This window comes from Oncorhynchus mykiss, chromosome 18 (genome assembly GCF_013265735.2).
Source record: "Oncorhynchus mykiss isolate Arlee chromosome 18, USDA_OmykA_1.1, whole genome shotgun sequence".
Lineage (NCBI taxonomy): Eukaryota > Metazoa > Chordata > Actinopteri > Salmoniformes > Salmonidae > Oncorhynchus > Oncorhynchus mykiss.
In genome coordinates, this window is record NC_048582.1 from 20783181 (window position 1) to 20927359 (window position 144179).

General features: G+C 43.1%; 5 protein-coding genes, 1 long non-coding RNA gene and 1 pseudogene across 12 annotated transcripts in view; 4 read left to right on the top strand and 3 right to left on the bottom strand.

The window, feature by feature from the left end:
• The first annotated feature begins 2888 nt into the window (after positions 1-2888).
• LOC110495798 (potassium voltage-gated channel subfamily H member 7) lies at positions 2889-72463 on the top strand. 4 transcript variants are annotated; one of them, XM_036952248.1, is made up of 17 exons: positions 2889-3021; positions 3730-3960; positions 24053-24208; positions 37105-37575; positions 38530-38550; positions 40773-40987; positions 48053-48478; positions 51263-51501; positions 51822-51982; positions 52223-52422; positions 54851-55103; positions 60748-60953; positions 61090-61189; positions 62175-62465; positions 64947-65106; positions 67690-67888; positions 68767-72463. In XM_036952248.1, exons 1-17 carry the CDS (start codon positions 2946-2948, stop codon positions 69046-69048), a joined length of 3687 nt encoding a protein of 1228 aa, XP_036808143.1. In that variant the 5' UTR covers positions 2889-2945; the 3' UTR covers positions 69049-72463. The 4 variants fall into 4 exon arrangements, with proteins under 4 accessions (XP_036808143.1, XP_036808144.1, XP_036808146.1 ...); XM_036952249.1 differs by having other exon boundaries at positions 54860-55103; XM_036952251.1 differs by having other exon boundaries at positions 52223-52423; positions 54849-55103; positions 67690-67907; positions 68767-68892.
• Positions 3893-52341, bottom strand: LOC118941121. Its single transcript, XR_005037407.1, has 3 exons — positions 52172-52341; positions 51891-52006; positions 3893-4012 (listed from the first exon to the last, which is right to left on the bottom strand). It is a non-coding gene; the product is annotated as an uncharacterized LOC118941121 (long non-coding RNA).
• zgc:92027 (EFh_PEF_grancalcin domain-containing protein) lies at positions 72244-79821 on the bottom strand. The gene is made up of 8 exons (XM_021571239.2): positions 79651-79821; positions 75837-76019; positions 75082-75151; positions 74844-74887; positions 74032-74179; positions 73530-73643; positions 73160-73218; positions 72244-72910 (listed from the first exon to the last, which is right to left on the bottom strand). The coding sequence occupies exons 1-8, from the start codon at positions 79672-79674 to the stop codon at positions 72884-72886; spliced, it is 669 nt and encodes a 222-aa protein (XP_021426914.1). The 5' UTR covers positions 79675-79821; the 3' UTR covers positions 72244-72883.
• A 9498-nt stretch (positions 79822-89319) lies between these two features.
• Positions 89320-102053, top strand: LOC110497094 (dipeptidyl peptidase 4). The gene is made up of 25 exons (XM_036952252.1): positions 89320-89503; positions 89646-89733; positions 90304-90396; positions 90752-90843; positions 91086-91160; positions 91435-91487; positions 92080-92152; positions 92514-92634; positions 92854-93008; positions 93452-93549; positions 93685-93826; positions 97277-97315; positions 97445-97543; positions 97646-97770; positions 97971-98095; positions 98358-98408; positions 98493-98591; positions 98703-98772; positions 99065-99259; positions 100165-100219; positions 100381-100480; positions 100584-100642; positions 100767-100839; positions 101088-101161; positions 101308-102053. Exons 1-25 carry the CDS (start codon positions 89501-89503, stop codon positions 101398-101400), a joined length of 2250 nt encoding a protein of 749 aa, XP_036808147.1. The 5' UTR covers positions 89320-89500; the 3' UTR covers positions 101401-102053.
• Positions 102054-104270: 2217 nt separating this feature from the next.
• Positions 104271-107112, top strand: gcg1 (glucagon I). Its single transcript, NM_001124698.1, is given in 8 exon segments — positions 104271-104356; positions 104553-104609; positions 104612-104625; positions 104627-104653; positions 104854-105009; positions 105559-105675; positions 106278-106421; positions 106680-107112. Coding segments are annotated over 7 exon segments (534 nt in total). The 5' UTR covers positions 104271-104356; positions 104553-104558; the 3' UTR covers positions 106705-107112.
• Positions 107113-107528: 416 nt separating this feature from the next.
• Positions 107529-116927, top strand: LOC118941068 (annotated as a pseudogene).
• A 394-nt stretch (positions 116928-117321) lies between these two features.
• LOC110495804 (sodium-driven chloride bicarbonate exchanger) overlaps positions 117322-144179 on the bottom strand; it is a 46885-nt gene continuing 20027 nt past the window's right edge. For 2 of the 4 annotated variants that reach the window (XM_021571242.2, XM_036952254.1), the window contains 21 exons: positions 139468-139609; positions 139217-139377; positions 138830-139018; positions 133519-133607; positions 132938-133095; positions 132659-132746; positions 132394-132540; positions 131877-131971; positions 130305-130479; positions 129815-129948; positions 127246-127491; positions 125271-125376; positions 123210-123371; positions 122570-122683; positions 122327-122488; positions 121698-121949; positions 121299-121541; positions 120952-121074; positions 120746-120813; positions 120335-120448; positions 117322-119537 (listed from right to left, as the gene is read on the bottom strand). In XM_021571242.2, the coding sequence (XP_021426917.2) occupies positions 119477-119537; positions 120335-120448; positions 120746-120813; positions 120952-121074; positions 121299-121541; positions 121698-121949; positions 122327-122488; positions 122570-122683; positions 123210-123371; positions 125271-125376; positions 127246-127491; positions 129815-129948; positions 130305-130479; positions 131877-131971; positions 132394-132540; positions 132659-132746; positions 132938-133095; positions 133519-133607; positions 138830-139018; positions 139217-139377; positions 139468-139609 (3029 nt within the window). In that variant the 3' untranslated portion in view covers positions 117322-119476. Of the gene's footprint in view, positions 119538-120029; positions 120069-120334; positions 120449-120745; positions 120814-120951; positions 121075-121298; positions 121542-121697; positions 121950-122326; positions 122489-122569; positions 122684-123209; positions 123372-125270; positions 125377-127245; positions 127492-129814; positions 129949-130304; positions 130480-131876; positions 131972-132393; positions 132541-132658; positions 132747-132937; positions 133096-133518; positions 133608-138829; positions 139019-139216; positions 139378-139467; positions 139610-144179 lie in introns of all 4 variants that reach the window. The other 2 variants (XM_036952253.1, XM_021571244.2) reach the window with 2 other exon arrangements.

The following is a 144179-nucleotide window of genomic DNA, read 5'->3' on the forward strand; positions in this document are numbered from 1 at the left end:
ATTTCACTCATGAATGAGTCGAACGTGACTCCTGAGAGAAGGATTACACCAAGCTGTGTTTATTTTTAATAAATACTGTAACAGCTATCATGGACATGAGTCAGGGGGAAATGTCTCTCAGAATTGTAGCTAGCTACACGTCTTTTACTTTTGCCCAGAGAAATCATTTTGTGGGTAATTTCAGTAAGCACTATCTGCCGTCACAGCTGCAGCCTACGGGTCTCTCACATCCAGATAAGATGGAGAGAAACTGTTCCCAGGCTTATTGTCTTGCTGGTGATTTAGGGTAGGTGACAGTAGAACACATTCTTGTTGGTCCACTTCATGTATAGTCGTAGGGTTCACTGCAGCTTTCAATACATGGAAATAACCTCTCGATGTGAACTATATTTCCCACATCCACGTGTCTGAACAGATAGCAAAAATAATCAACAACATACAGTATGCAGACTGCCATTTCATTGAAGTAGAATGCTAGGATTCAGACACCTTTTGTCTGTTTTTGCTGCTTCTTACAATGTTTTTGGCATGCGTCTGATAGCAGGAAGCTCAGATGTTATGGTGTTTCATTCAGATTGTTGTCGGAAAGGACTATTTGTTCTTATACACACTCCAATCTGGTTCTCTGTCTCCTGTTTCATCCAGTGAATGCTGTGACAAATTGTGTGGCGGTGCCAAAACAGTGCCAGTCTAATCAGTGAGTTGGGTGTGTGAAATGAGCACAGTTCATAAAAGGCTGTCACACCGACCCTTAATGTGATTCAGACTGTGGGGAAGTCATGCCAATTTTCAGCAATTTGTGTGTGTGTGTGTGTGTGTGTGTGTGTGTGTGTGTGTGTGTGTGTGTGTTTGTGTGTGTGTGTGTGTTTGTGTGTGTGTGTGTGTGTGTGTGTGTGTGTGTGTGTGTGTGTGTGTGTGTGTGTGTGTGTGTTTGTGTGTGTGTGTGTGTTTGTGTGTGTGTGTGTGTGATATAGTAACCTATGACTAAGTAGTTTGGATGTAGTGAACTACTTTTTCAAATGAACTTCAGTTAAGTAAACGTAGGTTTGCAAATATACCCGTAATTTACCAACGTTACCGGAAATGTACTTAATTTTGGTAATTAACAGGTAATCTATTGTAACTTTAGTAATTTATACTTTTACAAATGAATACTAAATGTACAGCAGGGATGCTGTAATATGTTTTACAGTCGGGAAAATTGTTCTGTCAAATATATTTCAGCATCGCTTCTAAAAAGCAAAATTCCAGTATTGAGCTGGCAACTCTGGTGCCAGTATAATGCTGTAGATTTACAGTGAAATTCTCCCTGGAATCTAAATGTAAAAAAAAACAATACGTTTGCACATAAAATACATTTATTCAAATTAGTAACAATATTAAAAACAATGAGCAATACAATTGACAATAGAAGTAACAAATCAAATCAACGTGTATTTGTCACGCGCGCCGAATACAACAGGTGTAGTAGACCTTACAGTGAAATGCTTATTTACGGGCTCTAACCAACAGTGAAAAAGTTAACACATATGGTTACATAAGAAAACATGCAGTTTTCAAAGTTGTCTATCAGTAAAGATACTTATAAACAAGTCAAGGTGCAGCACCAAACCGGCATGTGATACAAATATTATTCCACTTCACCACAGCTAAGAAGATATTTACTAAAATAGTCTGAGCGTCACGTGTGTCACCCGACAGCATGAGGTTGTCGTCTGAAACTAAAACGTTGAATCTACAGTAGCTATAAGCTTTTACTGTGAAGAAATACAGTATGTTAGAGTCATTTTTTACAGGAGGCTTCAAATAACAGTTAATAACAGTATGTTTCTGCATTTTACCCATAAAGCAGTGCAATCTACAACATTAACGCAGTAAAACACAGGTGCCGCATTTGACTGTGCATTCTACAGTGTTTTGCTGTTGAAATGACAGACAAGTCTTACAGTGTAAAGAGACAAATCGGAATGACTGCTCCGTATGGTAATCATTGAGAGACGCAAAGGTTCTAAATCCTGACTTCGCCTGCTTTGTGCGCCTTAGTATCTTCCCCTGCCGCCTGGCTATTGTATTGTTTTCTCAGTGGACCAGATGGATGGTGAGGTTGTGCTGAGATTCTGAGACAGATGTTTTAAGAGGGAGCTTGTGCGTGTGTGTCCTTCTAAAAAGGAGTTTTGTTACAACTTCAGCACCATGGACAGGGAACCACATCTACAACGTTTTCCCCCTCTTTGTAACTTGATAGAATCATTAGTGCTTGTAGCCTGTTTCCATTGATTCATTTGTGGAACTGTATATTTCTCTGTATCTGATAAACAACTACAGTATGTCTAAAATTCATGCAGTCATTGTATGCATTATATGCATTGGCAATTACAGGCATGCCACAGTCAACGTGAGACATAAACCCACGTGTTTTCCATGGGTCAATGTAAAAATAGACGATACAGCTTTATTGCCCTGGCCTGGCGTCACCCGTAGCCTCTTCTCAACGCATGGATATATGATTTCCTCCACAGCCTTGATCGCGAGGTGCACGAGCTGAGCGCTGCCTGAGCGGGGTAACGTCACTGTCGGTGGCACCGCGGGCATCAGTCCATTCTCCACAACAGCAGCAGTAGCAGCGAGCGCAACGCTATAGAGCGGCGGCAGGGTCCCTCACATGATCATTTTGAAATGTTGGAGAAACTACGCTGTACAACAACCTTTTACTCCAGAGTCAATGCTGTCGAAGTGCACTTTGAAGGCGTCAAAATGCGCCTTAGCCGGACCATATTTTTGTTGAAGTAAGGAAAGGTCGGAAGAGGGGGAGATTTCCTAAGGATGAGTATAGACAACGGGGAGACATTCAGGCTTTAGCGGTTGGAGCCACTAGAACTTGAGTCTCAGGAGAAAGGTGCGTTCCTACTTGGACAGCGGCATCTTTCTTATTTTTGGCAATAATCATGCCTGTTCGGAGAGGTCATGTTGCGCCACAAAACACCTTTTTGGGGATAATTATAAAGAAATTTGAGGGACAAAGTGAGTATTATCTTTGTGTTTTCACAATAATGTATCTTTAAATTCATAATATTCATAATGGTAGGAAAATGTATATTCCTTGCTTGCACACGTACAAAATAAAGGAAGTTAATATTTTTGATCTGACAATTGGTACTTCGACAACATTTTTTTGGAACAATCAGTAAGAGTAGAGCTAATAGTGTTGCGCTTGTGATACTTTAGAAGTGGGAGAGTTGTGGGTAAAATAATTTAAATATGGGATATCATTGAGCATTATCTAAGGTACTTCGAAGTAGCAACCACTTATGTTTCTCCACAAGATTACATGGCAATAAGTAGTATCCAAATAACATACATATAACCTTTTTCAAATACTCCCACATTTGAAATGGTTATGGTCAGGTGGTTATGTGCCAGTTATTCAATGTGGATCTCTCTGTTTTATAGTATGGCTATGGCATGAACATTAATCAAGAGGAATGAAGCACACACCTCCATTAACAAATGCTGAAGCAATGCACCCTTAGCCATGATAGGACTGAAAGAGAAATGTTTAATGGATCATCTGTATATTTTTGAGTGATTTATAATACAGTGTATATTTGATTCTGTATATAAAGCATCATGCAGAGTGGTATTATATCACATACCTCTGATGCTACCATGAATGTGTTAACCATCCCATTCTTCCCCACTATGATCATACACCCTTCTATACCTTCACAGATAAGAAATTCATTATAGCCAATGCCCGGGTTCAGAACTGCGCCATCATCTACTGCAACGATGGCTTCTGTGAGATGACCGGCTTCTCGCGGGCGGATGTGATGCAGAGGCCGTGCACCTGTGACTTCCTCCACGGAGAGTTCACCAACAGGCATGCCATCGCCCAGGTAGCCCAGGCTCTGATGGGGTCTGAGGAGCGCAAGGTGGAGATCACCTACCACCGCAAGGATGGTGAGTACGGACCACAGAGTCCTCCCCGCTGGGGCTTGTTGCTCATGCTTTTCTGTTTATATGACAAAATTGAAGCAGAATATGGGTCAGTGAATGGTGACAGAATAATGCAGGAGAGACAGGAAATGGAATGGGCTTGGCTTGACAAGGGACTTTTCTGAAGTAAACACGTCAGCAGGTCATTTGTGTTGAACAAAAACACGGACAGATGTGTATGTTTGACATCTCGTTTATTGCCACTCAGATAGAGGGTTTTTTTTGTCTAGAGCTTTTGAAGTAGAAAAACTCAGTATCTATTTGTGAAGACAATTGCATCTCCATACACTTGAATAGGAAATTGAATATTGCACAAACCTAGAAACAAAAATAAATTGGTCAAATCCATTGCCTCTTGGCTAAATACATAAAAAGGTGACATATAATTGAATGAGTCGTGTGGTTTAAGCCGCTTCTGAATTTTCCATGGAGATTATATGAGTTGGCATGACAGCTGCTATTGTTTTGATGGGTCACATGCTTAGCGAGTGGCAGAGTGAAAGTTTAAACCACCTCTCCCATATCCAATAACCAGGGTCACCCAGGGTGCATTGCTGTGCCCTCTAACGATGAGATTCCTTCCTGTCCAGATGACTAAGCTTGTAGCGGTTGCGTCATGGTCAAGGTGTATGTAATCACTGGCCTAGCTGACATTTCCACCTACAAGGGCTGAACGGTTTTATAAGAGCTGGTTGAAGCCGGGTTAAAGTTGGTGACTGGTCATGAAACGTGGGTTGCTGTGTGCTGACACGACATTTACACCTTGTTAAAGAAATCCTGGAGAGAACCCTGCATGTGGATAGGGGGATGTGGACAGGTAGGGTGGAGGACAGAGGTATAAAGGTGAAGAAAGAGAGGACGACGTTGAGGGAACTAGGATTTGTACTGTTACTAAGCCAGGACATAGTCTGGGGGTCTGATAAAGTGATCTAGGTATAGAGGTGTGGATGAACACATGGGTTGTGATGTGGCCATGGCAATAAACACCTCATTACCACAAACTCATATCAGTGCTCCAAAGCCTCCGAATGGACCAACTCTGCAGTGTGTTTTTTTCCAACATAGGAGAGACCTCACAGGCATCGATCGCTTAATGAGGACACAAATACCTTCATGTTGCATTGATCTTCAAACCTGCCGTGTTGGGAGAATGAATCAATAGTGTCTGTCCTGCTATCTTTCACTGGTCAGGCCAGCCCCTAGAGATGGGATGAAGGGATGAAAAGAAAGATTGGAGAGGTAGAGGAAGAGGGGTCCTAATTATCGTTGCTGGAGCTGTAAGGCTCTAATTACCTCAGTGTCTAAACTTCCTGACTCCGTAAGTTGCGTTCCAAAGGGCACCCTTTTCCCTATATAGTGCACTCCTTTTGACCAGGACCCATAGGGCTGTGCTGAAAAGTAGTACACAAGTAGGGAATATGGTGCTATTTGTGACTCAGACCATGAGCCGTCTAGGGAGGGACCTCTCATAACACAGACAGGATTTTCACCTCCTGATAACAATTGATTTGATCATAGGCGTTGCATTATAAAATACTCATATTGTGGGTTTAAGTGTGTTAAAACAACATGACTGGTATGCACATCAGGGGCATAGGCATGGGTGGGCCTGGGTGGAAATCCGATTTCTCTCTGATATTGTGTTGCAGAGAGAGATGTGATTGTGGCGTGGGTGATTGGTCATTTGGTTGGATTCTCCCATGGACCACTTGGAGCCTGTAGGCCAATCTCCTCCAATTTACAGTAATCCCCTGACCCGTGGTCCTGACATCCAGTCTCTGTCCTTTACAAACTGTGAAGGATTTTCTTGCCTCAGCAGAATTTTGTCAGGCAGATTAATCTATTATGAGTTGACATCTTGTCCTTTTGGGGAACCTTTGGTGTTCCTTTTCTAGCTTGGTTCTGCTATAAAGTTACAGCACAAAGTTCTCCTCGAACTGTTTCCTGTGCTTACATCAGACATTGGGCATTGCGTTGTCCTTTAGTAAGTGAGGTATGCCTCTCGCTCGGAACTGCTGTGCATTCAAGGATCCAAAATGGCTGCTTACCTCGCGTCCTACAACATAGAGGTGCCAAGTGTGATGCAATGTGGCAATGATCTTAACGCCATCTGCATTCTACTATCAACCTCGACTTCTTTCAAATGTGCAATCAAAAGTGGTACATTTCAGTTGGCACATTTCAGTTGGCACATTTCAGTTGCCTATTTCAGTTGTCTTTCAGTTCGCTGCTGTCCCTCTGCGTGTCCTGAATACTACAACAACAGAAACACTTAAGGCCATGCAGGTGGCTTGTTCCTTTGGAGACGGAACAAGACAATCTTATTGTAATCACTATACATCATGTAGTGCGTGTGTGTGTGTGTGTGTCTGTGGTGACATCATTCGTTCCGATTCGGTCCCTTTTTGAAAAATGTAATCAAGAGGAAACCAGAGCTTGATGCCTCTGTGCTGCGATGGGATCCATTTACAGTCTTCACATTCATCCGTGTTTCAGATTGGTCTGATGAACGCTCACAGTAGAGTTCTCTTCTGTTCTCCTTCTCTGTCTCTCACTCTGCCGAAGTAGTGTAATGACAGTCGTGAAATTCTGTCACAGAACAACATCCTGTTTTTACAAATGCTTCATCTAAACCTATCCTATTACACGCAGACTATTCTATTGAATCGAATGCCAGTTCAGTTGAATGTAGTCGGTGTTCTGTGTGTGTGTGTGTGGTCTGTGTGGAGGCACCACTATAATACATCATTTCTCAATTTGAATTTCTCACCGTATTCATATATTCAAATGGAATAATCAAACAGCTTTAACCTCTATTACACAGAGCAGACTGTGGGGATTGGGTGAGTAGAGAAACTCATACATGCTGTGTGGCCAATCACCATCTCTCACGCATAAACATCATGACCTGCATCCCAAATTACTCCTTATTCCTCATTTAGTGCACTGCTTTTGACGAGGGCCCATAGGGTTTATTGGGCCCATATTTTTATTGCGTGCTGGGCAGGTCACGAGGGTAACACACATGAGGGTAAGTCAACATTCTAGACCAGAGGGTCAGACATGCCCAAACACAAACACATTAGGTAAACAGAGAGGGAGAGGACAGATGAGTTGGTGACTGTAGAATTTCAGGGTTTTACATACCTGATTCAACACACACTCTTACTCTCTCTGTTTCTCTCTCACCATGCTCTCTCTGTCTGTCTGTCTGTCTGTCTGTCTGTGTCTGTCTCTCTCTCTCTCACCATGCTCTCTCTGACCATGCTCTCTCTCTCTCTCTCTGCTCTCTCTGTAGAATTTCAGGGTTTTGCATACCTGATTCAACACACACTCTCACTTTTACTCTCTCTCACCATGCTCTCTTTCTATGTCTGTCTGTCTGTCTGCCTGTCTGCCTGTCTGTCTGTCTGTCTGTCTCTCTCTCTCTCACCATGCTCTCTCTGACCATGCTCTCTCTCTCTCTCTGCTCTCTCTGTAGAATTTCAGGGTTTTGCATACCTGATTCAACACACACTCTCACTTTTACTCTCTCTCACCATGCTCTCTTTCTATGTCTGTCTGTCTGTCTGTCTGTCTGTCTCACCATGCTCTCTCTCTCTCTCTCTCTCTCTCTCTCTCTCTCTCTCTCTCTCTCTCTCTCTCTCTCTCTTCTCTCTCTCTCTCTCTCTCTCTCTCTCTCTCTCTCTCTCTCTCTCTCTCTCTCTCTCTCTCTCTCTCTCTCTCTCTCTCTCTCTCACTGTGGTATTTCACCCAGGAGATACAGTATATGGGAGTTAATCTCTCTATCTCTCTCTATCTCTCTCTGTTGCGCTGTCTGTCTAGATCTGTAGGTGCCACAATAATGACTCATTCCAATCAGTGGCATTTAAAAAAAAAACATTACATTGACTACCCCATGAAACATAGTATTTCTGGATTTCTGAGTAAATCTGCCATTAGTCTCATCCTTCACACTTGAGAAATATAACTCTGTCCCTCTATCCCTGTGTGTGTGTGTGTGTGTGTGTGTTTGTGCGCGTGTGTGTTGCCGTGCGCGTGTGTGTTGCCGTGCACGTATGTGTGCGCGCGTGTGTGTGTGTGCGTACGTGCGTGTGTGTGTTGCCGTGCGCATATGCGTGCGCGTGTGTGTGTGTGTGTGTACCTGTGCACTCGTGTGTGTGTGTGTGTGTGTGTGTGTGTGTGTGTGCGCGCGTGTGCATGTTTTAATGTCCAATCTGTTTAGTTATTGTCTTTCTTCAGTTTTGTTAGGTACTTATAATATCAGTGAGACAATACTTTGCATTCATTGGCTACATTAAAGTCCCTATCATTCACTCTGGGTTTCCGCCATAGGCATTGAACACATCTAACTAGCATGAAGCGAAGCTCTCTGTCACCATTGGAATGACAAAGCACCAACCTGCAGTAGTATGCAAAGTGATGATATGTGCATAAAGCCATCTATTGAACTGAATGACTTTCGAGAGCAGAGAGTGGGATGTCATTTTTATGTGGATTTGCTGTGCAAACAAGATAATCTCTCTACAGTATGGCCTGTAGTCAAATCTGCTATATTAGGTTCCACAGTCTCACGGAATCAGGAGAGAAGACTGAGGTAATGTCACCAACAGTGCATATGCTACTGAGGCAAAAGAGATTGAAAGAGAAAGAAAGAGGGGGAAGAAAGAGGAGGAAGAAAGATGGACAGAGAAGGAGAAAGGGAGGGAGAAGGAGAGAGAGGGAGAAAGGAAAGAGGGAGGGAGGGATCAAAATAGAGGGAGATAGGGAGAAAGAGATACAGTGAGTGGGAGGGAGGAGAATTCAGGTGCTGGATATTTCCATCACGGGGACACCCTCTTGAATTTAATTCAAGCTCATCTGAGCAGCCTGTCTCAATTATAGATGAGCCTGGCACCATCTATCTGTCTGTCTCTCTCTCTCGCTCTCACTCTCTCTCGCTCTCTCTCTGTCTGTCTCTCCCTCTCTTTTCCCCATCTTTCTCTTGCTCTCTGTTTCTCTCTCTCTCCCTCTCTTTTCCCCATCTTTCTCTGTCTCTCCCCTCTCTCCATCTCTCTCTAGCTTTCTCTCCCACTCTACCCCCCCCCCCCCCCCCCCCCCCGTCAGTCCAATACTGACGAGCTTTACACCACTCCAGCCGTCGCTTGGCATTGCATATGGTGAAGCTCCCCACGAACAGTTATTGTGCTGACTTTGCTTCCAGAGGCAGTTTAGAACTCAGTAGTGAGTGTTGCAACCGAGGACAGATGATTTTTACGCGCTGTGCGCTTCAGCACTCGGTGGTCCTGTTCTGTGAGCTTGTGTGGCCTACCACTTTGCGGCTGAGCCGTTGTTGCTCCTCAACGTTTCCACTTCACAATAATAGCACTTACAGTTTACTGGGGCAGCTCTAGCAGGGCAGGAATTTGATGAACTGACTTTTTGGAAAGGTGACATCCCATGATGGTGCCACGTTGAAAGTCACTGAGCTCTTCAGTAAGGCCATTCGACTGCCAATGTTTGTCTATGGAGATTGCATGGCGGCGTCCTCAATTTTATACACCTGTCAGCAACGGGTGTGGCTGAAATAGCCAAATCCACTAATTTGAAGGGGTGTCCACGTACTTTTGTATATATTGCGTACAATATGACAGGGATGAATAGCTGTGTTGTTGTGGATAGGTTTTCATTGTGCACCAGTTCGATTTGCACTACTGTCAAAGTTCATGACGTCCTAGCCTGTTGGTAGGTGTGTCGGAGAGATGGCAGCTTGCATGTTGAAGCAATAAGCAAACTCTTGCATTGGTTGGTTATGTATGACAATACATTGTGTGAAACAGAACAAATATAAGCACTCCCTACATTGGGTGTAGAATGAAACAGTAAACTCATTTATTTCAGGCTACTTCATTTGGTAAAAAAATTCCGCTGCGTCTTCGCATGACCATTTGGAAATCAGTTTCAGTTCACAATAAACACCTCTCTTGCCAAATGTGTCCCTCCCCCTACTCATGTACCCCTAAAACAGAGATTGTTTTAGTCACAGAGTTACCGCATAGTGTTGTCATAGCAACAGATGGAGGATGGAACCAGCCGACATGTATTATCTTGTTCTCTTCTCTAATCTATCATGACATGTCTGCACCAGCACCTGAAGCACTGGAGCTCACTGTAGCCATGACGATTGTCAATTCCATTCTCATGAGATGGGCAGATTGCTGAGTCGTGCTGTTTGTGCAGTTCAAGGGATTATGAGATGTTCAATGAGATGTTTTGTCAAAGGAAGTTCATTCTGTTAATTGTCATTAGTGCCCTAGTTGTGATACTTGATATGCCTAAGACTTAGCCATAGGGTAGCCTACATACTGTAGGGCCTTGCCCATATAAGACACTATATACAGATGTAGGATCTTAATTTGCAGGAAGCAGGAAGTTAATCCAGCTGCAACGTGAAATGTGAATTATTATGTGGATTCTAATTAATGGAAATTTTTGTAGGGGTTGATAAATTTTTTGGTTTTCAAAGTGGAAATGACAAACTTTAAATGTATTTTTTAACCAAAACTACACTAGAAGAACGCTATCCTGCAACAGGGTGATCAAATTAAGATCTTACATCTGTAGACACTCCTATATTTTATCTCCACACATGTCACCCGTGGGGAACCATGGGTATCTGACCCGATGCAGAACTCTACCCTAAGGGATGCCATGCCTGGTTGAGTATGGATGAAAGTAGAGCAGGGTGTTCAGGCTTTGAAAACACCTGAATCAACGAATGAGATCCTTGTTGATTTGTTGTATTTGTAAAACAGGTGTGTTACTTCTGAACAGGAACAACATCTATGTATTGCTTTGACTGACTGACTGACTGACTTGATGGCATTACAACAGCCTCCAAACAGCAAACAAAGTAGCCAACCAGGCAGGCGGTATTCTTCACCCTTCCCTCTCCTACTCTCTCTTCCCACCCTCCCCCCTCTTTTCTCTCCTCCTATTTTCCCTCCATCCTCTCCCCATATGGCTACAGTCCTAGAGGCTACCTTATCCAGATCCTTGCAGTGCACCAGATCCCTGCAAAACAACATCCAGCCCAGCTAGCTACCGTCAAAGAAGATCAGCCAAACAACATATTGGCAGGGATAAGAAACATATTTGATAGGTTATACACTCTCCATTTCGATATATATTCTACATATGGAAATCAATATTTCCAAATGAGCTTAGATATCTCCTCTTAGGGTTGTCAGTGCAACACATATAGGCGTAGGTGTACACTTTATTGAAACAATTGTGATTCTGTGGCCATTATTATCTAGCGTAATGGACTTTCACCCCTGATCCCTTCACTTGTATGATTCATGGATTTACATGTGTGAACAGTCTATCTGTGAATGAACAGTCATTCACGATTTCATTCGCTACTACTGGTGACTGTTGATTGTGTTGGTCCAATCATGGTTGTTTGTGTATTGTGTATTGAATGAGGCTGATACTTCTACAGTTCGTTGATAAATTGATGGGATCCTTTGATGGGTTTCAAGTTTTCGAGAGATTTATTGAATTAAAGTGAGAGTAATCACAAAATCACAAAATGTTTCTTGAGATTGTTTGATATAAAAGTTATTTTCAATGCATTTAAAGATTGAAGATAGTGGAGCTAGTTACTCCCTCTCTCTTTCCGTTCACTCCTATTTAGGGCTCCAAAGCTACCGGTAATTTACCAAAGTTACCGGAATCTTCAGTAATTTTGGTAATTAACAGAAAATATATGGCAATCTATCGTAACTTTGGCAATTTATACTTGAGAATGTATTCATATAGTATTCATTTGTTATATCTGTGTCCATATTGTCCATGATTTTCCAGTAGACAGACCATATGGTTCAAGAGAAAATAGACTTAAAATGAAAAACCTTTATTGAACTAGGCAAGTCAGTTAAAGAACAAATTCTTATTTACAATGAAGGCCTGCCAAAAGGAAAAATACCTCCTGCGGGGACAGGGGCTGGAATTACAAATAAAAATGGCCTTCGGGGCAGTCTGGCAGAGTTGCAAAGAAAAAGCCATATCTCAGACTGGCCAATAAAAATAAAAGATTAAGATGGGCAAAAGAACACAAACACTGGACAGAGGAACTCTGCCTAGAAGGCCAGTATCCCGGAGTTGCCTCTTCACTGTTGACGTTGAGACTGGTGTTTTACGGGTACTATTTAATGAAGCTGCCAGTTGAGGACTGTTTCTCAAACTAGACACTAATGTACTTGTCCTCTTGCTCAGTTGTGAACTGGGGCCACCCACTCCTCTTTCTATTCTGGTTAGAGCCAGTTTGCGCTGTTCTGTGAAGGGAGTAGTACACAGTGTTGTACAGGATCTTCAGTTTCTTGGCAATTTCTCACATGGAATAGCCTTCATTTCTCAGAACAAGAATAGACTGATGAGTTTCAGAAGAAAGTCTTTGTTTCTGGCCATTTTGAGCCTGTAATCGAACCCACAAATGCTGATACTCCAGATACTCAACTAGTCTAATGGAGGACAGTGTTATTGCTTCTTTAATCAGAACAACAGTTTTCAACTGTGCTAACATAATTGCAAAAGTGTTTTCTAATGATCAATTAGCCATTTAAAATGATGAACTATACAAAAATGATTAGCTAACGCAACGTGCCATTGGATCACAGGAGTGATGGTTACTGATAATGGGCCTCTGTACGCCTATCTAGATTCAGCCGTTTCCAGCTACAATTGTCATTTACAACAACATTAACAATGTCTACACTGTATTTCTGATCAATTTGATGTTATTTTAATTGACAAAAAATGTGCTTTTCTTTCAGAAAACAAGGAAATGTCTAAGTGACCCCAAACTTTTGAACGGTAGTGTATATATCTACGGTAGTGTATATATACAGGTGAAGTCGGAAGTTTACATATACCTTAGGCAACTACATTTAAACTCAGTTTTTCACAATTCCTGACATTTAATCCTAGTGTCACGCGGGACTAGGTGGGTGAGGAAGGAATCGGGCGCAGAGAGTTCCACTGGGAAAAGGTGCTCTTTAATATGGCACAAAAATAAACAAGCCCAAAATACAGGGCGCGGACAGTAAATGTGACTACCCAAAACACAGGGTGCCAAGTCCAGAAATATAAACACCTCTACCTAACGCACACACGTAACACAAAAACAATCCCGCACAAAACAAGGGCGGGTACACGTACTTTAAATAAGGAAGTGTGACGACCCTCCCACTCTGTCTGCCGTATTCTCTCTTTGTTCTTGTTTCCTTATTAGGATGCCGGTGGGCGGAGTTGGGAGGGTCGTCAGCTACATGGGAAACACCTGGGCCAGGTGTGTCCCAGGATAAATAGACCTCTTCCACATTCATGGAAGAGACTCTCTCCATGCAAACACATAGTTTTTGTTGTGTTTCTTGGTGGCCTTTTGGTTGTTTGCTTTGGCATCTTTCAACACCCTGCATTATCACATTATTTAATAAATATATATTTTGTTACTCCTTATCTCCACATTGTCTCCCTTTTGTTACGGGCTTTGAGCCGGTTCGTGACATCCCGGATGAGCCCCCACTTGTCACGAGCCGGCTCAAAGCCATTAACAAAAGGGAGTGTGTTGTTTAAGTGAGTGTAAGTGAGTGTTTTGCATGCATGAATGTCCCTCCTGCAGCAAAGCAACCTCACAACATGATACTGCCACAACTGCGCTTCAAGGTTGGGATGGTGTTCTTCGGCTTGCAAGCCTCCCCCTTTTTCCTCCATTGGTCATTATGGCCAAACAGTTCTATTTTTGTTTCATCAGACCAGAGGACATTTCTCCAAAAAGTACAATCTTTGTCCTCATGTGCAGTTGCAAACCAGCTTTTTTATAGCAGTTTTGGAGCAGTGGCTTCTTCCTTGTTTCAGGTTATGTCGATATAGGACTCGTTTTACAGTGGATATAGACACTTTTATATCTGTTTCCTCCAGCATCTTCACAAGGTCCTTTGCTGGTGTTCTGGCACTGATTTGCACTTTGCGCACCAACGTACGTTCATCTCTAGGAGGCAGAACGCGTCTCCTTCCTGAGCGGTATGATGGCTGCGTTGTCCCATGGTGTTTATACTTGCATACTATTGTTTGTACAGATGAACGTGGTACCTTCAGGGGTTTGGAAATTGCTCTCAAGAATGAACCAGACTTGTGGAGGTCTACAATTGTATTTCTGAGGTCTTGGCTGATTTCTTTTGATTTTCCCATAATTTCAAGCAAAGAGGCACTGAGTTTGAAGGTAGGCCTTGAAATACATCCACAGGTATACCTCCAATTGACTCAAATGATGTCAATTATCCTATCAAAAGCTTCTAAAGCCATGACAGCATTGACTGGAATTTTCCAAGCTGTTTAAAGGCACAGTCAACTTAGTGTATGTAAACTTCTGACCCACTGGAATTGTGATACAGTGAATTATGAGTTAAATAATCTGTCTGTAAACAATTGTTGGAAAAATTACTTGTGTCACGCACAAAGTAGATATATTGTAAATGTAAACAAACACTGTATAGCCTCTTAACATGGTTAAAACAATAATTTTGATATCATGGATGGTCAGTCCTTGCACCCATAGTTCTGTCTATTAACCTGAGAGTGGTTACATTTCTCCAGGCCCATCCTTCAGTTTTTTTGGCCAAAACAGAGGTGGGGAGTCATTTGGTTATTGTTTCATCTGTGGATTTGCCCTTTAAACAGCTGCATGTAATCAAGATATCAAGGTGTCACCAAAAAAAAGGTCAACAACAGACCTAAAGCAAATGCAGCATGTGGCATTCATTTTCACATGTAAATAGCCCTCGGTAGTGCTCAAAGCAGCCCACTCCATGAGCGCAGCATTTATTCTTCAACTCAAATCAATAAGCCCAGTCAGTCCTCCTTGACAACAAAATCATAAACCGAGTAAGGCTGGCTAATTAGTCCTTAGTTTTGGAGTCATGCTCAGGTAAAAAAATATGTGGCTAATCTATACTGACATATTTCCAAGTCCTATTATTGAAGATCAAGGGGTATAACATTTATTGGAATGACTGGAATTCTAATAGACTTTTGTTTTTAATGTAAAGATATAATGTTAATCATATGTAGTACAGTAGAAAGTGATGGGTTAGAAGAAGCCCTCATAACCAACCCATAAATGAAAATGTAACATCCATATATGGCCAGCGGTGTAAACAGTAACATTGATTTATCGCAATAGATGTGGCTCAATTGGTAACACACATGTGTGTCTTCTTCTGATGCCTCTTAAGGGGAAAGTAATCTAAAAGTAACTGAATGTAATCAGACTACGTTACTGAGTTTGGGTAATCCAAAAGTTACATTGCCGATTACAATTTTGAACAGGTAACTATAACGGATTACATTTAGAAGGTAACTTACCCAACCCTGGGCTCGCCTCCCAGGAACTCACCAGCCCATTACTAATGCTAAATGCCAAGCTGGCATCCACACTTTAGCCCAGCCCAAGGACTGCCTTTGACGGAGATTGAATCAGCCAACCCTCCAATGCCATAAGAGAACGCCCCGGGCACCCCGACCTATTTCGTTACTTGATCATTTCTGCCATTCTTCTCAATTAGAGTTGACGCCCAGATTATCAAAGCACATTTGCATTGGCAAAACGCTGACATTTACTGCTTGCTATTTCTCCTCACTTCTGTCCATTTGAATCTGCGTCAAGCGTTGCTCTCTAAAAGGAAGGCTATGGGCTGTATGATAACCTTGTTTCGGTGCTCGAGACTCAAAACGTGGACTAAAGACATGGACAAGTGCGGGTATTCGGACACGGCAATAGACTCTCCCTACTTGAAAGTTTGGACTCGGGCAAACGGTGAAGAAGTGACATTGAATGAAAAAGATGCTGCATGTGTTAGGTACAAGCAGCTAGCTGCCAACACATTTCAGCAGGTGTCCTCTACATTTCAACATCGGTGAAATACTGAAATGAGCATGTAGTATGTCGAAGCCTACTCAAGTGTAAATCATCCTCTTTGGTAAGACGATGGTAGATTATGCAACGCCAATGTAGCGCCAGCATATGTCTAGTCGGATTTTGTCTGGAGTGTCATGATTTATACACTGAGCATACCCAGACATTGGGAACACCTTCCTAATATTGAGTTGCTGGCCCATGTTGACTCCAATGCTTCCCACAATTGTGTCAAGTTGGCTGGATGCCCTTTGGGTGGTGGACCATTCTTGATACACACAGGAAACTGTTGAGTGTGAAAAACACAGCAGCGTTGCAGTTCTTGACAAAACCAGTGTGCCTGGCTACCTACTACCATACACCATTCAAAGGAACTTCAATCTTTTGTCTTACCTATTCCCCTGCTGAATGGCACACACACACAATCCATGTCTTAACTGTCTCAAGGCTTAAAAGTCCTTCTTTAACCTGTCTCCTCCCCTTCATCTCCACTGGTTGAAGTGGATTTAACAAGTGACATCAATGAGGGATCGTAGCTTTCGCCTGGATTCACCTGGTCAGTCTATGTCATGTTTTGTATACACTGTATTTCTAGCTCCACTCAGAGCTCGGCTCTTTCTAGAACCCACTGAGCCTTCAATCACTCTCCGTTGTTTTCTTGACGAGTCGGCCATTTGCGATCGCAGGGACACTGTATGGTGCTGAATGCATCCAACAGACGAACAAAATCAAAAGTAGCACCACCTCATCAATCCATTCCGGACATGGACAGGGTCGTATTCACCAGGCACCAAATGAAAGCAAAATGGACTGAAACAGGGAGCAACTACTTGAACCGTTGTGCATTAACAAATACAAACCAGAGCAAGGACACAGAGCTGCATGGGAGGGGCCCGCCTAATGGAGTTAGAACGTGGGAAACCCTGGGTTAGAGTAGCGCTTTCCCTTCCCTCCAGGATCAGTTTCTCTCCGCTCTTTGTGTTTTTAAATGTCCCCTGGAGGGAGGATTACATTTCTGGAGCCTCCATGCTGCCTGTTAGAAAAAGACTGGGCTGCTTGAGTGTCTCTCTCTCTCTGAAGGTGGGCGGAAAGCGTCTAGTCGACCATTAAGGAAGCTTTGACAATTTGAAAGAGAGAAAGGGAGAACATGCAGATCCAGCATGCGGGTGCTGGAGGAGGAAATTATAACACAAATAAAAAAGGACCAAGAAGCATGTGGACTCTCCTTCCTCCTTTCCTTGTCAATTGAATTAAAAACGCCTAAACCCGACGACCACTTGGAATTGAAGTGCGGTACTGTAACTAGAAGTGGGACTGCAATTTTCACTCCAGAGGTGAAATAATCTTGTCCCGAGCAGCTCCTGAAACAGCTCTCTCCCTCTCCCCTGCACTGACAGCTGTCAAGAATTAGCTTCTACTGTGGTTTATGCCCTTAGGCCAATACGGTGCCAACCATCAGCTAGCTCCCTCATTGCTGCACGCCTCAGCTCTCATCAGTGTCACTTCCCTACGTCCCTCTACTCTAACTTCCCACCACCGTCCACTGTCCTTAGAGAGCACAATCTAAAATGACTCCCACTGCAGAGACGTTCACAGTATATACCTATCTATGGAACCATCTGTCAAGAACTATCCGTACGCAATTGTCTCCTAGGTGGGTTGTTGTGCTGTAGTGTAGATGGTAGAAGCTGTGGAACTGGCAGAGATGGAGGGGGAGAGAAAGCGAGGGGGGGGGGGGAAGAGAGACAGACAAACAGACAGACAGACAGACAGACAGACAGACAGACAGACAGACAGACAGACAGACAGACAGACAGACAGACAGACAGACAGACAGAGAGAGAGAGAGAGAGAGAGATACAGAGAGACAGAGAGACAGAGAGAGAGAGACAGAGAGAGAGAGAGAGAGAGAGAGAGAGAAGATGACTTGAAAGGGTTGATGATTCTCTCTTAAAGGGAAAAAGGACTGACTCCCTGTGTGCTTCAGCTGCTGAGATGGAGCCTCTTGATGAACACCATTGTTTTAATTATTGATAGTGGAAATGGAATCTAATGACATTTTCCAGCATCTTGAAACGGAAATTTCCCCAAATGCTATATTTATTTATGAGCAGTTGTTGTGTATTCACACACACACACACACACACACACACACTTGACTGGGACAGGAGAAATAACGTAAAGTATTAGGAGTCGTCCGTTTCCTTAACTTTTCTCGATGTGACAAATGCTGGTTGCTTTTCTTTTTTTTTTTTTGTTGTCTTTTTTAAAAAAAATTACAATTTTTTCTCCCCAATTTCGTGGTATCCAATTGTTGTAGTAGCTACTATCTTGTCTCATTGCTACAACTCCCGTACGGGCTCGGGAGAGACGAAGGTTGAAAGTCATGCATCCTCCGATACACAACCCAACCAAGCTGCACTGCTTCTTAACACAGCACGCATCCAACCCGGAAGCCCAGCCGCACCAATGCGCCGGAGGAAACACCGTGCACCTGGCCACCTTGGTTAGCGCACACTGCGCCCAGCCCGCCACAGGAGTCGCTGGTGCGCGATGAGACAAGGACGCCCCTACCGACCAAGCCCTCCCTAACCCGGGTGACGCCAGGCCAATTGTGCGTCGCCCCACGGACCTTCCGGTCGCAGCCGGTTACGACAGAGCCTGGGCGCGAACCCAGGAACTCTGATGGCACAGCTGGCGCTGCAGTACCACTGCGCCACCCGGGAGGCCCATTGTTGCTTTTCAATTAACTACCGTCAGTGTCATTTGAATAAATACACATGCACATTGTCTTTTCTCTCTTACAGTCATTTACACCTGCTGTGGCATGTATAGCCACAACATATGCCGTGCCACCAGCCAGCAGGCAGCTGAATCCTTCCCTACTTTCTGTGAGATTACATATTTTCAGGATTTCCAGGTAGTCTCGATAATCTAGGTAGCTAGTCTGGAGAGGAAATGAAGCCGAGTGGAACATGTTTAAATAGTTCAGACCCACCACATCCTCATGGGGCTTAGGGTCAGACTTTCTTTCTCACACACACACACACACACACACACACACACACACACACACACACACACACACACACAAGTAGCAATGTGTGCGACGTATTGGCCTGTTTGCGTTCTGCTCTGAGTGTGAGAAGGTATTTGCTGTTTATACAGTATGATTTGTGTGTGTGTGTGTGTGTATGTTTGGATGAGCCTGTATTGACCCACAAATGAATAGTTTCTCTTTTTGTTTCTTATGAACTTGGATATTCTAATGCATTTTTCTTTAAACCGACTTAGTTGTTCCCAACATTGAGAGTTGTTGGCATGTGGCAACACATAAACAGTCCAGCTTAATGGGAATTCCCTCTCTAAATAAGCTATGGCTAGTCCTAATAAGCTATGGCTAGTCCTAATAAGCTATGGCCAGTAATAAGTCATATGGAACCATTCACAGGTCAAATTGAATAATGCAGTAGTAATTCGAGATGGTACTCTACATTTGATTAGATCAGTTATGCTCATTTGTTAGTATGCCAGAGTGCTATGCTTTTATCACCAGTATCAGGTAGCCAATGTGGGTCTCGAATGTGCATCACTCACTGTGAGTCAGCGTGTTCCGGTGCGTTTGGCCATCACTAACTAAGTCAGCGTGTTCCGGTGCATTTGGCCATCACTAACTATGTCAGCGTGTTCCGGTGCATTTGGCCATCACTAACTAAGTCAGCGTGTTCCGGTGCGTTTGGCCATCACTAACTAAGTCAGCGTGTTCCAGTGAGTTTGGTCATCACTAACTAAGTCAGCGTGTTCCGGTGCGTTTGGTCATCACTAACTAAGTCAACGTGTTCCGGTGAGTTTGGCCATCACTAACTAAGTCAGCGTGTTCCGGTGAGTTTGGCCATCACTAACTAAGTCAGCGTGTTCCGGTGCGTTTGGTCATCACTAACTAAGTCAGCGTGTTCCGGTGCGTTTGGTCATCACTAACTGTAAGTCAGTGTGTTCCGGTGCGTTTGGCCATCACTAACTGTAAGTCAGTGTGTTCCGGTGCGTTTGGCCATCACTAACTGTAAGTCAGTGTGTTCCGGTGCGTTTGGCCATCACTAACTGTAAGTCAGTGTGTTCCGGTACGTTTGGTCATCACTAACTGTAAGTCAGCGTGTTCCGGTGCGTTTGGCCATCACTCACTGTAAGTCAGCGTGTTCCGGTGCGTTTGGCCATCACTTACTGTAAGTCAGCGTGTTCCGGTGCGTTTGGTCATCACTAACCTTGGAGAGGAAATAACAAAGGACGTCTATTAGGCTTTCAGCCCCCTTCTCTGACTCAGTAGAGGAGAGAGATTGTAGGGGGAGGAAGAACGTGAAGTCATTCAAATGCTAAATAATTACTTGAATCCCCAAAAATATGTTGATGTTCTTTTTTAAGTAAACAAGATCGATTGAATTCTACTATAGTAAGTTTCCAAAACCGCGGTTGTATGTTGCTGTATAGAGAAATACCCACTAGGTACAACACTGTAAAGACCAGCACCCATTTTCACAACAAGATTGGACAGACAGAGAGGACCTGATCGTAGATCAGCGCTCCTACTCTGAGACACTTCATGAATACAGGCCCATGTCTTCCTCAGTGATGTATTGTATTTACAGGTGTGTTCTCCCATTACATAGCACTATGTAAATCTGCTTCATCATGGCCTATTACATTTAGCTGGACAGAGAACATCTGCCAAATTAATGCCACTGGTAGGCTGTGTGTGTGTGTGTGTGTGTGTGTGTGTGTGTGTGTGTGTGTGTGTGTGTGTGTGTGTGTGTGTGTGTGTGTGTGTCAGATCTGATGTTGAGACTGAATATGCAGGCGGACAGGCAGAAATTAGCATCAGCACCTGCAGGGATCTTTTGATCAGTCTGTTTATAATACATCAGGTGTCCTGCTGAAGAGAGGCTGGGTAGGTAGTCAACTCATTTCTCACATCACAGAGAGGGAGGTAGATAGGGCTGGGAAAGGAAGAGGGACAGAGCGAGACAGACAGACGGACGGACGGACGGACGGACAGACGGACAGACTTTGATTGATATGGGATTTCTGCAGTGCTACATATGGGATTGCTCCATTCATGACTCCTTCGTGATAATAACTCTCATTTGAATAATTTGAATTTGAGAGAGATTGATTCAACCCACACACGCCGCAACACAGAATCACACTCAGACACACACAGAAGCACTCCCACATGCAAAGGCAGACATGCAAATCCAGTGTCACCAAGGTCAGTCCAGATTACACGATGTAATGTTTATAAAGCACCATCATTATCATCACACACAACTCCACCATCCCTCCACCTTCATAACACACACACCCCAGCCTCCACAACATCTCAGCCTCCACATACATCCCAGCTTCCATAACACCCCAGCCTCCACATACATCCCAGCCTCCACATACATCCCATCCTCCACATACACCCCAGGCTCCACATACACCCCAGCCTCCATAACACCCCAGCCTCCACATACATCCCAGCCTCCATAACACCCTAGCCTCCATAACACCCCAGCCTCCATAACACCCCAGCCTCCACATACACCCCAGCCTCCACATACACCCCAGCCTCCACATACACCCCAGCCTCCACATACACCCCAGCCTCCACATACACCCCAGCCTCCATAACACCCCAGCTTCCACACACACCCATGCCTCTACACACACCCCAGCTCCACACACACCCCAGCCTCTATACACACCCCAGCCTCCATACACACCCAGGCCTCCATACACACCCCAACCTCCATACATACCACAGCCTCCATACACACCCAGCCTAAATACACACCCCAGGCTCCATACACACCCCAGCCTCCATACACACACCAGCTTCCATACACACCACAACCTCCATACACACCCCAGCCTCCATACACACCCCAGCTTCCATACACACCCCAGCCTCCATACACACCCCAGCTTCCATACACACCCCAGCCTCCATACACACCCCAGCCTCCATACACACCCCAGCCTCCATACACACCACATTCTCCATACACACCACAGCCTCTATACACACCACAGCCTCCATACACAGCCCTGCACACCCATAACAAGTCATTCTACTTCCTACAACATAGTAATTGCTGAATAATTGATGTTGATAGATTCAGACAGATACATTTTGTCATGCGCACGCACACACACACACACACACACACACACACACACTGAGGTATACACACAGGTTTACATTGACAGAGCTGAAGAGCGCTGTGGAGGTGTAGGGGGTAGCTAGAAGGATAGGGTAAAGGGTTGTACGGTATAGTAGTAGTAGGGGGGTTGCTGTTGTGGTGGTGGATTAGCAATTTATTTAACTGGTTTGTGGCAGAGCGTCAGAGCACTGTGAAATTCAACTGTTTGGCGAAGAATTCAGTCGCTAAGAACCCAACTCTTATGTCTTGGATTTTGTTCTGTATCTTTCTAATATTGTAGGGGTTTACTGGACTGGTTTTGGCCCTCTGGATTCATTTATACTGTACAAACGCTACCCGCCGATATAACACAAAGGTTGTGTAGTAAATCCTTCCCTTAAGCTTAAATTGCAAAATGCTTCTCTTGCTCTCTGTCTCCCTGCTCCAGTGGGTTATTCTAATGTGGATATAGTGCAGCCCTGCATGTGTTTCCCCTTTAATTTATGGCTCTGTCCAATATTGCTGGCACTGATATATTATTAGGGCCTAGAGAATTCTGGGGCCCCAAATAGAATCATGAAGCCCCAGTGAGGGGAGAACAATTGGATGGTTGGTTGGTCGCTGGTGTTGTTGTTTGGTGATACAGACAGGAGAGCACAGGGACTGGTGGCGATGTGTGTGTGCGGGTGTTTCTTGGTAGTGTGTGCGTGTATGTGTGTGCTTGCTTGCATTCGTGTGTGTGCGCGCGTGCGTGCGTTTTGTAGCTCGGTTGGTAGAGCATGCCGCTTGCAGCACCAGGGTTGTGGGTTCGATTCCCATGGGGGACCAGTATGTAAAAAGTATTAAAACGTATGCACTCACTACTGTAAGTCGCTCGGAGTGTCTGCCGTAATGTAAATGTGTGTGTTTCCTGGTGGTGATGTGTGTTTTTCATGGTGTAAAACTGGCAGGGCTGGTTGTCCCGTGGGACCATGCCGAGCTATTAATAGGCTGGCGGTGACAGCAGGACTTTGATCTGCTTGAGAGAGAAGCACTTTAAGAGAAGAGATGCCATGTGATCTATATTTAAAACATACGCCTGTGACAGAGGCCATCACAGTAATGACAGAGATTCCATTGTAGGCAGAGGATACGTTAAACATAATCTATTTGTCTTCACTCTCATCTCGCAGTGTCCCTCATTAATTTCGACACAGTGACCAATGCAAGCGTACAAGTCCTGCATGGCTTATCATTTGTAATGCACATTCAGGGTTTTCAGTGTGCTTGAAATACACCTGTGGGACTATTTTAGTGATGTTGTCTGCCATTTCAATCTCAATATAACCCAGAGTGTTTGAAGTGCATCGTTTTCCTTTTTCATACGGGATGCGCCGGCCATATCCTGCCCACTGGGCTTCGATCACAAACCACAGCTAACTCTGGGGGCGATGCTGCCTTGTGATGAATGTGGAACATTAACACATGTTAATTACACTTTAAAAGGTGACGTGGTCTCGTTTATTTGAGTCCCGTCGATGACTTGAATGTCATTAATGAGACAGGGATTAGGCTGATTGCAGTGAACCATAATTGGTATTAACGCAATCCATTTTGAGGGGTTTTAGTTATCGCTTATCCACAGGAAGGGACTAAGAATTAGGGCGGAAGACTGAATGCATTTGACAATGAGAATCTCTTAGGATAGTACAATGTTAACAGTAAGAATGTTTTATCCAGCCTCAGCACACTGCTGATAATAAAGGATGGAATTCATATAGGGCTTCTTACTAAATACCTTTCGGTTGGAAAAACACAATGTTTCCCAAATGAGGACATTTTTATAAAGATGTATAGAAATATTTGAGAAGATCATACACCAGAAACATTTCCCTCTTGACCTTTCACTTCTGTTCTCTTTTTCCTGTTTCATGTCCCGTAGGCTCTGACTTCCTGTGTAACACCCACATCATCCCAGTGAAGAACGAGGAGGGCATGGTCATGATGTTCATCCTCAACTTTGACTACATCCTAGAGGAGGACAGCTGTGACTCTCTGGAGGGACTCAACCACACGTCTCCTGCCAAAGCTGAGCCAAGTGAGTAACCCGTCAATGCCTGGGCTTTAGCTCAGTCGGCCAAAACACTACATTCAAATGAAACCTTACCAGACAAGGGACTGAATGTCTCTGTTTTCTACACAGAGTGTAGTGGCTGTACAGTAGTAACACAATATTATATCCTGAGGAAAACTGAACAATGGAATGGAACTTTACTCTTTCAAGTCTTTCAAGTTCCCTTAATGAGTACAGTTTCATACCGTTTCCCCTTGGCCATTTTAAAGCCAGGTACTGAAGCCGGTACGCGAGTATGCAAAAAGACCTTACGAAAACTAACCCTGATTCCGATGACCACCCTACCCATGCTAGATCACGGAGACGCAAGGGTGCTTTCGAGCGGCTAGATGTTCTTTACCATTCGGCCATCAGATTTGCCTACCATTGCTCCTTATAGGACACATCACTGCACTCTATATTCTTCTGTTGAGACATTTTCATTGGCTAAATTAAGTTCGATCTGTCTTTTTAAATGTGTGCTGCGTATTTAGTTTATGATAGGTTAGGAAGAATATTTTAGGCCTACCAAAATGACTCTTATAACCAAAAAATATAATGCTTATCTTTAGAATAAAACAGAACAAATTAGCCTTCTTCTCTATGCCTATATCTGTATAGCAGATGCAGTAGCCTATCTGACAAGTATAAAGAATTGCATCTCTCTCGCTCTCACTCAATATTAATATCAAACAGTGGACACCTATGCATTCAATGCCCTGATGCATTAGTGCTCAAATCTCTGACAGCTGAACCGTGAGGTGGACAATTGTTGTATTTAGGAAAGTAAAAACCAATAAAACAATAGGCTATAATGTTTTTCATATGCTACACATCGAAACACAAGGAATAGTGTTTTTGTAATATGTTATAGGCTGTTTTTAGGGACATGTAAATGTAGCTTATTTGACCAATATCCCTTGTTTATTGATGGTGCTGGCTGAGTGGGTGGACGCCCTAAACGGTCACGCAATGTCCAATAAGTTCAAATCTTCCCAGTCACCTGTCCGGCGCCAGATTTTCCAGACGGAAACCCTGATATACAGTGCCTTCGGGAAGTATTCAGACACCTTGACTTTTTCCACATTTTGTAAGGTTACAGCCTTATTCTAAAAACAAATGAATGCTAATTTATTCAAAATAAAAAACAGAAATATCACATTTACATAAGTATTCAGACCCTTTACTAAGTACTTTATTGAAGCACCTTTGGCAGTGATAACAGCCTCAAGTCTTCTTAAGTATGATGCTACAAGCTTGGCACACCTGTATTTGGGGAGTTTCTCCCATTCTTCTCTGCAGATCCTCTAAAAAGCTGTCAGGTTGGATGGGGAGCGTTGCTCTCTCCAGAGATGTTAGATTGGGTTCAATTCCGGGCTCTGGCTGGGCCACTCAAGGAGATTCAGAGACTTGTCCCGAAGCCCCTCCTGCGTTGTATTGGTTGTGTGCTTAGGGTCATTGTCCTGTTGGAAGGTGAAACTTCGTCCCAGTCTGAGGTCCTGAGCACTCTGGAGCATTAAGGCTCTATCTGTACTTTGCTCTGTTCATCTTTGCCTCGATCCTGACTAGTCTCCCAGTCCCTGCTGCTGAAAAACATCAACCCAGCATGATGCTGCCACCACCATCATGCTTCACCGTAGGGATGGTGACAGGTTTCCTCCATGTGTGAAGCTTGTCATTCAGGCCAAAGAGTTTAATCTTGGTTTCATCAGACCAGAGAATCGTGTTTCTCATGGTATGAGAGTCTTTAGGTGCCTTTTGGCAAACTCCAAGTGAGCTGTCATGAGCCTTTTACTGAGGAGGGGCTACCATCTGGCCACTCTACCATAAAGGCCTAATTGGTGGAGTGCTGCAGAGATGGTTGTCCTTCTGGAAGGTTATATTATCTCCACAGAGGAATTCTAAAGCTCTGTCAGAGTGACCATCGGGTTCTGATATCGGCTACAATAGGATGCTAAATAAACTTTCCAGTGACACTGACTCGTCCAATGATGAAGATTAAGCATTGGCTACTCATCTGTGATGGCCCATGTGCTCTTACCAATATCTCAGTTAAGCTACTTACAGGGCTGTTTGCTCAGAATTGCTTAAAAGTGGTTGAAAATGTTTTTTTGTTAGCTTCAGATTAGTCTTCTCTTTTCAGCAGTAGGCATTTGATTTGGAAATGGTAGGCTTGCGTTTTTCTCGTGTTTGTATTTTGAAGTTTGCAAAAGGCAAACTGACAGCTGCAACCAATCAAAAATATATCTTCCATAGATAGCAGTTCCCATTCAAGTCAGGTCTGGCAGCCATTGCTTGTGTACTCATGAGTTTAACAGTCAAGTGCCAGGATTAGAGGTTCCAAAATCCTTCAAAGGACTATATCTATGGCCACAACGCAACAAGCTGTTCTTTATTTGGTGTGCGTGCAGCCCAAATTTCAGCCTTCCCAGCTGTAAGTGCTTGTGATAAAATGTAAATCCCCAGCTATTTTTTAGATGCTGTTGATCCTCTGTAGCTATGTTATGCTCTCTAGTATTTTGATTTATTTTATGTACAGTTGAAGTCAGAAGTTTACATACACTTAGGTTGCAGTCATTAAAACGTGTTTTTCAACCACTCCACAAATGTCTTGTTAACAATCTGTAGTTTTGGCAAGTTGGTTAGGACATCTACTTTGTGCATGACAGAAGTAAATATTCCAACCAATTGTTTACAGACTGATTATTTCACTTATAATTCACAGTATCATAATTCCAGTGGGTCAGAAGTTTACATACACACAAGTTGACTGTGCCTTTAAACAGCTTGGAAAATTCCAGAAAATGATGTCATGGCTTTAGAAGCTTCTGATAGGCTAATTGACATCATTTGAGTCAATTGGAGGTGTACCTGTGGATATATTTCAAGGCCTACCTTCAAACTCAGTGCCTCTTTGCTTGACATCATGAGAAAATCAAAATAAATCAGCCAAGACCTCAGAAAAATAAATGTAGACCTCCACAAGTCTGATTCATCCTTGGGAGCAATTTCCAAATGCCTGAAGGTACCACGTTCATCTGTACCAGCAATAGTACGCAAGTACAAACACCATGGGACCACGCAGCCGTCATACTGCTCAGGAAGGAGACACGTTCTGTCTCCTAGAGATGAACGTACTTTGGTGCGAAATGTGCAAATCAGTTCCAGAACAACAGCAAAGGGCCTTGTGAAGATGCTGGAGGAAACAGGTACAAAAGTCCTATATTGACGTAACCTGAAAGGTCGCTCAGCAAGGAAGAAGCCACGGCTCCAAAACCACCATAAAAACGCAAGACTACAGTTTGCAACTGCACATGGGGACAAAGATCATACTTTTTGGAGAAATGTCCTCTTGTCTGATGAAACAAAAATTGAACTGTTTGGCCATAATGACCATCGTTATGTTTGGAGGAAACAGGGGATGCTTACAAGCCGAAGAACACCATCCCAACCGTGAAGCATGGGGGTGGCAGCATCATGTTGTGTGGGTGCTCTGCTGCAGGAGGGACTGGTGCACATCACAAAATAGATGGCATCATGAGGCAAGAAATTATGTGGATATATTGAAGCAACATCTCAAGACATCAGTTAAAGCTTGGTCACAAATGGGTTTCTAAATGGACAATGACCCCAAACATACTTCCAAAGTTGTGGCAAAATGGCTTGAGGACAACAAAGTCAAGGTATTGGAGTGGCCATCACAAAGCCCTGACCTCAATCCTATAGATAATTTGTGGGCAGAACTGAAAAAGTGTGTGCGAGCAAGGAGGCCTACAAACCTGACTCAGTTACACCAGCTCTGTCAGGAGGAATGGGCCAAAATTCACCCAACTTATTGTGGGAAGCTTGTGGAAGGTTACCCGAAACATTTGACCCAAGTTAAACAATTTAAAGTCAATTTAAGTCTACCGAATACTAATTGAGTGTATGTAAACTTCTGACCCACTGGGAATGTGATGAAAGAAATAAAAGCTGAAATAATAATTTTCTCTTCTATTATTCTGACATTTCACATTCTAAAATAAAGTGGTGATCCTATCTGACCTAAGACAGGGAAATGTTACTTGGATTAAATGTCAGGAATTGTGAAAAACTGAGTTTGAATATATTTTGCTAAGGTGTATGTAAACTTCCGACTTCAATGTCAGTTCAGACAGGATAAATATAATTTTGTCTAAAAATTATTTTTTATAGCGGCTATGCTTATAAGGGTCAGACTCCCAGTTCCTCAAAAGCACCTCTGCCGAAAGTGCGGAGTGGGCAATCCCGTGATTGAATGGGGTATGAATAAAATACAATTCAGGCCTATCTGAATTTCTAAACAGCCTGGCAGTGTGAATTCGGCTGTCAGACTGATTAATTTACAAGGTGAATCTTGCTCTGCTCACCTACCTTGGCTCTCTCTTTCTCTCAAAGCCTCTTTTAAACTGGTGCAGGGAAAGGATCGTTTTGCATTTTGGCTATTTTAGGTTGGAACTTTTAGCCCTTGTACATTTCAGGACATAATTTTTACCTCATTCTTTCAGAGGAATTGTTCCTGTTCCTCTGTTAGCAGATAGATGATGGTCATCTATGACTCATAGCAGTCCCTGCATAATTAAAGACCACAATTAGACCTGGTCCAATACAGAACTCTGCATTGCATCAGAGAACATTCAGATGATGAAAGTGTTCTTGGTAGAGCAATTCATTGAGGGTTCTAGGTAGAACCATATAGAGAGGGTTCTATGAAGACACCACACCAAAAGGGGTTCCCCAATGGAAGCAAGCTGAAAAACCCTATACGGTTCTACGTACAACCTTTTTTCTAGGAGTGTACCAGCCATAATTGATAAACAACAGTAGACTAGTGTCGATAGTAACAAGGTTATCATTGCACTGTGAACCTGCTGAACAGGTGTGATTGGTGATTAGTGGGAGAAAAGGGACCTGGCTATTAGCAAAAGTATTCAGACCCCTTGGATTTCTTCAAATACTGTATTGTGTTACAAAGTGGGATTGAAATTGATTTCATTTTCATTTTTCTTCAACAATACACACAAAAAGTGGAAGATTTTTTTTTTAGATGAACAAAAAATCAAATAAAACATTTACAGTGAAATTCTTTTTGGGGGGAATTTGACCCCTTTTTCTCCCCAATTTCGTGGTATCCAATTGTTGTAGTAGCTACCTACTATCTTGTCTCAACTCCCGTACGGGCTCGGGAGAGACGAAGGTTGAAAGTCATGCATGCGTCCTCCGATACACAACCCAACCAACCCAATTCTTAACACAGCATGCATCCAACCCGGAAGCCAGCCGCACCAATGCGTCAGAGGAAACACCGTGCACCTGGTTAGCGCGCACTGCGCCCGGTCCGCCACAGGACCAAGCCCTCCCTAACCCGGACAACGCTAGGTCACAGCCGGTTACGACAGAGCCTGGGCGCGAACCCAGGGACTCTGATGGCTCAGCTGGCGCTGCAAAACAGCACCCTTAACCACTGCGCCACCCGGGAGGCCTACAGTGAAATTCTTCCTTACAAGCCCTTAACCAACAATGCAGTTTTAAGAAAAATAAGTATTAAGAAAGTATTTACTAAATAAATGGAAGCAAAAAGACAAAAACAAATGATAAAAAAATATATAAAAATAAATAAAATATCAGTAACAAGGCTATATACAGAGGTAATTTAGGTAATATGTACATGTAGGTAGAGGTAAAGTGACTATACATAGAACATAAACAGAGAGTAGCAGCAGCGTGAAAAAAAGGGGGGGTGGTCAATGCAAATGGTCTGTGTAGCCATTTGATTAGCTGTTCAGGAGTCTTATGGCTTGGGGGTAGAAGCTGTTAAGAAGCTTTTTTGAGACTAGACTTGACGCTCTGCTACCGCTTGCTGTACGGCAGCAGAGAGAACAGTCTATGACTAGGATGGCCGGAGCCCTTGGCAATTTTTAGGGCCTTCCTCTGACACCGCCTGTTATAGAGGTCCTGGATGGCAGGAAGCTTGGCCCCAGTGATGTACTGGATCGTACGCATTACCCTCTGTAGCATCTTGTGGTCGGATGCTGAGCAGTTGCCATACCAGGCAGTGATGCAACCAATGCTCTCAATGGTGCATCTGAGGACCCATGCCAAATCTTTTCAGTCTCCCGAGGGGGAATAGGCATTGTCTTGCCCTCTACACAACTGTCTTGCTGTGTTTGGACCATGATAGTTTGTTGGTGATGTGGACACCAAGGAACTTGTAGCTCTCAACCTGCTCCACTACAGCCCCTTCGATGAGAATAGGAATGGGGGTGTGCTTGGCCCTCTTTTTCTTGTAGTCCATGATCATCTCCTTTGTTTTGGTCACGTTGAGGGAGAGGTTGTTGTCCTGGCACCACACTGTCAGTCTCTAACCACCTCTCTATAGGCTGTCTCATCGTTGTCAGTGATCAGGCCTACCACTTTTCTGTCGTCGGCAAACTTAATGATGGAGTTCAATGGCTGTGATGGGAGAAAACTGAGGATGGATCAACATTGTAGTGACTCCACAATAATGACTTAAATGACAGCGTTAAAAGAAGAACACAAATATACCAAGTTAAAATATATTCTAAAACATGCATCTTGTATGCAACAAGCCACTAAAGTAATTGTCACGCCCTGACCTTAGTTATCTTTGTTTTCTTTATTATTTTGGTTAGGTCAGGGTGTGATGAGGGTGATATATGTTTTTTTGTCCTGTCTAGGGTTTTGGTATGTTTATGGGGTTTTCCAGTCTAGGTGTTTTTATGTATATGGTTGCCTAGATTGGTTCTCAATCAGAGGCAGCTGTTTATCGTTGTCTCTGAATGAGGACCATATTTAGGTAGCCATATGCTTTGGATAGTTTGTGGGTTATTGTCTATGTGTAGTTGCCTGTGTCTGCACTCGTTGTGCATAGCGGCACATTCGGTTTGTTTAAGTGTTCTTTGTGTTCTTCATTAAAAGAAGAATGTATTCTAATCACTCTACGCTTTGGTCTCCTCTTTACGATGAACGTGACAGAATAACCCACCAAACAAGGACCAAGCAGCAAAAGCCAAAAAGGAGTGGACATCTTGGACCCGGGAGAAACAGGAGTGGAGGACATCCTGGACCTGGGAGGAGGTAATGGCAAAGGACAAGACCCTGCCATGGAAGCAGGTGGAGAAAGCACAGGAGGAACAGCAACGATTTGAGGGTACACGGCTAGCACGGAAGCCCGAGAAGCAGCCCCAAGATTTTTTTACCACCAGTGCCGGCACCACGCACCAGGCCTACAGTGCGCCTCAGCAGTCCACAGCAGTCCGGAACCTCCGGCGACGGTTCACAGTCCGGAACTTCCGGCGACGGTTCACAGTCCGGAACCTCCGGCGACGGTTCACAGTCCGGAACCTCCGGCGACGGTTCACAGTCCGGAACCTCCGGCGACGGTTCACAGTCCGGAACCTCCGGCGACGGTTCACAGTCCGGAACCTCCGGCGACGGTTCACAGTCCGGAACCTCCGGCGACGGTTCACAGTCCGGAACCTCCGGCGACGGTTCACAGTCCGGAACCTCCGGCGACGGTTCACAGTCCGGAGCGTCCGGCGACGGTTCACAGTCCGGGGTCTCGGGCGACGGTCCGGGGTCTCGGCGACGGTCCACAGTCCGAGGTCTCCGGCGACGGTCCACAGTCCGGGGTCTCCGGCGACGGTCCACAGTCCGGGGTCTCCGGCGACGGTCCACAGTCCGGAGTCTCCGGCGACGGTCCACAGTCCGGAGTCTCCGGCGACGGTCCACAGTCCGGAGTCTCCGGCGACGGTCCACAGTCTGGGGTCTCCGGCGACGGTCCCCAGTCCAGAACATCCGGCGATGATCCATGCAGCAAGGGTCCCCAGCCCGGGGCCTACGACGATGATCCATGGGTCGGTGCTACAAGAGCGGACTCAGAGTAAAGAAGGGGGGGTGGCGTCCAGAACCAGAGCCGCCACCGAGGTTAGATGCCCATCCAGACCCTTCCATATAGGTTTAGGTTTGCGGCCGGTAGTCCGCACCTTTGGTACTGTCACGCCCTGACCTTAGTTATCTTTGTTTTCTTTATTATTTTGGTTAGGTCAGGGTGTGATGAGGGTGATATGTGTTTTTGTCCTGTCTAGGGTTTTGGTATGTTTATGGGGTTTTCCAGTGTAGGTGTTTTTATGTCAATGGATGCCTAGATTGGTTCTCAATCAGAGGCAGCTGTTTATTGTTGTCTCTGAATGGGGACCATATTTAGGTAGCCATATGCCTTGGATAGTTTGTGGGTTATTGTCTATGTGTAGTTGCCTGTGTCTGCACTCGTTGTGCATAGCTTCACGTTCGTTTTGGTTAGTTTGTTTAAGTGTTCTTCGTGTTCCTTCATTAAAAGAATTTATTCTAATCACGCTGCGTATTGGTCTCCTCTTTACGATGAACGTGACAGTAATAAAACATGGCAAATGAAAACACTTTTAGGCTTAAATACAAAGCCTTAAGTTTGTGGCCAACACATCACAGAGTAACTCCATCATAATTTTCAAGCATGTTGGTGGAAGCATCATGGTATGGGTATGCTTGACATTGGCAAATACTGGGGAGTTTTTCAGGATAAAAAGAAATGGATAGGGCTAAGCATCTTTCAGCAGGATAATAACCTACAACACAAGGCCAAATCAACACTGGAGTTGCTTACCAAGAAGACAATGAATGTTCCCAAGTTGCCAAGTTACAGTTTTGACTTAAATCTGCTTGAAATAGCATGGCAAGACTTATAAAAATAGCTTTCTAGCCATGATCCTCAACATCTTGACAGAGCTTGAAGAATTTTGAAAAGAATAATAGGCAAGTATTGCACAATCCAGGTGTGTAAAGCTCTTAGAGACTTACCAAGTAAGACTCACAGCTGTAATCGCTGCCAAAGGTGTTTCTAACATGTATGGACTCAGGGAGCTGAGTACTCATGCAATGACTATATTTTATTTTTATTACTCTATAAAAAAAAATCGAATTTGGATTCCACTTTGACATTACAGAGTATTGTGTGTAGATTGTTGACCAAAAATATAATCCATTTGATCCCACTTTGTAACACAAAATGTGAAGAAATCTAGGGGTCTGAAATCCAAGGGGCAGTGTACATCCTCCAAAAGGAGAGACTGTATGGGAATCAGAATGAGTGCACTAAGCACCTAAACTGCACGGCTGCATATCCACTTTAAACCATCCATCTTCAGCTAAATCACAGCTTGAGGGAGATTATAAAAAAAATGGAATGCTTTCTATTATGCCTTAGTGACGATTGGAACCATATCTCTAGAATTCCATCTCTCTTTACTTCATCCAAATTATTATTTAATTATAAAGTCACCATTTCACTTCAGGACTGGGGGATCTGAGTTCCATTTAATATGCAATGCAAATATTACTACTGTCTGGTATCATAGCAACGGGGGATGGTGTTTGTGCATGCACTGGCTGCTGTGCAGTGTTATCTATGTGTGTTTGCAGAGAGAGTGCCATGCTCCCTGCGTGTACTTTTACTGCAGTGGGCTAAATCAGGGTCACACAGAGTGTTTCTTGGTAGTCTTAAACAAATCTACTTTGAAACAAAAGTATACACCTCACACACATGGTTATGGGCTTCAAATCAAATTGTATTGGTCACATACACGTGTTTAGCAGATGTTATGGCGGGTGTAGCGAAATGCTTGTGTTTCTAGCTCCATCAGTGCAGTAGTATCTAACAAGTAATATCTAACAATTTCACAACAATACACACACATCTAAGTAAAGGAATGGAATTAAGAATATATAAATATTTGGACGAGCATTGTCAGAGCGGCATAGACTAAGATACAGTAGAATAGAACAACATACAGTATATACATATGAGATGAGTAAAGCAAAAAGTGTAAATTATATTAAAGTGAGTAATGTTCCATTATTAAAGTGGCCAGTGATTTCAAGTCTATGTATGTAGGGCAGCAGCCTCTAATGTGCTAGTGATGGCTATTTAACAGTCTGATGGCCTTAAGATAGAAGCTGTTTTTCAGTCTCTCGGTCCTAGCTTTGATGCACCTGTACTGACCTCGCCATCTGGATAATAGCAAGGTGAACAGGCAGTGGCTCGGGTGGTTGTTGTCCTTGATGGTCTTTTTGGAATCCTGTGACATTGGGTGCTGTAGGTATCTTGGAGGGCAGGTAGTTTGACCCAGGTGATGCGTTGGGCAGACCGCACCACCCTCTGGAGAGCCCTGCGGTTGCGGGCGGTGCAGTTGCCGTACCAGGCGGTGAAAGTTTGTGAGGGTTTTAGGTGCCAAGCCAAATTTCTTCAGCTGTTGCACCATCTTCACCACACTGTCTGTCAGTGATGTGTACGCCGAGGAACTTGAAGCCTACCACCTTCTCCACTGCAGTCCTGTCGATGTGGATAGGGGGGTGCTCCCTCAGCTGTTTCCTGAAGTCCACGATCAGCTCCTTTGTTTTGTTGACGTTGAGTGAGAGGTTATTTTCCTGGCACCACACTCCGATGGCCCTCACCTCTTCCCTGTAGGCTGTCTCGTCATTCTTGGTAATCAGGCCTACTACTGTTGTGTAGTCTGCAAACTTGACAATTGGTTTGGAGGTGTGCATGGCCAAACAGTCATGAATGAACAGGGAGTACAGAAGGGGGCTGAGCATGCACCCTTGTGGGGCCACATTGTTGAGGATCAGCGAAGTGGAGGTGTTGTTTCCTACCTTCACCACCTGGGGTGGGCCCATCAGGAAGTCCATGACCCAGTTACACAGGGCGGGGTTCAGACCAAGGCCCTCAAGCTTAATGATGAGCTTGGAGGGTACTATGGTGTTGAATGCTGAGCTATAGTCAATGAACAGCATTCTTACATAGGTATTCCTCTTTTCCAAATGAGATAGTGCAGTGTGCAGTGCGATGGCGATTGCATTGTCTGTGGATCTATTGGGGCGGTAAGCAAATTGAAGTGGGTCTAGGGTGTCAGGTAAGGTAGAGGTGATACAATCCTTGACTCGTCTCTCAAAGCACTTCATGATGACAGAAATGAGTACTACGGGGCGATAGTCATTTAGTTCACTTACCTTTGCTTTCTTGCACCTATACCATGTCACGTATAGAGTTGAAATGTATTACATTTTGAGTTTGCATCCCAATATTACACATCACAGAAGACTGAATATAACAAAACTGTTTGACATAGAAACACCAGATGTTTGACAAGTTTTTTTGAAGTAAAGTTTACAATTTATGAAATATATGAATAACATTTCACCCATGAGGCCACTAAAGGGCCATTTGGTCATTTGACTGCAGGGCCACAGTGGAACTCAGCGCACCTTTAAAAATAGTAACAGGCCAATCTAAACTTTTTTTTTTACCGCAAATACAATAGGATATTGTCAGACGGCATGCTTAATTTGCTAAACAATTAAGAAATTGATTGCTTAAAAGCAATTTATGTTTTCTGTGTGCGGGGAAGGGGGCATAAGGGGATATGCTTATGGTGAGGTAGACGTGGCGTCTTTCCTATACTTCCATTAATGTATTGATTATGCACTTCTTCATTAATTTAGATGATCGGGACGGAGACAATTAAACCATTGACAAATGAAAATACCCAGAACCAGATGCATTCCCACTGAAATATGTGTTGATTTTTGTTATTTATTGGAATCTAGCTGGTGTGTAAAAGTAACACCCCTCGAAGTAAGTGTACACGTGACAGCGTCTAAAAATTGGTTTCCTATTCTTCGTCACGAGTGTCAACGAGAGAAAAACGAGCGGTGAGCACAGCAAAAGAACACTGCTGAACCTCGTCGATCATCTCTCTGCTATTCCCCACGCCGCCGTTAACAGTTCAACACGGAGCAAGACGAAGGCATGTGTAATGTGATGTAGCAAGGCACGTTAGCGCGCGAAAGCACAAAAATCCAGAGGGATATGGAGTGGAGAGTGTTTGTTTTTTCTTCATAAGTTTAAGCTTGTTTTTTTGTTTTTTTTACTTTTAGATTTATAGAATAAAGTGCTACTGCATCAAGAAAATTATTTTTGGAAATGGTGTTATTTTATGAAATTCTTCACTTGTGTTTTCCGTTTTTACTTAAAATGTACTGTTTTAATAACAGAAATAAAGACGTTGACGTCTCCAGCAGTATATAGGTTGTCCTTTTTCCCCTTTTCCATTGCTCGGTGTTAGGTTCTGTAAGGGTTCTGTAGGGGTTCTGTAGGGGTTCTGTAAGGGCCACTGTATATCTGTGTGTTTGTTAGGTCACCCCGGGAACACGTTATACATTGGAAATGAGATCTTCCTTGAATGCAAGATGCCTCCACTTCAGACTCCCTAGAAACGGAACTATAACCACAAGGTTTAAAGTCGCCCTCATAATGCATTGACAGATTCACTGGTACCATCATTTGGACAAAGACGATGTCTTTCCCCTCTCTCCGAGGGTGTTAAATCAATCATAGGTAATTTGATATTTTAATGGGACTCTAATATATTAATGGCGGTTGCTTTATTTCATCAAACGTCTGAATAATTGAAGGAAGCTGAAGACGGGAAGCTAGGCCGTTGGGATGAGAGGCATATGTCCTTTTGAACAATATTGGCACTCACTGCTTGATGTCTGGGGAGTGAGCTGGAAACTGGATTAGCATGAGCTACAGAGCATATATCCAGTGTGCCAGCCTCCCCTACTTTCTACCCAGTCACGATCAAATTAAGAATTCCTCCACAACGAATGAAGTCATGACGAACCACTCTGAAAAGGGGAAGAGTTGTGCAAAAAACAATTTCACTTATTGTAGAAAATATTCCAAGCATTGCTGTTGAACAATTGTACTCTCTCTATCTCGCCCTCTCTTTTTTCTCTCTCTCCAGGGAAAGGTAGATTCTTTTGTTTCCGGCTCCCAGCCTTACACCTCCTGGGCATCAGTAAGCAGTCCCTCCCACAAGAGGACCCTGACGCCGTCATGATCGACTCGCCCCGCCGCAGCGGAGAGTCGGTGGCCACCCGCGACTTCCGGTCACTGCCCACCCGGGAGAGCTGCAGCCCCTCCTACACCAATGACACGCGGGCCCTCATCGGCCCCAGCCACTGCTCCACCCCTGTGTCGGGACCCCTGGACCACTCGTCCCCCAAGGGGCCCGTCTGGGACAGGCTGGTTCCTCAGGGGGTTCCCCAGGCCCAGCCTCAGACTGTGGGCACTCTGGCCCCCTCCATCTCAGGCCTGGCCCCCACCGCGTCCAGGGAGAGTGTGTGTAGTATCCGGAGGGCCTCCTCCGCTCAGGACATGGAGGGTTTTGGCTCCAACTCCAAGATGGCCTTCAGGGACCGACACGCAAGTGAAGGTATGTAATTCAACACCACCTCCATGGTCGGAAATGCTTGTCCCCATCCATCCGCCTCACCCTGAGATGTTATGTTATATTAAATCAAATTGCCCTTGCTGTTCTTACGCAGTAGATTTGGTCCCAATCCCAACCATTGTTATCATGTGGTAAAAATCAAATCTGACCTTGGATCAGTGAATGGGGGTAACTCCCCCACCTCAACTGTACCTACTCTTAGTCATCAGGCAGCGCCACATCTATCCTGACTCCTGAATTACCACACCTATCCTGACTCCTGAATTACCACATCTATCCTGACTCCTGAATTACCACATCTATCCTGACACCTGAATTACCACACCTATCCTGACTCCTGAGTTTACCACATCTATCCTGACTCCTGAATTACCACACCTATCCTGACTCCTGAATTACCACACCTATCCTGACTCCTGAATAACCACACCTATCCTGACTTCTGAATTACCACATCTATCCTGGCTTCTGAATTACCACATCTATCCTGACTCCTGAATTACCGCATCTATCCTGACTCCTGAATTACCACATCTATCCTGACTCCTGAATAACCACACCTATCCTGACTTCTGAATTACCATATCTATCCTGACTCCTGAATTACCACATCTATCCTGACTCCTGAATCACAGATCACCTTTCCACCCACAGTCAACATGTGTACAGTACAGCCCCAGACTCTCCCTGTCTCTGTACCCAGCTAATATTTATATCCCTCCCTACACCATTGAATCTGCATTTCTCATTGAAAGGGCCCCTGCGGCTGACACTGTAATACGTCTACTTCACGATAATGAAGGGTGCGACGGCGACAGGGCTTTTATGTGGGTCGTCTTCCATCACTAGCTAGCTACGTACAGATCTGGAATCTCCTCTCACTCCTCCACCTTCCTCCCATCCCCCCCTCTCTCCCGCAACACTATCCCGTCGCAGACAATGGTCGTAATATCAAAGGTAACAACCCCACGTTCTTTGAACATAGCACGGGTATAGAATATATGGCCTGAACTGCTTGCTGCATGGGTTTGTTCAACTCAACAACAACATGAGTCTGTGGTGAATGCTAGTGCTGGATTGATGCATTTGTGAACTCCTCTGAGAATGCCATAGAGGCTTGCACGGTGTAGTAGTAGCATTATTCATGCTGTAGTAAGACGTGACCTGTGAGTGCCCTGCAAGCTTGCAGATCCCTTCTGATAGTTCGGGAAGAAATCCGGCTGACTTTTGACCTGCCGCTCGCCTGCCTCTCGTTTCCATAGAACCGGAAATCTATAATAATCACTGACTCATAATAGTAGTTGTCTTCGCCTGCTGCCAATAGTTCCTTTTGCCAAAGGCAACTGGTAGGCTATTTCCTTTGACCTGTGTCAGACAGTCGAAGGGAATAGAGGGATGGTTTGTCTGTTTGCTTGAATAACGTCCTCCGTTTTGTCTCCGCTTTACCAAAAAAGGTATTCCCATCCATGACGACATCACTAGTTATGGAATACTACTATTATAGATAAAAAACGTAATGATACTGTAAGTAATTCTACCACAGGAGATTGGTGGCACCTTAATTGAGGAGGACGGGCTTGTTGTAATGGCTGGAGTGGAATTAGTGAAACCAAGTGTTTGATACCATTCCATTTCCGCCGTTCTAGCCATTGTTATGAGCCGTCCTCCCTTCAGCAGCCTCCACTGAATTCTGCGTCACTGGAATGTTATCAAATGTCTGAGAGCCTTTTAACCTCCAGAAATGAATTAAATGACTGTACTTTCCTCTGAAATCAATCTCTTTACTAGCCTCAAAGTGCATTCTGGATCAATACCTACCAGAGGAGGCTGTTGGGAGGAGCTGTAGAAGCCCGGGCTCATTGTAATGGCTGGAATGGAATTAATGAAATGGAGTCAGACATGTGGTTTCCATATCTTTGATGTGTTTGATACTGTTCCAATATTCCATTTATAATGAGCCCGTCCTCCTATAGCTCCTCCCACCAGCCTCCACTGATACCTACTCCATTGAATATGGAAAGATTTGGAGGAGCATCTGATAATGTTATCAGCCATCATTTGTTTTCTTAACTTTAGACCTTATGTCTCCGATTTCCGGGATATTTTTAATTACCGTAACATAGTGGCCAGATTTCTTTACCTCTACTAAAAAGAAATCACTCGGATGTTGCTCAAATAAATGTAACATGACACTGAGGAAGTGCCTGCAGAATTACCCTGACCTTTGACCCCTCCCTTCTCTCTGAGGTCACTTCCTCTTTACGCTGCTCTCTACCTCCCTCCCTCTCTCTCTCCTGATTCGCTAGTGTCTCGGTCCTGGATGGCTGGGGGTATGGCTTGAGCTTTTCCTATATGTCTGTAATGCACACATACTGTAACGTACAATGCTGCTGTAGCATGTATTCAAGCTGCGCATGTCTTTTGTGTGTGTGTAAGTATCACTCACTGTATTCTCAACACTCGTTTGTGAAAAGGGCAGAATGAGTCATCCCTCCATCTTCTCCTTTTGGATCAACAGTTGACACGTTCCCTCTCTTTTCCATATTGCCCACAGTAGTTCTACGTGTGACAGTGTGAGTGTTGTTCAACGTGGTGAGGTTTTATGGCAGTGTTGTACTGTATTTTCGCATAGTAACATAGTAGAATATTTGTGGATGTATGAATCATGAAAGCCATATCCATATGGTGTCATTGAGTCAAAACCTCATGACAGAGATATGAGTATACATTTACTTTGTTTGTGGACATCAATATTTCACTAAAATGGTTTAGTACACCAAGTTTGTCATTTCTACAGCTGTTGAATGGGAGGTAACAGGATCAAGCAGAGGGTTAGGGTAGATCTGTCTGACTGTTGTATTTCTACTGTTGTCCTGTGGTTGTTCACTTGTCTTGTGGCAGCAATTGAGTTCACTCAAGAGCAAGAAACAGTTCCATACTCACATTCCCAAGCATAACAAATAGACACAGCAGCCTATTGACACACCTACCACATGAACCACACTTGAGGTCTCCTTTTATCCCATTAGCATACCGTCAAACCGTCAAGCTGTATCAGGACACACGTGCTAGCATAGCCTAGCATCACCGAGCTAGCCTAGTATAGCATCGCCGCTCTAGCTTAGCCTAGCATCACAGCGCGAGCCATTTCCAAACCTCTCCATTAAATTCTCCTCCAGGACCCTTCAACCAGATCAAATCCAGTCTTCTGGGCTCCACGTCTGACTCCCACCTCAACAGATACAGCACCATCAACAAGATCCCCCTCATCACGCTCAACTTCTCAGAGGCCAACAACGACAAGAAGTGCCCCTCCCCTGCTTCCTCCGAGAAAACCATCATAGCCCCAAAGGTCAAGGATCGAACACACAACGTCACCGATAAGGTCACGCAGGTAAGAGGTCATGAAAGGCCCTGTGCTTTGTGCTCAGTAGAGTTGGGGCTCACTGACATAAGCCAAGATGTTGGAGCTTCACTCAATCAAGTATAATGTTGGAGTTAGAATCCATTCTATAGAATCTGTTCCATACAGAGGACATGTCTTTTCTGTGTATTTGTTCTGTACAGACAGTTACAGATGTATCGTGTGCTGTAGCTGGATGGACTATTACCTCATTGAATAATCACATGAATGGTCATCTGCCCCAATGTTATACATTAGAGAGCGGTAATTATCCCCTGCCCCACACACACACACGGAACACCACCAGGTCAGAACACAGTGTCTGTACACGCTGCTCTGTTGTTACTGTCTGACATTACCTAATTCATTGAAAGGGGGATACCAAGTCAGTTGTACAACTGAATGCCTTCAACTGAAATGTGTCTTCCGCATTTAACCCAACCCCCTTAATCGACATCCACGGCGCCCGGGGAACAGTGGGGTAACTGCTTGCTCAGGGGCAGAATGACAGATTGTTACCTTGTCAGCTTTCGGTTACTGGCCCAACGATATTACCACTAGGCTGAAACTCAAGGGGCTTGTTTTAATAAGTAAACCGGTGAAGGTGTATATCACCCGTAGCGGGGATCAGGACAGATTATCTTACCAGGGCTCAGAGATACACTCTAGTTACACACAGGTTAGAGGTCATCCTCACCATCCTGTCTGCCTGTCTGTCTGTCCTCCCCGTGGAGAGTGCGTGTGCGCAGTACACCAACGCCTACTTGTGTCGGTCCCTATGGGGGAGGTGGAGGGAAACCTGGAGGCCTGTGTGTGTTTTCCTGCCTGCGTGCTTGCCTGTCTGTGTGTGCGTGCGTCTGTGTCGCTATGGCAGAGCTGGTTGACCTTTAAGATCTGTCAGGGCCACTTTGTCCAGAACAGACGAGGATGTTGCTGTTCTACTGATAATGTGTATACCAGTGGTGGTTGGTAACATTTAAGATGAGGGAGGATGATTATTTTTTTAATGAGCATGGCCTTATTTCTATTACAGCATATTGGATGACTGTCATTCATATTCCATTCACCCAGTTCAATGTAACATCGATACGTTTAGGCTACTACATGATACTGTACCCATCATGAGGTTGCTACAACTTAGCTGATGAATTCAAGTTCACAACGTAGGTGCATAGGCCGAGAAAATTTTGAGTAATCAAGGTGACAGACAGTGACACATTCAATACCGCCTTGCACACTCTTGCCTACAGCTAGCTAATCTAGGGTGTAATCATTAGTCCAGCAAATGCAAATGAGAGTTTCTGTTGGACAAATTCAGGTATGTTTATCCCCATTTTGTTTTCGTTTATGAGACATTTTTCAACAGAATCGGTGGAATGAATACACACCGGATCACACGCAAACAGTTCACGGTCGTAGCAGCCACATAAAAACATCATGATCACTTTGCTCATTGTCTATAAACTCAGCCAAAAAATAAATGTCCTCTCTCTGTCAACTGCGTTTATGTTCAGCAAACTTAACGTGGGTAAATATTTGTATGAATATAACAAGATTCAACAACTGAGACATAAACTGAACAAGTTCCACAGACATGTGACTAGCAGAAATGGAGTAATGTGTCCCTGAACAAAGGGGGGTCAAAATCAAAAGTAACAATCAGTATCTGGTATGGCCACCAGCTGCATTAAGTACTGCAATGCATCTCCTCCTCATGGACTGCACCAGATTTGCCAGTTCTTGCTGTGAGATGTTACCCCACTCTTCCACCAAGGCACCTGTAAGTTCCCGGACATTTCTGGGGGGACCCTCCGATCCAACAGGTCTCAGAAGTGCTCAATGGGATTGAGAACCGGGCTCTTCACTGGCCATGGCAGAACACTGACATTCCTGTCTTGCAGGAAATCACACACAGAACAAGCACAGTGTTGAGATTGCCTGCAATGACAACAAGCTCAGTCCGATGATGCTGTGACACACCGCCCCAGACCATGACGGACCCTCCACCTCTAAATCTAAACCAGAGTACAGGCCTCGGTGTAACGCTCATTCCTTAGACAATAAACGCAAATCCAACCATCACCCCTGGTGAGACAAAATCGCGACTCGTCAGTGAAGATTACTTTTTGCCAGTCCTGTCTGGTCCAGCGACGGTGGGTTTGTGCCCATAGGCGACATTGTTGCAGGTGATGTCTGGTGAGGACCTGCCTTACAACAGGCCTACAAGCCCTCAGTCCAGCCTCTCTCAGCTTATTGTGGATAGTCTGAGCACTGATGGAGGGATTTTGCTTTCCTGGTGTAACTTGGGCAGTTGTTGTTGCCATCCTGTACCTGTCCCGCAGGTGTGATGTTCGTGCAGATGTTGTTACACGTGGTCTGCCACTGCGAGGACGATCAGCTGTCCGTCCTATCTCCCTGTAGCACTGTCTTAGGCATCTCACAGTACGGACATTGCAATTTATTGCACTGGCCACATCTGCAGTCCTCATGCCTCCTAGCAGCATGCCTAAGACACGTTCACGCAGATGAGCAGGGACCCTGGGCATCTTTCTTTTGGTCTTTTTCAGAGTCAGTAGAAAGGCCTCTTTAGTGTCCTAAGTTTTCATAACTGTGACCCTAATTGCCTACCGTCTGTAAGCTGTTAGTGTCTTAACGACCGTTCCACAGGTGCATGTTCATTAATTGTTTATGGTTCATTGAACAAGCATGGGAAACAGTGTTAAAACCCTTTACAATGAAGATCTGTGAAGTTATTTGGATTTTTACTAATTATCTTTGAAAGACAGGGTCCTGAAAAAGGTCTGTTTCTTTTTTTGCTGGGTTTATCATTTCTTCTCGCAACTATCTATGCTCTCTCCCCCTCTCACCTTTTCCTTTCGCTTGTGGACTTCAGTGCACAACACATCAGCTCTCTGTGACCAGGCAAAAAACCTTTCCAAGCCAAACCTTCATATCATGACTGCTTACCTCTACACACAGCCTACATTGTTGTGACATCATAGTCAACTAGAACTAACAAGTTAGTAAACTCGCTACAATCATGCAGTACAATGTACAATCAGAAAGGAGTTTACCAGTTACACTGGCAGGCCCCGGTGGCAATACATTAATAAAACCAAAGCTTACCTTGACTTGGAAGAGTTCCGGTGTTGGATAGCTATAGCCAGGTAGCTAACATAGCATCCCTCTCTGTTTGAGCTGGGTGTTTGAGTAGGCTAAACTAGCTAGCTGCATTTGCTAGCTAAGTGAAAGTGAATGTTCAAAAAAATACAATCAAATATAGCTCTCTCTCATCTCTCTTGCTTCTCCTTAATTTTGGAAGAAATTAATTTGTTCAAAACTGTTCGACTATTGTCTTTCTCTTTAAGAAAACTACTCAATACATTTTCTACATTGCAGTGCTGGCTAGCTGTAGCTTATGCTTTCAGTACTAGATTCATTCTATGATCCTTTGATTGGGTGGACAGCATGTCAGTTCATGCTGCAAGAGCTCTGATAGGTTGGAGGACATCCTCCGGATGTTGTTATAATTACTGTGTAAGTCTTTGGAAGGGGGTGAGAACCAAGAGCCTCCTAGGTTTTGTATTGAAGTCAACGTACTCAGAGGAGGACAGAAGCTAGCTGTCCTCCAGCTACACCATGGTGCTCACCTACAGAGTGCTGCCAAGGCTACTGTAGACCTTCATTGCAAAACAGTGTGTCTTAATCAATTATTTGGTGACGTGAATATAGTTATATCTAAAAAAGGATCACTTTTTTAATGTTTCACAATATAGATTTTTTTGAACTTCACTGAGGAGGATGGTCCTCCCCTTCCTCCTCTGAGGAGCCTCCACTAGTGTATACAGTATATACTATACAGTATCAGGCACCGAGTTTTCCTTAAAAGCAGATCTTAGTTTGTCATTGGCACTAAGGGCATCTTCTAGTTTAGAGGACATATGCTGGTGTGTGTGTGTGTGTGTGTGTGTGTGTGTGTGTGTGTCATACATCTCAATAGTGGGTTGCAGCTTATATATTCCAACCGGATCTTAGTATTTGTTGTTATTATTTATATAGCTCAGGGATGAGCAACTCCAGTCCTGGGGGCCGGAGTGGTGTCACACTTCTTCCCCATCCCTAGCAAACACAGCTGATTAAACAAATTGCAATCTAAACTGAAGATCATGATTAGTTGACTATTGGAGTCAGGTGTGTTAGCTGAGGCTGGGGCAAAAGTGTTACACCAGTTAGGCCCCCAAGGAATGGAGTTGCCCATCCCTGATATGGTTCCTATTGGATATACCTACTGCAGTGGAACGTTGTTGTCATACAGCAGGCCTATGTCAGATAGAGCTATAGTTGATCATCTAGACTCATAACAGCCTCTTGTTTCTCTTTCCTGCTTGTACGTTTGGTTAGCAACCATCTGCTGCTTACTGCTGAACAGATTACATTGAACACGTTTTTTTCTTTTCACCATCTCATTCTCAGTCGTTTGATCAAACTAGACAGTTGGATTGTATTTGCTTGTTTCTTCGGTATTTGACATATTTCTCTGACTGTGGCGCCCTGAGCTCCTGCTCCCCGTCCGTCCCCTGTGGTCTGGCTGTGAGGCTCACACTGTTCCAGCCGATGTCTGGAGACCAAGTCTCTCCAGAGTTTGTTTAGGGAGACGTGCTCTGGGCTGCAGAATAAACACGTACTGTGGTCTGCTGGTTCGACACAGAACTCAACCACACTAAACAGATGGACGATTGACATGAGGAGATCTGAGTCTGTGCCGTAGATTGATGAGCGGCGTCAGTGCATGTTGATGCTCCACATAAAACAACTTGTTTGACACTTAATGTTCGTTTCATGCGGTATGATTTCTCCAGGTTTGGATGGGTTTTCTTCAGTTTTACCTGTCGTTATGTCATGGCTTTGCTTCAGTTTTGCCATTTTTTTCTTTATTGTCAACAATACATGTTGTGGGTCACGTGACAAAGCAGCACTGGCCAAGACAGGAAATGACACTCTGGTATTCCAAATCCTCCAACAATACAAAACAAATAATGTGAGAGGGTGAAATGAACAGACCACTCATTTGCATACATTTATTCCTGTTGAGAGAGTTAATTTGCACAATAGCAAATGAATCCACACTAGGTGCATTAAATAATTATGTCTGAATAATTTATTTAGTAACAGATCAGGGAGCGCAACGTGCTCAACTGAGCTCTCATTCTGCAAATTGACTCCTCCCTGGGCTTGCCAGCAGGCTCAGAGACAGTTTACGTATGTAACCACATGGCTCAAATTAGATGTTGCCACTAACCACAGATCTAGGATCAGATTTACCGACCCAACATTGATTAACTGGATCATATAGGCCTAGAAACATCTGACCCTGGATCAGAGATTAGGTACTCCTTTTACCAACTCCTTACAAGTGCAGTAGCCCAGTAAGCCACATCGACTAATCTATCCACATGGTATGTGATTCTGCCTGATTTAGGTGGTATGTCATCAAGCGTCACAAAACACGTTCAATTCAAAAAGAGGTTTCTCATGACAATCACTGCCTTGTGCTTCTTTTCCACTTAGAGCAAAGGGCAGTTTGATGAAAGAAATAAAACTGCCCGTAGCCTAATTACCAAAACTTTCAATGAAGATAACTACTGTAGCTGGACGTGAATAATGAAAAAGCTTTTTCTCTCTCTGCCCTTTACTTGGTGATTTGCTTTAAAGGGTGTGATATAGTGGAGGGTTGTTCTATTGACCTGTAATCACACAGGGGAGGGGACAGAAGACATCTAATAACCAATTTCATTATAATCACTTAAGCCCGCCGCCCTTCATCCCACTCAATCACAGGTGTCGCCGAGGCGATCCCTGCCAGGGTGCGACTAGGAGTAGGCCTAGATGGTGGGGGAAATAATTGGAAATAGTGGAAATAATGTCTTGAATGGACCATCATGGAACATTGACTTGAATGGGGATTGCCATTCTAGTAATTCTAGTGCTATGGCGAAGGCGGCCGAAATGGAGCCCTAATTCAATTTCCAAGGCTCTATTTCAGCTTGCGCTTCTCTCTATCTACAATAATTACTTCTCTGCCCTTGGGTGAAGCACTTTACCTTTCTCTCTCCTCCTCTCCCTCCCTCCCTCTCGCCACAGTGATAATCAGCCATGAGAAGCAGAGACAGAAATGTCTTCCCTGGCATTGAAGTGTCAAGCTGCAGAATGAATGACTATATCCCACCCCCTCCCTACTGCGATAATCACCTTAGTGTCATTGAGACTATTATCTGCTCTGTGATATTGATTTTAAAAGTTAACCAGGGACAGGCCATACTGCAACTGGAATAGTTGGGATATTGATGCAATTAAACATTGCTTAAATAGGGGTTTTCCTACGTAGAAGCCCCTACAAGGACATTCCCGTCATATTACTTGTTTGCAATTTGCTGGCTAATGCAGTAAGATACTAAACTAACATGTACTTCTTTAAGTATGTATACGTGGCTAATGGGTACTGTAGTTCTGGAAGGACGGTTAAGACACTGTTCTTCCATCAATATTTCCACGTGACTGATTTCCTCTTGGAGCTCAGCTGTGATTAGTGTCCAGTGATCAACTCATAAAGAATGTATAGTATGCCTGAGGAGGATAAGCGACCTGTATATGAATGTACAAATGTATAGTTATCCTCCCAACAGCCAAGCACAAGGGGCAAGCTGATGATGTTAACCTTTGTGTATTTTCACCCATAGAATTAACTTAATGTTATGTACAGTATACAGTATAGACCATATACATGTACAGTATGCATCCATAATAGCCTACATATAGGCTGTTATATACATTAGTTTTAAATGGTGTTATATAATATTTGAATGCAACATTAGCATCGTGGCTTTTGCAGTAGGCCCCTATACAATATTTACATCCCACTGACTTCAGCTTGAATTTCAAAGTATTTCCTTAGGATTCTATAGGATTCATTCGCTCTTCTAATACATTGATCCAAGCCACCATTTTCTTCATGTCTTCGCTTTACGTCCTCTTAACTCCTCCCTCCTTCCTCCTCAGGTGCTATCCCTGGGCGCAGATGTGCTTCCCGAGTACAAGCTCCAGGTGCCGCGCATGGACAAGTTAACCATCCTCCACTACAGCCCCTTCAAAGCGGTGTGGGACTGGCTCATCCTGCTGCTGGTCATCTACACGGCCATCTTCACGCCCTACTCCGCCGCCTTCCTCCTCAACGACCTAGAGGAGCAGAAGAGGAGGGAGTGCGGCTACTCGTGCTCGCCGCTCAACGTGGTCGACCTCATGGTGGACATCATGTTCATCGTGGACATATTGATCAACTTCAGGACAACCTATGTGAATCTCAACGAGGAGGTGGTCAGCCACCCGGCGAAGATAGCCATCCACTATTTCAAGGGCTGGTTCCTCATCGACATGGTGGCTGCCATCCCCTTTGATCTGCTCATCTTCGGCTCGGGATCGGAGGAAGTAAGGGAAAACACTTAGACCCTTTTCTTACACTGCTAAGCCGAGCTGAATCTGAGTCAAACCGAGCTGTACTGTGCTGTGTTGGCCCATCAGGTGGAACAGTAGCTTTCCAAGTTCTCAACTCTAGAAAAAGAGGTAGGGAAAGACGTAGCTAGAAAGATGCAGGTCAAAAGAACGATTGTTGGACTGCAGTGAGAGGGAGAGACGTGTTCCTGCGTGTGAGAGGGGCAGAGGAAGAGAGAGGGAAGATTTATCTACTCTGATTACACCCACAGGATGTCAATATCTCAGCCGAGCAGCGACTGCTAAGTGTGTCCCTTGCTGGCACGTCACAGAGCGGGACAGGACAGGGTACATGATGTTCCAGGGAAAAAAAAGATGTCTCCTGCAAAATGATGACAAGTGAGCATGTGTAGGGAGCAGTGGTGTGTCAGAGCAGTGATTTGTCGAGTCATTATTTACCATCAGGTGTGTTGTACTGGAGAGTTGCCCTCAGTCTGGGGGTTGTCAGTGAATGGCAGGAAGAGGAAGTGGAACAGACAGACGAGTGGTGACCTGCCACAGCGTGTGTCCATGTAATATAGCGGCTCTCACTTTTCAGGAAATCAGCAGCAGAGGCTAAATTTTATGATAACATGTAGAGTATTTTTAAATCTAGTTGGTGCTGAAACGGAGAACAAGATGCATAGATGGCTTTCTTTCATTGATCCCCCTATTCTGAACCCGTTCTCTTAATGTTTTCTGTTGAGTCTGTCGACATAATTGTCATTAAAACCTTATGTAAAGGGATATATGTACTGAAAACCCCATAGAATGAAAACTCCATGAGATAATCTGTTGGCCAGCAAGTGTGAGGGGTTTCAGCGGTTGAATTACACTTATACAGAGGGTGCAAGGTAGCCACACCTGCAGGGCGTGTTACGCAACTAAATATGCTAAGTCTATATACCAAATACTGATGAGTGCATAGGAAAGGCGTGCGTAGGAAAGGCATCAATTCCTAAATCGGGATCGGGGCCCATGAGCGAAGCTAGAAAACCCTGTTGTAGCCAGTAGCCTATGGGATTATGTCTTCTATTTCAGACAGCGGTTGAACATAAACAGTCATGTGCTGTCTGCCTATCAGGGGTTGTGTAGAGTGGACAGGCCAACACAGATGACTAGCCGACCCCATCCCGGACACATTTCATATACCACCAGGGTTGTTAGGGAGAAGCTTTAGCTCTCCACTCTTCAACTCACAAGCACTGCAGACTTGAGCAAGTATTTTAATCAACATCAACTAATATACCCTACTAAATATACCCTACTACCCTATACCCTACTAAAGCCCCCCTACTAAAGCCCCCCGCACACAAACCCCTCAGTCACTCTGCACATCCGACATACCAGTCAAGATCAACAGTTACGATAAATTCTAAAAACATGGAAAGAATTTCTGATTGATTTAGGATGTCTGTCTGAGACTGATTTCTCTTCCCGGTTGAGAAGTACACTCTTAGAAAAAAGGGTTCCAAAAGGGGTCTTTGGCTGTCCCCATAAGAGAACCCTTTTTGGTTCCAGGGTTCTACATGGAACCCAAAAGGGTTCTACCTGGAACCAAAAGGGTTCTACCTGGAACCAAAAGGGTTATTCAAAGAGTTATCCTTAAGGGACTACCAATGAACCCTTTTAGGTTCTAGATAACACCTTTTTTCTCAGAGTGTAGGAGACAAAAGCTGCTGTAAATGATTGCAGCGATTTAGGGGGAAGATTTGGGTGGATGGGCCGGGCGGTTTGTAATGGGGCTTTCAGAGCCTCAGCAGCAGCATCCGTGTCCCTCAGCAGAGCACATTCATCTGTGACAGATTCAAGTCAGTGTTGCGCCATAAATCAGACCCCCTTCTATGAGACAAGGAACCATAGTCACTGTCAAATTGAGTCTCATGTGTAAACGAGAGAAGCCCCCTGTAAATAAATGCATACAGGTGCAGAGACCTGGGTGACTGTGGAGGATGAGAAGCAGTAGTAGTAATGACTTCCCTCAGGATATTACTATAATTGTCAGTCCTGATGAGATGGGGAACAAACTATTAGCGTTTCCCTCAGACTGACTTATGCTGTTTGCAGACTGTGCGACGCTAATAAATCCGCTCTTATCTCATGGCAGGCCGTGGTCGTTTATTTTTTTGTCACCGTGTTAATTTAGCTGGGTAGGAACAGAGATGGAGAGATGCCAGGATTGAGACTGTTTAAAGGAAAGTGAACAGAAGGCAGGAGGGGTGGGAGGACAGGAGAGGCGTGGTGTTTGCTTTCATGCTGCCTGGCTGGAAAACTTGGACGTTCTCTGTCATTTTCTTTATTGTTCTTTAAAAAAATATATTTTTTTCTGCAGTCATCTTAGTATCAGTATGTAGGCTTGATAAATGCTCCTCACTCCTCATAACAACATTTTAGAGTGATGGAAATGTTATATTCTAATTTATATTATTGCCACTGCTCTCTGCTGGTTTAGACAGCAGTCTATTTTTTTTGCAGAGGTCACTTCCATTGACACACTGTCATATTCAGTGATTTAGAAACTGGAATAAGAAACTGGATTGTGGTCATTCAGCCAAGCTTGATTGTAACAGTACTATCTTAATCCTAACTCCTAACCTTTGATCTGACCTTAAGGGTACATCTAATAACAACAAATTGCTTCCTGGTGTGGTGCATCCAATTAACAAATAACTTGCCTGGACTGTACTGCAACACTCAAACCCCCAGCCAATCACAGCTCTGTTTACTTCTATGTCCCCTCAGACCACCACTCTGATTGGCCTGCTGAAGACCGCCCGGCTGCTCCGACTAGTTCGCGTGGCCCGTAAGCTGGACCGATATTCAGAGTACGGCGCCGCTGTCCTTATGCTCCTCATGTGCATCTTTGCCCTCATTGCCCATTGGCTGGCCTGCATCTGGTACGCCATCGGCAATGTGGAGAAGCCCTATCTGGAGCACAAGATTGGCTGGCTGGATAACCTGGGCGTGTCCATTGGAAAGAGGTACTAGGCAAGATAAAATATACAGAATTACTGAATATCGTAACAATATGTACCATGGACTTGTGCCTCAATGTACCCCAATACTATTTACTGTATCACAAGACTCTTTAATAACGATGCAGTTGAATGATAGGAAAGAACGTCATGATTTGTTAATTCAACTAAGAAATATTGGTAAAACCAAGTGGCGCAGCGGTCTAAGGCACTGCATCTCAGTGCTTGAGGCGTCACTACAGACACCTTGGTTCAATTCCAGGCTGTAGGAAAAATACCTTGAAATGTATCGAACCATGAACTGAGTGTACCGTCTCACCCCCTAGGTACAACTACAGTGACCCCAGCTCTGGCCCGTCCATCAAGGACAAATATGTCACGGCCCTCTATTTTACCTTCAGTAGTCTGACCAGCGTGGGCTTTGGCAACGTCTCCCCCAACACCAACTCCGAGAAGATCTTCTCCATCTGTGTCATGCTGATTGGCTGTGAGTGTGTCGACTGTACTAGGTCTGAAAACACATGGAATGAATGAACGAACAAACAAATTAATACATTATACACATTTCTACAGTGAATCACTATTACTGTAAAGGCAAGTAGTACTACTCAATAAGTCATTGTACTACTATATTCCTAGCTACTGATTAATTAAGGGAAATTAGAATATTGCTAACAGTGATGACGACATGATGATCTCCTGTCTGGTGTGATTCTCCCTCTCGCAGCCCTGATGTACGCCAGTATCTTTGGTAATGTGTCGGCCATCATCCAGCGGTTGTACTCTGGTACGGCGCGGTACCACCTGCAGATGCTCCGGGTCAAAGAATTCATCCGCTTCCACCAGATCCCCAACCCACTGAGGCAACGCCTGGAGGAGTACTTCCAACACGCCTGGAACTACACCAACGGCATCGACATGAATATGGTGCGAATAGGGGGAGTGTGTGGGGGTTGTGTGGGTAGGAGGGTGGGGGTGGGTGTAATTGGTTGGGAAGCTGTGAGTGTGCGCGTTTGTGTCTGTGAGTGTGTGTGTGTGTGTGTTTGGGGCTAATAAGTCTTCCAAGTGAGACTAACAAAAAAATGCTCATATTGGGACATTGCGTTATTCTTATGGTGGGATAAGGGTATGCATAATGGTTAAGTCTCAGATTGATGATTCAGATTGCTGTTGTCCTTCAGTAGGTTTTTAATGTTTAGCCCCACAGTTTGACGATGCGGTTATGTTACTGCCTTGCTGTGTTTCTCCTACAGTACTTAGCTTCTCGGTGAAGCTGTTCAATGTTTTTCTGACCTTAAACAACCTTGTCTCCATGACGGTTCTTACCATTAGCATATAGCCCAGTGTGTTCCCTTAGCGACATGGTTATATGACATTTTTATGATCTTGATTAGGATTCTAAACTCTAGAATGAAAGCCATGGATACTGTATGTAAACCGGCTTTTCCCCTGGTGATGTTAACTGTACTTATAGAAATGTGTCTTTTCCATGTCTGCGTCATGTCAAATGGAATGACTTCATCACTCTGGTAAGAGCAGGAGGTACTATGTTTACAGATAATAGTGTTAACTTATTTCCCTCTGAAATGTGTTGTTTTCAAAAATGGTAGAGTGTAGTAAATCGTAGACCAAGATGTAAATCAAAGAATACATTTATTAAAATCCATAACTTCATCTTTATAGTCTAGGGAAAAAAATAATGTACACTGAGTATAGAAAACATTAAGAACACCTTCCTAATATTGAGTTGCAACCCCCCTTTGGCCCTCAGAACAGCCTCAATTCGGCGGGACGTGGACTACAAGGTGTCGAAAGCTTTCCACAGGGGTGCTGGCCCACGTTGACTCCACTGCTTCCCGTAGTGTTGCAGTTCTTGTCACACTCAAACCGGTGCACCTGACACCTACTGCCATACCCTGTTCAAAGGCACTTAAATATTTTTGACTTGCCCATTCACCCTCTGAATGGCACACATACACAATCCATGTCTCAATTGTCTTGAGGCTTAAAAATCATTCTTCAGCCTGTCTCCTCCACTTCATCTACACTGACTGAAGTGGATATCAATAAGGGATCATAGCTTTCACCTGGAAAGAGCAGGTGTTCTCAGAGCAGATGTTCTTAATGTTTTGTACACTCAGTGTACATACTGACTTCCCCATTGCATGCCAGCCAGTAGTATAATCCTCAGTGCTTCTAGCAGCCCATATTGTCCATCACAGACTGACTTGCATGTGGCTTGCCACAAGGTCGCCGTTTGCATGAAATCTGTGTATTCAAACACAATCACATCATTTTATATTGTAGTTACCAAGCTGTGAATACTGCCAATGGGAGAGGCACAGACAGCTTGGCACTGCCAGGTTTCCCTCAATGTGGGAGGCTTGGCACACATGACCAGTGATATTGCACCTGCACTTGCCAAATGTTGTTCAATCTCTCCTTTCCAAAATCTTCTGCTATGATTTTTTTCCCCCAACTAATGAAAAATAGCCTCTCTTTTTCAAAAAATGTAGATTTTGTATGTGATATAGAGTAAGAATGTTTCATTTTCCCCTTTTGTGTGTTTGAAGCTTTCCCTTGCCCTTTGGTCCCCTGTGATGTCACAGTTCAAGGTTTTCTCCTCTATTTACAGTCATCTCATGACCTTTAACCTGTAACCAAGTGTGGGTGTTCAGTCCCAGGCAAATTACTTGTTTTCCAATTGTGGGCATTAATGTCATGATACTGACTACTTTAGGTGATATTTTTTTCCATTGAAACTATTTGCATTTAAGCATGTAGTAATTTAAGTAGTTGAAATACTTGTCACTCTGATCCTTAAACTCTAAATGACATGACAGGTTAATTCAGTTGAGGTAAGTATTTTATTTCTATTTATTTTTATGTTAAATCTGAATCACAGACACTAATGATACCCCACTAAGATAGAAAGCTCCCTCGTGAGCACACTTGTGCTAATTCTTTTTTAATCAAAGGGAAGGTGTGTTTCCATGTTTGTTTCCATGTTTTCCTAGTTTGTTGTGTCTTGTGTCAGTGTTGGATATCCATCTGTTTACCCCCACCTGCTAGTACTCTGATTAAAGGCTATGGAAAGATGCCATAAAAAAAAAAAAACCTCAAACAGTCACATATGACAATGCAGTATTTCGATTTTGAGAAGAAGACCAAAACACAATTGGCAATTGTATCAACCCACTCTGGATTCCAAACCATATCTGACTGGCAAACTCAAACCAGACCCACACCCAAAGACGTCTCGAGTTTGACAGCACATCTCTGATAACACCACAGACAAATCCAGTCCTATCTGACCATTCTCCTATTGCTGTGGCCTGTCTTTTCACGCCCCCAGGTCCTAAAGGGTTTCCCAGAGTGTCTCCAGGCTGATATCTGCCTCCACCTCAACGCGAGTCTGCTCCAGGGCTGCAAGGCATTCCAAGGGGCTACTAAGGGCTGCCTGAGGGCCCTGGCCATGAGGTTCAAGACCACACACTCCCCACCGGGTGATACACTGGTCCACTGTGGAGACGTGCTTACTGCCCTCTACTTCTTGTCACGAGGGTCCATCGAAATCCTCAAGGATGACATCGTGGTGGCCATTTTGGGTATGCGCTACTCAAATGTTGTGGTTTATTGTTTCACATTGTCTGTTAATATAATCTTTATTTAACCTGGTAGGTTATTTAATACACTATTTCACAATAACAACCTGAGGAAAGGTTGCAATTAAAACCAAGTTTCATTGTAAACTTCATTTGACACTTCAGATGTATTTTGTGCTTTGTGAAAAAGTCCCGAACCCAAATGTAGGCTAGACACTAGTCATTGCAACAATGACTCGTCTTTTTATTAATGTCGGGCTGTGGAAGGTGTGCTGTTCTCCAGTAAATTGATATCCCGAAGAATTGGTTACCTATGGCTGTGTGAATACTTCATTACAGGATTTTTCACACTACTCAAACACCTCTAATGATTTCCCTCTGCCTGAAGGTCAGCGTAATCAGGCTGTTTGGAAGATAAACATAATCTTAGAACAGCAGCACTGCAGGCACAGTTTCAAAGACTGTTTTTGTCTCTAAACAGTTCAAGCGGTACTGGAAATGAATAGTAACACAGTACAGTTCAGGTGTCACTTCTCATCAAAGTGTGTGTGTGTGTGTGTCTCTTGCCTCTCTGTGTGTGTCTGTATATCCTCTGTGTACTGTTTATAAGAGGCTGGTCTCGCTATTCTGCAATGCCTGGGTGGGAAGCTGACATCTCTAATGAGCACAGATTTTCATGGCTCCCTCCAAGAACACACTGTGATAGACACTAGCGCTGTACAGGAAGGTTTTATTGCTTGGAGAAGAGAGAGAGAGAGGAAGAGGATGAAGGAGAGAGTGATAGAGAGGAAGATAAAGAGTGGGGGGAGAGATGAGGAGAGAGTGGGTGGAAGGAGAGATGGAGAGAGGGGAACGGAGGGTGGTTTATTGGATCATTTATTATGGTATCTAATTGCCAGCTGAGGGTGATGGAGTGTTTGTGGTGTTAGCAGTCGCTGCTCGCAAGAGATATTGACGTCCCTGGGATGTAATCAGAGTCTCTCTCTCTCTCTCTCTCTCTCTCTCTCTCTCTCTCTCTCTCTCTCTCTCTCTCTCTCTCTCTCTCTCTCTCTCTCTCTCTCTCTCTCTCTCTCTCTCTCTCTCTCTCTCTCTCTCTCTCTCTCTCTCTCTCTCTCTCTCTCTCTCTCTCTCTCTCTCTCTCTCTCTCTCTCTCTCTCTCTCTCTCTCTCTCTCTCTCTCTCTCTCTCTCTCTCTCTCTCTCTCTCTCTCTCTCTCTCTCTCTCTCTCTCTCTCTCTCTCTCTCTCTCTCTCTCTCTCTCTCTCTCTCTCTCTCTCTCTCTCTCTCTCTCTCTCTCTCTCTCTCTCTCTCTCTCAGCCATGCGCCAAGCAAGTGTTACAAGCTAAGCATTGTATAAACTGCTCATTTTTCACTAAGCCAATGAGCTTCAGCAAAACGCAGTGACACAATAGGGTCATGCTCAGTCATTGCTGATGCATGCCAGATCTTACAACGCCTGGATAAGTATTTTGCGCATCAGCTAACCACATCATACAGTATGTTATAGCAATCTGTGCCTGACGTTACAGTTGATGACATGGCAGGCAACCATTGGTTGACGCATCCAACGTCTGAGCAGGGGAAAACCACAGGTGTGTTGAAAGAGATGGGTTAATAAAGACTCAGCACGTTCACCAACGGTAAAGTTACACACACAATTATTGCTCTATTTATCGCAGTCACGTATTTCTGTACTAATTCTATTGTGGATTAGTAATTGCAATTAGTGTGCAATCAACAGAGAGAGAGAGAGAGCAATAAACAAGGAATTGTATCTGTAAAATAAAATGTTGCATCAAGGTAAGAGGAAAGACTAGGTGCTTGTCCTGCCCAGGTTTGGACAAAGCCGTATTGACATCATGTGACAATAGAGATCTAGGCCAAGAGCCAGGTACACGCACACACGTTGGTATCTCTGGAGGTGACAGGACAGGATATCACTGCCATACCAACACCGTAAACTGACAGGTCTGCGCATAGGGAAGTCAGGTGTAAAATAATGATATAACTGAGCCTCTTGGTCATTCCAGGTCAGCCATATAAACATTCACACTACCTCCATGTTGTCATATAGTCACAGCCCTATAGACATTCACACTACCTCCATGTTGTCATACAGTCAGCCCTATAGACATTCACACTACCTCCATGTTGTCATATAGTCACAGCCCTATATACATTAACACTACCTCCATGTTGTCATATAGTCACAGCCCTATAGACATTCACACTACCTCCATGTTGTCATATAGTCAGCCCTATAAACAGTCACACTACCTCCCTGTTGTCATATAGTCAGCCCTATAAACAGTCACACTACCTCCCTGTTGTCATATAGTCAGCCCTATAAACAGTCACACTACCTCCCTGTTGTCATATAGTCAGCCCTATAGACATTCACACTACCTCCATTTTGACATATAGTCACAGCCCTATAGACATTCACACTACCTCCATGTTGTCATATAGTCACAGCCCTATAGACATTCACACTACCTCCATGTTGTCATATAGTCAGCCCTATAGACATTCACACTACCTCCATGTTGTCATATAGTCACAGCCCTATAAACAGTCACACTACCTCCATGTTGTCATTTAGTCAGCCCTATAAACAGTCACACTACCTCCATGTTGTCATTTAGTCAGCCCTATAGACATTCACACTACCTCCATGTTGTCATATAGTCACAGCCCTATAAACAGTCACACTACCTCCATGTTGTCATATAGTCAGCCCTATAAACAGTCACACTACCTCCATGTTGTCATTTAGTCAGCCCTATAGACATTCACACTACCTCCATGTTGTCATTTAGTCAGCCCTATAGACATTCACACTACCTCCATGTTGTCATATAGTCACAGCCCTATAGACATTCACACTACCTCCATGTTGTCATATAGTCAGACCTATAGACATTCACACTACCTCCATGTTGTCATATAGTCACAGCCCTATAGACATTCACACTACCTCCATGTTGTCATATAGTCAGCCCTATAGACATTCACACTACCTCCATGTTGTCATATAGTCAGCCCTATAGACATTCACACTACCTCCATGTTGTCATATAGTCAGCCCTATAGACAGTCACACTACCTCCATGTTGTCATATAGTCAGCCCTATAGACATTCACACTACCTCCATGTTGTCATATAGTCAGCCCTATAAACATTCACACTACCTCCATGTTATCATATAGTCAGCCCTATAAACATTCACACTACCTCCCTGTTATCATATAGTCAGCCCTATAAACATTCACACTACCTCCCTGTTGTCATATAGTCACAGCCCTATAAACATTCACACTACCTCCATGTTGTCATATAGTCAGCCCTATAAACATTTACACTACCTCCATTTTGTCATATAGTCAGCCCTATAGACATTTACACTACCTCCCTGTTGTCATTTAGTCAGCCCTATAGACATTCACTCTACCTCCATGTTGTCATATAAGGAAGTGGCAGAAGGACAGGTATATCCTTAACAGTGCATTTGGAAATTATTCAGACGCCTTCACTATTTCTGCATTTTGTTACATTACAACCTTGGTCTAAAATGGATTATATAGTTTTTTACATCATCAATCAACAAATACCCCATAATGACATGTTTGCTAATGTATTTAAAATAAAAAACTGAAACATGTCCCGTGTTCGGCCTCTAGGCCACCAGGTTCCTTACTATTGCGCACACCTGTCACGCGCATCAGCGCCTAATGACAATCACCTGAACTCCATCACCTCCTTGATTACCTGCCCTATTTATGTCACTCCCTTTGGTTCCTTCCCCAGGCGTTATATTTCCTTGTTTCTGTGCATTGTTTGTGCTTCTTGTTTTGTATTATGTTTCATTTATCGATTAAATGATTCACTCCCTGAACTTGCTCCCCACTCCCAGCGCACAAGTTACAAAACATCACATATACATAAGTATTCAGGCCCTTTACTCAGTACTTTGTTGAAGCACCTTTGGCAGCGATTACAGCCTCGAGTCATCTTGTGTATGTCGCTACAAGCTTGCACACCTGTATTTGGGGAGTTTCTCCCATTCTTCTCTGCAGATCCTCTCAAGCTCTGTCAGGTTGGATGGGGAGCATTACTGCACAGCTATTTTTGTGTCTTTCCAGAAATGTTTGATCGGGTGCAAGTCCGGGTAACTCAAGGACATTCAAAGCCTTGTCCCGAAGCCACTCCTGCATTGTCTTGGCTGTGTGCTTAGGTTTTTTGTCCTGTTGGAAGGTGAACCTACGCCCCAGTCTGAGGTGCTGAGCGCTCTGGACCAGGTATTCCTCAAGGATCTCTGTACTTTGCTCCATTAATATTTCCCTCGATCCTGACTAGTCTCCCAGTCCCTGCCACTGAAAAATATCCCCAAAATATGATATTGCCACCACCATGCTTCCACGTAGGGATGGTATTGGCCAGGTGATGAGCGGTGCCTGGTTTCCTCCAGACGTGACACTTGGCATTCAGGCCAAACAGTTCAATCTTGGTTTCATCAGGCCCAAGAATCTTGTTTCACATTGTCAGAGTCCTTTAGGTGCCTTTTGGCAAAGTGGGCTGTCATGTGCTTTTTACTGACGAGTGGCTTCCATCTGGCCACTCTACCATAAAGCCCATATTGGTGGAGTTCTGCAGAGATGGTTGTCCTTGTGGAAGGCTCTTCCATCTCCACAGGGGAACTCTGGAGCTCTGTCAGAGTGACCATCGGGTTCTTGATCACCGCCTTGACCAAGGCCCTTCACCCCCGATTACTTAGTTCGGCCGGGCAGCGAGCTCTAGGAAGAGTCTTGGTGGTTCCAAACTTCTTCCATTTAAGAATGATGGAGGCCACTGTGTTCTTGGGCAACTTCAATGCTGCAGAAATGTTTTGGTACCCTTCCCCAGATCTGTGCCTGGACACAATCCTGTCATGGAGCTCTACGGACAATTCCTTCAACCTCATTGTTTTGTTTTTGCTCTGACATGCACTGTCAACTGTGGGACCTAATATAGACAGGTGTGTGCCTTTCCAAATCATGTCCAATCAATTGAATTTACCACAGGTGGACTCCAATCAAGATGTAGAAATATCTCAAGGATGATCAATGGAAACAGGGTGCAACTGAGCTCAATTTCAAGTCTAATAGCCTCTGAATATTTATGTGAATAAGGTATCTGTTTTTTATTTTTAATACATTTGCTAAAAATTTCTTAAAACCTGTTTTTGCTTTGCCATTATGGAGTATTGTGTGTAGATTAATGTTATTTAAAATATATATATTTTAGAATAACATAACAAAATGTGAAAAAAGTTAAGTGGTCTCAATGCTTTCTAAATGCGCTGTTAGATGACCTCTAAAGACAGCTGAGCTGCATTATGGGAAATACAGGAGGTGATTTAGCTGTTTGTGGGTCAAGGCATATGTGTGTCATTGCATAGTGTCATTCTGTGCATGTTATATTTCACCATGTTTATCAAACCTTTATCTTTCCTTCTCTCTCTACCTTCCATCTCCCTCTCCCACTTTATCTCTCTACCCACTCCCCCTATCTCTCTACCTCCCTCCTTTCTTCCTCCCACATTCTCCCCTCTCTCTCCCCCCCCCCCCCCCCCCCCCCCCCCCTCGCTCCTCATTCTCTCTCTCTTCCAGGAAAGAATGACATCTTTGGGGAGATGATCCACCTGTACGCCAAGCCGGGGAAGGCCAACGCAGATGTGCGGGCGCTCAGCTACTGTGACCTGCACACCATCCACAGGGAGGAGATCCTGGAGGTGCTTGACATGTACCCCGAGTTCGCCGACTACTTCCTCAGCAATCTGGAGCTGACCTTTAACCTCCGAGACGAGAGCGGCAAGGTAAATACAGACGGCCGGACAGACAGACACATCTGGAAAGATGGATGAATGAGTGGGTGGATGGACGGCTGGATGGACCATGCGATCGGTAGGCAGTACAGATACAATTGTAAGGGGTGTATTTTCTTGTTTGCAGCCTCAGAATGCAGAGTCAGTCTACCTCTACCCCAGTGATTCTGATGGGGATGACATCAAATGCAGAAGAAGGCTCACTAACAAGAGGAAATCTTCCGCAGGTGAGTTGAGGTGGTTTTTACGGCTACTCTTTTTCAAAACAGTTCATGTCAACTGAGCCAGCCTGTTTTATACAATATCATGCATGTTAGTTGTTTAGGAGACACTCTTATCCAGAGTGACTTACAGGAGCAATTAGGGTTAAATAGGGTTAAGGGTAAGTGCATTGCTCAAGGGCACATTGAGAAGAAAAGGAAAAAACACCTTGTTGGCTCTGGGATTCGAACCAGCGACCTTTCAGTTACTGGCCAAACATTTACCGCTAGGATACCTGCCTTCATGGAAGTGTCTCCAAGTTTGAGAAGACTGTATTCCTACACAGGGAATAGTTTTAATTTGGCTTCTAAGACCTCTGTAAGATGTGAGGCATTGTTGCAACACACCACTCAACAGTTTGGTATCCATTCAAACTAATTAAATTGGTTACTATGGTTACAGTTTTTCAGAATACAGTTCCATCTCCTAAAATAAACCCCGCTCCCACCATGTCATGCTGACCTGTACTGTAAATTGTTCAAATGTCTAATTCAGACAGATTATACCACATTAAAAGTATGGCAATTGATGTTATACATTTTAAGCCATATCATATCCTTCAAAGCATGCCTTTGGATGTTATCTCTCCTGTACTTACTATTTTCCTTCACATTTACTGACAGTTTCCCTCTCCGCTCACCTTCCCTCTGCTTCTGTAAAGGCAAAGTTGCAAGCACACAATGAAATGTATAAAGTATCTTAACGGCAGCAAGGCTCTGAGGCAGCAGCAGATCTGGTGGGGACCGTTTAGAGCAAGACACCTTCCTATTGTTTGATCTGCCGAGCTGCTGCCTCCCAGAGGAGCTGTCTGTAACAAAGAACCCAGTGTTCTTCCAACACACGCTCATGCATGCACACACACAGACACGCATGGATGCCCCCACACACGCATGCATACCCACACGCACGCACAGACACATCCACCCTGATTGCCCTCCTCCTTCCCCACAGGGACCCAGATCAAAGAGACGTCGGTGTTCTGCGATGGTGGTGAGCGGGAGAGGCAGCTCTACCCCTCCTCCCAGGCTGTAGCCACCGTGGTGGAGGACAGGAGAGACTCAGATGAGAGGGAAGAGGAAGAAGAGGAGGAGGGAGGGGAGGGGGAGGAGCAGAGGCCTCTGTGCTCGGGGGGGCAGGGTTACCCCTTGGTGAGGGACCACACCTTGGGATTTGGGCTGGGGGACGTTGTTCCGGACGCGTCGGGGGGAGGAGACAATGTGGAGAGGAGCCAGTCTTATAAAGGTACAGTTAGAAGCCTCTAAAGATCCCTACAACAATGCTTTTAATGGCTAGGTCATTTTGGCTAGACCAAAAGCTGACCCACCAATTCAAATGAGCTCCATAAGCATTCAAATATCAAAATAACAATGTATGGGTAGCACAGCACGGAAGCCAGAGGGTACAAAACAACCAATGGTCACACGACAAGACATGTCCTTTCAAGCCATTTTCCACAGAATATTGAGTAACTACTGTAATTAATTTGGAAAAAAGGAAATTACCCTGGGCCACTGGAGCAGGATGTCACACACATTAAAAATCCCCAAAAAAGGATTAGGGCTCATCGCCACGGCAACTACCATTATAAGAGGATTATTTATATCCGACAACCAACCAGGGTCATTGGTCTGGAAATGCAGGGTTTCGAACAAACTCTGTTAGATGTTTTAATTTACTGTGTATATGCTGTTATTCAGTGGTAGAAAATGCACCAATGATAATATTAAAGCAGAGTGCCTCGACTGACACAATATCTATTGTTGTGCTGTTCTCGCACAGTGTTAAGGCATCATCTAAAACCAAGCAAAACAGGAGGTAAACGAGCTATGAAAATAGAATAAAGTGCCTGGGGCCAGGAGTTTTCCCTGGTTAGGAAACATGGTCAGGAAAACCTCAGGCCCTACATGGTCAGTGAGTAAGAAGAAGACAGAAGGACTGGTGAGGCTGGCTTCTTACAGGCCATAGGTTAATTTCAGACCTGGCACTCTTACAGGTTTGTTGGAAAATCCTCTGTTTTATCCCTTGCCAATTTGCCAGCAGATGCCAGCTCATTATCTTGTTGATGACTGGTTGGCATTAGAGATGGCATGACCTACGGTGACCAGCTTGTGAAAGAGATCATGAGCTTAGCTTGTTTGTTTATGCTTTGTTTATCAGCCCCACACACCTACGACACACACACAGATACACGCACGCACGCACGCACACACACACACACACTCAGCCTCTTTCTCTCTACTCCCCCAAACACGACTTTCACAAATAATTATCCCTAACATAACTACTTTCATTGTAAAATCCTCAACTACTTTTCTAACATGTTAACATGAATGATGTGGTAAAAAAATATTAAAACTGCCTCAATATGCCCGTAGCCACTGTAACAATAGGCTAAATTAAATGACACGTTTCTATTCGCGTCTCCAGAGTATTGAGCTCCACAATGAACATTCCTGTCGGCATGTGGTGATTTGAGAGTAATATGCTGTAATTCAGTTCTTAAGCGGATGACGATGATTCCTGGTTTGAGTAGGTGGCAGGCGCTGGATATTGATTCCTGTAATCACCCCAGCATGGAGGCAATATAAATGGTGGCTTCTCTTCTTGACGTCTTTCATTACTGTAAAAGCCATCTTCCAAGACTCAATCACTGAGTCTAGTGCAGTGCTTCGGTCGTCACTAGTTACCACAGCCACCAATTCACAAACCCCCGGCCTATTTCTACAATTTCTCTACTTAAAGTCTGATTTTAAACCTAACCTTAACCCTAACCACACTGCTCAACCAAATGCCTAACCCTAACCTTAAATTAAGACCAAAAAGCACATTTTTGATTTCATTAATTGTTACGACATAGCCAATGTTGACATTGTGGCTGAGGTTTCTAGTGGCAACCCAGTGTTTCTCTAGCCTTGCACTGGGTTAAGGTTAGAGTACATATTTGTTCTAGGCCAGCAGTAACACATCTAAATATCTAGCCGTTGGTTAGTTGAATTGGTTGTTTTACTGCTGGGCTACAATAAACATGTGCAACCTTTTGGGGTACCCGAGGACTGGAATTTGAACCAACAAAGGTGCAGGTTTTACTTCTAGCCCTGCACTAACACACCTGATTTAAGAATCAAGGGCTGGATGATTGCGGTATTTATTTCTATATCAGGCTTGCTAGTGCTGGGCTAGAACAAAACAGTACACCCCTGTGGGTCCACAGTACTAGGACTGAAGAACATTGTTGGCATTATAGTGATATAACACTGTGGCAGGCATCTGTCAGGTGTGTTCTATTCCTATCAACACCCACTCAGTAGCAGTAAAAGACTAGACCAACTTTTTTGTGCCTGAGGGAGAAGTGATTCTGGACAGAGTGCTGCTATTACAGTTTCTAACATTCAGGGAACAATGTGAGTGAGAGACTGACTGATGCTATAACTGCTGGTTATATAGTGGGGCCAAATGTGGCCATTGATCAATAAAATGGTAGCCTTTGACAGGACTGGTGTGGACGAGGGACCGCTATCTAGTCAGTGTTAGTGGATAGTGCTCTGTGCCTTCTCAAAACACTACGGTTATCAGACAATATTGTTGGTCAAAGGCCTGTGAATCATACCTAACTAAAAAGGATTCAATGCTCTGTGGGAAATGATTGGTGCTTTGATTTAGTTGTTTCATAGGTTGATAATGGTACATACATGTGTTTTTGCATGTGTGTGTGTGTGTGTCTAGACCTGCGTGGGGAGGAGTGGGGGTGCGTGCGGCCCAGAGAGGTCCTGGAGGAGTCGGCCCAGGACTCCCGAAGTGGGGTAGTAGAGGAGGACAGTGAGCCGGACATCACCTACGGAGAGGTGGAGCAACGTCTGGACCTGCTGCAAGAGCACCTAAACAGGTGAGTGGAAGGCGCGGGTGGAAATTCTGATAGTAATTGGCCATAAGAAAAAGCACAACTTTAACCAAGCCGTTCTGGTGGTAAACAGTCTACACCAGTGGTCACCAACCTTTTCGGAGTCAAAATGCATGCTGAGATCTACCGCTCTGATTTTTTTATTAACACAACTTTTAAAAATGTAAGCTTATGCAACAATAACCAATTAAAACAGTACTGTAGCAATGAGGCTGTGCAGTAAGCTATAGGCCCAATACATTATCACCACATACTGGCTTTGCTTGAATTTACCTGCCAATGCATTGTTGTTCGGGACATATTTTTTTAATAATCTTTCCAAATTTTAGGTAGGCTATATGATCACACCGGTAATAGATCCATTGTTGTATTACTTGTGAGGCACAGCTGAGTGAGCATACATTTAAATAATTAGCTTTTTATTTTACTGGGCTGATGGTGCCTGCATCTGATGGTCAGTCTCTCCCCTTCCTCCACTGACACTGACCAAAAAGGGACACAGTCTTCCAGCTGATGGCGAAACTCGAGTCGCACCACATTATTACTGTCTCATGCACAAATTAATGTTGTTACTCATATGAACAGAGAAAGTAAAACATTCCTCGACATTAAAAAAGACCCAAGCCGCTAATAATAACAACGCAAGCCTATAGATACACTTTCCTACGCATTCATTACTGCTGCACTGCTTGTTGTAGCGCTGAGTGGAAATAGGAAGAACGCGCATTTTATGGCTTATAAAAGTATTGAATACAAAGTGTTGACAGTGCTGAGTAAGAACTTAAACATGAACTCACTCAGAAAAACAGCAGCTCTTTGCTATATTCGTTGACAGTCTCTCTCTAGTCATGGTTTTCAACGTTTTGAAATCTCACTGTATCATTTTTCTCGTAGCTTTCTTTTATGTCTGCTAAATTACTGCAGACTCAGTCATCTGAGCAATCTGATTGGCCAGCGGAGGCATAGTGCACTTGATTACCTCTCCAAGCCCACCGGGAAGGCAGACTTTATATCTTCAGAAACATGAAATGGCAACAGTTTGCCTTCCCAGCGCGCAGGGCAGCTGAATTGGCTACACCTACCACCAACAGCCAGAGACCAATAAAAAAATTGGAACACAAGGCTTTATTGTTGTTGTTTTTTACAGAAATGTGGCGACCGACCAGTTGGTGACCACTGGACTACACCATCTTCAAATAACCCCAGCCCAACTATCACTACATCCCACTGCACTATAGACTAGATACACAAGCAAGGTTTTTCCAGTACAACATCCATCAGAATACAACTGGTTTTACCGTACGCATCCACAGTCCACTGAATCATTACTTGTAAAGTAAGGCTCACTATATAACACAGAGAGTCGACTTCTGCATACGTTCTGCGTGGAAGGGATCCAGCTGCTACAGACAGCAGACAGCATCGCCTATTTTTAGCTGACGCCCGTGAGACGCAATCGCAACACAGACAGCAGACGCCACGGCAAAGTTTGGATGGGAGGGTTGGGAGATGGTGAGGGGCAACAGCAGACAGAGGGAGGGGTCACATCAGCCAAAAAGTGGGAGGAGGCCTCTGAGTCAGTCCGACTTTCTCTTTTTATTTATTTCTCTCTTCTCTTCTCTTCTCTCTCTCTCTCGCTCATATATAAATATATATATATATATATATATGTGTGTGTGTGTGTGTGTGTTCCGTCTATATATAGCCTATGCTCTCTTTCACTTTTCTCTCTCTCTACTGTCTCTTCCCTCTCCATATCCCTTCTTCCACTGGAAGTGGCATTTACAGACTGGCCACCTCAGGCTCTTTGCAGGCGTAGTCGCTCTCATTTCTCCTGCTTTAGGGAGGTAATGGGCAGACGCCTGGCCACTTAACAGACATGGCGGCCACACTACCCTGCCTCATCTAGCTGGAGCACGCCTGCCGGGGGTGTTGATCGGCTCAGATTGCCTTACAGCTCAACAGCAACTGTGACAAACACTGGCTTTGTTCTCTGTCCGCAGTGCTCTGAAGGCAGTATGGGAGTGTCGTGTCTAGATACAGTACACAGGTCTGTGTGTTTGTCATTGGAAATAAATCAATTAAAGTGATATTATTCAATATGGGCTTTTCCATACATTGAAGGTGTTGTATGCAAAACTGGAGAAAAATCAAGAAATTATCATTCACAAAATAGAGAAGCACACATGAAAAGAAATTGGGATGACATTTTGTTTGGGGTGGAAAGGTCTGAAACAGATAAAGATGTGCTACAGGACAGAGTCGCCTTAGTGTCTTCTGTGAATTGTTTGGGTTGGGGCTCCCTCTAGTGTTTGCATTGAGTATTACTGACTGCGCTCTCCCAATACAACCCCAGACACGTGCATAAAACAAAACCTACAGTAGCTAACGCTAATACATGGTTAATACATTGAGGACCTATTTTAAGGTGCTCAGACTTTTACATAAATACTGCATTGACGTCAGTGGCGGATTTATTTAAAAAAAAAATGTGAATGACGCATGTGGATCGCAAGCTAGGACCCACCCCTGATGCTGTCTCCCTGGCTCTCCCCACCCACCATCCAGGCTGGAGTCCCAGATGACGTCAGACATCAAGGCCATCCTCCAGCTGCTGCAGAGGCAGACCACCGTGGTTCCCCCGGCCTACAGCATCGTCACCTCCAGCCCAAAGTACCAGAGGCCTGCCATCAGGGTGCAGCCTGTTTCTGTCATCAGGATCACAGAGCCTCAACACAGCCTCAACCCTGCTTCACCACTGGCCCAGGTATACTGAACCAGCCCAGGTGAACAAATACGGTCTACACTAGCCATCAGAGTACTGTGTTATACATAATGGCTCTGTATATACTGGCTAGGCACATTACACTCCCCTGTCTATATACTGGTCTATAGGTGCATTATCACTGTCTGTTCTGTATACTGACGGATGGTTACATCCTCCCTGTGTGAGTTTTGGACACTACAGAAGTCAATATCCCTGCCTGAAGTTGTTTGTTCTCAGTTTGCTGACCAGCCTGGTCTCAGAGCAAAACGTATTATATTTTACTAAAATCCGTGCCACTCCATTTAGTGTGATATGTTACTTTATGTTAAGTTACATTACATTGACTAGACATAACATAGTAAACGTAAATCCGGGACACTAAAATTAGTATGATATGTTACGTTTGGTTCGGGGACAGTAGCTGACAAAAACGAAAGGAGGGTGATTGGTCGGGGTGGATTGCTGGGCACAAAGAAACGTCTTGTGTATTAAAATCTCATCACAGACAACTTTAGTATTTTAGCAACTTTGCAACTACTTACTACTTTTTAGCGACTTTGTCACTAATTAGCATGTTCGCTAACCCTTCCCCTAACCCTATAACCTAACTCCTAACCTTAACCCCTAACCTAACATAGCATATCATACTAAAGCAGTCAAACATAATATATCATACCAAACGGGTTAAATGCGATCAAGACGTAGCACACTATACGTCATACAATTCTTATTATATTATACGACAAATATTACATTGGTCGGTCAATGTAATGTAACGTAAAGTAACATATCATACTTAATGAAGTGGCACAGTTTTAAAAAAAATATATATATAATACATTTTGCTCTGAGACCAGGTTGTGCTTACTGCTTCACAGAATCCTGACATGGAGAAGCCCCTGAACAAATCCAAAGAATCCATGTCAGGCCAGGTTCCCACGGAAATGGCCCCGGAAGAGGACCTCGGGGCAGGACTGCTAGAGAAGGACACAGAGCCCAGACACATACAAACCAAAATTGACTCTCCGGAGAAACAACAACAACCTAGAGCCCTCTTCCCCTCCGCCAGACAAGCCTCGCTCCCCGACGCATCACCTGAAAATTCCGAAACGCCAGGACTCCACAGGCCAGTATCCGACCCTGGGCTTCTGGGAAAGTAGGCCCTTTCGCCTACCTGCGCCCCTCTTTCTCACTACTGAAAACTAGGGCTTCTCTCAAAGTTTGACTCAGGGTCTTAGAAGGAGACTGTATATGCAAGGAATACTGTCGACTTCCTTCCATTCCTTTTCCAATATTTTCTGCCGATCTCTGATTTAGATGTATCATAAAGTACATTTATACATAGGTATTTATACTGTATATTACTAATATCTGTAATTATCTACCATGCACATATTTCAGATGTCATACTGCCAGCAACACAAAGGCACCTAACATGCTTGTTCTTCCAAGAGAGAAAAGTGCATGTTTTGGAAGCGTTTTCTGTTGCATGTTCGAAACACAACACAACATCTCATGCACTGCACAGTCATGGTGTGAGGTCGGCATGCTTTCAGAGTGATGAGTATCCGTTATATAATTATTCCCAAATCAATGGGGACAAAGCCACTTGAAACTCTCTTTCAAAGGCATTTTCAATCTGAAAATAAGTGTGCCGTTTTAAACTCGTCGCATTAATGACCTTATGAGACACCAGGTAATGTAGTTGGCTAATTAACAATCTCCACGTGCGACATTATACACACAAATATTTCATCATATATTGTGCCTAAGTACCTACCGTCCACTTGTCTTTCAAAAAGTAATCGGATCATAAGAGACAAAGAACCACTATGTAAAATGCATCTTCTATTGGATTATCAATACACAGATATGCAAATTAATATGATTTAAATGGTTGGGAAAGCTCTTCTACAAAGTATCCCTTACACTGCTAAAGTATTCCTGAGAGAGATGATTTGTGATCACTTTGCACCACAAGTCTCTTTCATGGGGCCATGAAAGCAATAACGATAACATGAAAACATTCATTTACACACATGAATAATATACATATTTGATTAATGACTAGAAATTAGCACGGGTACATGCCCGAAAGTCAAAATTGGTCTTTAAATCTTGCACGGCATGAACTAAAACAAAAGGAATTACAAAAGGAATACTTATCCATTTAATATAGCTACTTTCCTCCCTGAATCACTGAATATGTTTTACTATTGAAAATATTGTCAAAAAATAATTTCATGGGAAGTGTATGTATATTTATGAGCTATACAAAAGTATGTTTTTTGGTATTGTATTAAAAACTATTTATTACTGTAACTACACACACACAGAGGCATGAACAGGGTGGACTAACGATTATCTTTCATATATGTAATCGATGTGCCGGATCACTTCTCTCTTGAAAGGGCCTGCACTTAACGAAATACATATCATTGTATAAAAGGAGTTGTAACGCAACATTACATGTTCAGCTGTAGAAAACTACAATGAACAGCAACTCTCTAAAGCTGAATTGCTCAGATGTATCTTTTTTGAATTGTTAAAAGAGGAATCAGGCCAAATTCTATTTCATTGTCCTTGCTAGTTATTGAGTAGTTACATGTAACCAATTATGTAAAGGTACAGTTGACATAGCAGTATATCATCATACAAACATCCTCGTTTCAGAAATCAACTACAACATTGTAATCTGCCACTATTGTCTATTGCCAATCATGCAAAGGAAGAGCCAATAGTAGCAGTTTGACAGATTTGATTCTGTTGTTGTTGTCTATAAGCAGGACGTCAACCCGCTGAGTCTAACTTTAATTAATACCTTTCATAAGTACTGTACCCCACAATCTTTATAAGCTTCAACTCTTCTTTCCGTGCATGTTTAGGGGCTTCCATTTATATTCCAAGAATGCAGATTTTATTACTGTTTCTAACCAAGTGACAAAATCAATGCTGAGACGGTGTCAGAAACCGACAACGTAGAGATTCAGGCCGAGCTAGCAGCTTAGCACTCGTTAGCCGTAGCTTTTTCTAACCTACATTAGCCTTCACAGATGTCCTAAACACATTTATTCAGCTGAATAATATGCATTCAACAGTCAGCAATGTAAATGTATTGAATATGGACGGATTCCGCATGTCGCAAATTAAGTCATTTTAGTTTTATGACTTATTTTACACAAACATAGTCAGATGTGTGGTATTGCATGGATCAACATCAGCTGGCAATTTGTTTGAACAGATTTCAAAACATGTTTGTGATTTATCATGAAGGGGAAAGTTGGTCTTATAAAATTATAAACAATGGTAATAAATACACCCATTTTCTCTAAAAGAGAACAATTAATTTTCCATAATTTTTTAAAATGTGTTTTGGTTCAATTATGTATCAGCCCAAGGAGTGAGATACATTATGAAAAACACATATCTAGCTTCCTTATGTAGCAATTAACAGATATACTAATAACTTTGTAGTCAGGGCAAATGGAATCTAGAGAAGTCATATTCATGGGTAACACTATAGCTATGCATGTTTTGTAGCAGTACTTAGTTGGGTTTGAATTAAAGGCAGACCCAGCAATATGACATATTGCTGAGTCTACCATTAATTTCAGATCGTACCGGCCCTATCCTATGAGTTGTGCCCATACACAGCTATAAGCCTTTTCGGAGGGCACAGGTCCTTCGCTCCATGTAATGCCAGTTGAGTGGCCACGACTACTCGATCTCAAGTTTTAAAACCCACCACACATAACCCTGGCAAAACAAGCTAAGGTGCTTCTAGTATGAACTTTCCAGAGCACAGATGCTATACAAAGTATCTGAAACATGACGTGTCCAATACCTGAAGAGTGCCCCACTGAACTTTTCATAGAGGTCCCACTTTTGCACAGAAATTAAACAAAAAAGTGTGCTTTTACTAGAGAAATTTCACTTTTTAAATCTAGTGCTGTTCACAATTGTTTTTATGCATTTTTTTTAAATGTTTGCCACTGTATTTTTTACAATGCAACACTTAACAGCTGATATGAATGTTTGTCCTTGAATCTGCTGTATTTAAAGAAATGTAATATATTGTGTACATATTGATGAAAACCATTTGTGTAATTGTATAAATTAATAAACAGAATGCATACTGACTACAAACTGAGTTTATTGTGTTGTGAATAACACCAATATCACTGATGAATGCCCCAATGGTCACAATGCATTTAACTACATGTCTGATAAATATTTCACCCTGAACTATGAAAATGCAGGTTATCACAAAAAAATAAATTGTTATTGTAATTGTTGGTGGTAGTTAATGCATGCTTTTCTCTGCAAAGGAATAACAGTGCATGTTTACAACACAGTGCAGGTTATTCATACATTTGTGGATGTTTAATTTGTGTATTATGTTAGGCCACATTTCATTCAAATCAAGAGACGCATATAGTTATCCTTCAAAATAAAAATGCAGCGCCGGTATAACTGTATATTTGTAATAAAAATATGATACATCTATACTTCAAAATGTATGGAGTGTTTAATGTAAAAGTCATTCACACCTATATATATATATATATATATATAGTGGTTACAAAAACAGAACATATACAGTGGTGGGGATGAATCTGGAAACAGACGATCCGAGATTGTAATGGCACAAAAGTCACCATGGTAAAGATCAGTAACAGCTTAGCCTTCCCTTTCTTTGTTTAAACCTACCACTGTCCTTTAGCAACAGAATTTACAACAAGCATTTAGAAACACGCCATATGTTATCTGGCAAATCTGCACATTCCTGTATTGTGTACAAGGCAGACATTATGGCAAACAAGCAGTTTCTGTTGTAACCTCCTTCCCCATTTTAAGTTGGTGATGGGAATCAACCTAAGAATTATTGGCTAATATTGATTGGTGCCTTCCCATTATTTAGGGGAAGTGGTCAGCGAGCCCCAGACTGCCGGTTGAAGTGCCCCTCTGACTCCAGCACGGGATGGGCCGGGCCACTCAGATGGCCATTGTACACAGGATAAACTGCAGGAGGAAAATCAAGAGAAAATTAGCTCATTTTGATGTAATTACTATAACTTGCATGTCAGGACAGGCTATTGGGAATCCCATTACAGACTGGGGAATGAGAGAGAGGAAAACTGGGTTGTGTTCATCAAGACAATGTTTTAAAATGAAACCGGAAAAAAAATGCATGTTCAGATAACACTGAAATGAAGAGGTACTTTCTTCCATTGTGTGCCTACAGAACACGGCCCTGAATTTCACACTTACGTCATCGTATTGGAAGTTGACAGCCCCCTGCTGCATCTGATCTCTCCTCCTGAAGCTCTCTGTGGAGACACATAGTAAAGATGGCAGTGTAGAGGTGAAATTTGAATGCCATTCATAGGACTACAATACCCAGCGAGACACTGTGCTAATGAGCCTACGAATGTACATGCACAAAAGAGACCAGGACAAAACAAGACGGATTACACCGCAAAAGATAACGATTTGAATGAGTAAAATGTTAGTGAAGTGAATGACATAATTTATGTTATTTTATAACGAAACCCATAGCTCTGGATTGTGAGGAAATTTGAAATGCTATTGAATAAAAGGTTAAACATCGTCACGTGCAGCCTCCAAGTGAGCATCTTACCTGTGAGGGCGCGAAGCTTCACAGCACATGCCACATAGTCGTCAAAGTAGATCCGGCCAGCCTTGCTGTAGCGTTTGATGACAGCGTTCAGAGCTTGCGGGCTGATCCTGTAGCCTGTAGTAAGAGATCACAATATGCATCAAATTATTCATAAGCCAACATAGTATTAGGATTCATCCAGTGACCACTGCATTTAGTTGACAATGATCATAAACACCAGCCTTTGCTTAATTGTCCATCTACTTTGTATCAAGAAGGGTCTCTCAGACCAATACCTTGAAATTATCTGCAGCTACATCAAAATTATGATTACTGTAGGAGTCTATCATCAATGGTTTAAATTATTTAAAGAAGTCAAGCCTCCCAGCCCCTTTCGGATGCTGCCTCTGAACCAGGCTCTGGAATGCTGCCCCTCTTTGGATGGCAGAATGGACTATCAAATGTCATCATCCTATCAAAATGGACTATCCCATATCATTAGCCTGGCCGAGCACTGACTCACCCATAGCGGAGATGGACTGGGTCATCTCATGGGGTTCCACCGTGCCACTCCGATCCTGGTCAAACATCATGAAGTTCTGCTTCCAGCCACTCAAGGCAGCAAACAGCTCCTTGAACTCATTGAAGCCCAGCTTTCCGGTCATGTCTCTCTGGTAGGTGGTTAGTTAAGGGTTAACTCTGTTCATTAGGTAAAGAGAAACTAAAAACGGCCATGTGAACTGGTCTCACACAGGATGTGATGAGTTGTGGTAAATGTTGTGGGAGAACCAGACCTTTCTGCGACTGAATCAATTCCATAAGTAATCCTCTGTCTCAATATGGCCCACTTACACATGTATCATGGGTTTAATATGAAGGAAATACATTTTATAGAAAATCCCAAACTGCAAATGCTGACTGTTGTACATCCTTGTTGTAAAGTCTATTACATATTCAGAGAGAAACAGGACTAGAATATTCCTCTACCTCTGAAAATGGAGCTACAGGCATGATACAAATGGAGCATGAGCGAAGTTCAGTCTTGCAAATTTATTGGCAAATACAATACTAAATGGGACCCAGTAAACTAGGCCTTCTAAAAGAGTCAAATAAACTGCAGCCGGCCACCTACTGCTCAAAGCTTTCCCACCTCTACAACTGTTCAAATAGAAGGATGAACTCAGCACTGACAGAAGGTTTATTAACTAATTAACATTTAGGACTTCTGTTCATTTTTCACCAGCAAGTCAACATAGCAAAGTGCAATACCAAACAAACTTCAATGACACTGGACAGAGGCCCAGTCCAAGAGATTCATTGACATAGAAAGGATACATCCAGCATTGCGATCATGATTCTACATGTCTCCAAACTGAAGGCTGTTGGAGAAGAGAAACAACGATCACACAATGAAAAATTGTGACAATGACAATAACAATCAGAAAACCAGTGACAAATCTTTGCAAAGACTATTTTAATGCGGGATACTCAAATCATAAAACACACATAATATAATTGGATCATTTATGACCACAAAGTGAACCTTGGATCGTGGGACTGGGTGTGAACTTACGAGTATAGGTGCCACTGATACCAGTCTGTGTAAGACACCTCTGAAGCTCCTCTGCATCAATCTCCCCATCCTGCACAGAGGAATATCCCTGTAAGATTACTCTCCAACAACAACGTATTACTATGCAGTGAATTTAATATTAAAATAAAAAGAGACTTGAATGTCTTGAGATCAATTTGTGGTGTAACCATGACACATCACCAACATCATGCATGTACCAGTAATGTTGCATAATTTTTTGTTGTTGTATTTTAACCCACTTTTTCTCCACAATTTCATGATATCCAATTGCGATCTTGTCTCGTCGCTGCAACTCCCCAACGGGCTCAGGAGAGGCAAAGGTTGAGTCATGCGTCCTCCAAACCATGACCCGCCAAACCGCGCTTCTTAACACTCGTCCGCTTAACCCGGACGCCAGCTGCACCAATGTGTCGGAGGAAACACCTTTCAACTGACGACCGAAGTCAGCCTGCAGTTGCCCGGCCCGCCAAAAGGAGTCGCTAGAGCGCGATGAGCCAAGTAAAGCCCCCCCCGGCCTAACCCGGACGACGCAGGGCCGAATTGTGCACCGCCCTATGGGACACCCAGTCACAGCCGGTTGTGACACTGCCTGGGTCTGTAGTGACACCTCAAGCACTGCGATGCAGTGCCTTAGACCACTACACCACTCAGGAAGCCAGTAATATTGCATTCTATCCAAAGAGGAATATTTACTGTACCCATGATCAATTTAAATGAAAGCATTGATCACTCACCTGTCCTGCTATGGTAGTAAAGTACCCCCACATGGGGTCATTAACAGGCTGCTGAGGAGGAGCAGCAAAGGTACCAGGGTAGCCTCCACCATTCTGGGGGTAGCCTGCCTGGGGTGGGCCTCCCATGGGTCCACCCTGCATGGGCATACCCTGGGGTTGCATGCCTTGCATTGGTCCTCCATACTGACAAGAAAAGGAGAGTACTGTCAAGTAAATGGGCTTAAGGAAAACTTCCCAAAATCACTAATTCAACATGAAACAGATTGGCGCACTCATAAAACAAGCAGCTATATACAGTGCCTTCAGAAAGTACTCACACCACTTGACTATTTCCCAAAGGAAATATTGTGTTACATGTCTGAATTTAACATCGATTAAATTGAGATTTTGTGTCACTGACAACACACAATACCCCATAATGAGTGGAATTTTGTTTGTAGAAAATGTTGAAATAAAAAATGTAAAGCTGAAATGTCTTGAGTCAATAGGTATTCAACACCTGTGTTATGGCAAGCCTAAATAAGTTCAGAAGTAAAAACGTGCTTAAAAAAAAAATCACATAATAAGTTGCATGGACTCATTCCGTGTTCAATAATAGTGGTTAACTACCCCATATCTGCACCCCACACATACTTGTAAGGTCCCTCAAATCGAGTAATGAATTTCAAGCACATATTCAACAACAAAGACCAGGGAGGTTTATCAATGACTCACAAAGGGCACCGATCGGTAGATGTGAAAAAAAGAAACAAAGCAGATGCTGAATATACCTTTGAGCATGGTGAAGTAATTAATTAGGCTTTCGATGGTGTATCAATACACTCAGTCACTACAAATATACAGGTGGCTGTCCTAACTCAATTGCCAGAGAGGAAGGAAACTGATCAGAGATTTCACCATGAGGACAATGGTGATTTTAAAGCAGTTACAGAGTTTAATGGTTGAGGATGGATTAACAACATTGTAGTTACTCCACAATATTAACCTAAATGACAGAGATAAAGGAAGGAAGACTATACAGAATAAAAATATTCTAAAACATGCATCCTGTTTGCAACAAGGCACTAAAGTAATACTGTAAAAAAAAAATTGGCAAAGCAATTCACTTTTGTCCTGAATACAATGTGTTATAGGGCAAATCCAACACAACACCGAGTACCACTCTTCATATTTTCAAGCATGGTGGTGGCTGCATCAGGTTATGGGTATGCTTGTCATTGACAAGGGTGTTTTTTAGGATAAAAATAAACAGCTATAAGTACAGGTAAATCTTAGAGGAAAACCTAGATCAATCTGCTTTCAAAACAGACACCGGGAGGCAAATTCACCTTTCAGCAGGACAATAACCTAAAACACAAGGCCAAATCTACACTGAAGTTTCTTACCAAGATGACATTGAATATTCCTGAGTGGCCTACTTACAGTTTAGACATAAAATTGCCTTGAAAATCTATGGCAAGACTTAAAAATGGCTGTCTAGCGATGATCAACAATCAACTTGACAGAGCTTGAATATTTTTTTTTAAGAATAAAGGGGCAAATATTGTTCAAGCCAGATGTGCAAAGCTCTTAGAGAATTACCCCAAAAGTCTCACAGCTGTAGTCGCTGCCAAATGTGCTTCTACAAAGTATTGACTCGGGTGCGAATACTTACGCAAATGAGATAGTTTTGTATTTCATTTTCAGTAAATGTGCTAATAAGTCGATAGACAGGTTTTTTACTTAGTCGTTATTGTGTGTAGATGGCTGAAAAAAGTATAATTTAATCCATTTTGAATTTCAGGCTGCAACACCAACATAAGGAATAAGTCAAGGGGCATGAATACCTTCTGAAGGCACTGTAGATGTTCTTACACTAAGGCTTGATGCCTTGATGGGAAGCAAACAGGTATACCATTACTGACATTTGGACATCACATGACGTCTTCCTCAGAGAGTAGTCATACGTATATGATGTAGTCAGGTGATTGTTTATTATTGAGTCATGTGCATTCTTTCCAGTTTCCCCATTTCTAAATATTTTCACTGTCAATATAAGCAAAATTAGCAGGTTGTGGACCTATTTGTAGATGTAGCGAGGATATTTTCACTGACAATATTAGCAGGGTGTGGACTAGTCTATGACTCCCATTCCATTGCATTACATTGAGCCACTGGACATCCCCTTTAATTTTGTGAGGAAAATGACAAGATGCTCCGACGCTGCCCAAATGTTCTATCTAAATGCAATATATATTTTCATTCATTCGTTATTTTACCAGGTAAGTTGACTGAGAACACATGCTCATTTACAGCAACAACCTGGGGAATAGTTACAGGGGAGAGGAGGGGGATGAATGAGCCAATTGTAAACTGGGGATTATTAGGTGACCGTGATGGTTTGAGGGCCAGATTGGGAATTTAGCCAGGACACCGGGGTTAACACCCCTACTCTTACGATAAGTGCCATGGGATCTTTAATGACCTCAAAGAGTCAGGACACCCGTTTAACATCCCATCCGAAAGATGGCACCCTACACAGGGCAGTGTCCCCAATCACTGCCCTGGGGCATTGGGATATTTTTTAAACCAGAGGAAGAGTGCCTCCTACTGGCCCTCCAATACCACTTCCAGCAGCATCTGGTCTCCCATCCAGGAACTGACAAGGACCAACCCTGCTTAGCTTCAGAAGCAAGAAAGCAGTGTAATGCAGGGTGGTATGCTGCCAGGTAAAACTTTGCCAAACTGCGTACATTAAGGATATATTTTGGATTTGAAAGATTCTTTCACCCCATGTGAAAGTTAAGTTCCAAAGGTTTCCAAAACCGTATGGCAAGCAAGGATTATTCATGTTTCTAACTGTTAAAAACAGAGCATTGGGGATTGTAGTTTATTGATCCAGCTGAGGCCCATAAGTTCAATTGAGAATTCAAGGTCTGGGTGTAAGCTTACCCCCACTTGGGTTCTGGAGAGCTAAGTGTGGACATATCCTAGGGTAATGCAGTGACCATGACAGAAGAATAACAAGCACTCCATTTCCCCAAATGGGAGAGGTTGAGCTGTGGGCCATACTAGAGGGGTTGAAACAGTGTATGTAGCCACGACTAGGCTACTAACTACAGATAGGCTAGCTAGTTACAGTAGCCTAAATAGCCACCTCCCTAGTGTATTTACATAGGGTGATTTTAAACTACAGCATTAAGTGCTTTTAAAAGACTGCCAAAATACCAGCTGGTCAAATTCAATTGTTAACATTACTCCGAAATAAACAAGGCAACAGTAAACATGTCGTCCCCCAGGAATGAGCCAGTGCCACCCTTGGGCCAATTGAGATATCGCGAGTGACACACACATTTCAGTTAATTCCTTTAGCTCCCACCTTGGGCCAATCTGTGTAATTTTGTACATTCCGGATCACAATGACAAAACGATTCATTCAACCAAGTTGAATCAAAATCGGCCTAATGCTGTCTGAGATATCGTGTGTGACCAATGTACGAAAGAACGTACAGATCCACAATCCCCTCCGAATTCATCGAAGGGGACAATAACAATTTATATGAAAACTGGAACTAGTGACTAAACTAAGTAGCTAGAACTGAGGGCAATATCAACTTTTTTCATAACCAAGATATAGCCTAACAGTTACTTGCCTAGAAAGATGCGAAACCTTTCAATGTCGATACTTTGAAACGAGTGTGCTTACATAACAAAGATACATTTTAGGAGTCTTATCTGAGCACTCCCCTTATCGGAAATGAAATAGGCCAAACTCCTGATTTATGTAGACTACTGTAAAATCCCAGTCAAAAGAAAACACGAAGCGTTTACTCACCCCACCATATCCTGGATAAGCCATATGTATACTATAAAGAATTGCCACAAAACGATTCGATGCACTGATCTGTTTCGATGTAAAAAAAAGTCAGCAAACGCAATGCAAAACCGAACCTGTTACTTGAAATACACTGCGACAACGGCATGTGTACATAATTTCCGGTCGTCACTAGTTACTCCAGCCACAATGTCGTAAACCCCGCCCATTTCGACAATTTATCTTCTTAAAATGTGCTTTTAAACCTAAACGTTATCTTAACCCTAATCTTAAACACATTGCTAACATTATGCATAACCCTAACCTTAAATTAAGACCAAAAATTGAATTTGTATTTTTTTTACATTTTTACGATATAGTCAACTCATACTTTGTGGCTGTGCTATCTAGTGGAAACCATCATTTCCAAGAAAGTGTTGCGAGAAGGCGGAAGTTCGAATTGGCTAATCGACTGATAGTGAAGATAGCCAATGAGGAAGCTCACAGCATTCAATTAGCTTCAGAAGCATTCTTGGTACTTCGCTGACGAGAAGATAGGCCTGCTGGCCATTCAAATAGAATAGAATAGAATAGAATAGAATATAAGTAATCCAAAGAGGAATGTTCTAGTGTGGACCCCTGGCTTTATTTCCCAACCACCATCATCTTCAGGATGAGCTCACCGGCACAGACAGGGAAGCAAGGCTCCACTTCCCCCATTAGCAGACAAGGGCAAGCGGATGGGGCCTGTTGTAGTAGGCAGAACCTGTTTTGGGAACTTTGGTCATGTCACTGTGGAGGGGGTGCCCTGCTCTGCCCTGGTGGACACTGGGTCCACAGTAACCCTGGTGAGGCCGGATATTGTGCCAGGTTGGACTCAGTTTGAGCCCACAACTGTGCAGCTCCGCACAGTCACAGGTGAGCTGGCACCCATGAAAAGGAAGGGAATAATGACTCTAACAGTAGTGGGCAGGACTGTGCGTCATCCTGTGTGGGTGGCGGCTGTGCAGGACCCTTGTATCCTGGGGTTGGACTTTCTTAGGAGCACAGGCTGCCAGTTAGACCTAAACGGGGGCACACTGATCTTCCAGGGAGGGCCGGCAGTCACCATGGCCCCCCGTAATGTCACATTCACTCAACCCAACAAACCCTTTACTCCAACAGTTAAAGCAGCAGAGACTCATGGCTGCCCCCCCTCCCCCACATCTGTGTGTGACTTTTCCCCAGCCCCCCTGTCACCTACGGCCGTGTGTTGCATTCCCCCTGCTGACACATCCCTCTGTGAGCCCAGGCCGCGCTCCCCCAGCCCAGCTACCCCAGATGGGAGAGGAGAGGACACTGTCTGCAGTGATGGAGATATGGGGGAGGAACTGTGTTGGTCTTGCCCCCGAGCAGCAGGAACGGTTGTGGCAGTTGCTGTTTGAATTCAGAGACAGCTTTGCGCTGAGTGAGGAAGAGGTGGGTCAGACTCATCTGGTGCAGCATGAGATCGACACAGGTGATGCTCGACCCATCACGATGCTCAACCCATCAAGATGCGTCCCCGCCGTATCCCGCTGGCACGCCAGGCGGCGGCAGACAAGGCTGTGTTGGAGATGCAGCGGGCAGACTTCACCGAGCCCTCAGACGGCCCCTGGGCTGCGCCAGTTGTCGTGGTTTCTAAAAAAGGGGGGCAAGCTGAGGTTCTGTGCAGACTACAGGCGCCTGAATGAGGTAACCAGGAAGGTCTCATACCCCATACCACATATCGATGAGTTGCTGGACCTGGTTAGGGGGTCCTCCTGCTTCTCCTCCCTAGACCTCCGCAGTGGCTACTGGCAGGTGCCCCTCTCCCCAGAGGCCAGAGCCAAAACTGCATTCTCCACTGACAGAGGACACTGGCAGTTCAAGGTCCTGTGCTTCGGCCTGTGCAACGCTCCAGCTACTTTTGAGCGTTTGCGGGGTCCGACACGCCAATCAACCTGCTATCTGCCAATCATGGGAATGCCTGGAATGTTCGGATGCCGGGCATCCTGGTGGTTGGCGGAGTGGCGTGGAGGGGGGTTGGGCAGCGGGATAGAGCACTGGAAGTTAAGACCAGGTTTAGCCATTGTTCTTTCTCTTACATCTGGGCTTCACAAGAGAAGGTTGGTTTGGTTTGGTTGGTTTAGCCTGTGTGAAGTTGGGTTAATAAATCGTAAATTCAACCCTCTGTCTGTTCCAATTGTTCCTTTATGATCTAGTCAGGTCATTACAATAGGAAAAGCTATCAGATGCTTGTTTTTGTTTTTCCTGCACAATAATCTGATCTTAAACTTACAAGGGCTGACTGGCCTATTATGAATAAGCATTTACATTCACCAATAAGAACGACACAGACTCAAACATGCCACTATCTTCTTCACACCATAGTCAATAGTCACCACAAGAGGGTACCAAGATGCAGCTTTTAAGGCCATTTCATGTAGGCTTTCCCCGGTGTGACGTTTTTTAATGCTGTGTAAATCTCTCTAGGACAAGGTGACTTTAATCAATATATTCAGCTCTCTTTACCCTCAGGTAAATCTCTAGCCAAATATGTCTTCATCCTAGTGACCCAACATTCCAATGTCTCAGATGAGCAAGAACACAATACATACGATGGGTGTACAATTAGACTGTTGGAAAAATAAGATAAGCATTCCTTCAAAACCAAACGTTGACCAAATGATGAGAGGAATGCTTATGACCGAACAACCAGTTTTGATATATACAGTGCATTCGGAAAGTATTCAGACCCATTGACTTTTTCCACCTTTCGTTACATTTCAGCCTTATTAAGTGCTATGTGACTAGAAATTGAGCTCAAGTGCATCATGTTTCCATTGATCATCCTTGAGATCTTTCTACAACTTGATCTACAATTTACCTGTGGTAAATTCAATTGATTGCACATGATTGGAAAGGCACACACCTGTCTATAAGGTCTCACAGTTGACAGTACGTGTCAGAGAAAAAACCAAGCCATGAGGTTGAAGGAATTGTCCATAGAGCTCCGAGACAGGATTGTGTCGAGGCAGAGATCTAGGGAAGGGTACCAACACATTTCTATAGCATTGAAATTCCCCAAGAACACAGTGGCCTCCATCATTCTTAAATGGAAGAAGTTTGGAACCAGCAAGACTCTTCCTAGAGCTGACTGCCTGGCCGAACTGAGCAATCGGGGAAGAAGGGCCTTGGTTAGGGAGGTGACCAAGAACCCGATGGTGACTCTGACAGAGTTCCAGAGTTCCTCTATGGAAATGGGAGAACCTTCCAGAAGGACAACCATCTCGGCAGCACTCCACCAATCAGGCCTTTATGGTAGAGTGGCCAGATGGAAGCCACTCCTCAGTAAAAAGCACATGACAGCCCGCTTGGAGTTTGCCAAAAGGCACCTAAAGGACTCTCAGACCATGAGAAACAAGATTCTCTGGGCTGATGAAACCAAGATTCAACTCTTTGGTCTGAATGCCAAGCGTCACATCTGGAGGAAACCTGGCACCATCCCTACGGTGAAGCATGGTGGTGGCAGCATCATGCTGTGGAGATGTTTTTCAGTGGCAGGGAATGGGAGACTAGTCAGGAATGAGGCAAAGATGAACGGAGCAAAGTACAGAGAGATCCTTGATGAAAACATGCTCCAGAGCGTTCAGGACCTCAGGCTGGGGCAAAGGTTCACCTTCCAACAGGACAACAACCCTTAGCACACAACCAAGACAACATGGCCCAGTACATCACTGGGGCTAAGCTGCCTGCCATCCAGGACCTCTAAACCAGGCGATGTCAGAGGAAGGCCTTAAAAATTGTCAAAGACCCCAGCCACCCCAGTCGTAGACTGTTCTCTCTACTACCGCATGGCAAGCGGTACAGGAGTGCCAAGTCTAGGACAAAAAGGCTTCTCAACAGTTTTTACCCCCAAGCCATAAGACTGAACATGTAATCAAATGGCTACCTGGACTATTTGCATTGTGTCCCCCCCCCCCCCCCCCCCCCCAACCCCTCTTTTACACTGCTGCTACCCCGTTTATCATATATGCATAGTCACTTTAACTATATATTAATGTACACATTGGCTAACTGGGCTATCTTCATTGTGTCCCGCCACCCAGCACCCGCCAACCCCTCTTTTACGCTACTGCTACTCTCTGTTCATCATATATGCATAGTCACTTTAACCATATCTACATGTACATACTACCTCAATCAGCCTGGCTAACCGGTGTCTGTATATAGCCTCGCTACTGTATATAGCCTCGCTACGGTATATAGCCTCGCTACTGTTATATTTCACTGTTTTTTTACTGTTGTTTTATTTCTTTACTTACCTATTGTTCGCCTAATAACTTTTTGGCACTATTGGTTAGAGCCTGTGACAAATAAACTTTGATTTGATTTAATTTGATTTGAGGAGTGGCTTAGGGACACATCTCTGAATGTCCTTGAGTGGCCCAGCCAGAACCTGATCTAACATCTCTGGAGAGACCTGAAAATAGCTGTGCAGCGACGCTCCCCATCCAACCTGACAGAACTTGAGAGGATCTGCAGAGAAGAATGGGAGAAACTTCTCAAATACAGGTGTGCCAAGTCATACCCAAGAAGACTCAAGTCTGTAATCGCTGCCAAAGGGGTTTTAAAGTACTGAGTAAAGGGTCTGAATACTCATGTAAATGTGATAAAAAAAAATGTTTTTGCTTCCTCATTGAGGGGATTGTGTGTAGATTGACGAGGGGAAAAAACATTTAATAATCCATTTTAAAATAAGCCTGTAACATAACAAGATGTGAAAAAAGTCAAGGCGTCTGAATACTTTCCGAATGCACTAGACAGTAGACATTGATTAGACAGTAGACACCACCAGTAGACATTGATTAGACAGTAAACATTGATTAGACAGTAGACACCACCAGTAGACATTGATTAGACAGTAGACATTGATTAGACAGTAGACACCACCAGTAGATATTGATTAGACAGTAGACACCACCAGTAGACATTGATTAGACAGTAGACATTGATTAGACAGTAGACATCACCAGTAGACATTGATTAGACAGTAGACACCACCAGTAGACATTGATTAGACAGTAAACATTGATTAGACAGTAGACACCACCAGTAGACATTGATTAGACAGTAGACACCACCAGTAGACATTGATTAGACAGTAGACACCACCAGTAGACATTGATTAGACAGTAGACACCACCAGTAGACATTGATTAGACAGTAGACACCACCAGTAGACATTGATTAGACAGTAGACACCACCAGTAGACATTGATTAGACAGTAGACACCACCAGTAGACATTTATTAGACAGTAGACACCACCAGTAGACATTGATTAGACAGTAAACACCACCAGTAGACATTGATTAGACAGTAGACATTGATTAGACAGTAGACACCACCAGTAGACATTGATTAGACAGTAGACACCACCAGTAGACATTGATTAGACAGTAGACACCACCAGTAGACATTTATTAGAGAGTAGACACCACCAGTAGACATTGATTAGACAATAGACACCACCAGTATACATTTATTAGACAGTAGACACCACCAGTAGACATTGATTAGACAGTAGACACCACCAGTAGATATTGATTAGACAGTAGACATTGATTAGACAGTAGACACACCAGTAGACATTGATTAGACAGTAGACACCACCAGTAGACATTTATTAGACAGTAGACACCACCAGTAGATATTGATTAGACAGTAGACATTGATTAGACAGTAGACACCACCAGTAGACATTGATTAGACAGTAGACACCACCAGTAGACATTGATTAGACAGTAGACATTGACTAGACAATAGACACTACCAGTAGACATTGATTAGACAGTAGACACCACCAGTAGACATTGATTAGACAGTAGACACCACCAGTAGACATTGATTAGACAGTAGACACCACCAGTAGACATTGATTAGACAGTAGACACCACCAGTAGACATTGATTAGACAGTAGACACCACCAGTAGACATTTATTAGACAGTAGACACCACCAGTAGACATTTATTAGACAGTAGACACCACCAGTAGACATTGATTAGACAGTAAACACCACCAGTAGACATTGATTAGACAGTAGACATTGATTAGACAGTAGACACCACCAGTAGACATTGATTAGACAGTAGACACCACCAGTAGACATTGATTAGACAGTAGACACCACCAGTAGACATTTATTAGACAGTAGACACCACCAGTAGACATTGATTAGACAATAGACACCACCAGTAGACATTGATTAGACAGTAGACACCACCAGTAGACATTGATTAGACAGTAGACACCACCAGTAGATATTGATTAGACAGTAGACATTGATTAGACAGTAGACACCACCAGTAGACATTGATTAGACAGTAGACACCACCAGTAGACATTTATTAGACAGTAGACACCACCAGTAGATATTGATTAGACAGTAGACATTGATTAGACAGTAGACACCACCAGTAGACATTGATTAGACAGTAGACACCACCAGTAGACATTGATTAGACAGTAGACATTGACTAGACAGTAGACACTACCAGTAGACATTGATTAGACAGTAGACACCACCAGTAGACATTGATTAGACAGTAGACACCACCAGTAGACATTTATTAGACAGTAGACACTACCAGTAGACATTGATTAGACAGTAGACACCACCAGTAGACATTTATTAGACAGTAGACACCACCAGTAGACATTGATTAGACAGTAGACACCACCAGTAGACATTGATTAGACAGTAGACACCACCAGTAGACATTTATTAGACAGTAGACACCACCAGTAGATATTGATTAGACAGTAGACATTGATTAGACAGTAGACACCACCAGTAGACATTGATTAGACAGTAGACACCACCAGTAGACATTGATTAGACAATAGACACCACCAGTAGACATTTATTAGACAGTAGACACCACCAGTAGACATTGATTAGACAGCAGACGCCACCAGTAGACATTTATTAGACAGTAGACACCACCAGTAGACATTGATTAGACAGTAGACACCACCAGTAGACATTTATTAGAGAGTAGACACCACCAGTAGACATTGATTAGACAGTAGACACCACCAGTAGACATTTATTAGACAGTAGACACCACCAGTAGACATTTATTAGACAGTACACACCACCAGTAGACATTTATTAGACAGTAGACATTGATTAGACAGTAGACACCACCAGTAGACATTGATTAGACAGTAGACACCACCAGTAGACATTGATTAGACAGTAGACACCACCAGTAGACATTGATTAGACAGTAGACACTACCAGTAGGCATTTTACAACTCTCTGTAGTTACTATACTTTTTCATTCTTTCAATCCTAGCTTACTGATAAACTATCACAGTCAGTGAAGGCTGTTGAGGGGAGGACGACTCATAATAATGGCTGAAACTGCACAAATTGAATGGCATAAAACACATGGAAACCATATGTTGGATGTATTTGATACCATTCCTGCTCCAGCCATTACCATGAGCCCGTCCTCCTGTGATCAAGGTGTACCTTCAAATGCCACAGATTTCTTTCTATTCAGGGGACAATAGCAAGCCATAGGAAACAGGGACTATGTGTTGTAAAAACCAAGGACAGAACAGCCAGAGAGAGGAAAAAGCACCAGTATCAACCATGGCTTTATGGTATGATGTTGCGCCATAGTGCTCACTGTACTCCACTATATAACCCCTCCTACCCCTCTCTCATTCCAGGAACGCCAATAAAACCTCAAACGTGTTCAAAGTGACACCTGGAAACAATTTCATTAACCTTAACCATGAATCTGAGAGTAGATAAACGGAAAGATCCCCCGGTGTAATGCTCCTCAAACTATACTTGCGTCAGGCGAAAAGAGAGTGATCTATTTGTTTGCATAGGAAGCTTGGTCTGAGAGAACGAGAGCAGCAAAGGCTGCTAGTGCTCAGGTCAATAAAAATAAAAAAAACTGATATTTGTTAAGCTTTTAACAGGCTTTTAGTCTCTATCTTCCGATGCGCATCACTTATGAATTCATCAGTGACCCTTTCACTAGTTATTGAGCTTTTTCAGCCCATGTTTCTGTATCCTTACTCATCAAGGCAGCTATATAAGTACGCCTCTCTCTCTCTTTCTCTCTCTCTCTCTCTCTCCTTCTCTCTCTCTCTCTCTCTCAATAAAGAGCTTTTGCAGTGTGAAAAACAAAAGCTTTTTTTGCTCTATTTTCCTTGTCAAATTGCTCGTTTGTCTGTTGACATCTTGTAAAAGTTGACGGATTCCCGATCTATTGTTGTAGCCTTTTATACAAAGTCCATGAGATGGAGTAAGTCCTACGCAGAGAAACTGGTTGAATCCGTCGTTAACCAGGAGCATAAGTTCACAAGCTGGGGGCCTCTGACATCATGATGATAACTGTGAGTCATGTAAAAAAAATCAGATGTGATGACAATGTTATAAAGCCCTTGAGAATAAAATAGAGGGGGCGTTATTGTTGACCTTGAAGTAAAGGCATTACATCACCACAGAAATTGGAATTAAGCTTTGAGAGTCATTCCGCCACCTTTGGTTGAGTTACCGCTTACCTGTGACAATTCACTTCACTTCAAGAAAAATGCTAATAGGAAAGCAAGAAATAAAAAAAGTCACTACATTACACTTAATATGTACACTCATATGGTTCTCACATATACTGCATCTGAATATAGGCCGGTATTTCTTTTCACACGTCTGTTGAGATCCCACGCGGCTTAAAGAGAGGAACCTGACCTGAAAACCCAAGTAGGAAGTTCATTAATGAAGTCTGTAAATAGGTGCATTAGATGGAGCCCAACTGTGAGGTCAGTGTCATCCAATGCAGCTGTGAATTAGGCTACATTGTTTTTATACCATTAGCAGTGAGACATGAAACAACAGCTAATGGTTGATATTCACTCAAGAGTCATATGTGACTACCCTGCCCTCACAAGGACATATGCCTGTAAGGGTTGCGGAACTGGTGGCAGTGAAGTCAGACGCAGGAGAGCAGAAATAGGTAATAGCCGGAGCAGTTTAATTTCAAAACCAACGGCAACAAAAAAAAAGAACCTACATGGGTACAAAACCCGACGAGCACCAGTAACATAGTGCACAAGCACTTACAAACAGACAATTCCACACAAGGACATGGGGGGAACAGAGGGTTAAATACACAACACTTAATGAGTGAAATGGAAAGCAGGTGTGTAGGAAAACAAGACAAAACAAATGGAAAATAAAAAGTGGATCGACGATGGCTAGAAGAGCGGTGACGCCGACCGCCGAACACCGCTGAACAAGGAGAGGAAACGACTTCGGTGGAAGTTGTGACAATGCCTTACAAAAGGACCAAACAATTCCCTTCAAAAAGGGAGAGAAAACATTTAGGCCTAATTCAGATTGAATGGAATTATAAAATAAATGAAGTACTGTAAATTCAGTGTCTGGATTTCCAAGTAAAAATTTGGATGCCTATTGAATTTGCGTGGTGAAGGCTATTCTTTTTCTGGACAACGGTTCAACTACAAAGTGGATGGTTTCATTGTGTATGAAAGTTGTGTGTGGATGCAATCCGTCAATAGATTAGACTGTGAGTAAGCATAAACTTATCCACTAAAACAGGCTCTGGGGAAAATAAGACACGTTCAAACTTTACGAGCTTTGCTTTGGACTTCGGAATTCTATTGCCCCACCTTTATAACCGACGTTGATCTAATATTTAACGGAAATTTTCTTGCGCAGAACTTTATTTTGCACCATTTACACTTCAACAGTTTAGTGGGTAACGTGTTTATGCTCAATGTGATTTTGTATATAAACGGATTCACCATCTTCAAGTCAGCAGGATGGTAAACTTCAAAACTCAACGATAAGAATTTGTTTATAATACAACATAGCATTTCTTTGGTGAATAAGTGTCGCAAATCTAGATACCTCAAACAACTATTTATTTCATTAAAAAAATTCCGTCATTCTATTCACCTTTGACAGAATACCATAGGTAAGGTGGTGTTGGGACTTTTGGGGCTTGCTGTCGTCATCATCTTGATAGCAGTGCCCACAGCAATATATCTGAACGGTGAGTGGTACCACTTTCAGTTGCTTTCAATGACCCATTAAATTGTAGCCTACCATAACCGTAAAAAAAAAATTAAAAAAAAAAATCTGTTCAGAATAAGTATTTTATTACTACAATAGAACACTGCATGCACTGGATAATAATATTGTATTATTGTAAAAGAACACTGCATAAAATAAACACTTTTACATAATCCATGTGACATACAAACATGTAGACCTAGTGCTTTAATGCTTTCGAAATGCAGCACCTTGTTGCAATATCACATCTTCTATGCAGGTACCACATTTGTGTAGCCTACTAGCACGTTTACCTCAGTTATAGCAGCTCTACAGCTCTAACCCAGGCAAATGTATCTTGATCTTACATTGTTATCTGTTACAATCTTATAGTCCTCCCCTGATCCGTATCTATTTTATATCAATACCTGTTTAATCATGTGTAAATGCATTGTAGTCTTACGAGTCATTACAGTAGCCGATGACTTGTTGTCGACTTCACTGGTACATTCCTCCTAGTATAGACAGTACAAGAAATCAGTGAACGCTAACTTGGAGCCCCATGTTTCAGCGGAAAAAGTGACGGCTCAGAGGACGTTCACTCTCAGTGATGTCTTCAATAGCTCCATCAGGGCCAGATCCTACAACATGCGCTGGATCTCAGGTAAAACACCCTAGAAGCCTAATCAATCAACTGTATGTAAATGAGTGGATGGCTGTTATGTTCCATCCAGTCAGTAATTGTGTGCCTGGAATGTATGACACAACACTCTAACCCTGGAAGGATGCACGTTTAGATGTAAGCCAACAACACAATGTTCCCTTTACAAAATGTTAAGAAACAATAAAAAAAAATATGATATTAGGCCTATATACTGTCCCTATTTAAATGGAACACTTTGGCTTTTTGTTAAATCATCAGTGCTAGGCAGAGACCTGACTAGCAACAGTGCTGATATTTCAACTTAAACGTCAGTGTGTTATTATTAAACTCCTCTCTTCTTTCCGCTCCCTGACAGACCATGAGTATCTGCATGAAAAAGACGGCTCCATCTTCCTTCACAACCTGATTACAGGAAACAACTCAGAATTCCTGAGCAGCATCACATTTGTAAGATACCCCTCATGGGTCTGTCTGTCTGGTCTGTCTGTCTGTCTGTCTGTCTGCCTGTCTGCCTGTCTGTCTCTCTGCCTGTCTGCCTGCCTGCCTGTCTGTCTGTCTGCCTGTCTGCCTGTCTGTCTCTCTGCCTGTCTGTCTGTCTGTCTGTCTACACATGTTTGGAAGCAAGTATGCTGAAGGAAGGAGTGTTTGTGTCATGTATAACACAGCTCCTTTTTTTTGTTGAAAACCAGGATCAAGTGGCTGCCTACGACTATGTAGTGTCTGCTGATCAAAAATATGTTGCTTTCAAGAGCAATTGGACCAAGGTAATGTCTTGTGATATTTAATGATTTGTTGTTGTTGTACTATCCTGCTGTGAAGTAGCTATGTGTGGTATGTCATTGTGATGTGGTGGTTGTTGTTGTTGTTGTTGCAGAATCAGACACATGTGCCCAAAGTAATTGCCCTGCAGGGATAAATAAAGTTTAAAAAATGAATACATTTAATTGAATGAATGTACTCATTAATTAATTAATATAAGTAATTGATCTGTGCTACTAATCAAATTCCTAATTATAATTTGCTTAATATTTTCAACAGATATGGAGACACTCCTTCACAGCTTCATATTCTCTCTATGATTTGGCAGGCTCGTAAGTCTCTTTCAATTTTTCTTGTCTGCAAATGTGTACTATACACTATACATATGCAGTGTGGAGAATATAGGACATTTTATTTTATTCAATGGACTAGTGCAGGACATGGTCAACAATACTCAACAGATAGAGAAACTGAAGAGGGCCATACACTGTAATGTTTACTACAAATGATTTATAGGGACGCATTTACAGTGCATTCGGAAAGTATTCAGACCCCTTCCCTTTTTCCACATTCTGTTACAATACAGCCTTATTTCAAAACGGATTAAATAAAAACATTTCCTCATCAAACTACACCCAATACCCCATAATGACTAAATTAAACCCGGCTTAGAAATCTTTGCAAATGTATTACAATTAAAAAACAGAAATACCTTATTTACATAAGTATTCAGAGCCTTTGCTGAGACTCAAAATTGAGCTCAGGTGCAAACTATTTAACACATTTTAAGAAAATTGGCTGTAACATAACAAATTGTGGAAAAAGTCAAGGGGTCTGAATACTTTCCCGAAATGAACTGTATATGGTGTTTTGTCAAACTCAAAGACATTAATACTGTTCTGTTTTTATTTATTCTCATTTTAGGACATTTCTCAGTACACCAGACATTCCTCATCAAGTCCATTTGTTTGCATGGGCGCCAACAGGGAACAAAATGGTAGGTTAAAAGGACACTTTGAGAGAAACCATTGGATTTGTTTCTGGTGTCTGACCCATTACATGTCCTCCAAACACTCATCATCAATAGGACTGACCCAACAACACAACGTGCACTTTTGTTTGTCTTCAGTTCAAAGCTGGAATGTTCAAAGATTCACATTTTCAACGCGCTCCAAATAAATAACTTATTCACAACATGTAATAATAGGTTACTGTTACTCTAAACATAATATTTCAGGTTACTAGGATTACCAAAAGACATTGCACACTATTGTGCATATTGCAGTGCTATACCATGTTTAAAGAGGAACTCGAGTCATTAAGACTTATCTCCATATCTCTGCTCCTCTCACATGCAGGCCTTTGTGTGGGAAAATGATGTCTATGTGAAGACCAGCCCTACTGCTAAGGCCATACAGGTGACCTCCAATGGAAAACACAACAAAATCTTAAATGGCATCCCAGATTGGGTGTATGAGGGTAAGCAATACCTACAAGAAGGCATGAATCTTACATACCTCTTACTATAACTAGTACATATTAGTCAGCACTGTGATGTGAATTGTGTCAAATGTGATTATACCTGAACAAGTTTATCTTTTGACAACAAAGAAGTCTGTGAACAGCTTAAGCCACAACACACAAAATCGATGTGCCATCCTGATGTAGCCTAACAGTGGGTTTTGATTGTTTTGTTAGAGGAAATGTTCTCTTCTTACGAGGCAATGTGGTGGTCACCTGGAGGGAGATATCTGGCCTATGCTGAGTTTAACGACACTCTGGTCCAAAACATAGAGTATTCCTGGTATGGGAAGGAACAGTATCCCGACACGGTCATTTTCCCCTATCCTAAGGTAAGATAACACTTTATGTATGTTTGATGTGTATCTAAAAAGTGTGCTGGAGTAGGTCGTTATTGGCATGAGGTTCTGAGGCAGTTGATAAGGGAACTGGACTCTGGACCATAAGGCCTCTGGGTTAAAAGCGTGTTGTTGTTTTATCACAACTCAGGGTACATTCAGGTCTAAGCTGTCCCAATAAAATGATATTGGTCCATGATTTCCCAGTTCGGAAACCTCTCTTGACGACTATGTATTTGAATACAGTCATACAATCTGTATTGTCACATGTTAATGCATTGATACTGTGTGCATAGTCATTATAAAACAATACGTTCAAAAAAATTACATTTTAAAGATGTGGTTGCTTCTAAGAAAGAAACCTATAAGACCCAAAGTTTGTTTTTATTTCATCGTAATTGTTTTGCATAAATGCTTTTTTTTTCTCCATCTTCTAGCCTGGTACTCCCAACCCAGTGGTGAAGCTGTTTGTGTATGATACTGCGAACATATCAAACATCACAGAAGTTGTTGTGCCAGCTTCAGTTGGTGCAGGGTAATGAAACTCTGTAGTACACAATACATTAAACAATGTATTCAGTAGGAGAGAAATGCATTGCATTGGAATTTTAAAATCAATTTTAGGTGCAAGCTGTGAGACAAGTGGGGTTGTTTCCGTGTTTTTTTACAGTGATCACTATTTGGCCACAGTCACCTGGGTAACAGATGAACGCATCGCTGTCCAGTGGCAGAAGAGGAAACAGAATGAGCTCCGCTTTCAGATCTACGACTTCAACACAGTCGAAAACACCTGGATCGAGAATGCGTTAGAGGTACGTCATAACACCCCCCCCCCCCACACACACACACACCCGCTTTCCCGCCGCCCTCACCCTCCTCTCCCCTCTACTCCACTCCGCTCCTCACCCTCCCCTCCTCTCCTCTCCTCTCCTCTCCACTCCCCTCCCCTCCTCTCCTCTCCTCTCCTCTCCTCTCCTCTCCTCTCCTCTCCCCTCCCCTCCCCTCCCCACCTCTCCTCTCCTCTCCTCCTCTCCTCTCCTCTCCTCTCCTCTCCTCTCCTCTCCTCTCCTCTCCTCTCCTCTCCTCTCCTCTCTTCAGATAACTTGTTGGAGTCCTAATACAATCAGAAGTTTACATACACCTTAGTTAGCCAAATACATTTAAACTCAGTTTATTCCTGACATTTAATCCCAATAAAAATGTTATGTCTTAGGTCAGTTAGGATCACCACTTTATTTTAAGAATGTGAACTGTCAGAAAAATAGTAGAGAGTGATTTATTTTAGCTTTTATTTCTTTCATCACATTCCCAGGGGGTCAGAATTTAACATTCACTCAATTAGTATTTGGTAGCATTGACTTTAAATTGTTTAACTTGGGTCAAACATTTCGGGTAGCCTTCCACAAGCTTCCCACAATAAGTTGGGTGAATTTTGGCCCATTCCTTCTGATAGAGCTGGTGTAACTGAGTCAGGTTTGTAGGCCTCCTATCTCACACACACTTTTTCAGTTCTGCCCACAAATGTTCTATAGGATTGAGCTCAGGGCTTTGTGATGGCCACTCCAATACCTTGACTTTGTTGTCCTTAAGCCATTTTACCACAACTTTGGAAGTATGCATGGGGTCATTGTCCATTTGGAAGACTCATTTGCGACCAAGCTTTAACTTCCTGACTGAGATGAGATTTTGAGATGTTGCTTCAATATAGTCACATAATTGTCCTGCCTCATGATGCCATCTATTTTGTGAAATGCACCAGTCCCTCCTGCAGCAAAGCACCCCCACAACATGATGCTGCCACCCCCGTGCTTCACTGTTGGGATGGTGTTCTTCGGCTTGCAAGTGTCGTGTCTTTACTATCATTAAATTGAAGACTTAGTTTTTATCAAAGATTCTCTGTAATTAGTATTACGTGATCAAACTGATTAATCATGTAACTGTAATTAACTAGGAAGTCGGGGCACCAAGGAAAATATTTAGATTGCAAAGTTATAATTTCCCAATATAAACTTTCAGATATTTTATATCTGATCAATTAGTCTTCGAATTAATGAATTATTTACTTTACCTCACGTTAGTCTCATTCCAAACGTCGTAAATTGTTGGTTATCTGCACAAACCCAGTCTTCACTATGAGTCATCCATACATCAATTGTCTTAAATCATTTATTTATTAAATAACTAAACAATCACAGAAGTGCACACACAAACAAACAAAGTAAATATGGTTACAAGAAATTATAGGGAAATGTGCCCTAGTGGGCTAAACCGGAATGGCGTCTTGTTTGACAAAAGGGAAGAGGGGGTCGACTAAGAAGTCACTACAGAGTTAATAATTATAACAATTGAAATGCTAATCCTTTACACATGAACGCTCACTCATTCGGGAACAATTGCAATCAATATATATATATATATTTACGCTCAGTGTGTCATCTTGATCGCTGTTGAAAGTTTGTTTCTTTTGTAGAATTGTCCATCTCTTTCTCTCTGCGTTTGTTATAGTGGATAGTTCAGAGTGACATTCATTCATGTTGTTGTAGAATGGATGTTTCGGCAGTTGTCGTTCTTCGCGTTCAATGATACCGAATTCCTAGCTGCAGACTAGTAATTAATATCAAAGACTTGTTCTTATTCTGTCGGTATCGATAGTCTAAGAGCTTAACCACGTGGTATGGTTAAAAGATTCAGCAATGGTCTGCAACCTTTGTCCTCCTGTGATTGAGAGAAACATGGTCTTCTGAGAATATCTCAAAGTTGGGTTTTATTCGGAATTTCAGAAAAGGGGCTGTCCCAGGATGCCTGACCCTAACTGGGCTCATGGGCGGTCCCCTGATTTAGTTAAACTCAAAAGGGAATTGGAGTTTCCTTCATTAAACAGTCCAAAATCACATTACACAATTTTACAAACAGTATCATCCTCACTCATTCATCTTATACAACAATTAGATGTAAACCTCATATCTGAGGCTATTACAAAAACAGCGTTATGGTAATGTGGCCGCACCATCTCCCATGAGCTTCCCCAAGTTGTACCAAACGGACCAGTTCGTAGCTGGATTCTTCACCGATCTTTTATACCTTCTCCAGAACATACATGTTGTTCGGACCTCAAGTTCTGTGAGGTGGAAGAAATTCCTTTGTTCTCTATGAAACTTCACTCTGTCTCTATACTGTGTGGCCATGAGGCAGGGTCTTGCCTAGGAATTTACGACCTCACTCTGACCACAGCAGTCTGGTTGTAGAAGCAGAGAGCGGGGAATGGTGCTCGCTGTACCCAAAGATGGCAACGTCATGACACAAGCCTCCCCCTTTTTCCTCCAAACATAACGATGGTCATTATGGCCAAACAGTTCCATTTTTGTTTCATCAGACAAGAGGACATTTCTCCAAAAAGTACGATCTTTGTCCCCATATACAGTTGCAAACCGTAGTCTGGCTTTTTTATGGCGGTTTTGGAGCAGTGGCTTCTTCCTTGCTGAGCGGCCTTACAAGTTACGTCAATATAGGACTCGTTTTACTGTGGATATAGATACTTCTGTACCTGTTTCCTCCAGCATCTTCACAAGGTCCTTTGCTGTTGTTCTGGGATTGATTTGAACTTTTCGCACCCAAGTACGCTCATGTCTAGGAGACAGAACGTGTCTCCTTCCTGAGCGGTTGACGGCTGCGTGGTCCCATGGTGTTTATACTTGCGTAATATTGTTTGTACAGATGAACGTGGTACCTTCAGGCATTTGGAAATTTCTCCCAAGGATGAACCAGACTTGTGGAGGTCTACAATTGTTTTCTGAGGTCTTGGCTGATTTCTTTTGATTTTCCCATGATTTCAAGCAAAGATGAGCTGAGTTTGAAGTTAGGCCTCGAAATACATCCACAGGTACACCTCCAAATAACTCAAATGATGTCAATTAGCCTATCAGAAGCTTCTAAAGCCATGACATCATGTTCTGGAATTTTCCAAGCTGTTTAAAGGCAGAGTCAACTTAGTGTATGTAAACTTCTGACCCACTGGAATTGTGTTACAGTGAATTATTAGTTAAATAATCTGTCTGTAAACAACTGTTGGAAAAATGACTTGTGTCATGCACAAAGTAGATGTCCTAACCGACTTGCCAAAACTATAGTTTGTTAACAAGACATTTGTGGAGTCGTTGAAAAATGAGTTTTAATGACTCCAACCTACGTGTATGTAAACTTCCGACTTCAACTGTATGTCACAATAAACTATCAAATTCTATACTTTTTTGTTGTGTTTTCAGAAACTTGACGTTACGAGCAAATCAGGTTGGATTGGAAGGGTGTGTACTTAATACGAACACAACAATAAGAACATGTTTACATTATCCCTGGGCCATAAAAACATATTTTACCAAGTAACAAGCATGGATTATTCCTGTAAATAAATACATTATCTTTGTTTCTTCTAGTTTTCACCTTCTAATCCTACTTTATCGGCGGACAAAGAAAGTTTTTACATTGTGATGAGTGACAATAACGGCTATAAACATATCCATCACGTAACACGTGTAAGTACTAAGTAGTACATTCCTCTTCATGCACCTTCTCAGTAACCCAGACATGGTTATGATACACACTTGATTTGTAATATTTGTACGGGGTCCTTGCAGGGCACAGCAACAGCTGTCACCTCGGGGACTTGGGAGGTCGTTGACATTTTAAAAGTGACTAATAACGCCATGTACTATTCAAGCAACCAATACGGTCACAAGCCAGGAGGGAGAAACATTTACAAGTAAGAATACCACTCTTTTTCATTTTCATGCCGTCGTTCTGTCATGCTCAGGCAGTACTCATTTCTAACATGCATAACCTATGACTTACAACTCCATAGTTGTAGCCAATAGAGTCATGTCAGTTGTTTGTGTGTGTGTGTGTGTGTGTGTGTGTGTGTGTGTGTGTGTGTGTGTGTGTGTGTGTGTGTGTGTGTGTCAGGATCACTCTCGGAGCCACCCCCCCCACCACCCAGTGCCTGACCTGTACCCTGAATGAGGACAGGTGTCAATACAACTCAGCTTACTTCAGCCATGATGCCTCATTCTTCCGCATGGACTGCTCAGGTCCGTCAGCCACACAGCACACACGCACACACACACACACACACTACACTACACTACACTACACTACACTACACTACACAACCCACTACTCCAACAGTGTTTGTGCAGTCAAGTCATCACAATACTGTAGCTGTGACATCCCTAAACAATATCCCAGCCGGTATATTCACTTTAAAATAATAGTTTCTGTAGTAGTAGTGCTTCTAGATCATTTGGGAGGACACACACACACACTATATTAAATATGTGTTTGTCTCCACAGGTCCTGGACTACCTCTGTATACTCTCAGGGACAACAGGGATGCTGGTTCAGGTAGGCCAGTTACATTTACTAGTGTGTGACGGAAATAAATGATATAAGCCAAGCAAAGTCACAGTGCATGTTCTCGTCGTTTAGAGATCCAGGTTCTTGAGGACAATACGGCTTTGGAAGGCCTTCTGTCTGAGATCCACATGCCCACCATGAGACGTGACTTTATCAAGCAAGGGGAATTTAGTAAGGCTTTCAACGATTAAAGACTTTAATGTAATCTTTCATCTGATATTAAAACCATGGGACATCTCTAACTTGATATCCATTGATAGATGTTTCTGTTTCTCCTGACAGATCTTTGGTACCAGATGACCTTGCCTCCTGGATTTGACAAATCCAAGAAATACCCCTTACTTATTGATGTGTACGAATTAATGAACCTCTGTGAATACATGATCTGCTTTGTCTTGTGATGAATTGTTGTACCAATAAGGAGGGCCTGGAGTTAATCCTGACCACATGACTAAAGCAGGAAATACTCTTGGCCCTAGTTAAATTCAGAAGTCTGCAGTGTTTTCTGGTGAGCTCAAGTGGTCAGGGAAAGCTCTGGGCCCTAGTTAAATTCAGAAGTCTGCAGTGTTTTCTGGTAAACTCAAGTGGTCAGGGAAAACTCTGGGAACTAACAATAATGTTTGTCTTTCTCTTTTGTGTTCCAGGTATGCAGGACCTTGCAGTCAGACAGCAGACTTCCGCTATAGGTTAGGCTGGGCCGCATACCTGGCGAGCACGGAGAAGGTCATCGTTGCCAGCTTCGATGGTAGGGGAAGTGGTTACCAAGGCGACAAGCTAATGCACTCCATCTACCGACGTCTGGGAACCTATGAGGTGGAAGATCAGATAATGGCCGCAAAGTAAGGTTGAACTGTGGTTGAACAGTAGCCAAGTCGATAGCTATGCCCAACTGACTCAAACAGGTTGCTTTGTATTATACTGTGTCACACTGCAAAAGTGACATTAAGATAACATGATATATAAAGATTCTGGGTTCGAATCCAGGCTCTGTTGCAGCCGGCCGCGACCGGGAAATCCATGGGACGGTGCACAATTGGCCCAGCGTCGTTCAGGTTAGGGGAGGGTTTGGCCGGCAGGGATGTCCTTGTCCCATCGCGCACTAGCGACTCCTGTGGCGGGCCGGGCATAGTGCACACTGACACGGTCACCAGGTGTACAGTGTTTCCTCTGACACATTTGTGCGGCTGGGCCAATTGTGTCAAGACGCAGTGCGGCTTAGTCGGGTTGTGTTTCGGACGGGAGTTACAGTGGAGACAAGACAAAATTGGGGAGAAAATGTGGTAAAAAAAATAAATAATAAATAAACATTATAATAAACACAATATATTTCTACATGGATATTTAGAGATTCCAAGGCTTTTTTGGTTTGAGCTTTATGATGCAATAGCCTGGTTGACAGATCTTTATCCAACTCCTATTCATCTCCACTTTCATGCTAAATATATCCTGTCTGGTAGGACAAAGGACGAGACAGAGGTGTTGGCTAAAGTACATACAGATCTGACCACCAGGCGAATGATCAGATGACCGATCAGAGGTCACATGGGGTCAGCTGGAATGCAACATGACTTACCTTTCTCTTATTTCACGTCAGAGAGACTGAGGACAGTAGAGATTAGAGTTAGACCACGGACCATCAGTGGGCATGGTCCATTAGAACCCCTTTTAACCGACCCTCACGTTTAAATGAATTTGTGTTTGTACTGGTGGTTCCCAATCACAGCAAGTCACTTTTCTCTTTCAGGGAATTCACCAATATGGGCTTTGTCGACAAAGGCAGAATAGCAATTTGGGGTTGGGTAAGTTAAAGCATAGGGTTTGGAAATATGATACGTTGGAACCATCAAGTGCGGCGTAATGAAATGCAGCACGTGTACAATCACCTTGTCTTTGTGCCTTGAGTAACCTAATATTATCTGAATTCAAGGCCAACGTGATCAGCTGGTATTGTGTTTTATAGTCCTATGGAGGTTATGTCACATCAATGGTTCTGGGAGCTGGGAGTGGAGTTTTCAAATGTGGAATGGCAGTTGCCCCAGTTTCCAAGTGGGAGTATTATGGTATGCCATTCTGTTATTGATATGTTATTAATATATTTACATTTATATAAGTGTAAATCATTCGGAAATGATCCGTACATTTTCCCTACTTTCAATATTTCAGATTCAATCTACACAGAACGTTACATGAATCAACCTTCAGAAAATCTTGAATTCTACAACGTAAGTTGACCCAACTCCAACGTTTTAAATGGCCATTTATACATACGATTTTATACTATGGCCTGTGTTACCCAAACTGGTATTACTCTCCACGGAAACAACACCATGTAAACGTGTTTTACAGAACTCCACAGTGACAGCCAGAGCTAAGAACTTCAAATCAGTGCAATACCTTCTGGTCCATGGGACAGCAGATGGTGAAGCCTCCTCTAGTATTTCTGGAATGTTCTGTAAAAACACACCACCTGTGCAATTAACAACCGTGCAATGTTTAGAGTCTAGACTATTCATTTGACTCTGTAAACCCATTAGTTGATTAAGCTAAAAGTGTTAACTAAGCAGTGTGCATACTTTTCCTGAGGCTTTACCATATCATATGAGAATAGGAAAACACTGCACATCGGATGCTGTTACATTGTCATTTAAATCTCTCTATTTGTTTCAGACAACGTCCATTTTCAGCAAGCTGCTCAGATCTCTGCTGCTCTGGTTGAGGAACAAGTGGACTTTGAGGCCATGGTAAATATTCCTATTTTAGATTGATGAGTTATCTACACAATCAGTGATTGTAGAGCTTTATACCTCAATGAACCTGCTCCATGAAAACACTTCTCCAATAAACAAATGATCTGTGCTTATTCCTTCTTTCTATCACTTTACTACAGTGGTACACGGACAAGGACCATGGTCTTGATGGTTCAGCCAATCAGCATGTCTATACCCACATGAGTCACTTCCTCCAGAGTTGCTTCGCCTGATGCCATTCGAATGAATGATGCCCCAAATTCGTTTGTATTTCACTTGGACAGCAGGTAGCCTAGCGGTTAAGACCATTTGGCCAGTTACCAAAAGGTCGCTGGTTTGAATCCCCAAGCCGACTAGGTGAAAAATCTGTCAATGTGCCCTTGAGCAAGGCACTTAACCACAATTGCTCATGTTAGTAGCGCTGCATAAGAACGTCTACTATATGATGTAAATGTAATTGAAAGTTGTCCTATTTTTTGATAAATTAAGTTGTTTGAGCCAGTACCCAAACACACACTCCAAAAGACTATCCTCTCCATATGCAGTTATGAAACAATGACGTCAGCAGGATTGATCTATCATTGTTCGTTCGGAGCCTCACCGCGAGTTATGAGGTTACATTTGAAATGAAGAATGTGATTATATTGAAATACCAAAGGGCTTTGTGAGAACTGATCAGACAGTGACTAAACATGTCTGACTTGTATTCATTAAGTGGCCTTGATTGCACTGTTTTATCCTCGAGGTATCAACATTAATGTCCATACATTATATTTCTTTGCATTTTATTGTACAAACATACAGTATGTTTTTATAGAGGGGATCTTGGAAGACCTTTGTACCTACAGTGTGTGTGTATACTGTTTCAATAAAATGGTTAAATCTAGATTGTGGATTCTTACTGTAGGGGATCGACAGTACATACAGTACCAGTCAAAAGTTTGGACACACCTACTCATTCAAGGGTTTCTCTTAATGGTGTACTATTTTCTACATAATAGTGAAGACATCAAAAACTATGAAATAACACATATTGAATCATGTAGTAACCAAAAAAGTGTAAAACAAATCAAATTATATTTTAGATTTTAGATTCTTCAAAGTAGGTACCCTTTGCCTTGATGACAGCTTTGCACACTCTTGGCATTCTCTCAACCAGCTTCATGAGGAATGCTATTCCAACAGTCTTAAAGGAGTTCCCACATATGCTGAGCACTTGTTGGCTGCTTTTCCTTCACTCTGCGGTCCAACTCATCCCAAACCATCTCAATTGGTTTGAGGTCAGTAATTTCGAGATCAGGTCATCTGCTGCAGCACTCCTTCGCTCTCCTTCTTAGCCCTTACACAGCCTGCAGATGTGTTTTGCGTCATTGTCCTGTTGAAAAACAAATGATAGCCCCACTAAGCGCAGACCAGATGGGATGGGATGGAGTATCGCTGCAGAATGCTGTGGTAGCCATGCTGGTTAAGTGTGCCTTGAATTCTAAATAAATCACTGGCAGTGTCACCAGCAAAGCACCCCCACACCATCACACCTCCTCCTCCATGCTTCACGGTGGGAACCAAGCATGCGGAGATCATCCATTCACCTACTCTGCATATCACAAAGACACAGTGGTTGGAACCAACAATCTCAAATTTGGACTCATCAGACCAAAGGACAGATTTCCACTGGTCTAATGTCCACTGCTCGTGGACCCAATAAAGTCTCTTCTTCTTACTGGTGTCCTTTAGTAGTGTTTTTTTTTTGCAGCAATTCGACCATGAGGCCTGATTCACGCAGTTGCCCCTGAACAGTTGATGTTGAGATGTGTCTGTTATTTGAATTATGTGAAGAATTTATTTATGAGGATGGTAACTCTAATGAACTTATCCTCTGCAGCAGAGGTAACTCTGGGTCTTCCTTTCCTGTGGCGGTCCTCATGAGAGCCAGTTTCATCATGGCGCTTGATGGTTTTTGTGACTGCACTTGAAGAAACTTTAAAAGTTCTTGACATTTTCCGGATTGACTGACCTTCATGTAGTAACTCATGATGGACTGTTGTTTCTCTTTGCTTATTTGAGCTGTTCTTGCCATAATATGGACTCAGTCTTTTACCAAATAGGGCTATCTTCTGTATACCACCCAAGGAAAGAAATTCCACAAATTAACTTTTAACAAGGCACACCTGTTAATTGAAATGCATTCCAGATGACAACCTCATGAAGCTAAGCTGGTTGAGACAATGCCAAGGGTGTACAAAGCTGTCATCAAGTCAAAGGGTGGCTACTTTGAATAATTTAAAATATAAAATATATTTTGATCTGTTGATCTGAACACTTTTTTTGGTTACTACATGACTCCATGTGTCATTTCATAGTTTTGATTTATTCACTATTATCCTACAATGTAGAAAATTGTAAAAATAAAGAAAAACCCTTGAACGAGTAGGTGTGTCCAAACGAGACTGGTACTATATAATCAAAATCAAAATGACTTTGGTTTGACATAATAATTGGATATCATCTGTAAATGGTTTATAAGTACATTCAGTAAACGGTAATGCAGGTATAGGCTTTGAAAAACACATGAATTCATGTTATCTAAAAGGAGATGATCAACAGGACCCACAATGGAAATGTTCTTGTCTTAAATGGGTGACCAAAGAAAAAACACCCCAAAAATAGTTTCCATGTCTGATTCTATCATAGTTAATATAATCCACAAACCCTGACTCAGCTTCCCATTTACAGTAAACACACACACACACACACACACACACACACACACACACACACACACACACACACACACACACACACACACACACACACACACACACACACACACACACTATTTGACAGGATGTCATCTTGTTTGATTTCTTCACCTAAGTGACAGCTGTTTTCTCGCATGGATAATGCCACATCTTCCATTTTAAACAGACGTTTCATTGCGAGTTAATCCACTGCAACCAAACGGGGCCTTATGTGTAATGGATTGAGAGTAACAAATGGGTGTAACAGAGTGGGAGAGCGGGAGGACTGGGCCACCGGAGCAGACCCGGCCTTATGGCCATGCTATATAAGACCCCCACAGCCAGTCAGGTCACCAAGATACATCCACAAGGAACCAGGACTGAAGCAGAGGATCTCACTCTCTCTCAGACACACATTTCATCTCATCTACCCGCACGTTAACAGGAACAGGTGAGTTTCTTGCAGCCAGGACACGTCTTAATTGATTTTGGAAAATCTGTTTCAAAACGGGATTTGTTTTTCCATTGTGAACAAAACCTTTGATTTTGTCAGTGGATATACGCTTGATATGGAGCCTTTTGCTTGTCAATGTAAAATGTACATGACTGTCTTCGGCTAAGTTACTCAATTGTGGTTCTGTCTGCAGGTCGCAATGTTTGGCATCCACTCCCTGGCTGGTATTCTCCTCCTGGTCATCGTACAGAGCAGTTGGCAAGTCCCTCTACAAGAGGCTGAGGACAACTCAAGGTACAGCTCAAAAATGTTATATTTTCTATGGGGGGAAATGATCCCAATTTTCCACGGGATATTTTAACAAATATTTTCAGAACATATCATGTTTAACACATAATGTACACGTATCCAACAGCAACTGTCAATCAAAATTAGACTATAATGAGGCATCGAACAGCATAATTTCAGCATTAAAGATTCTTCTTCTCCTGTAGTTTAGAGACAACAGACCCACTATTGGAGGATTTGATGGGCGTATCTAACGTGAAGAGACATTCCGAGGGAACCTTCTCTAACGACTACAGTAAATACCAGGAAGAAAGAATGGCTCAGGACTTTGTTCAATGGCTTATGAACTCCAAGAGGAGTGGGTGAGTGTTTTAACAGAGTAATATTATATATTTCTAGGCTTATGACTGATATTATACTGCGGGGTGGAGAAATAATAATATATTTTTCTTAATGAGAGCCAGGACAGTTCAGTCTTTTGGAAACTTTTACTGTGATGAATACTGGTATATCTTGAGATGAACAATCAAAGATTTGGATGGAGACATTACAGATTTAAACATCATCCCAAAAATGTTTGTCTAAAGCACCATGTATATTATGGCATTGTTTGTACATGCAGAGAAAGGATAGTAATGTACTGAGCAACATATTCATATACACAGTACTTCCAAGTCAAACAAAGTAACTTCATGTTATTCATACATTTTCATTATCAACTTATCCTCAACTTCTATATCAATACATACACTTAAAATACAATATTTGAGTGTTTTACTAGCAAAGTTAGTGAAAAACAGTTATAAGATCTCAGAGGCCATTTTAGCTGAGCCAGAATGATTTCACAGTACTATAATTGGTTGAGTGGAGTTCTGTATCTATCACACCATTTCCTCTCTACCTCCATCTAGTGCTCCATCCAAACGCCATGCCGATGGGACCTACACCAGTGACGTGAGCACCTACCTACAGGACCAGGCGGCCAAAGACTTTGTTTCCTGGCTCAAATCAGGACGGGCCAGACGAGAGTAGGCTTCCCTTCACCCTACAGTACCAACCTCTTGTGTGTCATGTCTAACGCGAGAAGAAGAGAGAGAGAAAAGATAATCAACTACTTAGCTAATTGATCCATTGCCGCACCGTCGCTTTCTGCTTACTTAAGGCCTGTGTTGACATTTCATGTGGTCGTGCCCAATAAATCCCATTAAACTATGCTCTGCATTTATTGATACATTTATTGATATTTGGCCCTCGGATGACTGTGTTGACTGGGTTGGAAGAGAGCGTATCACACAGTTGCTGTGTGCATAAACACCTGTTCAGGGAAAAAAGGTGTCCTCTAATGCACAATGAATGACTGCAGCTACAGATCACTACTCCCGAAATCATCCAAATATCAGAAGGCGTAACTAGAAAAGGGTACATTTCCTGAAGAAAATGTGTATTCTTGCTTCGGCCGACTAAAAGTTGAACCCAACGTGGTTGGTAATTGTGTACAGAAGTATTGTGTGTGGAAGTATTGATTGTGAAATTATTTTATGTGGAAGTATTGTGTGTGCAAGTATTGTGTGTGGAAGTATTGTGTTTGGAACCACTGACAAGTGTGTGTTATCTTGTGTACTGTACCTAGATCTGCAGAGGAGAGTAGGAATGGTCCAATGAGCAGAAGACATGTAGACGGGAGCTTCACCAGCGATGTGAACAAGGTCCTAGACAGCTTGGCTGCCAAAGAGTATTTACTCTGGGTCATGACCTCCAAAACCTCAGGGAAAAGGTAAACATCAGAACACAATCAGAAGCTGTATGAAAGGGCACCATATTCCCTATATAGTGGGCCTAAGGCTCTGATTAAAACGAGTGCATATGGTGCCATTTTAGACAAGTTTGTAAATGGAGTGTCTTGCCTACATCAATATTTGATCAATAGTTTTTTTGATGTCACACTCTTTTTCCCTGTATCTTTCTCTCTCCCACTAAACCATGTTACTGTACGGTGTCACAGATTGATCATTTTGTTTATTGTTTATTTCAGTAACAAACGTCAAGAAGATCATTGAAAGAAGACAAACACTTCCTTGTTCAAGAGGAACTTGGATACTGTGCTACAAATGATACGCCTTGACAAAAACGAAAAGCCATACTAAAAAGCCATACTGCTTAGCATTGTTGTAATGTTGATACAATGTTGGAAGTACTTAGATTGTTTACTCTACATTATGTGATAAAAAAAAAATCAGATAATGTATTCTTCCTTAACTTTGTGGTGCACAATGCATCAGGTCAGTTGTCAAATTATACAAATATTTTTCTATAAATTAACATTATTTTCTATATTTGTAATGTTGAAAGAAAGGGAACATGGTAAAAACTCAGATATAATGTGCAAAACTATCTGGTAACATTTGTGTGAATTTGTTTTTTTATCCCATATGCTCTGCTCTGCAAAATTAAACTCTTTCATTGTGTTTGCTGTACTATGTTTTTGACTAGCCATGAATCCATACCAACGGAATCCCAAACTCTTTCTGTTCATGGTGCTGAAAAAAACCCATCACAACATTCAACTGTTGTGCCAATGATAGTAGTTTATGTACTACTAGAGTTGGGAAACTGTGGTTTTGCGTCTCAAAGAAGCTCTGTCCACGTTCCTGAAACCGAAATGCATGGCATTCAAGTAACGTCGTTTTTAGTTATAAAAAAGTACTTATAATACCTACTTCTTTTTGAATTGGTGAACCAGAGTTTGTAGTGAACAGCTGAATTCTAGAACGTTCACGGAAAAAAACGACCATTCGGATTCGCTCAACGGAAAAACACGATCAAATAAAATAAAATGTATTTATATAGCCCTTCGTAATGATGCCCCTAAACTACAGCTAAAATGGGTTGGATAACGGGGGAGGGGGAGATAGAGAACTCGTATAAAATAAGCAAAATAGCTGCCCATGTACCTGGTCTTGTTGTCTACAGCACCCTCACTAACAAAATCCCCTACGCAGAGTTTCATGGAGTCCTTCTCTTCGTGGATGTATCAGACAAGCTCATCTCAGTAGCTAGCTACATTAGCTATCTCGCTAGCTAACATGAGCTGGAATCCCGTTTCGATCTACATTTAGAAGCTAGCTAGCTAACGTTTGCTAACCCACTAGCTAGAAGTCAACTAATCCATTTTGTATATTTTTTAGGCTTCACTAATCTGACTGAGAAATTCAGTTTGAGTAGCAAGAAAGGCAATGGAGCAGACGAGTTCACAAGCACACTCAACAGCTACATTGGGGAAACAGTCAGTCGTAAATTAGCTGTGGTTTCATTAAGTTAAAGCAATACAATATCAATCTAACCTGATGTACCGTTAGTTAACTTAACTTAGACTAAGTTAGTCTAAAAAAAATAATTACCAAGCAATGTTTGTTGCCTGTATTTCATATATCCTTGATGCTGGGGGAGATATTCTGAATTATGCAGGTAACAATAGGCTTCCCTCTCAGTTTTAAGACAAAGATTCACCATGATCACAATTCCTAGCTACAGTACTATTCTACTCCTCATGGCCAAACAAATTTTAATCACAGGCGATGCCATCTTGGCTCTAGTGACAGTGGAGAGGGTCCAGCTCAGTGAAGTAATCTCCCTGGTGGTCAAATGGAGCCTCAACATCTAGGACCAGTGTGGAGTCCGGGAGATGGAAGTGGGCTGTCAGCTGAAAGTTAAAATAGGTGCTTGTCTGAGTCTCATACAAGCCGAGAGACATGTTTGTGCTATAACACCAGGGCCTGTATTCACAAAGAGTGCAGATCTAGGATCAGTTCTTCCTTTAAAACCATAAGGAACACTTGCATTTCACTGCACCTGCAATAACATCTGCTAAATATGTGTATCAATACAATTTGATTTCATTTTGATTTGAATAAGGGGGACCTGATCCTAGATCAGTACTCTACGCTTTGTGAATTTGTGCCCTGATTATCCGGCTACACTTGAATTCATAGGCAACTAGAACCTCAAATATGATACCCTTAATCCTCTGCTGTCCCAAGGTATATCTGCTGGGAAGCTCTCCAAGGTGATCGTAGGAGACGAGATCAGTCAGTACTTCGTGGTGATTGGCCTAACGCCTGGGAACTATGTGAGATGTGAGAGGGACGACATTGCCATTGACCCCATAGAGAACGAGAGAGCCGTGAAGGTGTGTGTGTGTGTGGGGGGTGGGGGGGGGGGGGGGGTGGATGGATGGATAGATAGATGGATACAGCTATGACAAATGCAGTTTCAAGTAGGCGGGGGGTTGCTAGATGACTGTATGTAAATAGTGTCATACAATGCAGGTGAGATACATCAAGCGAGAGCCCAGTTTTTCTGTTGAGAAGTACCAGGATTCAATAGGAATGTCTGTAGAGCATGAAAACGTGACAAGAGGTACAGTAAAGAGACTAGCTAGATATCATAGATATCAGCCTGTGATATTTCTACTTGCACGGTTATGTTGTAACATCCTAACCAGTCCTTTTTTTGGTCTACAGAGTGTGTGAGGAGAGCATCTCGACTGATGCCAAACGCCGAGCTTGAGAAAACTTTACGGAAGTACGTCATGAAAAACGGTTTTGCAGAACGTAAGAACCTACCTACCCTGTTTTTCAAAATCAGAATCATGTATGTTTGAATGTATAAATGTAGGCTCTGTTTTCATGTCCACACTACTACTTACCTAGAATTAAGAAATGCATTGAGCAAACATTCTAATAAGCATGCTAGTATGGTCACTGGAACGTTGGCATGGTTTTCTATTCTGACCTCTCCTCCCTCATTAGATGACGACTAGCCACTGGGGTACTGTCTGAGATGCGCCCGGCCACCATAGTGTTTGTCAACATGCTGTTCAAGGGAGGAGAAAGTGACCAGGAGCAGTGTACGACCATCCACCATGCCATTGGCATCAGTCAGCAAATAGTCAAGCACCACAGGAGGGTCAACAAAGTGTTCATGTTCGACAAGGTCAGTTAGTGTTTTATTCAAGGTGGAATCCTGGAGGTTTATTCACTAGGAACCAAATGAAAGCAAACAGGATGAAACTGGGAGGGACTAACCTGAACTTGTACAATAAGAAACACTTTGTTGCAAACCGTTTTGGTACGGTGTGATCTAATGAATACACCCCAGCTGTTACGCTCGTCATGGGAAGGCATGGACCAAAATGCAGCATGGTAAGTGTTCATGATTCTTTATTACTCAAAAACACTCGAACAAAATAACAAAGTGAAAAACGAACAGTTCTGTAAGGCAAATAAACTATACAGAAAACAACTACCCACAAAACACAGGTGGGAAAAAGGCTGCCTAAGCATGATTCCCAATCAGAGACAACGATAGACAGCTGCCTCTGATTGGGAACCACACTCGGCCAAAAACAAAGAAATAGAAAACATAGAAATGAAGAAACTAGAATGCCCACCCTAGTCACACCCTGTCCTTACCAAAATAGAGAATAAAAGCCTCTCTATGGCCAGGGCGTGACACCAGCAGTTCTCTGTTCCCGGTGGCAATGAGAAAAACAACAAACACAATTAACAAGAATCAGAAACAATGGGGGCACTCACCAATACTTTCTTCTTCAGTCAAACCCACTGTATGTTTTTAAATAACAAGGAATTTGTTGCAGGGCTGTACTTTCCTCTGTCTGTTTGGGCTCCCTGGGGACAAGCGGGGGGATGAGAGTGCCCACGCCTTACATGACCTTTTCCAGAAAGAGATCCGCAACCTCAAGTAAGGCCCGTTTCAGCCTAATATTCTAGGACCACATGCCTTTACTTTTTATCAAGCTACAGATGTAGGATTTTAATTTGATCACCCTGTTGCAGGACATGTTAAACTTGTAGTGTATTTGAGGTATAAAAAGGCTTCTGTGTAATTTCCACTTAGAAATTTCAGACTTGATTTTCCCTTATGAAAAATGTATCAACTCCTACAAAAAATGTCTATGAATTACAATCCACATAATAATTCACATTTACTGTTGCTACAGGACTATTTTCCTGCTCTAGCAAACTGGCTCAAATTAAGATCCTACAGCTGTATTACACTTGAGTGCAATATGTGGTATAGTTAGTTAACAAAAGGTCCAATGTTGTCCAACAGGACAGTCTCTGTTGGAGTAACCACAGGTCCAGTGTTCTGTGGTGTAGTAGGACATCCAGTGAGGCATGAATACACAGGTACAATCCACCTTGACATCCTCTTGGACTCTCAGGTGGAACTGTGCTTTGCCACTGCCACCTTACTATAACTTGTTGTAGCCCCATTTTATATTATTTTAACTCGCATACTATTATGTTCAGATTTTGTATACGTTTTACCAGTTTAACCTACGAACTTTGAACTCTACCACTTTGTCCTTCGCTGTTAGTGATTGGTCGAGACTTGCTACTACTCAAAACTGCCTTCGTTTTATTTTAACGAGTTGCCCAAGAAAGCCATGAAGGGAGTCAAGAACACCGGAGTCCTATATCAGTTCATGACCAATAAACATCAGATGATCTGATGTGACCAACATCATTTATAGTCCATTAACTCATGACTCATACTCACTTTCATATCGAGCACTGTACTATTGTTATGTTAGATAATTAAGTGCATTGTTGTGGATTTCTTGTATTGAAATGCTACATAGTGAGACAAATTGCAATTGTAACAAGAACATACATACTTATTAAACAAAATCTCATCTCCAGAACTATTGGTAAAGCACCTATGTCCGTTGAGAGAGAGGAGAGATATCCTCTTTTGGGTGAGTTTTCTCAAGTATTGATGATTATGAATGACATGCATTCATCGTGGAAGATCACATTGATTTGAATGATATGTTGCGCTCAAATGCTTCCTAGGCCGAGAGAAAGAAATTGAAGTGTACTCCAGCATGCTAAAGGACTTCTTGGAGGCAACAACAATGTTTTGATCTACGAGGGGCCTATCGGCTATGGCAAGTGCCGCCTTCTGGCTGAGGTGGTATGCAGAACAGCAAAGGATGGAGTCAGGTCAGTGCAGAACTGTAAGAGCTAAGCCGAGCGAGAGAGTGTCTTCCTCACCAAGATCCTAGACTCAAAGATGAGGCAGAACGTCTGCCTTCTCAATGATATCCTGTTAGTCAAGGTAGGTGAGATCTCTGAATAGCACAGACAAGGAAAACTTTCACTCTGTGCCAGTTACTTCCTCAAACAGGTCCACCGCTGCAGGGACTGCGACATCGTCCAGTTCATCTTCGGCCACAAGGCGGCTATAGGGAACAACCTCATCGAGATCCAACCGAGTTTGCTCAACATCCAAGAGTCTGGGGAGGCCCTGTTCCTGGGCCAAAATACACTGGGGCTCCCCAAGGGTGAGTGATGAGCCCACTGACCTCTCCGCTAGAGAAGCACACGCAAGCTGAGAAACACACACAAACACTCCCTGAGAGACAAACACAAACACTCATGCTTGCCCAAACACTTCACACACACGCTCATGCAGATTGATAATAGTGACGCTCTAACCAACTGATCTAAGTAACCATTGAGGTTTGATTTGATGTGTGCTGTTGGCGTTGTTCTCCTCTCCACCTCTCCGAGTCTATTCAACTGAACCAGGTCAGCACTTTGCTTCCCAACAGATAAGGTTTTATACTCTACCCCTGGTCCCAGATCAGCTGGCCAGTAATACAAGTGGGCTGATTTCATAACAAATGTATTTGTGTGTTTGCGTGCCTCAGTGAGGAGGACGAGTTCTTGTTGAACTAGATTCTACGGTAGATGAGTACAACACCACAGTGGACAGAACCAGGAAGTGTATGTGTGTCCAGGTGACGGAGTGTGTGCTGTGCCCCATGGTGCGCCACTGCACAGGCGTGGGCGACGTGCTCAAAACCTTTTATTACCTGCTAGAGACAGCCGCAGCCTCGGCCTACCTCTCCAACAACCTCAAGGTGTGTGTGAACTTTGTGGTGGCATATTTCTGCTTTACCAAATGAGGAGAGTTACAAACTACACACCAGTCAGAGTTATACTTAAACTACATCTTTAATAATAATAAGCTTTGCAATAGCCTTTTTGACTTTCAATGATGCGCTATCTCTAATGAACCATTGAAAAGTACCACCAGAAAAGTACAAAGATGTTTTATAGCCAAGATACACCCATCTCAACTTACACTGACGAACCACAGATTTTAGGAACAGTTCACAAAGATTAAGATTTGTATGAAAGATATCTATAAAACATAGCAGACAGTTGCTGCTGTGTCAACAGTTCTCATTGTAAAGACCAATGTCTGGCCCTCCTACTCCAAACTGGAACCTGTCTCACCCTGGTACGGTATAGCACGATAACATTACCTCATGTTATCTGGAATGCTCCTAGGCTTTATTACCCAAAGACATCGTAAATCTCCTCTGTCAGTGCTATCTCATAGAGGCTCATCCTTAGTGGAACACACACAATAGTAAACAGAATACCATTCTGTCGAATAAAACAACCATTCTAATGCGATACAAGCATTATAATATAATCTTACAAGCATTATAACATAATCTTGCAATTTTCCACGGCACCTTTGCACTTTTTTCTGATCTGTTCACGCTCATACAGAAGTACTCTCTCTCTCTCACAGGCCCTATCCTATTTTAACAAAGCCAAGATCATACAGGATAATCTGAAAATGGGCAAGCCAGCCTTTAAGACTCCTGACCCGAAAGTCAAAGTGAAAATCAACAACTTTGAGAGAGCCTGTGTTTTCCGTCTCAGAGGGGAGGTAAGAGTTCACTGAAATGTTATTTATAATCTAAAAGGATAATAATGATTTGCATTTATACAAAATAGCGCTTTTCTCAAACTGAAGTGTACCGTTTATTGTACATTTAGGTGTTGTACAACACAGGCCAAATCGAGGAGGCTGAGAGCATGTTTGCTAGCGCCCTACGGCTCCTGAACAGACGTCTCCCTACGAACCGCGTGGCCATGTCCCTGAAGTATGTCTGTGAGAAGATGAAGAGTCTGCTACAGATCCAAGAACGTTGACAGCCCTGGTTGTGTTCTATGTTCAACATGCCCCTATAAAGATTACAGTTTTTTTTCGATTGCTAAACAACAGTGGGCACAACTGGAGTCACATGTGCAAAACTCTAACTACAGTCTGCACTACCAACAGTCACCTGAGCTAAACAGTTCACATCACCTGCAAAACTCATTCCAAGCAACACAACTCTTAACACATGGCTCAAAACACGCTCAGTGCAGCCAAACACTATGCACAACCCTCACTGAGATAACACACACTGTCACTCAGAACACACTGAGAGTAAAAACACTAGCATCAAACACCAATACAGAAAATACAAACTTTTCATCTTTACAGTTTGAACAATTTCAGTGACTTCATACAAAGTAATATTTTCTTCAAAGAAAAGAGTGACATTCTTTCACATGATTTATTAAATTTTTTAGAACATGACAATTCTTTAAGGTAAATGAAAATTAGCAGTTTGCTTCAATAGTCTGTAGTAATTTACGGAATTACAGTAATGAGAAAAAAAAGGTAGAAACTAAAAGTACATACTGTAATTCGAACAAATAATTGAGGGGCTAATCCTGCCTCACTCTAGCATCAGGCCACAGGTTTTCTTCAACATCACATCTAATGTTTTCTCTTGCCATGCACCTGGGGAAGAACCTTCTGGAGTGCCTTATCCATCCCTGGCAGTCCTCGGGACTCGTGTCCTCACATCCGGCACGCATGGCTTCCAAAAGAGACATTTGGTCATGTGGGTGGTGACCAAACACTTTCCACCTCCAGGCAGAGAAAAACTCCTCTATTGGGTTGAGGAAGGGTGAATATGCAGGCAGGTACAAAACCATAAATCTGTGATGTGCTGCAAACCAATCTGTGACAGCTGCAGAGTGGTGAAAAGCAACGTTATCGCAAACTATGACAAAAACTTGGGGGTTTCTTACTGGCTCCCCCTGTTCTGCTGGCACTAGCTGAGCATAGAGGTGTTCTAGGAAAGCTATAAGCCTTTCTGTGTTGTATGGGCCAATGAGTGGTGTATTGAGAAGCAAACCATCATTGGCCATTGCAGCACACATGGTGATATTTCCCCCCCCCTTTGGCCTGGAACCTCCACAGTGGCCCTTTGACCTGTAACATTCCTTCCTCTGCGTCGTGTTTTGGCAAGGTTAAATCCAGCTTCATCGATAAATACAAATGAATGTGGTCTTTCCAGTGCTTCCACCTCCATTACTCTCTGAAAAACAGTAAGTGCACAGTTTTACTGTAGAAATGCTAGTGTTTTTTTTTTACTGTAAATGTTTTGTATAGCTGTGTACGTAACCTCAGACGTCTTACCTGGACATATTGGTATCTTTGCTCTTTTACCCGTTCACTGTTTCTCTCGAACGGTACAGTGTATAACTGTTTCATTGTAACTTGGTGTTTCTTTAGGACTCGAGCAATAGTTGTTGTGCTGACAGAATTAACATTTTCAAATATATCATTATCAGCCAGCACTCTATCTTGAATCTCCCGCAGTTTTATTGCATTGTTGACAACAATGAGAGACCATGGTTCACGACATGGTCTATAAGTGTAGCCCTTATTTAATCTGAAATAACAGCTCTTTGTCTTCTTTGTCTTCCTCCACACATCCGCCCTCTCCCTGCCACCCTTCTCCCTCCACGAACCCATCTTCCTTGTTCCATTTCCAAAATGAGTCTTTCTGAGCTCTACCTATATATACTGTAATATGTGTGTGTGTTCACTAACAAGTCTAAAACAAGACACCTGCTTAGCCTTTCAGCTGAAATTGCAATCAGCAGTGTTTGAAAGGCTCAAGGCTGAAATCTATTCCGTTTTGAATGTGTGGTTCACAGTTTTGACAGCAGTGTGTTAGCATTTGAACAAAGTGCTGTAAATCCACAGTGTTGTGCAGGTTGTGGTTAAAGTCATGGGATAAGTGTGTAGAGTTTTGAAAACTGTGTTCAAGCAATGAAAAACGAACTAGAGTTTGGTCCGCATGAACTGTTGCTGTGCAGACTGTAGTTAGAGTTTTGCACATGTGACTCCAGTTGTGTCCACTGTCGTTTAGCAATCGAAAAAAACTGTAAACAAATTAATATATATAGATATTTTATATATTGCAAGCACTTTAATATCAACTATTTTCCATTTATTGACGACAAAACATACCACAACCGACAATTTCATCATTTATCTGCATTCAACTCAAACAGTAAAAAGCTTTATAAAAATAAACTCTAGCACAGTGGTGATGGAGGCGCTCCACAAGCAATTGAATGGATCTTACAATCGTGTGCATGCGCCACTTTTTAAAGGTTTTGTTGTTTAGGTGTTATTGTTGTTGTCATGTCCAAAGAGAGAAGCTGGTTTTCCTCCACGAGCAGATCTGCTGTCTGTCGTACATGTGACAGATTGGCTGCATGAGGAGAGCATCGCTGGCCATCACTATGGAGATGAACTCAGCCCAGAAGAGTGCAGAGGAGAACAAGGTGCTTGTTTACTCTGCTTCTCTGTTTTTTACAGAAAAACAGGGAAAATGGGTTTGGTCGGTCAGTGGAAATCTCAAACACCGCGGAACAATGTTTTTGTTGTTGAGCGGATGGTCAGGGGACCGGAAACATACAGTAATTACAAATAATTTGTAGACTGAAAAATGACCCGGGAATCGAACCGACATTCCAAGCTCCATGCTCTACTAACTGAACTACAGAGGACCACTACCATAGGCTGGGTCTCATGGTGTGTGTTCCAGGCTTTGCCTTCCATCCGTTTGAGGAGTGCTACACCTTTGCGGAGGAGTCCCAGTCAGACCCTAACCTGGTGGCCGACAAGAGTCTAATGATGAACCTCTACTTTGCTCTGGCTCTGTGGTGAGTGGACTGATAGAAATGTTATGGATAGAGCCCACATGATTATTTTCTGTACATGCCAGAGAGGCATTTCTGTTCTACATAACATATTTCTAGCTGAACTTTCTACAATGTTGTGGATTTCAAAATGCAGCCCGAAGCTATACTCTAGTCCACCCTGCTCTGTGTGTGTGTGTGTGTGTGTGTGTGTGTGTCGTTCGGCCTAGGTATGCCCGTCTGTCTGAGTGGGAGAAGGCCTGTTTCTTCTACACCAAGGCCTGTGGAACGGCGTGGTCATGTTCCTGGAGTGTCGTGTGCTGCTGTTCAGAAAGGCCCTGGTGGAGCACAACCAACACATCAAAGCCATCTACCAGAGAACACAGAAGGCAGCCTAGGGGTTAAGAGCGTTGGGCCAAAAAACGAAAGGTTGCTGGTTTGAATCCCTGGGTCAACTAGTTGAAAAATCTGCCGATGTGCCCTTGATCAAAGCACTTAACACTAATCGCTCTGGTACATCCCAGTGGGTGCGGGTGAGATATGGGCTGACAACTCCAGCCTGTACCTCGCCCCAAAGGCAGAGGACACCCAGCTCCTCAAAGGCCAAGGATAGGGGCCCGGTTCCTTTATTGAGACTGTAGATGAGGCAAGTTATTGGAGCAGATTTAAAGGAGGTAATGTCATTGGCGATTTGGTTTCGAACTGTGATGTGTTAGCGGTTAATGAGTGTTGGTATCATTTCATCTCGAACAGAAGTGGATGGCCAAGATATGAACGTTCACCAAATGAAAGGATGCTTGAGTCACTTTATTGTTTCGTACATTTCTCTTTCTCTCGTATAACAAATCACATTTATAATAGAACAACAAATATCTGAATTGATCATTTTACACAGATGAGTCGATAAATTCTGAAACATAAACTTGTCTTCTCAGCTATCAATACTACATTTTAAGGCAGATTTCTACAAGTGGCCAAAATTTGATATTGACCCATTATTATTTCTTTAATAAGTAAAGTCCATCACAACACAGTACAATGGGAGAGACGTCGACAACATAAAAACCACAAGTCTTCACTTACCCCAATTCAAAGTTTTTAGAAACATATTAGTAACACTTTAAACATGAATAAAATATACTATGTATAGTACATCGTTAAGAGTCTTCACTTTATTACATTTTGCCCTTTCTCACAAAGCTATTATTGCATTTCTATCAATTAACCACAACAGCCTGTAGAAAGACACAGCTAAGTTTGATTCACCTTTGTGCAGGCGTTTAAATACAGTTACTGGTAGTTCAGAATCAGAACACAACATCACTTTGTAGGTGTCAAACAAACTGGAATGCAGGAGAAGATATCACATAACGTACCGACAGGGTGACTGGAACAGTATGCCGGTAAAACACATTTGTATGCCCGTGGAACACACATGTACACGTACTGTGCCTTCAGAAAGTATTCACACCCCTTGACTTTTTCCACATTTTGTGTTACAAAGTGGGATTAAAATTGATTTAATTGTAAAAAAAAAAAAAAATGGTCAAAGGGCTATGCAAAATACTCTGTCAAATTGGAATAAAATTCTAACATCTGTAAAAATTAAGAAAAAAAAACAGGAATATATCTTTATTAGATAAGTATTCGACTCCCTGAGTCAATACATTTGAGCTTTTCATTTGAATTCATTTGTTAATTTCAAAAAACATAATTCCACTTTGACATTATGGGGTATTGTGTGTAGGCCAGTGACCTTAAAAAAAAAAATGTTTATTCATATTGAATTCAGGCTGTAACAACAGAATGTGGGGAAAGTCAAGCGGTGTGAATACTTTCTGAAGACTCTGTATCTCTACACGGTCATCTAAAGACTTTCAGAGACAATTTGATCGTTAAAACCAGAGATCCTATAAATTACTACAAGATGTTCTTTGTTAGTCTATGGTTAAAACCCTATAGGAATCACATTCCCAATAGGTATAGAATGGCAGGGCTATGCTGCTATGCTAACTGGAATGTAATGGTCCCCAATGCCTGAAATATAACACTGACCTGCCTCCACACTGTAATGGAGAAAAATACTATCAACAAATCTTCAGGAAAATGTCAGCGAAAATTTTACAAATGAGCTTTCAAAAAAAAAATGGTACATTTAACACTTTAATTTGATACATATACAGTATACTGTTTTCGTATCGTTAAGTGCACAGACCCGATAGTGATGTCAAATTACAAAACAAAACACACATTGCTTATTCCATGAACAAGATTTTCATTGTATATTGTAATATATATATATTTTTTAAGGATTACTATGTTGAAAAAATAGAAAAAAAACATACAAAATACAAACGATTCCGTTAAAAAGTAAAGTTTCTTTAAAAACCATTTGGTTGACACAGATGTAGGATCTTAATTTGATCACCCTGTTGCAGAAATACTTGTAAAACATGTAGTGTATTTACGGTTTAAAAAGGCTTCTGAAGTTTTGTAATTTTCACCAAAAAATTTCAGACTTGATTTTACCTTATGAAAATATGTTCAGCCCTTACAAAAATTTCCATTAATTATAATCCACACATTTCATGTTACTTCAGGATTATTTTCCTACTGTACAAAACTTTCTCAAATTAAGATCCTACATATGTAATAAATTGGCCCACGGGTAGATACACATAATAATATGAATTCCTTGCTTCCTCTGTTTCTGGTATCACCATACATTGACATACATAGAAAATAATCACAGTTAATGTTTGTTGGTTCCTCCATAGGGTAACACTGTTTCTAAAAGATTTACATGAGTTGCACACACACACACACACACACACACACACACAGTCTTACATGACGAGAACGCATGGTGCAGCACAGTTCAGAGGTGGTCGAGTGTGGCACGTCAGATGAGTTATTTTCCGCAGAGCGGTGACGAAGCCGGTATGGATCACAAACTCGTCTCCCTGTCCAACTTTGAGTCCTTCCTCTTATGTCCTCTCTCGCAACCGCTGGAAAACAAAAGGCTACGTGTCACAAACAGCATTAGAGGAGACACATTATGTATTGGAGCCCTGCATGGCAGAAGTGTCACGCAATCCATTGACTTGGGGTGATATTACCACGATGCATAACCACCCTAAACATGCAGTTGTCCAGAGGCAAACCACACCAGAGCATGCTGCGTGTGTGCGTGCAGTGCGTGCCTCCACCATACGCATGCATTCACATTCCCCAAACCAGTGAGCATGAAACATTCAAAACAAACAGACACCGTGGGACATTTGTTTACAACTGAGTGCCAGGTTTGAGTTGGTGTTTTTTTTAACTTTGGATCTTTATGGGTCAAGAGATAACAGGTCGCTCCAGGGTACTTAAGACTGAAGTCCCACATTCAAACTACAGGCACGCGTGCACGACAAAAGACCATCACGTTCATATTGTCACCTCCACATCATACAAGATACGTAACACCATGCCACGGAGGATTGGGAGCCACTTGCCTTTGGGATAATGAGCTTCTGAGAGGTTAGGAAGGGGAGCTTATGATGGGAATGGAATGAGAAAGGATAGAAGTTAATGACCATCTATATCTCTACTGCGAAGGGCGGGACAAAATCCATCTTTTGATGTGTACATTAATATCCACATGAAATATGTTTTGCAGTATTCACACCATGAACAATTGGAAAACAGGAAAGTAGTTGATTGGACAGGTAAATGGCTTACGGCTAATATATAGGTCCAATAAATAGATTAAATGACATTTTTGGTGAAACGTTTATATTGATTGGTGGACATTCCAAACCTTTTGGAGCTTGGGTCCTTCTTGGCGCTGTCACTGGGACTAATACTGTTCCACACGTTCCCGAAGGAGCCTTTGGACATCTCGTCGGAAATGTTCACCGTCGCGGGATCGCTCCTACAGGACACAAAAAACCAAGGGTGCTCTGTCAGTCGCTGCATGTTCTCATGGTCAAGACATCCTCTGAAATGTGTTGATGATTATAGGCCCCGATCTTGAATTAGCTGTAATCGTGGTTTCTGTTGCTGCCACTAAAAAAAAGGTGTGGTTGTGCCGCGGTATTGGCAGAACAATTGACAAAACTCATGCGCAACATGGCCCTCTACAGTTAGTCACCAAAACCTGTACCAGGTTTTTTTTTAAACTAACCTTTTAGTGCCCACAGTCTCTGGATGTTTTGTTAGTTGGACTTACTTGTAATTTCCTTCCAGTGGCAAATTGACTATCCCCTCCTCCTCCTCCACTATAATACTGGGCTCCTCCTGGAGAGAAAGAAATGAAGAAAGTGACTGTTAAAATCACACACTATTGCACCACAAGCCCAGATGACTGATAGAGTCATAATGTGCCAACATATCTGTATGTCTTCAAGATGTTTAAGAGCGCCAAGTACTGTATACCTCTTCTTCTCCTTCCTCTAGTTTCTTCTTCTTCCACTCAGGCATCAGGTCGTCCAGCCAGCTCAGCTCCTTCTTGGTGAACATGAAGTCCAGAAGCTTACGGATGAACACCAGAGCCAACACCTAGAGATGAGAAGCAATTCTCCTCACATTCTCCTCCCGTCAACTAAGTGTTGTGAATGACATCGACACGTGCTGTACCTACTGTACGTAAAGCTGAAGGTGAATACCGAATTAAATATAAAAGTTTAATAAATGCTAACTTACAGACATGACATCTCTTTCTCATGCACGCACACAGACCCCCCCCCCCCCCCAGCAACACGCCCACCCTACACACACGTTACCATCATGGGGAAGACGATGGCATAATTTGAGGTCTTGATGACCCACAGCAGGACCAGGCAGCTGAGCTGGATGATGGTGAAGAGGTGGACCTTCCTCAGGGGGACGTGTCTCAGGTAAATGAAGTCTGGCTGGTGCTTGGCCGGCATGCCAAACAGCTTGAGACGGTCAAAGAACTGGATACCTCTCAGTGAGGACGCTCCCATGTACAAGAACACTCCATACAGTACAGGCATGGGGATAAACTGGAAAGAGACAGGCAGCGCTCCATTTAGTCTTCAACAGTTATGTATGCGTGGGACCATGCTCATGCACTTGTGTGCGTGACTGCTAAAGTGTTAGTGTGTGTGTTGTAATTGATCTCGTGTAGATCTGAGGTCTTGACCTCGGACCTCCCTCACCTTGAGGACAGAGGTCATGAAGACGGAGCAGCCCATGAGCAGGAAGATCATGAGGCCGGTGAAGCGCTGCTCTCTGATCCCCAGGAACTTGGGCTGTTCCCCGGGGGCCGAGCACTCTGACTCCAGCTTCAGGCTGTTGACGTGGGAGATGGAGAGCACGGTGGCCGCCACGAACCAGGGCAGGCCCATCACAGAACACACCCCTAGCATCACCCCCACCACAAACAGGTCCAGGTGGTAGCCACAGCCCTTCTGTTGATGGGAACCAGAGATATGGGGTTATGGCATCCACACAGCAGAGATGCAGGCAGTATACATAGTCTACAATACATGAACAATAAGGAGATATACTGTTCAGCTCTTTAGTTATGGAGAAATGAGGAACAGTATGCAAAGCTTTAGTTTACCATAGCAGCCATAGCAAAATGGGACAGAAATGAAACATTCCCCAAAACATGTTTGGTCAAAACCCCAAAATAGAAATCAGCTTTTAGGGCTTTGACTGTTAATTATATTGTAATAATGATCTGTTACATTTTCAATTTCACACTTTAGCTGTGATCATTTCTTTTTACCATCATACAGCACTAAAAGCTGACAGTAGAATGGCTTGAATTGGCAGCCATCACCTTCAGTTTGTGCTCCTTCCTGTTGATGATAACAGCCGTGATCTGTTGGTCCATGAAGATAAGGATGGTGCAGAGCAGCGCAGGGAGGACCGCGATTATGGTGGTCCACCACGGGTTGCGTCCTATTGGGTTCACGATCCAACCACGGTCGTCTCTGGTTGGCTGTGGGAGGGAGTGAACATGATCATGATCCGTGTGTGTGTGCGCACGTGTGTGTGTGTGTGTGTGTGTGTGTGTACTCACCTTGAACTTGTCGGGGACCTGCAGTTTGGGTGAGGGGATTCCTAGGGCGTAGTCCACTAAGACCATGGTGAGGATGGTGATGAAAACAGCAAAGTCACTGATCTGGGCCCTCACCTGAAGAGCAAGAGGAACTCACAGTCAATCTAGGAACTGAGCTTATGGCGAATCTCTGAGTGCTCAGTGTCATTTGAATACAAGTGAAGGGTCTGCACCATCTTCACTTGTCTGCTTGGCGGCACGGTGTCTCACATCCATCTTGTTCAGGTCGTTGTTGTAAAAGACAATGTGTTCTCAATGACTTACCTGGTTAAATAAAGGCAATTCATCCTAATAATAATAAAGTGCAATAAGTGTAGGATCTCAGATGCCACAAGGGGGCATCAGTATACCGGAAAATCCATTCTTACTCCTGCAGCACACAACAGCACTCATTGCCATATGATTGAAACAGAATGGGTAGATGATCATATTTTTTCACACAATGAGGCACCTGTAGGCGGTTGAACACTGATACATCCACCAAAGTCTGAGCGATTAAGGGACAAGCATCAATCAATCAAATATCATTGAAATCCCTGCACATGTGGCTACCGGTCCACATTCCTTGCACTCAGGAAGCCTGAGGTGTAGATGGACGTGCCTTGGTGGGGAAGTAGCGGCTGGTCTTGAACTCCTTGAGGAAAGCGGACATGAAGACAGTGGAGAAGAAGAGGACCACGGACCAGAAGAGGACGTCAGGAATGTAGGGTCCGTGGGGGCCACAGGCGCTGCCCTCAAACTCCCCCCGGAACACATAGCACTCCTACAACAGGAAGATACAGAGAGAGACCTGAGTGGAACCCCATACCCCATATATTTCCTATGAAGTTAAACGGGATAGACTGGCCATCTTGCCTACTACATACTAAAGCTACCTACTGTGTACTAACAGTACTACATACGATTTAGAACGTGCTGTTTAGTAAAAATCTAGGCTATTCAGTAGGCAACAAATATCAACATACTACTCATCCATACTGAGAAGGCGTCATCTAATGCACAATCACACTTGTTCCCCACTATTTGTTTATGTTTGAATTGTTTGTTTGAAGAGCGCCTATTCTGATTATCAGCTGTTGTCAAACACACGTGGGTGTGAAAAGACGATTCTCTTCCTCAATAGTGTTGCAGCAAATTCTGTGCACCGAACAGAGTATGACATCCTGGCATTTAAAGCATACACATTTTTTGTTGTTGTTACATTTCACATACAATAAAACTTTATTTTTTGGCATACCCAAAAAGCCTACTATTTAGAAAGCAAGTATGGGTATTTGGACACAGCCACTGTAAGGCATGAGTTACCTAGATAGGAAAGATAATAAGACCCAGTCGAAGTTAGCCTGGTCCCAGATCTGTTTGCAGATCGCCAACTCTTACTGTATGGTTGCCACAACCATAGGCTTCACACACTTAACAGATCTGGAACCAGGCTATTTGGAAATTGGCACACTCAATGTTAGGTCAAATGTCTGTACATGTCATCTGTGGTACACTACCACTGACATTTCATAGGCTCCACTATAAATATATTTCGTGTCCTCTATGCACTGATTTGGACAGAATCAAAGGGCATGAGTGACTGGCCAATGCTGAACCATGTCTGTGTGAACCCAGTCATTCATACATGCACGCATGCACTTTGGATTGCAGTCACATAGTGTGAGTGTGTGTGTTCGTGCGTGCATGTGTGTGTGCATGTGTGCATATGCGTGACTGGCTTCATGCAGGTGTGCATACATTATGTGCATGCATCTGTGTGTGTGTGTGTGTGCATACGTGGGAGTGAGATTGACACACTGAGCCTTCAGAAGTGTGACAGAGTCACAGTGAATACTAAAAGAACACTCTATGGTGACTGTGCGTGGTTAAATCCTGTTGAATTCCTGCCTGCATGTCTTTAATCCTGTCACGCTGTTCTGTTCCCTCTGGGGAAACACATTGTACCACCAAGACACAATGTCTATCCCTATAGCCTCACAGCCCTCTCCAGGGGGTGGCTATTTCACCATGAAAAACACACTATATTTATACAATATAATATTTGTTGCAATTTGCTGATGAGCGATATTTTAGAAGTAATCGAGTAAGGAGTGTTAGTTACATTGTTTTATTTATGTTACCTTTATTTAACTAGGCAAGTCAGTTAAGAACAAATTCTTATGTACAATGACGGCCTACCGAAAGGCAAAAGGCCTCCTGCGGGGACGGGGGCTGGGATTAAAAATAAAACATTTAATAAAGATATAGGACAAAACACACATCCCGACAAGAGAAACACCACAACACTGCATAGAGACCTAGGTCAACAACATAGCATGGCAGCAACACATGGCAACACAGCATGGTAGCAACACAACACGACGACAACATGGTAGCAACACAGCATGGTACAAACATTAATGGGCACAGACAACAGCACAAAGGGCAAGAAGGTAGAGACAACAATCATGTCTCAATTTTACTTCAGGGGGTGGTTATTGGTCAATAGTACCCCGTAGTGCCTGACCCTGCACTATAATACTACTGACCTCTAGAAGTTCATGTGATGATTGCACAGTGCGGCTGGTGCTCCGCTACAGAAGGAGGTAGTCCTTACAGAGCATGGCTTCATCCCCCTGAACCCAATATCAGGGCTTTTAGGCTTCAAACCCCTCTTTACCTTGACCTCCATGCTGGTCCAGTTGACCTCTGATGCAGTGATGTTCCTGTCCTCCCAGTACCTCAGAGTGGAGTTGCTGGGATCCTTTGGCTCCACACACGCACACCTGCCAGAGCACAACACACATATGCATAGGTACACACACACACACACACACACACGCACAAGTACACACACACGTGCACAAGTAAACACACACACACACTCGTCATGTTCCAGCCTTAGTCTAAACATGTCAACACATCTGTGTCCTACTATTTGAGTTGTTCCACCTCAAAAAAGCACAAGAAAGAGGATTTGGATTGTTCTGAAATCCTTTCTGTAGTTAGAAACGGATAAGATTAGTGTTCCTGAAATATTATTTTGTTGAAATATAATTCGATTTCTGAGAAATTAAAGGATTGCACCCAAATTGGCCATTTTAATTTTTATGATTTATATGAGCAAAAGCAATTGGTTGTCTACCTAAAGTAGCAAAGAAAATGTTGTGATCCATTTAATAAACACAAGAGACCAGTAAAATGGATAAAAGGGTGTGGTGTCAGTAGCAGGAACAGCTCCATCTAGTGGGCAACATTTGGTCCCTTCACACTAATTTATGATACAGAATAGAAGTGACTTCAATGGCTAATTTCTCTGAACGGGGGGGGGAAACATCACCAGATTCACAGGGAATATATTACAAAAGACGAAGAAGCAATACTCCAAGCAGCAGCTCCGTACTACGTGCCAGACATAGAAAACTGATACTGTATACTGGTTGTTGGGGTGGGTTTGGTGTGAGATGTAGGGGTTCAGTGGGTGGCTTTCATTGGATTCCTCAAGTCTTACTCATTGTTATGAAGAATTATGGTCCAAATCGGATGTTAGTTCCTATATTTGTTTAAGATTATATGAATCCTATAAATTAAAACAGCCAATTTGTGTGACATCAATTTAATTTCTCAGAGATCAAATTATATTTCAACAAAATAATGTTTCAGGAATCCTAATCTTATCTGTTTCTAACTACAGAAGCAATTTCAGAGCAACCTGACATGGCTTGACGAAATGTCATGGAATGACCCATAAGGATTCATCTCGATGACTTCACCAATGTATGGAAAACATTAACTTGACCGTACATTACATCGACTTGGAACGATTACATAATGTATTCATGTACGTCTCTGGGTTTACACATGGGATTATTCAGCATACTGCAATAATCTTGGAGCATTACCGAAAAACTGGATAAACTGCCCATGTTGCCCATCTGTGCTTTGATGATGTAGCTAGCTAACACTAAAACTATGTGTACAGCACTCTGGTATACTGTCTGTGTTGTGGCCCCAAAAAACTGTTTTCCACCTGCAGTATTGTAAGTGGAGTACTACTTACACTTAAGAATGCTACTTAAACAAAGAGGTCAAATTTACTCCTATCACTACTAGTTCCACTGAAGAGTAGCGGTAGTTAGTGGAGTACTGGTTCCATTAATGAGTACACTCTTAGAAAAAAGGGTTTCAAAAGGGTTCTTTGGCTGTCCCCATAGGAGAACCCTTTTTTTTGAGACCAGAACACAGACAGTATACCAGAGTCCTATACACATAGTTTTAGTGTTAGCTAGCTACATCATCAAAGCACTCTGTGGGAAGGGTTATACATGGAACCCAAAATAGTTCTACCTGGAAACAACAGGGTTCAACCTGGAACAAAAAAGGGTTCTTCAAAGGGTTCTCCAATGGGGACACCCGAAGAACCCTTTTAGGTTCTAGATAGCACCTTTTTTTCTAAGAGTATACTACAGGTTAAGATTACTAGTTTAATTTGTTGGCAGTTAAAGGAGCACTACTTCCCCCTATGAGTACTACAGTTAAGTTTACTAGTTGCACTTAAAAGTACTGGTAGTTAGAGGAATAACAGTTCCACTTATGACTATTTGATCCACTTACGAGTATTAGTTCCACTAACTAATACTATTTCCATGACTTACGAGTACTGGGTGAGTTTCTGCAGGTTGTTGTTCATGTTGATGGGGTAGTGTTCCCCCAGGTGGATGAGTTTCTCCAGGGCCTCGTAGATGAAGATGATGCAGATGAGAGAGGCGAAGGCCTCCTCTGTGAAGCGGGTGATGTAACAGACCAGGGAGCTAGCGTCTGTAGCCACCAGGACCAGGCAGAGGAACGCCGTCCACAGGCCGATACAGGCCCTCAGGGAGAGGTAGGACAGGTCATAGTCCCTGTGGACAAAAAAAAAAACACACACACACACACACACACACACACACACACACACACGTGTAACTGGTGGGATGCGAACCCCCATCTCCCACTCAGGAGGGCAACGTCTTAACCATTAGACCAAAAGGACATTCCTTCTTGGGCCGAGGTTGTCACCGATTTTTACACGAGCGCACATACACAGACACACACACATGCATGCGCACACACACAATAAGTGACTGCGATGCTAAGTGCGAGCGTGCATGAATGACTTGTTTCAGAGAGACATGATTCAGCATGAGCCAGTCACTCATGCACGCACTTTGATTCTGTCCAAATCTTTGCATAGTGGAAATGGAGTCACTAACATTAAATATATTTATAGTGGAGCCGTCAATATGTCAGTGGTACAGTACCACAGACATTGTACTTAACATTATCTGACAATACATTTCCAATTAGCCTGGTCACAGATCTGTTCGCATATACAGTATACAGTTGAAGTCAGAAGTTTACATACACTTAAGCCAAATAGATTTAAACTCAGTTTTTCACAATTCCTGACATTGAATCAGAGTAAAATTCCCTGTGTTAGGTCAGTTAAGATCATTACCTATTTGAGTATTTGATAGCATTGCCTTTAAATCATTTAACTTGGGTCAAATGTTTTAGGTAGCCTTCCACAAGCTTCCCACAATAAGTTGGGTGAATTTTGGCCCATTCCTCCTGACAGAGCGGGTGTAACTGAGTCAGGAGTCTAGACCTCCTTGCTCACACACGCTTTTTCAGTTCTGTCCAAAAAAATTATATAGGACTGAGAACAGGGCTTTCTGATGGTCCCTCCAATACCTTGACTTTGTTGTCCTTAAGCCATTTTGCCACAACTTTGGAAGTATGCTTGGGGTCATTGTCCATTTGGAAGACCCATTTGCGACCAAGCTTTAACTTCCTGATTTATGTCTTGAGATGTTGCTTCAATATATCCACATAATTTTCCTTCCTCATGAAGCCATCTATTTTGTGAAGTGTACCAGTCCCTCCTGCAGCAGAGCACCCCCACAACATGATGATGCCACCCCCGTGCTTCACAGTTGGGATAGTGTTCTTCGGCTTGCAAGCCTCCCCCTTTTTCCTCCAAACATAACAATGGTCATTATGGCCAAACAGTTCCATTTTCGTTTCATCAGACCAGAGGACATTTCTACAATACAAAAAGTATTGTCCCCATGTGCAGTTGAAAACCGTATTCTGGCTTGTTTTATGGCGGTTTTGGAGCAGTGGCTTCTTCCTTGCTGAGCGGCGTTTCAGGTTAGGTCGATATAGGACTCGTTTTACTGTGGATATAGATACTTTTGTGCCTGTTTCCTCCAGCATCTTCACAAGGTCCTTTGCTGTTGTTCTGGGATTGATTTGCACTTTTCGCACCAAAGAACGTTCATGTCTAGGAGACAGAACGCATCTCCTTCCTGAGCGGTATGATGGCTGCGTGGCCCCAGGGTGTTTATACTTGCATACTATTGTTTGTACAGATGAACGTGGTACCTTCAGGCATTTGGAAATTGCTCCAAAGGATGAACCAGACTTGTGGAGGTCTACAATTGTTTTTCTGAGGTCTTGGCTGATTTCTTTTGATTTTCCCATGATGTCAAGCAAAGAGGCACTGAGTTTGAAGGTAGGCCTTGAAATACCTCCACAGGTACACCTCCAATTGACTCAAATTATGTCAATTAGCCTATCAGAAGCTTCTAAAGCCATGACATAATTTTCTGGAATTTTCCAAGATGTTTAAAGGCACAGTCAACTTAGTGTATGTAAACTTCTGACCCACTGGAATTGTGATACAGTGAATTATAAGTGAAATAATATGTCTGTAAACAATTGTTCTTAAAATGAGTTGTGTCATGCACAAAGTAGATGTCCTAACCGACTTGCCAAAACTATAGTTTGTTTTCAAGAAATTTGTGGAGTGGTTGAAAAACGAGTTTTAATGACTCCAACCTAAGTGTAAGTAAACCTCCGACTTCAACTGTAGCCATAGTTATAGTCCCTGTGGACACACATACACGTGTAACTGGTGGGATGCGAACCCTCATCTCCCACTCGGAAGACCAACGTATTAACTATTAGACCAAAATGACATTTCTTCTTGGGCCGAGGTTGTCACCGATTTTCACACGAGCGACACACACACGGACACACACGCACACACACAGACAGCCTTAGAAAAACCTATATACTTAAAGTCTTCCTGAATGCCAGGAACAATGTACTGTAGCCATGTCACAGTGATGAGAGCACCTAAGACAACATGACAACGTATCTGAAGTGGGGCAAACTCACTTGCAGAATTTGAAGAGAATCTTCTCAAACACTAGAACAGGGCCTGTGCTGCCTAGGATGGTGAGAGGCTGCCCAGCGAACAGGGAGTAGGCTATCCCAGTCATGGAGGCTCCGAACAGGGACTCAATTGCACTCTGGCCAAAAGGGGAAGTGACAGTAATGGGTTAATGGACGACAAGTTACATAGCGCTTTCATAATAACTACACTGTCTGTGCAGTCTTTATTTGTTGAAGATGGTTATCTACTAGGGGATACGGCAACCAAAACCTAGCTATTCGTTTAGTTCTGCTTCATCGGGACACCATCGTTGCTTTCCTAACGTGTGAATATAAAAGTGCTTTATTGTTGTGCATAACTCCATCAGAAATCCCGACGAACACATGAAGTAAGGCCTTCAGAAAGCCAGACTGTTCTCCTGCCGTTCGTGACAACATGTTGTTAACGCAGCAAAGCCAACGCGTGTCATGTGGTATGAGCGGTGTGTCTTACTATGCGTCCCTCGGTGGCTTCCCCCAGCAGTCCGCCGAAGGTGATGACAGGAGACATGCAGGCACAGTAGAGGAAAAGGAAGGAGGCCAGACACTGCAGGCTCAAAGCGTCCGTGTAGTCAGACAGGTAGTGGGGCGCCTTGCGCTTGATGTCCATGAAGAACCCTCCAAAGAACCTGGAAATCACACACACATTAGCGCATGTACACGAGCACACACACACACACCACCTTAGTGAACCAACATCAATTACCATATGAAGTAAAAGTAGTCAAATGTGTTCCCTTTCATGTTTCAGTTTCAAGTAAAAAGTATGCACCATAGTGTGTTTTTAAATGTTTTTTCTTCCCCCCACAGGCCACACACTAGGAGGCGAGAGGAAACATTCTGATGGTAGAGGAAGCACATGGCGACCTAGCCAGAGGCGGTTGCCGGGGTAACGGGGGGGGGGGGGGGGGGGGCGTGACTTTGAGTGGTATTTCAACCGTGCGGGGATGGATGCTACGCTGTGGCCCTCCGGGAGATCATGGCTCATAGCAGAACTGGGCTGCAGGCCAATCTACTTTACACGTCAGGATGAGTTCCTCAGAGACCTACTGTAGCAGGGAGCATCCCTTACAACTACATCACTTCAAAACCCATGAAATACAGTATCCACTTACTACAGCTGCACATAGCCTACTGCCTCACTCTAAATATACTGTATCACACTACTGCAGCTTCCTCCTCGCTCTAGATACACTCTACTACACTACTGTAGATACCCAAAACACATGACACCTACAATAACGTATTGTTAATAAAGTTGTAACACTGTATTGTGAGTGTCCATTAGTACTTATAAGCTACTGCTAATAAGATACTAATAATTCATGAATTCATATACATTATTTTGCATTGTCAAGTATTTATTAGGCATTTTAAGAGATTAGGTAACACTTTATTTACAGGATCAAAATGCTTATGAGCGAATGCTGTAGGCTATTAACTATTGAACTAATTATCGCCAATAAAACAGATTCAGGTCAGCACTTAGTTACTGCACACTTAGTGCTCGTATTATAAGTGTACATGATTACATGACGAACTAAAAATAGCTTAATAAAAGATTCAAATCGGCCCTTAGTTAACGTACACACAGTTGGTGCATTATATGTGGACATCAAATTGTACAATAAATTGTTACCAAAATAGCTAGAGTGTTTTCCCCAGTGTTGTCGAGGCACATTTTAAGAAGTGACGCTGGTCTTATGTAGGAAAGTACGCATGGATGATTCCAAATGCATATATCACACTGAATCAATCACAGCTCTTTTTGTGAACACAGAGCTCGAGGAACGAGAGAGACCCATAAGGATGTGTTTTTTAAAGGATGGCTAGATGTACTGCTGGGGACAGGGAGAGCCGGAGAGGAGATAAACAGGGGACTGAAAGACAAAGAGGACCTTAGATGGTCCACAGTGGTGTAGATCACACTCACAGTGCTGGCCAGCCTAATCTCAGCCCAAACACACACACCACTTCCCTTCAACTCACAACCACCACACACACACACACACACACTCAAACCTACCTTCCTGTGCGCTGTAGCTCTGGGCCTCCATGGCCACCAGGTTCCTCTGCTTCTCCCAGATCTCCATTGGGTAGAGGAGGGACCTTGCGCTTTTCCTGTGTGGTAAAGAATAGAGGTCAGAGGTCAGATGGAAAATAAATATTTATTTGCCAAAAATAGCTATATCATTTATTTTCAGTGCATCTCCGCTAGTAGGGATTGTCCTAAAATAGCCTGTCAGGAAAAACATTCCTTCCAACAACACGGGATTGCTTTTTTAAGGACAAGCAGTCTGGCACGTACCAAAAACAGCTGATGATAGAAAAACAAAACAAATTGATTCAGAAGGGATTTAGAGCATGTCCTTGGGGTACACCAGCAGTTAAATCCGAGTAAAATTCCGATTGGGTTTAGCCAGTGAGGCAGTCGGAAGCAAACTAAGAGATGATGGCATAGGGTCAGAGTCAACTATATATGCATCTCAAAACAAGTCTCTGGTTAGGGGTGATGGCATAGACACCACCAGGAAGAGGCTCACCTGAGAGGGCACATTTTTGGGCGGCTCTATCCTGATGGAGGGGTCCCACTCCCCAGGTGGCAACACAGTGACCTGGTCCAGGAACTCATCGATGCCGGCCACCAGGTCGTTCCTGTCCTTGGCTTTATACGCCACGTCATGGAACACCTGGGAGGTTGGCAGAGAGGGAATGGGGTTAACCTGTATGTGTCATAAACTTGGCTAACATAACCAAAGGCCACGCAGGGAAAAGCACACACAGGACTACTGCAACGTGGCTACATACCTCGTCTGTCATCAGAGTTGCGATGGATCGGCCAATCTCATGGTACTGTGGTCCTTTTCCCAGAGGCCCCAGCAGAATGAACAGGAACCTGAGGGAGAACAGAGAAGAAGGTTTTAACCATGTTTTTTTTTAACCTTAAATAGAGTGCATCCACTCAGGAACTTACCCAATGCAAAAACACCTATCCCACTTCAGTTACAAACACATACAATTCATAGTATTAACCGTAATCATCATCAACAACAATATTATAATAAAATGAAAGTGTGCGTGTCTGACCTGGTGGTGATGGGGACCTCAGCCAGGCCGTTGAGCAGCACGGCGGGACACAGACGGACAAAGGCCACCACAGGCTGCTCCAGGAACTCTAGCTCCCCCACCAGGACATTGGATGCCTCTGCACCGGGTGGAATCTTCTTCATGAAGTGGAGGTCAATCTACAGACATTAATCCTATTTAGCTAATAGGAGATAGGAAAATATGCTAAATAGGGTCGACTGAAATGAGGGCCAAGGGATCATGGATAGGCCCACTGAGAAATCTGTCATAAATAGGCTACAGATGTCTGGCTAGATACTGGGTTGTGACTAGAATCCGTGGGTTTATTATTCATTGAGCTACAGACAAAGGGCTAAACGCTTTGAGTGGGTCACACAACATAGAAAATGCACTGGTCTAAAACATACTAACTGGTGGTTAACATAGTCACAGTAATGTAGCTACTTGCTAATGTACTGCATGTCGATAAAAAAGTTGAATAGTGCTTAGTAGAAACTTTTGGGTAACCTGGTAGCCTGGTAGCCAACCTTAGTATGACGACAACCATAGAACATACAAATAATGGTGCGACCAGGCTAGACCTTGCTGAAGTCCACATGGCTGTTCTCCCGGCTGACATGTTCCTTGCCCTCTGTGGTGGCTGGCTGGGACTGGGGAGAGACAGTCTGACCTGGGAGACATCAGGACGGGAGAGAGCCAGACTGTTAGTCACTCTCACTGGACAACATACTGCACTATATTCAGATTAAGACTTTTAGTGTAACACTATAATCTAGATGAAATTCATCAATTCATTAATCCTACCTAGATTAAAGAAGGAATGAGGCCTTGACGATTGTCTTTGTGATCAAAACGTTGCACTTCCTAAGTTGAATTTGCAAGTAGTACTATTTTACTTTGAAGGTTTGGTACTGCCCAACAGATTAGAGAAAACACAGGGAGATTATGCTATGGTGCACTGGAGGCAATGAAGTGGTTATGACTGGTTTCTGTGTTTGCAACATCTAAATGAGTTCCATTTGAGAACGGCCCAGTGTTAGTCTCAGACTAGACTATAGGGGTCCTGGCTAGTTGCCTGTATAGATCTCCTCATCGGAGTCCATTATTGGGATAGGGCAGTAACCCTGGCCAACAGCCTGGTGGAAGCCAAAGCGAATGGAGCTCCGCTTAGCTCTGCAAGGCAGGGATTGGCTGTCTGGATCTGAGGGGAGGCACGGCAGGAGTGCTTTGGGGCTTACAGATGGGGAAGGGGTGATGGTGGAGGTGGACACACATGGAGGGCAGCACACACACAGAGGCCATGGCCTGCAGGAGAAGGTCTGTCTGAAGGCTTGTCTGCATGTGTTTGTGTCAGTCTTGGGGGGTGCCTTCGTCTTAAAGGTGCAAAAAAAGGGGGGGGGGGCCTGTCGACTGGATATGTAAACGAACACACACACATGCACACAGACACAAGCAGACGTGTATATATACAGTGCCTTGCGAAAGTATTCGGCCCCCTTGAACTTTGCGACCTTTTGCCACATTTCAGGCTTCAAACATAAAGATATAAAACTGTATTTTTTTGTGAAGAATCAACAACAAGTGGGACACAATCATGAAGTGGACCGACATTTATTGGATATTTCAAACTTTTTTAACAAATCAAAAACTGAAAAATTGGGCGTGCAAAATTTTTCAGCCCCCTTAAGTTAATACTTTGTAGCGCCACCTTTTGCTGCGATTGCAGCTGTAAGTCGCTTGGGGTATGTCTCTATCAGTTTTGCACATCGAGAGACTGATTTTTTTTCCCATTCCTCCTTGCAAAACAGCTCGAGCTCAGTGAAGGTTGGATGGAGAGCATTTGTGAACAGCAGTTTTCAGTTCTTTCCACAGATTCTCGATTGGATTCAGGTCTGGACTTTGACTTGGCCATTCTAACACCTGTATATGTTTATTTTTGAACCATTCCATTGTAGATTTTGCTTTATGTTTTGGATCATTGTCTTGTTGGAAGACAAATCTCCGTCCCAGTCTCAGGTCTTTTGCAGACTCCATCAGGTTTTCTTCCAGAATGGTCCTGTATTTGGCTCCATCCATCTTCCCATCAATTTTAACCATCTTCCCTGTCCCTGCTGAAGAAAAGCAGGCCCAAACCATGATGCTGCCACCACCATGTTTGACAGTGGGGATGGTGTGTTCAGGGTGAGGAGCTGTGTTGCTTTTACGCCAAACATAACGTTTTGCATTGTTGCCAAAAAGTTCAATTTTGGTTTCATCTGACCAGAGCACCTTCTTCCACATGTTTGGTGTGTCTCCCAGGTGGCTTGTGGCAAACTTTAAACTACACTTTTTATGGATATCTTTAAGAAATGGCTTTCTTCTTGCCACTCTTCCATAAAGGCCAGATTTGTGCAATATACGACTGATTGTTGTCCTATGGACAGAGTCTCCCACCTCAGCTGTAGATCTCTGCAGTTCATCCAGAGTGATCATGGGCCTCTTGGCTGCATCTCTGATCAGTCTTCTCCTTGTATGAGCTGAACGTTTAGAGGGACGGCCAGGTCTTGGTAGATTTGCAGTGGTCTGATACTCCTTCCATTTCAATATTATCGCTTGCACAGTGCTCCTTGGGATGTTTAAAGCTTGGGAAATCTTTTTGTATCCAAATCCGGCTTTAAACTTCTTCACGACAGTATCTCGGACCTGACTGGTGTGTTCCTTGTTCTTCATGATGCTCTCTGCGCTTTTGACGGACCTCTGAGACTATCACAGTGCAGGTGCATTTATACGGAGACTTGATTACACACAGGTGGATTGTATTTATCATCATTAGTCATTTAGGTCAACATTGGATCATTCAGAGATCCTCACTGAACTTCTGGAGAGAGTTTGCTGCACTGAAAGTAAAGGGGCTGAATAATTTAGCACACCCAATTTCTCAGTTTTTGATTTGTTAAAAAAGTTAGAAATATCCAATAAATGTCGTTCCACTTCATGATTGTGTCCCACTTGTTGTTGATTCTTCACAAAAAAATACAGTTTTATATCTTTATGTTTGAAGCTTGAAATGTGGCAAAAGGTCGCAAAGTTCAAGGGGGCCGAATACTTTCGCAAGGCACTGTATATATACATACAGTATATCACCAAAGTGAGTACACCCCTCACATTTTTGTAAATATTTGAGTATATCTTTTCATGGGACAACACTGAAGAACTGAAACTTTGCTACAATGTAAAGTAGTGAGTGTACAGCTTGTATAACAGTGTAAATTTGCTGTCCCCTCAAAATAACTCAACACACAGCCATTAATGTCTAAACCGCTGGCAACAAAAGTGAGTACACCCCAAAGTGAAAATGTCCAAATTGGGCCCAAAGTGTCAATATTTTGTGTGGCCACCATCATTTTCCCGCACTGCCTTAACCCTCTTGGGCATGGAGTTCATCAGAGCTTCACAGGTTGCCACTGGAGTCCTCTTCCACTCACGGACGACATCACAGAGCTGGTGGATGTTAGAAACCTTGCACTCCTCCACCTTCCGTTTGAGGATGGCCCACAAATGCTCAATAGGGTTTAGGTCTGGAGGCATGCTTGGCCAGTCCATTACCTTTATCCTCAGCTTCTTTAGCAAGACAGTGGTCGTCTTGGAGGTGCGTTTGGGGTCGTTATCATGTTGGAATACTGCCCTGCGGCCCAGTCTCCGAAAGGAGGGGATCATGCTCTGCTTCAGTATGTCACAGTACATGTTGGCATTCATGGTTCCCTCAATGAACTGTAGCTCCCCAGTGCCGGCAGCACTCATGCAGCCCCAGACCATGACACTCCCACCACCATGCTTGACTGTAGGCAAGACACACTTGTCTTTGTACTCCTCACCTGGTTGCCGCCACACACGCTTGACACCATCTGAACCAAATAAGTTTATCTTGGTCTCATCAGACCACAGGACATGGTTCCAGTAATCCATGTTCTTAGTCTGCTTGTCTTCAGCAAACTGTTTGCGGGCTTTCTTGTGCATCATCTTTAGAAGAGGCTTCCTTCTGGGACGACAGCCATGCAGACCAACTTGATGCAGTGTACGGCGTATGGTCTGAGCATTGACAGGCTGACCCCCCACCCCTTCAACCTCTGCCGCAATGCTGGTAGCACTCATACGTCTATTTCCCAAAGACAACCTCTGGATATGACGCTGAGCACATGCACTCAACTTCTTTGGTCGACCATGGCGAGGCCTGTTCTGAATGGAACCTGTCCAGTTAAACCGCTGTATGGTCTTGGCCACCGTGCTGCAGCTCAGTTTCAGGGTCGTGGCAATCTTCTTATAGCCCAGGCCATCTTTATGTAGAGCAACAATTCTTTTTTTCAGATCCTCAGAGAGTTCTTTGCCATAAGGTGCCATGTTCAACTTCCAATGACTAGTCAGTATGAGGGAGTGTGAGAGCGATGACACCAAATTTAACACACCTGCTCCCCATTCACACCTGAGACCTTGTAACACTAACGAGTCACATGACACCGGGGAGGGAAAATGGCTAATTGGGCCCAATTTGGACATTTTCACTTAGGGGTGTACTCACTTTTGTTGCTAGCGGTTTAGGCATTAATGGCTGTGTGTTGAGTTATTCTGAGGGGACAGCAAATTTACACTGTGAAACAAGCTGTACACTCACTACCTTGCATTGTAGCAAAGTGTAATTTCCTCAGTGTTGTCAAATGAAAAGATATTCTCAAATATTTACAAAAATGTGAGGGGTGTACTCACTTTTGTGATATACTGTATATATATATATATATTCACAGTTGAAGTATGAAGTTTACATACAACTTATCCAAATAAATTTAAACTCAGTTCTTCACAATTCCTGACATTTAATCCTAGTAAAAATTCCCTGTCTTAGGTCAGTTAGGATCACCACTTTATTTTAAGAATGTGAAATGTCAGAATAATAGTAGAGAGAATAATTTATTTCAGCTTGTATTTCACATTCCCAGTGGGTCAGAAGTTTACGTACACTCAATTACTATTTGCTAGCATTGCCTTTAAATTGTTTAACTTGGGTCAAACGTTTCGGGTAGCCTTCCACAAGCTTCAAGTTGGGTGAATTTTGGCCCATTCCTCCCGACAGAGCTGGTGTAACTGAGTCAGGTTTGTAGGCCTCCTTGCTCACACACGCTTTTTCAGTTCTGTCCACAAATTTTCTATAGGATTGAGGTCAGGGCTTTGTGATGGCTCCAATACCTTGACTTTGTTGTCCTTAAAATTAAGCCATTTTGCTACAACTTTGGAAGTATGCTTGTGGGTCATTGTTCATTTGGAAGACCCATTTGTGACCCAGTTTTAACTTCCTGACTGATGTCTTGAGATGTTGCTTCAATATATCCACATAATTTTCCTGCCTCATGATGACATCTATTTTTTGAAGTACCACAGTCCCTCCGGCAGCAAAGCACCCCCACAACATGATGCTGCCACCCCCGTGCTTCACAGTTGGGATGGTGTTCTTCGGCTTGCAAGCCTCCCCCTTTTTCCTCCAAACTGTTTCTGTGTGTGTCTAGGTTGTTTGCATGTATATATATGTGTGTGTATGTATATGTGTGTGTGTGTATATATATATATATATATATATATATGTGTGTGTGTATGTATATGTGTGTGTATATATATATATATATATATATATATATATATATATATACATATATACACACACACACACACACACACATAGACACACACAGAAACACATAGACACACACACACAAACAAAAGGAGAGAATGTAGACAATAGTTGAGATATTAATCAAACAACACATCAAGTCACATAGAGACACAATACAGCACAACAATCAGAAAAGCCACAAAACTGTGATTGGTGTGTGGATGGTTGGTTGGTTGGTGGATTGGTGAGCTCACCGTTCTTGTCCATGGAGTGGGGCTCGGAATGCTTTTTGCCAATATCGGCGAAGGAGCGTACGATGGGGATGCGGTTGGCCAGCTTCTTGTGGTTCTGGTGGTGGTGCTGCTTCAGGAGCGCCTCACGGATCCTCCTCCTCACGTCCTCCCCCACCCCGGCCGACACCTCATGCTGGTCCAGGACCATATCTGAGAGAACACACATATAGATTGGTTAGGGGTTTGCGTGCCTTGCTCAAGGGCAAAACGGCAGTAATTAGCACCTGACATTCTAACTCCGGTAACTCTCCAGTTGCAGACTCACTCCCGCCAGATTTTCCCTGTCGACACTCGGATTTGAACCGGCAACCTTCTGGCCACCCTCCACTCCAGCACCACTCTACGTACCGGCGATCTCCTCCAGTGAGTTGGCCCTCATGTCCAGCAGCACGGTGCCGTTGAGGATGCAGCTCCTCAGCTCAAACAGGCTATGAAGAGACAGGGTGGCCACGTAGGGCTTGCTCCAACGCTCGCCTCCATCCTCCACGTCCTCCTCAAACTTCAGCCACCTACACACACGCAGACACACAGAGATGCACAAGCAGAAAAACGGACACCTGATTGGCTGTGGAGCTGGAGCGGGTGGTGCGATTGGTTACCTGGCGGTCTCCTTCCACTCTGCATCCTCGCCCTCTCTCAGGCAGATCTCATCCAGCTCAGTGAAGAGGGCATGAGGTATGTGCTCCTCATCACCATCCTCTGTCCCCAGAAGGAACTGCACCCTCTGGGCAGGAGTGTCTGCTGTAGAGGGGTAGAGGAGGCAAAGGAGAGAGTTGGGGGTGTGGAGAGGGAGGAAGAAAGGGAGAAGATGAGAAAGAGAGAAAGGGGGGTGAGAGAAAGAAAAAAAACTTTTTCCCAAACACAGTGTGTCTAAACTCTGGTGTCCAAACACCCAGCATGCCCTAGACAGTCTGTCTGAGGACCAACTAGGTTCACCTAGCCACATAGTAATATACACAGGCACAAACGACCTGAGAACAAAGCAGGAAAGGGTGGCCACAGCACTGACGGGAGTGATTGAAAAAGCTTCTTCTACTTTCCCCAATGCACAAGTGGTTATCTCCACCCTGCTACCACAAAAAGACTTCCCTGCTACAATACAGCGGGTAAATGCAAGCATGTCCCGTGACTGTGCCTCAAAACCAAATGTTTTCCTGGCCCACCACTCCACCCTGGACTTGAACAGCCTCTATGACCAGGTCCACTTATACAAGGCAGCAGTGCCCGCCTTCACCCGGGCTCTAAAGGACATCGCTCTCAAACGCAGCCCCAACACTTCACACAGGAGCAACTGATCAATAGACACCCCGCCCAGACCAGCGAGACACTCTCCCAGACCTCCGGAACATTTTACATTTGGCTAGAAATTCAAAAGGAAATGAGCTTAGAAACATTTCCTCCTGTGTGCTACCTATATCCCCCCACTAAAATTCCCATACTTTAATGAAGACAGCTTCTCCATCCTGGAGGGGGAAATCAATCATTTCCAGACTCAGGGACTAGTCCGTGGTGACCTAAATGCCAGAACCGGACAAGAACCTGACACCCTCAGCACACAGGGGGACAAACACCTGCCTGGAGGTGACCGCAATCCCTCCCCCATATGCCCCCCTAGGCCCACTATGACAACATAACCAACAAAAACGGGTCACAACTCCTATAGCTCTGTCGCACGCTAGGTATGCACATAGTGAATGGTAGGCTTCAAGGGGACTCCTATGGTAGGTACAACTATAGCTCATCTCTTGGCACTAGTACTGTAGACTACTTTATCACTGACCTCAACCCAGAGTCTCTCAGAGCGTTCACAGTCAGCCCACTGACACCCCTATCAGACCACAGCAAAGTCACAGTCTACTTAAACAGAGCAATACTCAATCATGAGGCATCAAAGCCGAAGGAACTGAGTAATATTAAGAAATGCTATAGATGGAAGGAATGTAGTTTGGAAACATACCAAAAACATATTAGGCAACAACAAATTCAATCCCTTTTAGAAAACTTCCTGGACAAAACGTTCCACTGTAATAGTGAAGGTGTAAACTTGGCAGTAGAACATCTCAACACTATATTTGACCTCTCAGCTTCCCTATTAAATCTAAAAATCTCAAATAGAAAACCGAAGAAAATGAACAACAATGACAAATGTTTTGATGAAGAATGCAAAAATCTAAGAAAGACATTGAGAAACCTGTCCAACCAAAAACATAGACACGGAAAACCTGAGTCTACACCTTCACTGTGGTGAATCACTAAAACAATGCAGAAATACACTACGGGAAAAAGAACAGCATGTCAGAAATCGGCTCAATGTAATTGAAGAATCCATAGATTCTAACCACTTCTGGGAAAATTGGAAAACACTAAACAAACAACAACACGAAGAATCATCCACCCAAAATTGAGATGTATGGGTAAACCACTTCTTCAATTCTTTTGACTCTATAACAAAGACCAAACAGCAAAAACATATACATAATCAAATACAAATCTTAGAATCAACTATTAAAGACTACCAGAACGCACTGAATTCTCCAATTACCTTGAATGAACTACAGGACAAAATAAAAACCCTCCAACCCAAAAAGGCATGTGGTGTTGATGGTATCCTCAATGAAATGATCAAATATACAGACAACAAATTCCAATTGGCTATACTAAAACTCTTTAACATCATCCTTAGCTCTGGCATCTTCCCCAATATTTGGAACCAAGGACTGATCACCCCATTCCACAAAAGTGGAGACAGATTTGACCCAAATAACTACCGAGGGATATGCGTCAACAGCAACCTTGGGAAAATCCTCTGCATTATCATTAACAGCAGACTCGTACATTTCCTCAATGAAAACAATGTACTGAGCAAATGTCAAATGGGCTTTTTACTCAATTATCGTACGACAGACCATGTATTCACCCTGCACACCCTGATTGACACCCTGATTGACAAACAAACAAACAAACAAACAAACAAACAAACAAACATATATATATCAAGAAATTTGGCGAGGGCACTAGAAAAGTCTGCAGCACCCAGCCTCACCCTACCAGAATCTGAAGTCAAATGTCTACTGTTTGCTGAAGATCTGGTGCTTCTGTCACCAACTAAGGAGGGCCTACACAGCAGCACTTTCTGCACAGATTATGCCAGACCTGGGCCCTGACAGTAAATCTCAGTAAGACCAAAATATTTTTTATTTTTTTATTTAACCAGGTAGGCCAGTTGAGAACAAGTTCTCATTTACAACGCGACCTGGCCAAGATAAAGCAAAGCAGTGCGACAAAAAACAACACGAGTTACACATGGGATAAACAAAAGTGCAGTCAATAACACAATAGAAAAATCTATATGCACTGTGTGCAAATGGAGTAAGGAGGTAAGGTAATAAATAGGCCATAGTAGAAAAGTAATTACAGTTTAGCAAATTAACACTGGAGTGATAGATGTGCAGATGATGATGTCCAAGTAGAAATACTGGTGTGCAAAAGAGCAAAAAGTAAACAATATGGGGATGGGGTAGGTAGTTGGGTGGGCTATTCACGGATGGGCTATGTACAACTGTTGCGATCGGTAAGCTGATGCTTAAATTTAGTGAGGGAGATATAAGTCTCCAACTTCAGCGATTTTTGCAATTCGTTCCAGTCATTGGCAGCAGAGAACTGGAAGGAAAGGTGGCCAAAGTGGGTGTTGGCTTTGGGGATGACCAGTGAGACATACCTGCTGGAGCGCGTGCTACGGGTGGGTGTTGTTATCGTGACCAGTGAGCTGAGATAAGGTGGTGCTTTACCTAGCAGAGACTTATAGATGACCTGGAGCCAGTGGGTCTGGCAACAAATATGTAGCGAGGGCCAGCCAACGAGAGCGTACAGGTCGCAGTGGTGGGTAGTATTTGGGGCTTTGGTGACAAAATGGATGGCACTGTGATAGACTGCATCCAGTTTGCTGAGTAGAGTGTTGGAGGCAATTTTGTAAATGACATCGCCGAAGTCGAGGATCAGTAGGATAGTCAGATTTACGAGGGTATGTTTGGCAGCGTGAGTGAAGGAGGCTTTGTTGTGAAATAGGAAGCTGATTCTAGATTTTACTTTGGATTGGAGATGTTTAATATGAGTCTGGAAGGAGAGTTTACAGTCTAGCCAGACACCTAGGTATTTGTAGTCAGAACCTTCCAGACTAGTGATGCTAGTCGGGCGGGCGGGTGTGGGCAGCAATCGGTTGAAAAGCATCCATTTAGTTTTACTTGCATTTAAGAGCAGTTGGAGGCCATGGAAGGAGTGTTTTATGGCATTGAAGCTCATTTGGAGGTTTGTTAACACAGTGTCCAAAGAAGGGCCACAAGTATACAGAATGGTGTTGTCTGCGTAGAGGTGGATCAGGGAATCACCCATAGCAAGAGCGACATCATTAATATATACAGAGAAAAGAGTCAGCCTGAGAATTGAACCCTGTGGCACCCCAATAGAGACTGACAGAGGTCTGGACAACAGGCCCTCCGATTTGACACACTGAACCCTATCTGAGAAGTAGTTGGTGAACCAGGCGAGGCAGTAATTTGAGAAACCAAGGCTGTGTAGTCGGCCGATAAGAATACGGTGATTGACTGAGTCGAAAGCCTTGGCCAGGTCGATGAATACGGCTGCACAGTATTGTGTTTTATCGATGGCGGTTATGATATCATTTAGTACCTTGAGCGTGGCTGAGGTGTACCCGTCTCAGCTCAGAAACCGGATTGCATAGTGGAGAAGGTACGGTGGGATTCAAAATGGTCAGTGACCTGTTTGTTAACCTGGCTTTTGAAGACTTCAGAAAGGCAGGGCAGGATGGATATAGGTCTATAACAGTTTGGGTCTAGAGTGTCTCCCCCTTTGAAGAGGGGGATGGCCACGGCAGCTTTCCAATCTTTAGGAATCTCAGATGATATGAAAGAGACATTGAACAGACTAGTAATAGGGGTTGCAACAATGGCGGCAGATCATTTTAGAAAGAGAGAATGTTGGTCCAGATTGTCTAGCCCAGCTGATTTGTACGGGTCCAGGTTTTGCAGCTTTTTCAGAACATCTGCTATCTGGATTTGGGTGAAGGAGAAGCTGGGGAGGCTCGGGCAAGTAGCTGCGGGGGGTGCGGAGCTGTTGGCCGGGGTTGGGGTAGCCAGGAGGAAAGCATGGCCAGCCGTAGAGAAATGCTTGTTGAAATTCTCGATTATCGTGGATTTATCGGTGGTGACAGTGTTTCCTAGCCTCAGTGCAGTGGGCAGCTGGGAGGAGGTGCTCTTATTCTCCATGGGCGTTACAGTGTCCCAAATCTTTTTGG

Coding starts and splice junctions, on each gene's coding strand:
- LOC110495798 (XM_036952248.1), top strand. CDS start 2,946: ATGCCTGTTCGGAGAGGTCATGTTGCGCCACAAAACACCTTTTTGGGG. Junction 60,954..61,089: donor TCCGAGACGAGAGCGGCAAG/GTAAATACAGAC, acceptor TCTTGTTTGCAG/CCTCAGAATGCAGAGTCAGT. Junction 62,466..64,946: donor GAGGAGCCAGTCTTATAAAG/GTACAGTTAGAA, acceptor GTGTGTGTCTAG/ACCTGCGTGGGGAGGAGTGG.
- zgc:92027 (XM_021571239.2), bottom strand. CDS start 79,674: ATGGCTTATCCAGGATATGGTGGG. Junction 75,152..75,836: donor TTACTACCATAGCAGGACAG/GTGAGTGATCAA, acceptor TCCTCTGTGCAG/GATGGGGAGATTGATGCAGA. Junction 72,911..73,159: donor TCAACTTCCAATACGATGAC/GTAAGTGTGAAA, acceptor TTCCTCCTGCAG/TTTATCCTGTGTACAATGGC.
- LOC110497094 (XM_036952252.1), top strand. Junction 97,544..97,645: donor ATATCCATCACGTAACACGT/GTAAGTACTAAG, acceptor GGGTCCTTGCAG/GGCACAGCAACAGCTGTCAC. Junction 99,260..100,164: donor GATCAGATAATGGCCGCAAA/GTAAGGTTGAAC, acceptor TTTCTCTTTCAG/GGAATTCACCAATATGGGCT.